This window comes from Dromiciops gliroides, chromosome 4, assembly GCF_019393635.1.
Source record: "Dromiciops gliroides isolate mDroGli1 chromosome 4, mDroGli1.pri, whole genome shotgun sequence".
In the NCBI taxonomy this organism is placed as follows: domain Eukaryota; kingdom Metazoa; phylum Chordata; class Mammalia; order Microbiotheria; family Microbiotheriidae; genus Dromiciops; species Dromiciops gliroides.
In genome coordinates, this window is record NC_057864.1 from 184,761,647 (window position 1) to 184,904,518 (window position 142,872).

Below are 142,872 nucleotides of genomic sequence, written 5' to 3' on the forward strand. Positions count from 1 at the left end.
AAAACAGAGAAAAAGTGACAATAATCATCCTTAATTTCTACATTTTTCTATGACATTTAGTTCTGTGAGAGAAACTTGAAGAAAAAGAAGGAAGATTAAAAATAAAGTAGTTGGCAAGGAAAAAGTAGGAAAAGGTAAGCAGAATAAATGGATGGCTAAAGCAAAATCAAAGAGTTTTTGTGGGTAGGGAAAATAGGTGCCCCAGCTATATAGGAGATTGGTGTAAGGGGTGAAGAGGTAAGATATAGAGGTAGGAGCTGCTGCTGAAATTAAGAAAAGGAAGTTGGGTGCGACTGCCAAGTTCCTAAGAGGGAATAGTAGGTTGTAAAGGCCCCAGTGAAGTAATAAAGGCTGAAGCATAAATATACACAAGTAGTTCTGAGGGGAGGGAAAACGCTAAAAATCTCAGTACACAGACCATGTGAAATTTTGCAGTGACTTGCATTAAACATATCTCTGGGGGACAGCTAGGTGGTGCAGTGGATAGAGCACTGGCCCTGGAGTCAGGAGGACCTGAGTTCAAATCTGACCTCAGACACTTGACACTTACTAGCTATGTGACCCTAGGCAAGTCACTTAACCCCAATTACCTCACAAAAAAAAAAAAAAAAGATTAACGTCTTGAACAAGAAACTGAACATCCTAGTGATGCTGGCTGGGTGTGTTTTCCTCACTGCTGCCAGTGGAAGACAAAGGATACAGAAGAGAAAAAGAAGGTGGTATCCTTGAATGGGATTTTGATTTCTGAACCACTGCTTAAAATACAGAGATGACAGTCTCCTGGCCAGGGACAGACCCTGACAAAGGATGAGACTGTATTTGCCTAATAGTGCAATGGCCAACCATGATTCCAGAAGACTGATGATGAACCATGCTATCTCATGCAGAGGTAATGAATTCAAGATGCAGATTCAGATATACATTTTTGGACATGAACAATGAGGGAGTTTGTTTTGCTTGATTGTGCAAGAGTTGTGTTTTTCATTGTCTTTGGAATTGGGGGGAGGAATTGGAAGGAGACAAAACAAAGGCTTGTTCATCAAATTTAAATTAAACAAAAATACTTGTATACTTTTTATGTGTTTGTTTATGCATATACACACATGTATACATACATATGTACACACACACACACACACACACACACGAAGAAAAGTCCCATGTATACCAAAATAGTCATAGCAGCATTTTTTTGTGTTATCAAATAACTGGAAATAAAATAGATACCCACCGATTAGGAGAATTGCTAAACCAGTCACTGTAGATAAATGTATTATAAGAAACAATAAAGATAATGAATACAGAGGTGCAAAGGAAAACATATATACAAACTGATGCAAAATGAAGTAAGTGCAACTAGAAAAATGATCTGGAAAATGCCAACAACAATGTAAATGGAAAGAACAACCACAACTGAATGCTGTAAAATTATAATAACCAAACTTGGCTACAAGGAAGAGATATAAGAAGGAACCTCCTCTCACTTCTTTGCAGAATTGGGAAACCAAGGAACACCACATATAATGTCAGACTTTTTCAATGTGTTGGTTAGTTTTGTTGAACTAGGGTTTTTGGAGGGTTTCCACCCTCTTTTTTATTCTTTGTTATAAGAGATAAATCTCTGGGAGGGGGTAGGGAAAAGTAGATTTAGAAATGTAAGTGTGCCCTGCAAAAAAAAATGTAAGTGATGTAAAAACAATAGATTTTAGTAAAATTTTATTTAAAAAAAAAAATAAGAGATGGGTGAAAGAAAAATGTGAATAGGTATTCATATTACAAAAACTTCTGGGGCCGCTAGGTGGCGCAGTGAATAAAGCACTGGCCCTGGATTCAGGAATACCTGAGTTCAAATCCAGCCTGAGACACTTGACACTTACTAGCTGTGTGACCCTGGGCAAGTCACTTAACCCCCATTGCCCCGCAAAAAAAAAATAAATAAATAAAATAAAATAAAAAATAAAAACTTCCTAGAAAGAAGGAAAGAGAATAGCTGTTGAGACATTTCAAAATCCATGGAAGACAAAATCCAAGCAAGGAGCTATTGGCAAAAATCCATAGCTTTCATTCCCCAACAGATAAATATTCAAAGGATATAAACAAACAGTTCTCAAAAGAAGAATTTCAAACTATTAACAAGCACGTGAAAGAATGCTCCAAATCACTAATAAAAGCAATACAAATCAAAACAACCCTGAAGTTTCACTTCACACCCTGCAAATTGGCAAAGTACAAAAGATGGCAATAGTTGAAGGGTGGGAGGGTTGTGGGAAGATAGGCACACTGGTGCATAGTTGGTCGAACTTTGAATCAGTACAATCATTTTGGAAAGAAAGCAATTTGGAGTTATGCAAGTAAAATAACTAAAACGTCCATACTTTTTGACCCAGAAAATCCACTGCTGGGCTTGTAACCCAAGAAGGCCACTAATAAGAAGAAAGTGCCCATATAAATCAAAATATTTATAGTAACACTTTTTTTTTTTTGGTGAGGCAATTAGGGTTAAGTTACTTGCCCAGGGTCACACAGCTAGTAAGTGTCAAGTGTCTGAGGTCGCATTTGAACTCAGGTCCTCCTGAATCCAGGGCCGGTGCTCTGTCTACTGCACCACCTAGCTGCCCCTATAGGAACACTTTTTGTGAGAGCAAAGAATTAGAAACAAAGTCGATATCCATCAGTCAAATTGTGGCACATGGATATAATGGAATATTAAGTGCTATAAGAAATGATAAATGGGATGAATACAGGGAAGCATGGAAAAGTCTACGTGAAATGATGCAGAGTAAAGTAAGCAGGCAAACAACAACAACCCAATATAGTCAATTCTGATATAACTTGACATGCATTCCCAAAAAGCACTGAACTATGCAAAACTGAGCGATAGGAACCACAGGTTTTATAGGGGAAATGAGGGTAGGGCCACAACATTTAAAAATTTTGTCAGTGACATATCAAAAAAAGAGAGAAACCTAATAAAAACAACACAGTTTTACACATGTTAAGTAGTTAAGAAATACATTTGTTGCTTAGTCATGTTTGACTCTATATGACTTCATAGACTTTTGTCCATGGGATTTTTTTGGCAAAGATACTGGAGTGGTTTGCTATTTCCTTCTCCAATGTGCCCCTGTTTTATTGATGAAGAACTGAGGCAAAGAGGGGTTAAGTGACTTGCCCAGGGTCACACAGCTAGGATCTGAGGTTACATTTGAATTCAGATCTTTCTGACTCCAAGCCTGGTGCTCTAGCCACTGCATATCCTAGCTGCCCAAGAAATACATAGATACTACTATAAATAGTAGGCCTAGTCCTCAGGCTGGGCAGGCTGCAATTCTGGGCAAGAGGTCATGGTGAAAGATAGGGGTGAGATGACAGGGAGGGTGTGAGGACCAGCCCTTCTCCCCCCACAACTCCTACAACACCAGAAGACACAGAGTAAGTATACCTTACCTTGACAAAAACCTGAAGTGTGCTTGTGGATGGGGTCATTGGAAGGGTTGCAGCTCGTTAGTTATTGTGAAGTGATGCACTTTTCCATGTGGTTTCTCAAAGAAAAAATTGTGCACAAGTAAACAGAAATCCTTTTTATGCTCAAAATGTTCCCTGATATATCAATCACATTGGTACAAATTTGTGTTTTTGAAATAGGCATTATAGCAGGACTGACAATGATTATAACAACGTAAATGGAAAGAACAACCACATACACCCCAAATATAAAAAATGAATGCTGAAAAATGATAAAGACAAAGCATGGTCCAAAAGAAAAAAGCATGGAAAAAGAAAAGCGTAGAAAATTCTTAAGAATGAAATTCTGGGGGCAGCTAGATGGTGCAGTGGATAGAGCACCGGCCCTGGAGTCAGGAGTACCTGAGTTCAAATCTGGCCTCAGACACTTAATACTTAACTAGCTGTGTGACCCTGGGCAAGTCACTTAACCCCAATTGCCTCACTAAAAAAAAAAAAGAAAAAAAAAAGAAAGAAATTCTGGGGGGCAGCTAGGTGGCGTAGTAGATAAAGCACCAGCCCTGGATTCAGGAGTACCTGAGTTCAAATCAGGCCTCAGACACTTGACACTTACTAGCTGTGTGATCCTGGGCAAATCACTTAACACTCATTGCCCTGCAAAACAAAAACAAACAAACAAAAAACAACAAAAAGGAAAGAATGAAACTCCAAAGACATAAAGGAAAACAATTCCAATTAAGAGAGTAAATGAGATTTCTCTGATGGGACCAACAGGGAACTAACTCATCAACAAACTTACATTTTTTAAAGATAGGTAGGGGGGGGCGGCTAGGTGGCGCGGCTAGGTGGCGCAGTGGATAAAGCACCGGCCCTGGATTCAGGAGTACCTGAGTTCAAATCCAGCCTCAGACACTTGACACTTACTAGCTGTGTGACCCTGGGCAAGTCACTTAACCCCCATTGCCCTGTAAAAAAAAAAAAAGAAAAAAAAAAGGTAGGTAGGTTGGTAGTTGTCCTTTGTTCTCAAAGAAAACCAAAATGGCATCACTATTTTGGGTTCAAGGTACAGTGTGTCCAACTGTGGCAGATCAGATGAATATGAGCCTAGAAGGCTCTACCACAGGTTGAGGCACAAATAATCCATATGAACATTTGGAGTGCAGGTGTCTCTAAATTTGCACATCTCCTGTTTCTTTTGAGGTAGGTACAGAAAACTGAAGCAAGAACTAAAGTTAATGGCTTTAGGATTTCTAACATTAAGATTGAGCTGAACTGTCAAGGGAAGCCAAGGTCATTGAAAAGATTTTTAGGAGAGAAAAAAGAGGATCAAAGAAAGACTAGGACTGCTGCTTGGGATGGATGAAATGATAAGTGAAAACAGAGGCACCAGAACTACTTCATTCTTCTCTCCCAACAAAAAATGACATCTGTAGCCCAAATGCCCTTTAAAAAACAAAACAAAACAGTTCACAAGGGCAATGATGGCAAGATAATCTAGCAAATAGAGAGCAGCAGTAAGGTGCCCTTGATGACTTCACCTAACCCAGATGGACTACATTACCAAATCTAAAAGAATTGTAGATGTGGTCCCTGAACCACACCCTCTTGTTATAGGCCCAGGCCACCCCAGAAGTTCTCTGGGATACATCAAAGAATCTTCTCCTTGAGAAACTAAACCAAAGGACAGACACACCTAAAGAGATAAGTGGAACCTGATCAGGACTGAGCTAGCTCCGGGACCATTACCCTTCATTCCAGTCTCCCTCACCCCTGGGGAGATAAAATTGGATGTGGCTGCTGCCTTTGTGATGGAAGGAGGAGAGAGCTGGCTTGAGAGATCTGCAGCCACCCCTCACCCAGTTCCCCCAGCCACCACCAGTGGGAGATGGTCCTCCTTCTATAAGGGACAGTCAGTAGATCACCTCATCAGACCACCATCAGACCTCTATAAAAGTATCTGCCTGTCTCCTGCTCAAAGAGATTGGTATCTCAGAGCCACCCTCTGTGCCATGCCTTCTCCCCATGAGAAGAAGTCCAATTTCTCTCTTGTTTTCCCTTCCCCAGCCCCTAAATAAATTATTATCTTATTCTATTGGATTTGTGTGCAAGAGGGTATAATTCTTTTTTTTTTTTTTGGATGAGGCAGTTGGGGTTAAGTGACTTGCCCAGGGTCACACAGCTAGTAAGTATTAAGTGTCTGAGGCTGGATTTGAATTCAGGTCCTCCTGAATCCAGGGCCGGTGCTCTATCCATTGTGCCACCTAGCTGCCCCGAGGGTGTAATTCTTTAAAGAGGAATTCCTAAGGACTCTTACCCCAAACCCCTAACCCAATTCCCCATAATACTCTGATATCTAAAACATCATGGAAATTGGGAGAAGTTAAGTCAAAGTAGAAAAGGGCAGCTGGCCCCTTCCCCTTGGAAAATTAAGAGAACACCATTCCCAAATTACTGGCTACTGAGCTTGGCTTCAATTCCTCAGAAAATTTTAGAAAATATCATTAATATTTGGAATATTTGGGAAAGGAAGCAGTGGTTACTGAGAGCCAGCACAATTTTACCAAAAAAAAAAAAGCCATGTTCAACCTTATTTCCTTTTCTTTTTTGATGGTCACTAAACTAGTAGATGGGGAGAGGAACTCTGTGGATATAGTGCACCCAGATTTTAGCTGAGTATTTGGTTAGACATTTCATATTATTCTTGTAGAAAGGATAGGTTCAGAATTAAGAGGACCATCAAACTCAGAGAAATCCTTAATGGTTCAAAGTCAGTTTGGCAGGAGTTCCCTGGTGGAGGGCTTGGGGTCTGTGTTTGGAATTTTGTTTTATTCAGTGACTTGGATAAAGGAATGGAAAGGAAGGAAACAAGGTCTTAATTAAGTGCCTACTATGTGCCAGGCACTGTGCTAACCACTTTAAAATATCTCATTTGATCTTCACAACCCTGAGAGGTAGGTGTTATTATCCCTTTTTTACAATTGAAGAAACTGAGGCAGAAGTTAAGTGACTTACTCAGGGTCACACAGCTAATAAGTGCTTGAGGCCAGTTTGGATTCAGGTCTTCCTGACTCCAGGCCCAGCACTCCCTCCACTTTGCCCCCTCACTGCCTCTGAAATAGATGGCCTGTTCATCAACTTTGCATATCTTTTTTTTTTATATACACACAATATATATAAACAAACCAACAATCTTTATTTGTTCATCACTATCTTTTTTTTTTTTTAGTGAGGCAATTGGGTTAAGCGACTTGCCCAGGGTCACACAGCTAGTATTAAGTGTCGGAGGCCGGATTTGAACTCAGGTACTCCTGAATCCAGGGCTGGTGCTCTATCCACTGTGCCATCTAGCTGCCCCCATCACTATCTTTTTTTTTAAAAATCATCACTCTGAAACATTGGACTGAGTCTAATAAAATGAAATGTAATAGGAATAAATGTAAAGTATTACACCTGGATTCAAAAAATCAACTTCACAGGCACAAGAGAGAGGCGTCATGCTATTTAGCAGTTTGTCTGGAAAAGGAGCTGGGAGTTTAGTGGACAGCAAACTCAATGAATCTGAAGTGTGACAGGTCAGCCTAAAAATTAGCATGATACTGAGCTGCATTGACAGAGCCATAACTTACAGGAATAAGGTGAGGAGGTTCCTCTTCAGACTTTAGCTGGAGTATTATCTTCAGCTCTGAGCACCACAGTTTAGGGCAAAAATAAGCTAGACAGCTTCCAGAGGAGGGCAACCAGGGTGCTGCAGGGCCTGCAGTTCATGGCATGTATTAAATGGAAAAAGCTGACATTTAACATAGAAGATGCTCAAAGGGGGCTGAAAGCTGGGCAGGCCTGTCAAGGGATTAGATGCTTCCCATTTAGCTCCAGCAGGCAGAACCAGGCCCAAGGGATGGAAGTTGCAGGGGTAAATTTACTACTTATGTCAGGAAAAAGTCTTTTAACAATGAGAGTGATCCAAAGTAGAATGTGCTTCCTCAACGAAGTGGTAGGTGTCTCCTCCTTGGAACTTTTCAGAAGTTCTGGATGGCATCTCCTCAGCCCTCACAGGCAGTGAAGTGGCAACACTAGGCAAGGAGTCAGGAAGACCTGGTTCAAGTCTAGCCTCAAACATTTACTAGCTGTGTGACCTTGACCCATGATGTCATGTCCTAATTACTAAAAGCATCTTAGGAAAACAAATCTTTTCATCTCCACTCACTCTTTCCCACTATAGCTCAATCTTCTGAAGGTGAGAGATTTTCTTGGTTGAGATCTTGTTTGTTCTGGGAGTAGAGGATGAGTACAAAGTCAAGGACCTGAATGATGCTTTCTTGATACTAAAATCCTACTGATATCTCCAAGTTTCAATCTTGTACCCTTATCCCTTACTGGGACTTTATAGAGATCATTTAGTCCAATCCCCCAGGTGTTATAGATGAGGAAATTGAGGTCCCAAGAAGGTGACTTGCCCAAAATCACATAGCAGAGCCGGGGTCTTCTGACAGGAAAGTCTTGTGTTCTTTCCAGTACACCAGGGCTTGTTTGTGTGCCCCCAGAGCTTAGCTCATGCTTCATCTACCTTCCTCAGGACTCTCCCAGGAGCCAATGGAACTTGTGTCTATATGAAGAGATCTAAACTGCTTGACCTTCTCTTGGAGGAAGGGGGCAGCAGTGGCTACAGACTCTGGACACTGTCCAAAGGCTACCCAACATAGGGGATGGGGAGAGAGGGAGTCATGAGTCAATCCGCTCAAATCACTCCATCTACTTGCATCTAGGGCAAGTAGGAATGAAAAGACACACAATTCAGCAGGGGTGGGGGGAGTAGGTAGTGGAAACCCTAGAACACCTACAGACTTGGAGCTTCTCTGGGGTAAGGTAGCTAGAGCAACTAGTAGTAGCTTACTATGTGTTAACGTCTGTTGTTTCTGTGCTACTGAAGGATTGCAAGAATTGCTGGCTTTTCTAAATTTTAGTACCCTCTGACCAAGCCCTAGTCACCTTTCCTTAGTTAGGGGCAATAAGTCTAGGTAAGTGTGCACATGCATGCGCACGCGTACACATACACACACACACACACACACACACACACACACACACACACACACACACACCCATAGTCCACATCAAAATCTCAGAGTCAATGAATCCAGACTGTGTCAGCAGGTAAAAATTATATTTTTATTTTGATCTGAGTCACCAAGAGTATTCCCTTGTGGGTCTATCAACTGTTCTGAATTAAAAAGGCCAGAAAAATTTGATCCTGGGCACATGCCCACAGGGAGGAAACCAAAACAGACCACCACCACCCCTCCAAAAAGAAAGGGGGGGGGGGAGGAGAAAAAAAGAAAGACAACCCCAAATAAAAAAGATTAATTTCCAAAGCCCAGCACTAAAAACACAATTCAAAGCTTCAAATGAACACGCCACACACATATGGAAAAAGTGTTTACACAGAGCAAATCTAACAGGGTCATTTCTGTTTACTTTTTCTTTTTAAATACAGGTTTAGGTGTTTTTCAGCTATAAACAAAGGCCCAAAAGTGCGTATGTGAGAGAAAAGGCAGAAATCAAGCAGAGAGGAAATTCTTTTCCCTGCCCCCCAGGACTCCCCCACCCCCCCCAATAAAGGGAAGGGGAAGGGGTGAGGGAGAAAAGGAAAAAGAGGGAATGAGATAAGAGAACAAGTAAACCAGTGTCACAGAGAATTCACAATTTTTAGCCATCTTCCTTTCTGGGAAATATTTCTGGTTTTGGTCCCACTTGAATAAAATTCACATTACAGTTATGTTGTGGTTTGGTTTGGTTTTTCCTGGATCAGAATTGGCTTTAAGAACTGAGGACTTTAAGAAAGGGAGACCCCAAGCAGCCACCCCCTACTGGAACAGGGCTTAACTGAGAGAGAACCTAGGCCAGAAACACCTTCATCAAAAGCCAGGCTCAGGTACAACAAACCTTTCATGAGAAATCTTCCCAGGCCAACATTCTCACCCTTCCCTTCCCTTCCCACCCACCCCCCACCCCTGTATCCTACTTCCCCACTATACTTCATGGGGAGTAATTGATGGTGAGAAACCCACTAGAACCCTGTATCCCACTGTATCTTTTTTGGGGGGACAGGGCAATGAGGGTTAAGTGACTTGCCCAGGGTCACATAGCTACCAAGTGTCAAGTGTCTGAGGCCAGATTTGAACTCAGGTCCTCCTGAATCCAGGGTGGTGCTTTATCCACTGTGCCACCTAGCTGCCCCCCCCCCCTCACTGTATCTTAATCCCAAGACTGGGGAAAATAGGAGACTATGTGAAAAGAGGTTGGAAGGGTCTATAGGCTCAAATTGGCCCTTTATAGGAGGTAAACTGAGATGTATGAAAATAGGTTATTTCATTCTATCCTCCCTCTCCCTCCCTCAAGCCTTCCCTTCTATCTGTACTGTTTCTTCCCACCTACCAACCCAAAACCTTCCAACAAGGTCAATCGGTCTTTGGTCCCAGAGTCTGCACTGTGCTTTGAGATTTTCATGAAATAGGCCAGCTCCCCACTCTAGCTTCTTGGATTGCCTTTCCAGAAAGGCAGACATTTCCTCTTCCTCTTGCACCCCAAGTCCCTCAGCTTGCCAACCTAAAGCACGAAACTGGGATGAAGTCGGAAAAAGAGCCGAGGTGGGAAATGCTGTTCCCCACCAATGTTCCAATGTTTGGAAAACATTCTAGTGCTCAATGCACAACCACCTTCTCAAAAAATAAAAAAAAATAAAAATAAAAAATCCCTGATGATTTGGTGCTTGTCAAAGGAGCTTTTTCCTTTGATCAGACCCTCCACAAGACAGCTTCCACTCTCATCCCATGTACAAAAATATCCCTGTCGCTTGGAGGGTGGAGAAGCTGGGTAAGAGAGTCTGGGACCAAATGAAAGAACCAATGGAAGCTACACCCAAATCCCAGCGAGATGGAAGAGGCTTGACCCTCCAGAGCCCAGCGAGGATTTTCTCAGCTGCTGGTGATACAAAGAAGGGAAGTTCGATATAGCACCATCTTCCCATTCCTCCCCTAGCAGCCAGAGCGCTAGCTCTGGGGGAGCAGTTTCCAGTTATTAGGATTGTCTTGGGACCTACCCCCAAGTGGAGGTCTGTGTTGGTGAATGTCTGGTGTAAGAGAATGGAACTCAGAAGTTAGGGCCAGAGAGGCTGTGGTGTCCATTCCTGGGGAGGGGGCGGGGCTGGGCAACTGCAAAGTCCTCCACACCCCTACCCAGAGCTCCTAAACAGCCAGCAAGGATCGGGAGGGACTAGCACTTAACAGTTATACCATGAATCTGTTCAGGAAAAAGAACTCACCCCCATTTCCCCTCCTGTGCTCCCATTCCAAGGATGGGGCTGGGGCCAGTTCTACAAAGCCAGGAGGATGGCACTTTTTTTTTTATTTGTTAAGTCATACACAAAAGGAAGGGGGCTTGACGGGCTCCACCACCATTATGTACACTTCAATATTTTCGCCCAGAAGCCAAAACGGGGCAGAGGCATGGGCATGCTTGCTTGATTGGGGGGAGGAAGAGGGACCAGAAAGGGGAGGAATCCATATTCTTCCCTTCCTCCAACAACCTCCATTTTGGACAAATGTTGGGAGAAGGCAGATGGGTACAGGGTCACCTACACCCAGAACACGGACACAGAACAACCCACTGACACCCTTTCCTCCCTGTATGAAGAGCCATCAACACGGAGGCTCCTGCCAAGTTAGCTAAGGTCAAGGCTTGGTTAGCAGCTGGGCTGGGGCAGGCCAGGAAAAGAACATGGGACCACAGAACCCCAATCTACTATGTTCTCCTCTATGATGGACTAAGATGACAGCAAAGAAACAAGGAGAGGATAGGAATCGTCATCAAGCAGGCACTAATCAGGTGCCCAGAAAGCCCTTGGAGGAAGCTAGGCCTGGATCTGCCTTATAAGGTGGTCCCTTGGTTCCCACCCTGCTCCCCCCTTTTGGCCCCTCAGGTGCCCACAGCCACCAGGTGCTGGGACAGAGAAGGGTACCAGCCCCCTTGGAAGCAGATGTCCTGGAGAATGCATCCTTGCCCTAGCTCTGGGGCACTGAAGGTGTAGGGGGTGGGGGGGAGGAGAGAGAGAGAAAGAGAGAGAGAGATTTCTTTGAGTTCTGTAGCTTCTTGTGAAGAATTAATGAAAAGGCAGAAATGTTTAAACAGGGACTGTGTCAGGTCCATTCTTTAAGCTACACTGTTTGAATCTGGGTGGGTTGGTTAAATCACAGTGTGAACAGGGAGAAAACAGGGCTGGGGTGGGGAGAAAAAATGAGAAACCTGAAACTGAAGGAACTGGAGGAATGGTTGGGATTTCCTCTCTCCTCCCTATACCCTCCACCCCAACCCCTGCACCCACTCCGGCTTTTTGCTTTTGAGATAATGAAGATCATAGATCTATCCAAATAGGGGAGCTAATGAAGGAGATGAATGAGGCCATGAGGGGAATACCTCAGGCAGAGAGGCCACAAGATGAAAGCCTGGTACAAACCCAAGCATTGCCTTGTGAGACACACTGGTCCCTAAGACCCTGTTATTCCTTCTTTCCCTGGCCCAGCCCTGGAGGAAGCTGAGAGGGGACCCGGAACTGCAGGAACCCTGGAATGTTTACTTTGCTGAGGTGAAAGTGGGGAGAGGGCAGGTCCAGCGGAGAGAAGGAAAAGGAAGGAGGGAGAGAAACCAGGAGCGACTGTTCCCAAGAGGTCACATGGAATCTCAGTCACTGACCAGGCCCTGTCTCTCCATCCATCCCCACCACTCTTCGCTCCCCTCCTGGATGAGATTTCCCATTTGCTAAACCCAGAGAGAAAACAAGGGGGAGGAGAGAAAAATAAACCCCTATGGGAAAGAGGGCCTACACAAAGAGCTTTTATATTGGCCAAAGAAACTGGGGGGGGGGGGAGGGCATGGGGGAGAACAACCTGTCTCAGATTCTAAAAAACAGAAACTACTGATGGGGAGAGAGGTTCACGGCTCACAGGAGAGCAATGGAGGAATGCATCGAAGATGAGGTGGGCGGGCAAGGCGGCGCTGGGCCAGCCGGAGCAGGGCAGGGCTCAGATGATCTCCACATAATTGGCAGGAAGCATGCCAGTTTCACCAGTGCGCTCCACAGTGCCATACATCCAGCCATCGTCGATCTGCTGCACGTTCACAATGGTGTCCCCATCCTGGAATGACACCTCGTCCTCATCGGCTGCACTGTAGTCATACACAGCACGGTACCGCCTCTGGAGAGGTAAGAGTTGGAAGAAGGGGAAGAGGAAAAGGAGGAAGAGGGAGGAAGGAAAGGGGTAGACACGTGTCCACATCAGTCAAAAGGCTTAAGTTTCTCTTCTCCCTGTCCCTTTCTTACTTCTACACCCTACCTCCTGGCCCCATCAGCGCTTTGGAAAAATTACCCCCAAAAAAGCCTAATCTAGTGTAGAGATAAAAAGCCTCAGTCTCCTTATAAAATGGGCACACAGCTGATTGTAGTGAGGATCAAATAAGATAACTTAGGTACTTAAGAGTCTTACAAAAATTAAGTAAGCCTCAGTGTCACAGAATGAGTATTAGTCAGGTGGGATTTGAACTCGGGTCTTCCTGAGTCCCAAGTCAATGTTCTACCTACTATGTCATGCAACTATATAAATGCCAAATATTATCATCATAGTGGAAAGAGCGCTAGACTTGGCGTCAGAAAGACCTGGGTTTGCATTGTGTAAATTTAAAATTTTTACAATAATGTTATTATCATAATTATTATCATAATCATAAGTATTATTATTCTAGAAAGCTATGTCAGGTCCAGCTCTAGCAGGTCCCAGCAGGGCTGGGGAACCGCTAATTCTTCTCCCAAGCACAGTGGAATTAATTCTAACACCCACTGGACTGAAAATTCCCTGAAGGCAGGTAGATTCCCTATGGTCTTTCAGCTCTGCATTCCCAGCATTTATCTCAATGCTCTCCCAGCCCACTGCAGGAAGGAAGGAAATAAACATTTGTTAATCTCCTACAGCCTCTAGGCTAAGCACTTTACAAATAGCTACAAAAATGATCACATTTGGTCCTTATAACAATCCATGGAAGTAGGTGCTATTATCACTCCCACTTTACAGTTGAGGAAACCAAGGCCAACAAAGGTTAAGTGACTTGCCCAGGGTCACCGTTAGTACATGTCTGAGGTCACATTTGAACACAGGTCTTCCTGAGGTCCTCCAGGTCTGGCACTTTTTGCACCATGGTGCCACCTAGTTGCCTCCACATGTACTTAGTAAATATATGAACAATAACTCTATGAGGTAGGCCAGTCAAGTATCATTATACACATTTTACAGATGCAGAAACTGAGGCTCAGGGAGATTAGAGCAGCTTACCTACAGCCTCACAATAAATGAACAGAGATATAAGGGCATGGTTCTTGGCACTGAGTCTAGGGCTCTTTCCATATCCCTAGAATCGAGCCAATATCATCCAAGGGCCCAAGACACTACATGGAGAACACTAGCTCTCTGGTTATTAGAAAAGTGCCTGTGTAATTAAGAAGGATCTGGAGGAATCCTCATGGTGCTGGGTAGTCCAATGAAGTGTAAGAACAAAGGAAAGTGTTAGAAAAGACTTTGAAGACAAGATTCACCTGAGTCCCCCCCAAAATAACTGGGTCATTTTCTTTTTTGTTGTTGTTGTTTTTGTTTTTAGTGAGGCAATTGGGGTTAAGTGACTTGCCCAGGGTCACACAGCTAGTAAGTGTTAAGTGTCTGAGGTCGGATTTGAACTCAGGTACACCTGACTCCAGGGCCAGTGCTCTATCCACTGCGCCACCTAGCTGCCCCCGGGTAATTTTCTATAGTGCTCTATGGTTACTGATATCATCCTCCACAGTCATCCCTAGAAGACAGGGATGACGATCCCTAGTGTGCAGATGAGGATTCCATTGGTGTGGGGCTTAAATGACCAGATAACAGGACAGACATATCAAGGAGTCATGGGACTATTAAAGTTTAGCTTGGCCAACTAGATATCAGCAGGGACACATCTAAGAAATAAGGGGAAATAAAATTCTATAGCAGGAAAGTCAGTTAGGCATGGCTACTACCTGAGCCAGGAGACAGAGATAACCCCAGAGATCAGGATTATCATTCCTAAAAAAATAATCCCCCGAATCAAGAATGATAAGCATCCAAGCTTTCCCCACCCCCAAATGAAACTTTCCATTTTCAGGTGCTCACCCCATCTATCCTCTATAAAAGCTTTTACTTTCCTTCTGTTCTGGGAGGAAGATATTTCTAAGCCACTTCCTCCCCAGGGTTGAAGTCTTTGACTTAACCCTCAGTCACTTTCTCTAGTGCCAAATAAAAGACCACTTTAATTATAATTGGACTGTGTGTGAGAGTGTAATTCCTTATATATATTATAGAATACCTATGGACCCCCACCACCTATTTCCCCCGTGACTCTGTGGTCACCACCGCTTGGGAATGTCAGATCTGGCCTCAAAAGCAGATCTTAAGTCTAACACTTCCCATAATACCAAGCTAACCTCCTTAAGTATATCCCCAGTGCCCAATGCTTAAGAAATGCTCCGGATGGATGATCCATCCAGGAATAAAGATGCAGCCAACCTAAAAATAATGTTCCTGGGGTGACTGTACTCACCCCGCCCGCTCCTGGGGCATTGCGCTGTATTGAGACCTGGGCAGCTGGCTCCTTGTAGCCATAGGACTGTGACGGCTGCTGCTGCTGCTGCTGCTGCTGGTGTTGCTGAGACTGCTGGTAAACTGAGAGAGACCACCAACTTTAAGGCCACAAAAAGTAGTAGGGCCATCCTGACAGGCTCCCCCACCACACACATCCCCCCATAACTCTACTCAGAACACCAGACCTCATGCTGTCCCGAGGACTGACTGAGGGCCTCCAGCCAGTCTTCCATTTCCCATACCTGGGATACCCTCTGCTTTTTGCCAAGTCATGTCCCTCCTCTTGCTAATTCTAAACCCCCTTCTTCCAGGAAGTCTTCCCAGACTACTGACAATCTGCCTTCTACTCACAGGTAAGCAGCAGGGCCAGAATTCATTCATCAGTCCTTGTTTTTGTGTTTGTAGGGACTGAGGGCTCCCTCCCCAAGCAAAGAAGGGGCTTAGGATGGGGATGGCACTGAGTGCCTTCACATTTCTTTCCCTCATTGGTCCAACATTGGGCCCTGCCTATAAGGTTAGGACCCTACACCTGTGGAGGACTAGGAAAGAGGGGCAGATTAGCTACTTATGTAATGGAGATAACCAGGAAATCTCTGCTGCTCAGAAGGATCCATGGGAAGGAGATCAGAAGGCAGGAAGTAAGAGCCATGTGGTAAGATGGTACACATCCATCACCATGCATTCAGTGGCTCCTGCACTGACTCCCCCACTGGGACTTGCCTAATTTCTTTCACGCTTCTAGACCACTGCTCTCTGGACCTTGCTGCCCTTGTTATGGGCCTAGCACCCCAGAAGTTCTCTGGGGCACATCAAAGAACCTTCTCCTGGAGAAACTAAACCAAAGGACAGACACACCTAAAGAGCTAAGTGGAACCTGATCAGGACTGAGCTAGCTCCAGGACCCCCACCCTTCATTCCAGTCGGCCTTTGTGGCAGGAGGAGGAGAGAGATGGCTTGAGATCTGCAGCCACCACCAGAGGGGGATAGTCCTCCCTCAATAGGGGAACTTTCCAGTCAGACGATCACCTCATGGGACCACCATCGGACCTCTATAAAAGTATCTGCCTGTCCCCTGCTGGAGATGATTGGTATCTCAGAGCCATGCTCTGTGCCATGCCTTCTCCCTGTGAGAAGAAATCTGAGGATTGCTCTCTTGGTTTCCCTTCCCTTCCCCTGCCCCTAAATAAACTACTATCTTATTCTATTGGATTTGTGAGCAAGAGGGTATAATTCTCTCTCTTTTTTTTTTTTTTAGTGAGGCAATTGGGGTTAAGTGACTTGCCCAGGGTCACACAGCTAGTAAGTGTTAAGTGTCTGAGGCCGGATTTGAACTCAGGTACTCCTGAATCCAGGGCCAGTGCTCTATCCACTGTGCCACCTAGCTGCCCCGAGGGTATAATTCTTTAAAGAGGAATTCGTAAGGACCCCAAGCCCCCCACCCTATTTTCTCCATGTCACCCTCAAGGGTCCCTTCTCCTAGCCCTTCCTACCAGGGGCGTTGGCTGGGATATGATGTGGCAGCTGCTGCTGTTCCTGGGGTCGACGGTAGTTGCTGCTGTCTTGGGAATTTCGGCGTTCAGGGTCAGAACACTCGCCCCCGCTGGGACCCATCCGGCTCTTCTCAAACTCTTCATGATACTTTATCTGGGGGAGAAAGGAAAAATGAGGCATAGGCAGGAGAGGTGGGGAAAGGGGGCAAAACAAGGCTGGGGGCTGTGCTTCCCTCACCTCTCTGACAGTTAAACAGAGCTGACAAGAGGGCCAACGGTATGTATGACACACAGCAGGGTCCAGGAGGGATAGAGAGAAAAGAAGAGAGAGTCCCTAAATTCTCTTGCCCTAGTCAAACAAGGATTTCCAATCAGTGGGAAGGGCACCACTATCCTGGACCTAGAAAGTTAAAGTCATCCATTCATTCTTCATTCATTACCTACTTATTCTACTTTTTGCCCTCCCTAGTAACACAAGTACAATCAAGCAAAAAACAACTGCTGTCAGACCTCAGCTCATCAAGTATGCAACATTCTGCCAAGTAGTCCCCCACCTCTCCCCAAAAAGACAAAAGATCTGTTTCATTATTTGTGAGTAGGTACCACAACTGCTATTATAATTAGTCAGTTTGGCTTCCTTTCAGGGCTCTTTAGTTTAAATAGATCACTCAGTACATTGTTCTCTTAATCCTCCCACATTTCTCTGAATTCCTCCAAATCACCATTGGGGCAGCACAAATTCCATCACATTCACATAACAAAGGTGCTTCAGTCACTCCGAGAAGACTTCCACTTTGCCTCTAAATTCTTTCCTAGCACAAAAAGGGCTATGCATATCTTGGTAGGTGCAGGACTTCTCAGCCTCAGCCTCACTCTTTAGTGAGGCAGTTGGGGTTAAGTGACTTGCCCAGGGTCACACAGCTAGTAAGTGTCAAGTGTCTGAGGCCACATTTGAACTCAGGTACTCCTGAATCCAGGGCCGGTGCTTTATCCACTGCGCCACCTAGCCGCCCCGACACGTATTTATTTTAAAGCACCCACTATGGACAGGACTAAGGCCTCCAGCAGTAGGAGAGATTGGACAGCGATAAAGGTCAGCAAAATAAACACCACAATTAAGAACATGTGTACAGGGTGAATGAAGAACTGATTCTCCCTAGAACCCTCCCTGACCCAGCCCTCTCCTCTCTATAAGTGGCTTAAGATAGTACAAAATATTTCATAGCGTGTGGGAGACTAGTCCAGTTAAACCTGAAGGAATTAAAACCTTCCATAGAAGTAGTACCCATCACTCCCCTGGGCTTTCAGGGACACTTAAGAAGACCAGGGTCAGAGGAGGGTAGATCCTGCTGCTGCCTTACTCTCGTCCAGCAGGTGGCACCAAAAGATTAAGACAATGGGAGAATGGACACCATGGGCGTAGCAAAGAACCCAATGGCCAGGCCTGTGTTAGGGGAGAAGTAAGAAAGGATAGTATAAGGAGAAAAGGAAGCATCAATGAAATATTCTTAGATTGCACAGAAGAGAACAGAAGGAAGGCCAAATGGAGGTACGGTGCCTGGCACATAGTAGGCATTTTGTAAATGTTTGATGATGGATGCATAGAGGCACTGACAAGCAGGGCAGCTTTGCAACTGATGTGCTGAATTTGTTATATACTTAAAAACAAAAAGGTTGGAAGTACAAGAGATTTGTAGTTTTGCTTTCAATCCTCTTTTTCTCTTCTTTATTGAAATAGTTTGTTGATGTCTGTGGCATTCATAAAAAAGAAAAATTAGGGGACAAAAAGGATAGCATATTTAGGGAAACAGATGGGGACCTGGACTAGTGAAAGTGTACAGGGAGAAGCATTTACCCTATGATTAAAAAAAAAAGTCACCCAATCTCCAACATGAACCTAAGCAGAACAGACAAGTCTTAGCTCTGGGAGAGATTCCGAGTAGGTTACCCTGATCCATCCCTCTACCTCTATTACAATTACATAGTTACAACTCAACCATCCCAAGACAGGGATGAGAGAGATCGCAAGAAATGGGTTTTTTTCAAGTGACAAAGAACTGGAAACTAAGAGGGGGAGCCATCAACTGGGGAACAGCTGAATGAATGATGGTATGTGAGTGCAACAGAACAGCAGGGAGCCATAAGAAATGACAAAAGGGGGGCACAGCTAGGTGGTGCAGTGGATAGAGCAAGGGCCCTGGAGTCAGGAGGACCTGAGTTCAAATCCGGTGTCAGACACTAAACACTTACTAGCTGTGTGACCCTAGGCAAGTCACTTAACCCCCAGTGCCTCACCCCACCCAAAAAAAAGGAAAGAAAGAAATGACAAAAAGGATGGCTTCAAAGAAACCTGGAAAGACTTGTATGAACTGATTCAGAAAGAAGTGAGCAGAACCAGGAGAACAACTTACAGAGTAACAGCAATACTGTAAAGATAAACAACAGTAAAAGACCTGATTGGAGAAATGACTAACCATGATTCCTGAGGATTCACAATGCAGCATGCCACCTACCTCCTGATGAGAGGTCATGACCTCAGTACAGATGGAGACATTCTTTTTTGGACATGGACAATGTGGGGATTTGTTTTGCTTGACTATACATACTTGCTATAAGGTTTTTATTTTTTCGTTGTTGCTTGGGGGGAGGGAAGAGATAAAAGGGAGAGGTGAATTTTCCTGAAATTAACCAAAAATTGAAATTGAAATTTTAGAAAGAGATTTGACAGTGACTAAACTGCCTGGATTCTAGGAGTACTAGATTCTAGTCACTCACTTATTAGGTAGCTTTGGTCAAGTCATCAGTCAGTTTTGTTATAGTGGGGATTCCTCCAATGAATGGGTTGGACTAAATGACCTCTGAGGTCCCTTCCAACTCTTAGCTTCTGTGATTCCATGTTATTCTGTTACTTTTCTTTTTCTTTTTTTTGCAGGGCAATGAGGGTTAAGTGACTTGCCCAAAGGTCACACAGCTAGTGTCAAGTGTCTGAGGCCAAATTTGAACTCGGGTTCTCCTGAATCTAGGGCTAGTGCTTCATCCACTGAGCCACCTAGCCGCCCCTATTCTGTTACTTTTCAAAGGGCAGCCTGGGAGCCAGGAAGAGCTAAATTCAAATCCTGCTTCACATTTACTTGCTGTATGAGCCTGGGCAATCCACTTAAGCTCTCTGTGCCCATTTCCCCATCTAAAAGGGGAATTATAAGTAACACCTACATCCCAGGTTTGTTGTGAGAATCAAATGTAATAACATGTAAAACACCTTGCAGTGCTATGTAAGTTTCTTAATCTGTAAAACACAGGGGGAGTGAGTCTCTGTCATAGTGAACAGATAATGAAAAATACCTCCATTGTGATGGGAGCTGGGGGAGTGGACAGTTGCTCACATGGGGTTGGTTTGTTTTACTTAACTGCTCTTCTGTTACATATAAGGATTCAATGGAAGATGAGGGGGCAGAGAAGGGAAGGGAAGGGAAGAAGAGTAACCTGAACCTCTTTTCCTCCCCTACCTCCAAAATTTCCCCCCTTCTGAACTTTCCTATTAGGGTCCAGGGCACCAGTACCCTTCCAGTCACCCACACTCACAACCTCACCATTACCTCAACTCCCCTCTCTCCTCTTCCCCCTCTTCTTCTCTCTCCTTTCCCATCCCCCCCCACCTTCATCTTCTCCTTCCTCTCTCTCCTCTCCTCCCCCCATTCATTCCACATAACTAATCTAGGCCCTTGGTGTCACTCTCAACTCCTCTTCTGTCTTACTTTCATCCATCCCACAATCCAATCCAATAACTTTCTCAGCATCTCTTGAACACAGCTCCCCTTCCTCAGACACACAATGGCCCTAGTTCAGGTCTTCATCACCTCATGCTTGGGGCCTCCCACCTGGTCTCCCTGCCTCAAGTCTCTCCCCACTGCAACTGATCCTCTAGTTTCCCAAAGCACGTCTTATTTTTCCTCTCAGTGAACTCCAAAGGCTTCCTGTTACTGCTACAATCAAATATAAACTTCTCTCCTTAGCATTCAAAGCATTTAATAACATGGCTCCTTCCTAGCTTCCGGCCTTTTTAACACATTTCTCCCCTCCTTGAATTCTACAGACCAGCCATACTGGCCTCCCAGCTATTCATTTCACAATCATTTCCCATCTCCATGTCTTTGCCACAGGCTGTCCCCCATGCCTAGAACACTCCCTTTCCTGACCTCTGCCTCTTAATACCCCAGGCTCAACTTTAGGGTGTGAGATTTAAAATTGGATATTAGATCATAAATCTCCCTTCTTTAACCTTTCCCTTAATTTATCTCCCAGACTAGTAAATGGAAGAAACCTCTGGTCTCTAGTTAGAGCTTTTATTGTGTGGTAGTTGCCAGGTGATGTTGATTAGAGGGATAGGAAAGTAGAAATACAAAACAAATAGTCTTAAGTCTAAGCTTAGTCTATATTCCGTATAAAACTCACCAAAAGCCCAAGGCCACCTTTGGGGAGAGAGAGCCGAGCCGAGTCAAGCACATGCTGCTAACGGCAAGCCGGGCCACGTCCAACTCCAGTCCTCGTCTGTGTCTCGCCAGTCATCGGACCAGGAGAGCAGGCAAGAGATCCCACTTCTGTTCTCTCCTTGCCTTTTAAGCTCGCACCCCAGAAATGGAGTGCTTAGCAGCCGGGTTGACATGCGTAGCCTGTGCATGGCCATCGGTCTCCTCCCCGAAAGGGTGGTCCTTTAAAAACTGGCGTCTTTCCGTATTCACTAACCGACTGTTAAAAAACTTTTTACCACATTGGCTACCTCTCCCAGGAAGTCTTTCCAAGTCCCCTACCATCTAAGGCCTTCCCCACTAAAGCTACCTTCCATCTCTTCTGTATTATCTTGTATGGAATGCTTTGTGTATATACTGTCTCCCCCTTAGAATTTCTTCTCAAGAGTAGGAACAGGGGACAGCTACGTGGCGCAGTGGATAAAGCACTGGCCCTGGATTCAGGAAGACCTGAGTTTAAATCTGGCTTCAGACACTTGACACTTACTAGCTGTGTGACCCTGGGCAATTCACTTAACCCTCATTGCCCTGCCAAAAAAAACCCCAACTCCCTTACATGATCTCAAAGACTCCTCCCCATGCTAAAATCCAATTACTCTTTGTCTAGAGGAAGAGGTCCCCACAATCTGCCATTGGAATCTAGGGGCCAAGACAAGGAAGGCACACTTGGTCTCTGCCAACGTAGGCAGGTGGAATGGCTTTTATCAGAGGGAAAGCAACAAGCAGCCCGCCCACCAGTTCCTGGTGCACTTGGGAGGAAGCAAAGGGGGAAGTGGGAAGATTTAACATTTTTCTTTTTTTTTTTCTTTTTTTTTGGTGAGGCAATTGGGGTTGAGTGACTTGCCCAGGGTCACACAGCTAGTAAGTGTCAAGGGTCTAAGGTGGATTTGAATTTAGGTCCTCTTGAATCCAGGACCGGTGCTCTATCCACTGTGCCACCTAGCTGCCCCTGTTTAACAATTTTTAACAGCATGGATTGACTCTGAAGTTCAGGAACCTTTGGGTTATTTTGTCCATCCCTCTGCTATCTCAGCCATATGGGAATTTATCTCAGGTTTCTTCTCTTCTCCTGAGAAGATGGTTTTAGGGCCTCCTGGTGCCTGGAACTTCTCCCTTGGGATTAACTTCAGATTTTCTTGCTACAAGGTCCCCCTTTCCCATAAGAGGGCTCAGGGTTGGGAAGAGGCATCAAGAAAGTTGGAATCAGCTAGGTGGCACAATGGTTAGAGCACTAGCCCTGGATTTAGGAGGAGCCGAGTTCAAATCCAACCTCAGACACTTGACACTCACTAGCTGTGTGACTCTGGGCAAGTCACTTTAACCTCACTGCCAGGGGGAGGGGGAGGGGGAGGAGGAGAAGAGGAGCCAGGATCAAATCCTGCCTCAGACAACTGTGTGACTGTGCAGGTCTCAGTTTCCCCAAGGTCCCTTCCAGCTCTAAATCTATTATTATCCTATTATTATTGGAGGTACCTGAGCTAGGGGGTACCACTCTCTTGCCATACACAAACACCCCAGCAATGTGGTTGAGGCTTCACATCTAAGGGAACAGAAAGACCCAGGTATTGTGGCCCAGATGTCAGAGTAACTGACACCCTAAAGGCAAAGCTGCCCCCGCCCCGGTCCCCTCTACCCCTCCCCAGGGCACCAGATACTTCCACAACAAGAAACAGCTCCGAGAAAAACATTAAGCTCTCCCATGCTGAATGGGGTCTAAGCGTGAAGCTACAATGCCCAGCTCCTGAGCCCGCACTACTCTGGACATCTTTATCTCCACCCCCAGCACAAGCTGAGCACCCCCCTGGGAGCAGAGCCTGCCCAGGGACAAGATCCCCACGGGGAGAGAGAGAGCGAGCTGGAGCCTAGGTATCAAAGCTAATCATGGCAGAGACACTCACACCTGGAGAGATAACAATCACTAGCAACTTTGCCACCATTTGCTAATTGTCTTCCCTGGGAGATGCCGACATTAATCTGACCCATGAAGAGGAAAGAGTTCTTTAGCTGGTCTTATGAGGACTTAGGAGGTGTCAGGACAGCATGGCCAGAGAAGCAACAAGTCCAGATCTTAGAGGAAAAGTCAGCTGGCACACAGCACCTGGCTCATTAGAACCGACATCATCTGCTTTATAATAAACAAAGATGTTAATCTGTGTCCTTCAGCCTCTCCTCCTTGGCAGTGCAGTGACAACCAATTTCCACAGTACCTTTAGGATTAGAAAGTACTTCCCTCAGAACTGTCCTGCATAGCAGGGAGTGTTTCGATCCCCATTTTACAGATGAAGAAACTGAGGCAAAGTGAATCACATGCTGTCACATGACCAGTAAGCTCCATCCAGGTCTCCTAACCAGTGATTCAAAGGCTCATTGGATCAGAAGTTTAGGGATACAAGAAGCCATTAAGTCCAATTCCTTCATTTAACAGATGAGAAAACTAAGGTGACTTCAGTGGGCAAGTGACTTGCCAAGGGTTACATAGTTCATATGTCTGAGGAGAGATTTGAACTCAGGTCTTCCTGTCACTCTATTCACTGAGCCACCCAGCTGACTCTGTATAGTCCAAGAGGACAATTGTGGCTAACAAAGTGTCCTGACCAAGGTCATGAGTAGTGACATTGTAGGGATAGGAACTCAAGTCCTCTGATTTCAAATGCAATATTCTTCCCATGGTTCCTTGCAGTAGCTGTAGGAACCAGAGCATTTTTTTTTTACTAGAACAAACTTCTCAGAGCAGGAACAATGATTTGTTTATTTGTTTATTTGTCTCCCCTAGCACCTAGTATGGTACCTATTGCATAATGGGGGGAAGAGGGAGGTCTAGACCAGTAATTTCATCAATGCAGGGTACTCCCAGTGTGGAACCTCTCCCCACACTCACAGATCAGCAGCTCCTTTGTAACGAACCCCACTTTATATTGCCTGGAGGACAAATGAGGAGTTCAATGCATTTGAAAGTCAGGATTTGAACCCAGGTCTTCCCGACTCCAAGACTGTCCCCTTCTCTATCAAACCACACTGAAAAAAAGTAGATGCTTGTTATTTTTGTGGTGGCTAAGAATTGGAAATCGAGGGGATGACCATCAATTGGGGAATGCCTGAACAAGGTGTGTTATATGAATGTGATGAAATACTATTGTACTAAAAGAAATGATGAGCAGGCAGATTTCAGAAAAACCCAGAAAGACTTAAGTGAATTGAAGCTGAGTGAAGTGAGCAGAAACGGGAGAACATTGTACACTGTAACAGCAACATTGTGTGATGATCAACTGTGATATACTTGGCTCTTTCTCAGCAATACAGTGATCCAAAACAATTCCAAAGGATTCATAAGGGAAAATGCTCTCTACTTCCAGAGAAAGAACTGATGGAGTCTGAATGCAAAATAATGAAAATAATAACACCCACTTCCCCAAGGTGTTGGTGAGGATCAAATAAGATAATACAGCAAGCACTTTGCAAACCCAGTTCTAGACAAATATTAACTCTTTCCTTCCTCCCTTCCTTCCTCTTTCCTTCCCTTGCTTCTTTCCTTCCTTCCTTTCTACCTATCAGGATTAAGTGACTTGCAAGATTTGAACTCAGGTCCTTCAGATCTGGTGCTCTATCCATTGTGTCACCTAGCTTCACCAGCAATTATTTTTCTAAAGATAATCAGATGCTATTTTTAAAATGGTAAATTCCAAAGTCCAAGCAGGATATTAATTCCCTGCTATATCTATTCTGGGGCTGCCTCTACATTAGGACAGAGGACCAGAGAGGTGGTCAGTGTTAGTCAAGAGACAACAAGAAGTGACATCCTCCAATCATCATAGACAGTCACCCAGCTTCCCTGGGTTGAGACTAGAGATAGGGAAGGGAAGGGAGGACAGGGGTCAGCATCTTCTCTTCAAAATTATCCTCCTACACTCAGGGAGATGTTGTCGTCGTTTGATCTTCGTTCTCGAAGAGGGCCATGATGAATGTCATGACTTGCAATGAATTAGATTTAAGTGAGGGAGGGCTGTGCAAAGTCACCAACCTCACTCTCCTCCAGAGCCATCTAGGTCCAGTAGAAACGTATATATCAGGACAACTGATATGGAAGGCAACTAGGGTTAAGTGGCTTGCCCAAGGTCACACAGCTAGTGTCTGAGGTCAGATATGAACTCAGACTCAGATGCCCAACTTCAGGGCCAGTGGTCTATCCACTATGACACCTAGCTACCCCATAGGGAAATAAGATCATGGGGGAAGGAAGAGTCTTCACAGTTGAAACTGAAGAACAGGGGGCAGGTAGGTGGCGCAGTGGATAGAGCACCAGCCCTGGATTCAGGAGGACCCGAGTTCAAATCCGACCTCAGACACTTAATACTTACTAGCTGTGTGACCCTGGGCAAGTCACTTAACCCCAATTGCCGCGCCCCCCCACCCCCACACACCACACACAAAGTAAAAGGAGCTTATATTGTGATTCTGCTCAGGCTGTTATTCACATTGTATAGCCATTCACATCTTGGAGTCAGGAAAACTTGAGTTCAAATCCTGCCTCAGACATGAGCTGTATGACCCTGGTAAATCACATAACCTCACTCAGCCTCAGTTTCCTTAACTGTAAAATGGGAATAATAAATAACACCCACCTCAAAGCATTGTTGTAAAGGACAAAGAAGCTAGGATATATGTGAAATGCTTTGCAAAACTTAAAACCTACATAAATGTTAACTACTATTGTTATTTATTATTACCTTGTCTCCCTTATCTTAGCTTCCAGGCTTCAAAAGGAACTTGCTTAATACAAATTCTCTATTTTACCTCAGTCCCCAGCACAGTACATGGCCATAGCAAGCAACTTCATAAAATATTGTTCAATAAATAAATTAATGGTACCTGGCTCCACCCTCCCTTTCCAGACTTATCAGACATTACTCTGCTGCCACAATGCCTTCCTTACTTACTATTTCTTGGACACAGCATTCCATCTCCAGCCTCTAAGCATTTGTATAGGCTGTTTCCCCCTCCTGGAATATATTCATTCCTCTCCTCTTTACCCCTACAGAAATGCCTAGCTTCCTTCAAAGATCAGCTTAAATATTGCCTCCTGATTCTCCCCTGCAGTTAAGTGTCTCCTCATTCGCCCACCCATGAAAAAAAGCTTGTAATTTACTTTGAATAAATTTATAGTTGCATATGTTGTTTCCCCTGATTAATTTTAAAAATACCTTGTTGACTGCTTAATCAACCAATCCACAAGTACTGATTAAGGGCTCACTATATACCAGGTTTGGGGAATAGGAATTCAATGAATTAAATAATCCCTACTCACATTCTAAGGAGAGAGCACTCAAGGACATATCTGAGTATACAAAGAAAAAATACAAATAAGCACCAGTAAATTGTTGTTGTTCAGTAGAGTCCAACTCTTCGTGACCCTTTTTTGGGTTTTCTTGGTAAAGAGTCTAAGTAGTTTCCCCTTTCTTTCTCCTGCTCATTTTACAGATGAGAAAACTGAGGCCAACAGGGTTAAGTGACTTGCCCAGGGTCACACAGCTAATAAGTGTTTGAGGCCATATTTGAACTCAGGAAAATGAGTCTTCCTGACCAGCCTTCCATCTACTGCACCACCTGGTGAAGTAAGTACAATATAGTTAAATAAAAGATAGTTTGGTATTTCTGTTGTTTTTTGTTGTTCTTTTTCTTTTTTGAGGTTTTTCCTTTTCGTTCTGATTCTTCTCTCATAACATGACTAATGCAGAAATATGTTTAATGTGATTGTACGTATATAACCTATATCAGATTACTTGCTGTCTTGGGGAGGGTGGAGGGATAAAAATTTGAAACTAGAAATCTTATAAAAAAACAAATGCTGAAAACTATCTCTAAATGTATCTGGAAAATAATAAAATATTTATATGAAAAAAAAAAGATAGTTTGGGAGGGAAGATACTAAAAGTTGGGGAAGGAAAAGAATAATGTAGAAAGTGGTGCTTGTGCTGTTTCAAAAGAAGAGAAGTTATAGGATGGAGGTGTGGAGGGAGTGCATTTTAGGCATCAGGGACAGGCAGGGCAAAGATATGGCAATGGGAGATGGAGTGATGAAATTTCTAAGCCACTTGAGGGCAGGGACTCGTTCTTTCTTGTCACTGCACTCTCACCCCCTAGCATATAAGCACTTAAGAAATGTCTGGGGGGCAGCTAGGTAGTACAGTGGATAAAGCACAGGCCCTGGATTCAGGAAGATCCTACACAAATCCAGTTTCAGACACTTGACACTTACTAGCTGTGTGACCCTGGGCAAATCATTTAATCCTCATTGCTGGGGGGGGGGGGGGGGATATAATAAAAGCTAAGAAATGTCTGATTGGATCCTATGAGCTACTTAAGGACAGGAAGCCTTCCTGCCAGGACCAGCCCAGGAGGGTGCCCAGGCCAGCCATCTCTTCATTTGCTGCTCAGCTGCAGTCCTCTGGTCCTCTCTGGCATGCTTCCAGCTGGGGACCTTCCCTCTCCAGTCCCTTCAGCTTTTCAGTTTCCTTTTGTGTGTGGTCTTTTCTCATTAGACAGTAAGCCCCTTGAGGGCTAGGCCGTTTTTCTTCTTTGTCTTTCTGAACTGTACTTATTACAGTCCCTAGCACATAGTTGAGGAAGATGGATGATGCAGTGTATGGAGTGTCAGGCCTGGAGTCAGGAAGACCCGAGTTAAAATCCAGCCTCAGACACTTACTAGCTATGGGACCCTGGACAAGTCACTTACCCTTGTCTGCCTCAGTTTCCTCCTCTGTCAAATGAACTGGAGAAGGAAATGGCAAACTGCTCCAGTATCTTTGCCAAGAAAACCCCAAATGGGGTCATGAAGAGTTGGGACACAACTGAACAACATCAACAAAAGCACATAGTAGGGGCTTATTAAATGTTGACTGACTAGGGGCAGCTAGATGGCACAGTGGATAGAGCACTGGCCCTGGAGTCAGAAGGACCTGAGTATGGGGGGGGGGGGGGTGGCGCGGCAGCTAGGTGGTGCAGTGGATAAAGCACCAGCCCTGGATTCAGGAAGACCTGAGTTCAAATGTGGCCTCAGACACTTGACATTTACTAGCTATGTGACCCTGGGCAAGTCACTTAACCCCAATTGCTTCACCAAAAACAAACAAAAAAAAAGGTTAATTGACTAATTGATCCTAAATGTATCTGGACAATCCAAGTCAACTTCCTCCCTACTGTACCTCCCAAAAGGAGTGTGAAGGAAGGTGGACAGGTTAGAATGCCCAATCCTCTCCCTGGCTTCTATTCAGGAGAGGTCCAGACAAGTAGGGAGTGCAGATACAAGAGGAAAAGACCATGAGCAGAGAGACCCCCAGGTGCCCAGGCCAGGCACACCAGCCTGAACACTGTGGACAGTGGCAGTCTTTCCTCTACCTGCCTTCCCCAGGCAATCGGCTACCCAGATGCCCTCCTACTCACCCTTAACCATAGCACAGCCCCCTCCTGCCCTATAGAGTCCCAGCAGCCCCGAAGTGTGCAAGTTACAGTCGTAATTCAATCACCTTCGGTGCTCTTTAAGCCCAGTAGGGGGATGAAGGGAGGAGGAAGAAGGTAGGAAGGGACATCGTGGCAGAGGCAAAGAAAGAGGACCCAAAAGAACAATCTATAAGTGACCACAGTGGAGAATAAAAGAACTAGATCAATACAGAGACCAATCTCCACTCCAGAGGACTGAGGATGAAGGAAACACTTTGACCTCCTCTCGATGGAGAAAGTACTGACTGCAGATGTGGAAGCAAGACGAAATGGAAATGTGGCTAAGACGAGTCGGTTTGTATGGTAGCATGGTGCCCAGCACTTGGTCCTCACTCAGATGCTTTCTCTCTGTCTACGAGATGGAATATTGCACAGACTGTCAGACATGACTGATGTGTTGCCTGGTTTTGCTTAACTGGGTTTTCCCTCCTTCCTTTTTTAATATTTGTCCTGAGAGAAGGGCAGCTGGGTAAGAGGGAAGATGGATTCAGAGAAGGTGATATAAAAACAAAAGACATTTTTGAGACTAAAGAAAGGATTCTTTAAAGGGGGAGGAAGGAGGAAGAGAAGAGGGCCTAGTCTTGCCCCATCCCCCTCAGGCCACCCACTGGACCAGGCAGGAGCAGTAAAAGAGAGAATTGGTTTTTTGTTCCTTTTTTTTTTTTTAATCGGTAGCAGAGAAGAGATGGGATAGAAAAAAAATACCCTCCCCCTTCCCCAGGAGCACTAGATTTGCTACCTGGGGGAGTTTGAGAGAGAAGCCTTTTAAGTTTAGGGATGGAGGCAGAGGGAAAGAAGAGCCCCCAACCCTGCTCATGGTTTGGCCCCAGGGTTGGGGAATATGCCGGGGCCACTGCTACGAGCTGTCCCATCCCAGCTTGCTTCCTTCTTTATCTCTCCTCAAGCAGACTGCAGAGGAAGGAAAAGGGTTAACGTCTAGCCAGCTGGGGCTTAAAAATTAATAGCTAGGCTAGAGTTAATGAAGCTGCAGCCAATCGGATAACAACTGGATCTCTCTGTCTCCCAGCTAAATAACAGTTATTGACCACAGTCAGGACTAAGAAACACTGGCGAGGAGGGGGGTGGTATGTGCAGTGACAAAGCCCAGGATGGAGCTGAGAGGAGGACTTGGTCACCCAGGGCAGGAGGAGCTAAGGACCAGCATAAGAATGCTAGTGCTTCCTCCTTCTCCTTCAGCATGAGATTCCCAGCAAAAAGGGATCTGGGTGATCTCTTCCCCTCGATCTCAGCAGGAGATCTGATGAAGCCAGGAGACTGGGCGGGAGGCTCAAGTCTAAGATGACTTACTGATAAATGCTTTACTACATCCTCCGAGGATGACAATAAATTAGTAAAGAAGCTAGACTCACTCTGGCCAGCCTCAGGAGCAAACAGTCCCCTCCAGCTCTGGATCAAGCCGGGGGTGAGGAGCAGTTGTAGACATGCTGTTGCCTAGAAGCCGTCTAGACACGGGACTTTGCTACTCCAGTCAAAGCACAGAATATCTGGGGAAGTGGCTGCTTCCACAAACATCATCCTCCACTCCGTTGCTTTAATACGATGGACTGAGCAGAGTAGGGAGGGGTGAAAAGGAGACAAATGAAAGCGATACCCTGCCCTATTCTCCCTCCTCCTAATAAGATCTCTGTGACAACAGGGCCTCTACCTCCACTCACCTTTCCCCAGACTTGGCTGCCTGTCTGCCCTCCAGTTTCTGTCCTGGGGGATAGGGAGGCTTATGGTATTTATTTTCCAATGATGAAAAGGCCCCATCCCAGGAGAGAAGAGCCAAGAGGGACCTGGGATGGGGGGGAAAGGGGGAAGTTGGTGTTGTTGGGGCAGACTGGAAGGGTTTGTGAAAGGCCTGGGTCCCAAGCGGTGCCCCTAGACTCAGGGAGGAGTTCATCTCTGGACGTAGGACAAGAGGGGTGTAATGATTGGAATGATGCCACCTACTGGAGACTTACTGTAGAAGAATCATTACAGTGGCAAGAAATGACTAAAGTGGGACAGCTAGGTGATACAGTGGATAAAGCACTGGCCCTGGATTCAGGAGGACCTGAGTTCAAATCCGGCCTCAGACACTTGACACTTACTAGCTGTGTGACCCTGGGCAAGTCACTTAACCCTCACTGCCCTGCCAAGAAAGAAGGAAATAAAGAAAGGACTGAATTACTTTATACCATCTCTCACCTTCACCCCCAGTGCTAAACTGGGGGATGAGCTTGCTAGGAGAGGACAACTTGTGAGGTAGAACAAAATAATTTCACTGAATGGGACTAGCACATTACTTACAAGGCTGATAAAGAGATAGGGGGACGTTTGGGAGATGAGAGGGTCCCTCGATGCTTCAAATCTGATCTCCAAAACAGCAGATGAACAACCTATAACACCAGCTCCCAGCTCACTTACTGAACCCAGTGCCAACCCCAGTGCTCTCCCAAATCAACTGCTCTAACCTCTAGTCTTCCTCCTTCAGTGGGTCAGGAGCTTGCCATCCCCAAGGGGGGGGGGAGAGAGAAAGAGAGAGAGAGAGAGAGAGAGAGAGAGAGAGAGAGAGAGTGTGTGTGTGTGTGTGTGTGTGTGTGTGTGTGTCCGTCCATCCAATGCCAGGTGGGAAGGGCTGGACTGACTTCATGCACGGAAATATAAGTCTCATAAGTCAATGGAAATGACTCATTTCATATGTAAGCACAGCTGACAGGTGTGTGCATGTCTGTGGGGAGAGGGAGAGAAAGGAAAAAAGGGAACAGACTGAAGGGAGGGAAGGTGTTAGCAAGAGCAGGGTTTGAAGCCCATTTCAGCCAAGGGAGATGAGGCACAGAAAATGCTTTGCAAACCTCAAGAGTGATCACAAGATTGTAGAACTGCAGAGGAAAAGGCAGGAAGGGCCCTTAAAGGTCACTGAGTGCAGCCCCCTCCCAATCCTGATGACAAAAGTCAAGTATCATTATTATTATTAGCTACCCTGCCCATCTCAGAGAGCTTTTCTTTAGAAAATGCTAAAGCTTCATAAAGACAAAATGGATGTTAATGCATTCCGTGGGAAGATAAGAATAACAACAATAAGGTATTCCATTGTGTCACTTAATTACCTCTCTTTCCAGGGTACTTGCATTTCAATTATTTTTACTCTCAGTTATATAAGATGTGTATAGCTATCTTATATATATATTAAAAGTATAGGGGGCAGCTAGGCGGAGCAGTGGATAAAGCACCAGCCCTGGATTCAGGAGTTCCTGAGTTCAAATCAGGCCTCAGACACTTGACACTTACTAGCTGTGTGACCTTGGGCAAGTCACTTAACCCCCAATGCCCTGCAAAAAAACCCCAAAAAACAAAAAACAAAAAGTATAGGTATTGGGGGCAGCTAGGTGGCGCAGTGAATAGAGCACTGGCCCTGGATTCAGGAGGACCCGAGTTCAAATCTGACCTCAGACACTTGACACTTACTAGCTGTGTGACCCTGGGCAAGTCACTTAACCCTCATTGCCCTGCAAAAAAAAAAAAAAAAAAGTATAGGTATCTTATGTAAGATACCCAAAGGAATTTTAGGTGCCAGTATATATATGGCATGTTTGTGTCTTTTGCCTATAGGCTGTCCTATTTTCTCTGTGTGTGTTAGATGTACTAAAAGTTTTAATGCAATTTTAAGCTATTTGTAGCTACAAATACCTATACTTTTGTTTATTGGTTTTTTGCAGGACAATGGGGGTTAAGTGACTTGCCCAAGGTCACACAGCTAGTAAGTGTCAAGTCAAGTGTCTGAGGTCGGATTTGAACTCAAGTCTTCCTGAATCCAGGGCCAGTGTGTTCTCCACTGCGCCATTTAGCAGCCCCCATATACTTTAAATATTTATCTATATAAGATACCTATACACATCTTATATAACTGAGAGTAAAAATAATTGAAATGCAAGTACCCCGGAAAGAGAGGTAGTTAAGCAACACAATGGATAGAGTGCTGGGCCTAGAGTCAGGAAGACATCTTCCTGAGTTCAAATTTGGTCTCAGACACTTAGTAGCTGAGAAGATGTGTGCAAGGCACTTGCTAGTCAAAACAACTCCAAAAAATTTTTTTTTTAATTAAGTACCTACTACGTGCCAGGAACTGCACTAAGTGTTAGGGATACAGAAAAAGATAAAAGACAGCCTAGGCCCTTGAGGAGCTCACAGTCTAAATGGGAAAGCCTTAAAGTGACACGGAATTATCAGTTGTTGTTATTCTCATTATTACGTCTCTAGAGCACATAAAGTCACTTCTGGGTCATCCCTTGTGTGGAGGATTCTCCACAACCCAGATAGGTAATCGGCTATAGATAGTAGGGCTGTGGCAGGAGAGGGTCTGAATGAAGAGGCACAGTAGGGCTGCATGTGTGTGCTGTACTGGATTCTAAAGCCAACTGGAAAGAGAGGATGTATTTTTTAAAGTATTTTGGATTATTAATATATGCATTTTTTCCATTAAAAAGAAGCAAGAAGGGACTGGAAAACTGTTGCTATAGCTCTACTAGGACTATACTCCAAATAGATCAAAGAAAGAGGAAATGGACCCATATATACAAAACTATTTAGAGTTAATAATAACCATGAAAGCCAGCATTTTTGTAGTTTATAAAAGTTAACAGGGCAGCTTGGTGGTACAGTGGATAGAGTACTAGCCCTGGAGTCAGGAGGACCCGAGTTCAAATCCAGCCTCAGACACTTGACACTTACTAGCTTTGTGACCCTGGGCAAGTCACTTAACCACAATTACCTCACCCCCCCAAAAAAAAAAGTTTATAGAGTCCTTTACAAACATTAAGTTGTTTCATTCTCATGACAACCCTAGGAGATAAGAGCTATTATTACCCCTATTTTACAAATAAGAAAACTGAGGCTGAGGAAGACTAAATGACTTGCCATGGGTAACAAGGATAATCAGAAGCTGAATTTGCATTGGTCTTCCTGGCTCCAAGTCCCAAGTTCTCTGCATTGAGTCACCTAGCTGCTGTTGTTTTTGCAGTGGCAAAACTATAGGGGCTAGGGGGCAGCTAGATGGCACAGTGGATAGAGCACCAGCCCTGGATTCAGGAGGACCTGAGTTCAAATCCAGCCTAAGATACTTAACACTTACTAGCTGTGTGACCTTGGGCAAGTCACTTAACCCCAACTGCCTCACTAAAAAAAAAAGAAAAGAAAAAAAACTATAGGGGCGTCCATCTACCAGGAAGCAGAATACTATTTTGCTGTAAGAAAAGATGTTTAAGAGAAACCTGAAAGGATGGAGAGGCAAGTGAGCAGAACCAGGATAACAAATTATACATCGTGAAGACAAACAATTTCTGAAAAACCAAAGGATTCTGCTCAATGCCATAGACAAAACACATTACCCATCTTCTGACAGAGACTCAAGATACAGAATGAAACATCCATTTAAAACATAGCCAATGTGGGAATTTGTTTTATTTGACAATGTGTATCTGTTACAAGGATTTTGTTTTTCTTTTTCTTTTTCCCCCAGTGGAGAGGAGGGAAGAGGCAGGTAGGGGAGAAACATAAATATGTGTTAATTTTCTTTTCCTTTAACTTATTTTTATTTTCAAAAGTAAAATTAAATTAGTTTTTTTATAAGTAAAGCCAATGCTGAAAGACCAAACCCAAGATACAATGTGGAACAATTAACTAATCACAAGGTTTTATTATCGAAACTAATCATCTATTTTAATTAAAATGTTCTGCCTTCATTAAAAACATTTCTCTGCATGACTAGAAGATAATTATGTTTGAATTTCTACATGTGCATGGAGGAATCTAGGATGCTCAACGATTCATCAGAATTGTTAACTGTAGGGTCAGGAGAGACTTTGGGAGGTGAGGTCCTATGTCTCCACTCAGGGTGCTTTCCATTGAGGCAGGGAGGAGGTGCGGTAGACAGAGTACGGAGTATTGGGCACTTACTGTGTGTCAGGTACATGGAATCTGGGAGAAGTGAGTTCAAATCCTGCCCCAGACATTTAGTAGCTGTGCCTAAACATGTCACTTAATCTCTCTAAACCTCAACTTCCACATTTGGAAAATGAGGGCGGAGTTGGAATCTATGGTCTTTAGGGTCCCTTACATTTTTAAATTTATAGTCCTGTAATTTTATGGCCAGGGCACCTCCTTAATATAACTTACTACCAGGGCAGCTAGATGGGCAGTGGATAGAGCACTGGCCCTGGATTCAGGAGGACCTAAGTTCAAATCCGGCCTCAGACACTTAACACTTACTAGCTGTGTGACCCTGGGCAAATCACTTAATCCCAATTGCCCCGCAAAAAAAAATTTTTATATATATATATAACTTACTACCCCTTACAATAGGAGGGCATTGGACTTGGAATCAATAAGATCTGGGTTGGATCCCACCTCATTTATTAGCTGTGTGACCCTCTGCATGTCAGTTTTTCTCATCTGTGCCTCAGTTTCTTCCACTGTAAAATGAGAAGATGGGACTCAATTGTCTCACAGCTCCATTTCAATCTTTAGTCCTATGACCACAAGAATGAACCAACAGAATTTGTACGCCCAAATGTCTCCACCAATTTGGACCCCTTGGGGCTTCTTTTAGGACTGCCCTCAAAACCACACACAAGTACTTCTGAATGGCAAATCCCAATCTTTTCTTTTTGTTTGTTTTTTTCAGGGCAATGGGGGTTAAGTGACATGCCCAGGGTCACACAGCTAGTAAGTGTCAAGTGTCTGAGGCCGGATTTGAACTCAGGTCCTCCTGAATCCAGGGCCGGTGCTTTATCCACTGCACCACCTAGCCACCCCCCCCCCACCCCGCCCGCCCCCAGCCAATCTTTTCTTGATATCCGTTCAAGAAGGGGCAAGGTATAGAGAAAAAACCTGTAGCCTGGGAAGCTGAAGACCAAGGTACTAATCCTGGCTTTGTCATGGTGTTGGCTGCATGACACAGAACAATTTCATTGCCATCTCTGGGCCTCAGTTTTCTCATCTTGAAAATGAAAGACTCCAGGAAGACCTGATTGCCGTCTTCAAATATTTGGAAGGCTGCCATTCAGAAGAGGAATTACACTCAAACTGGGTGGGCCCAGAGGATAGAACTAGGAGCTCTCATAAGAGGAAGTGGCAGACAATCAAATTTAGGCAGGATGCCTTAAGTGAAAATGCTTTTTAGAGCTATCCCAAGTCAGAATAGCCTACCTTGGGAAATAGAATACAGGTTACCTTTCTGGATGGTCACAGGTCATAGATGTGCCTCTATAAAGGGACTTTCCAGAATGGCGTGGATCTTGCTCATACCAGTCCTGCCCATTCTGGAAAGTCCCTCCCAACTTGGAGAGTCTATGACTAAATGATTTCTGAGGTCCCTTTTAGTTCTGAAATGCTGTGATTTTTTTCTTTCACTTAAAAAAAAAAAAAGTAATGAGAAAACCAGGTCAGATGAATAAGGTGGGTAGATCAAGCTAGTAATACTATTTTAGTTTTAAAAAACCAAGGTGTGATCATGAAGGAATAAAACAGATCCCTGTGTGACCCTTTGCTGAAGGAAGTTGTCAAAGTGAATGGCAGATCCTCCCTCATTCAGGTTGAATAGTTTTGTTAAAAACTCAGCCTCCTAACTTCCTTTAAGCCCCGCTAAATAACTTACGCCAATTAACAGGGCCAGTTAATATCAACATCTCCTAGAGAAGGCAACAAAAGAGTTTTCATACTACTTAACAGGTCCAGTTAATGGTCAACATTTCCCAGGAAAGACTCTTAATCAGCAAATGGCAATGGGAGTTGCAACTGATTATTATCTCTCCAGGTGTGAATGTTTCTGCCATAGCTTTGATACCTAGGCTCCAAGGTAGATTTTCCTTAAACTCTATTATTTAGGAAGGGAGTAGAGGCAACCATGTGGAGAAAAGAGCCAAGAGGAAGTGGGTCAGAAGATTTAGAGTTGGTGAGGACCAGAGATAAACATCTAACCATTATATTTTGCAAATGGGGAAACTGAGGCCCAGAGAAGTTAAAAGATTTTCTAGCTGTGTGACCTTGGGCAAGTCACTTAACCCTCATTGCCCCACCAAAAAAACAAAAAAAAAACAAACAAAAGGGAAGAGGGATATATTGGGAAATAGGAATGATAGAAAAACAAAAGATAATCTCTCTTTTTTTAAAGGAAATCTATAGAAAAAACTGGGCACTTTTTTGGCCTTACTAGATTTTTTTGGACAACCCTAGATTGTCCTTGTCATTCTCCCCTCTCCTCCATGCTAGAGGTTCTAGAAAAAACATATAGCTGGAAAACCAACATAACCATGCCCATTCAGGGTCCAGAAGCAGTCAAAAAGGCTAATTTATTGTGTGTAAAGCAGAAATATTTCATGGCATAGTGAAGTCAACCTCAAAGTCAGAAAGATCTGGGTTTAAGTTCTGTCTCTTACAGAAACTGGCTGTGTAACCCTGGGCAAGTCACTTACAACTGAAGCAGAAGAGAAGATGCCCACCTGCATTGGTAAAAGGAATTTCCTCACACGGGAGTTCCCTACACCAATGAAAATTATAGGTCTAGTCCCTATTCCTAAGGCTAGGTTTAAGATCACAGACCAATAGTGTGGAAGGTGTGGGTATGGTAAAGAATATTAGGGTGCTGGGATGATGAGCCCTCAGGGAAATACAGCAGAGGGAAGGTATTTAAGCATCTCCATAACCTAACCACTCCCCTACCTAATGTTGACACATCATTGCTTTGTTGGGTTGAAAGATTAATCAGAATTGGTCCAATGATGTTTCTGTCCTTTCTATCTACTCCTATATCAAGGTGGGTTTATACGGATGGAAAACCCCAGAGAGCAGGAAACAGCCTGTTAGAACTCATAGGCTTCTGTACCCACTATTGCTGGCTGACCGGTTTAGAGGATTGAGGGCTAGACCCGGGTTCCAGTTCAGGCTCCAACACTATCTCCCTGTGTGACTTTGAGAAAGGCAACAAACCTCTCTGTACTTCAGTTTTCCCCATTCATTCCCCTGGGAAGAAGGCCATTGTTCCCTTAAGTTGTTTCAAGGTTAAACAGAGACAATAAATTAAGCTTCTGCTCAGAACTAGTCAGTCACTCTCCATGATGTCAAACCACTGCTCTCTCATTCCCAGGTAGAGGCCCCTGGGGGTGGGGAGAGGCCTGGGAAAATGCCTGAGCACTTTGGAAATGCAGGCATGTGGAATGATGAACTGTAGAAGTAAGGCAGCTAGGTGGCAAATTGGATTGAGGTCTGGAGACTAAAAGAACTGAGTTCAAATCTGGTCCTCAGATACTTACTAGTTGGTAACCCTGGGCAAGTCACTTAACCCCAATTGCCTCACCCCCCCCCAAAAAAAATACCAAGAGGACACCTAAACACATGATCTATCCCCAAACAGCTGGTCCCAAATATCCTTTCATACAGGCCTTAACACACCCACTCACTCTCTGTCTCTGTCTGTCTGTCTCTCTCTCTGTGCAGTGCCAGGCAGGAAATCCCAAGCCTGTTTCCTTCGCTGTCAGGGAGTGGACAGCATGAAACCACAGTCCTATCTGTGGCACAGAGAAGGTACCCAAGCTCCCCATTGCCCACTGGGAGAGAGGTACCCAGGGGCAGCCCAGCAGCCTGGTAGTGCTCAGAGATGGCTGCACCTCCTCCTTCTCAGCACTGCCTCCTTTTCACTCTCTCTAGAAAAGCAAGGCTGGGGGCAGGTGAATGTCGATGTGTGAGGGTGATGGGACAGGAGGGAGAGGAAGGTTGGGGTGTCAGGAGTTGTTGAGGTAAGAACGTGTTGGCCAGGGTCTTTACACAGGAAGGAAATAAGAACCCAGTCTGAGGGAGGAAACGATGGCCTCCACAGTTCCTGCTTCCTTAGCAAGCCAGAGACCAACAGATAGACAGACAGACAGCAAGGAGCCTTGCCTCCTTTACTCCACTGCCAAAGACAAATTGAACCTGCTTACCTCTACCCCTATCCTATAATCCCACCTTGCAAAAAACAACAAAAAACAAAAAACCACTCACCAGAAACCCCAAACATCAAAAATCCATAGTTCTTGAGAAAGAAGGGGGCTTGTGGGGGGGCGGGGCAACAGAGCAGCAGCAACACACCCCCCCCTCCCTCCACTATGGGGGAGGACAGACAACAAGGCAGATCTGGGACCCAAGGAGGTAAGAGGATTGCAGAGAAAGATGGAGCCCTTAGCTTTTCTCTTGCATGCCAAAGAAGGCATGAAAGGCACCTGCCCCAGTGGAGAGGGGGAGGCAGTCAGAAGAGAATTAGTTTCATTCATATTGCAGCAGGGAAGAGGAGACGGAGAGAGGCTGGAGTGAGGAGGAGGAAAAGAGAGTGGCTGGGATAAGGAGGGGGTGGGGGAAAACCTACATTACTGATTTGGTCCTGAGTCTTCTTAATCCTCTGTAGCTCAGGTGTGTCAGCCACCACGCTGAAGCCCTTCCCCTTGTTCTTTTCAAATTCTTCCTTGTAACGCACCTGAAGGAAAGAGCAAAGAAAGTGAGCAGTGAGGGGGGTAGGAAATGGAAGAAGGGACCCCAAACAGGGGCCATGGGGGCAGCAATAAAAGGGAGAGTAGGGCAGAACTTCAAATTGGGATGTCTGGGTCAAAGGGCACAAGAAGCATCTTCTACTATCCCAAACACCTGAGGCTGACCTCAAAGGCAATAGGAAAGGCCAAGGTCAGAGAATGGGAAGGACTTCCAGAAGCAGATGGCAAGTGTGGGACCAAGATTTGAGAAGTCCCTGGGAATATAGAGGAATGGGTTAGAATGAGTTTCAGGCGGAGGTAGCTCTGGGATAGAGTTATACTTGGGAGTCAGAAAGATCTGAATTTGAATCCTACTTTAGTCACTCTTACTTAACCTCTGTCTGCCTCATTTTCCCAATCTGTAAAATAGGACGATATTAGCATCTATATCCCAGGGATGGTGTGAACATCAAATAAGACAAGTATTGGAAAGAGAAAAATAAAATTAGGGCCTCTCAAGGCTCATCCCTCCTTTCTCCAGTAAGCCCCAGTTCACTCTCTCTCTCTGAGCAGCTGTTCCCTTCCTGCTCGGCCCTCTCCCCACCACCTCCAGCCTGCATTTCCTCCATAGGGGGCGGCCCAGTCCCTGGAAGGCAGGTCAGCCCAGGACATGGACCACATGACCAAGCCTCCTGAGAGTTTCCAGGATGAGATCTGGGTGGTTCCCAGGCAAGGAGAGGGAGGGCAGAGGTTAGAGTGGAATGTACTTCAGCAGCGACTGAGCCAGATGATTCCGGTCCCCTCCATTCACCCACCACCTGTCACTTGGCCCCCCAATCCCCGACACTCCTAAGGCTTCCAAAGCTTGGGCCAGGGGCCTGTGAAAATGCCTTTACAACAACAAAAACGCACAAAACACTTTCCTCAGGACATCCCATGAATGAGGGAGTTTGTACTGCATGCTTGGCTTGGTCTATCCGGTGCCTTACATAGTAGTCATAGGCAACAATAAATGTTTGCTGAATTGAATTTTATGGATAAGGAAACAGAGGTCCAGGTGGGTCAGATGATTTGTCTCTGGTCACCAGAATTCACACCTAACTCCAAACCCAGCCTCCTCTGCCTCTCTTTACTAAGAAGCTTAGATTTCCAAAGCCATGCTTACCCACATATAATAATGCCACTCCTCTGTTTGCACAGAGGATATATACCAGCCAGTCCTGGAATCTCTTCAGCCTCTGGGTCAGGACCCCTGGGACAGGTGACAGCATCGGATCAGCTCAAGAATAAGAGTCAGGGCCTAGGGGCAGCTAGGTGGCGCAGTGGATAAAGCACCTGCCCTGGATTCAGGAGGACCCAAGTTCAAATCTGACCTCAGACACTTGACACTTACTAGCTGTGTGACCCTGGGCAAGTCACTTAACCCTCATTGCCCGGCCAAAAAAAAAGAGGCAGGGTGTCACTACATTAGTGGAGAGTCAGCCTTGGGAGTTGGGAAAACCTACATTCAAGCCTTCCTTCCTTCTGACACCTATTGGTTTTGTGGATGTGACTAGGCAACTCCAAGGTGGAGAATGGGTGTTGTTATACATTGTTAGAGGGAGATTTCTCACCAAACACTAATGTCAGTGGGCCGAATGCTAGTGAAGTCACAAACCTGGACCACAGGATATTTCTGCTTCAGCACGTATCAGCAAACAAATGTGGTTCAGAACTATGGGAGTGTGGCCTGGCTGCAGAATAAAGGGTGTGCTTTATTTAAAGGGGGGAGGCCAAGAGAGGAGAGTCAGCTTTGAGTTGCATTTGAAAGAACAGGAAGAAGAGCCACACAGGCTCTTGGGAAAGACAGCAAGAGCCATATGTAAAGGACTGCTTACCATGAAGCTCACCAATTGCAATCTCATGGCAGTCGCTCAGTTGTGCTGCTAAATTCAAGAGGTGATGGATTTAGAACAGGAAGTGACCAGACAGCTAGCTCATCATCTCAGTCTGAACCTCTTCATTTTACACAGTTAAAAACACAGGCCCAGAGATTCCAGTTGATTCGGCTAAGCCTCAGTACCGCTCAACTATGAAGTCTGCTTGCTACCTTACTTCCCAGTGAAGGCATTGAAGGTTCAAATCCTACCACCGGTGTTTACCTGTATGACCTTGAGCAATTTACTTAACTTCCCTCAGTCTCTGTTTCCTTACCTGTAAAGGAAGGGGATTAACGACTAAACAGCTTTTGAGGTCTTTTCTAGCTACAGAGACTTAATTCATGAGTGATTCCAGAAGCCACTCAATTAATCTCCCTCCTAGCAAAACTGATCCCATTTCCCACCTACTCAAAAGACCTTCACAGACTACCCATTCCCTAATGAGCAAGATCCAAACTGTGGGGATGGAGAGTGTGCTGAATCTGGGGTCAAAGGGACTTGGGTTGAAATCCTTCTGACCCTCTGTTTTCTCATCTTTAAGATAGGAAATACATACAAGTCCCTTCCAATTGTATAGATCTCCATATGACCCCAGGAGGGCTCCTCCTCTCTGGCCTCCAGTTTCTTTACCTATTGATGGAATTAGGATGGAATTAGGTGACCTCTGAAATCTTTTCTGGCTCTCCATTTATGATCCTAGGATGGTCATTCTCCAAATATAGTTTGTATTTTCCCATCTCCTCTTCTCAAAATCCCACCATCTCCTACCAAGTCAGTTGGGCTCAGCCTCTTTGGGGGAAGGACTGAGAATGTAATTAAAAGAGCCCCATCAAACTTCAAAACTCCTCCCAACTCTGGCCCATCTGGCTTAATCTCACTGCCCTTATAAGGCTCAGGGGCCCTTTATACAGGGTAATGTCCACTATGGTGACATCAGTTAGTTCTCAGCCTTCCTCCCCACCCCCAGTCCCAACACAGCTGTGCAAAGGGGTGATTCACTTTTATGCCTGGAATGGTAGGCCAGGGAAGGTCAGGAAAAGGGCAGAGAACAGGGCTCTGGGCAAGGAATCCCATGTCACAATTGCAGATTCACTTGATGGTCATTCTAGTACCCAGGGAAGGGACAAGGAATAATAGCTAATAACTAACATTTAGATAGCAAGGATCTTTACATATATTTCCTTACTTGATCCCCACAACCTTGTTAGAGAGATGCTATTATTATCCCTGTTTTGTAGATGAGGAAATCGAGTAGAACCAAGGAAACCTTGACCAAAGAGGTTAAGTGATCCAAAGCCACACAGCTAGAGTCTGAGGTAGAATTCAAATGCAGTTCTTTCTGACTCCAAGTCCAACATTCTATCTCTTGTGCCACCTAGCTGCATTAGGACCAAGCTCCCTCTGCCTCCATCTTCTTAATCCTCTTAGATCTTTCCAACTGGCATGAGAGGGCATGAGAAGACCATAGGTCTCTGAGCACTGGGGAGAGATGTCAAGAGACACGGGAATTAGGAGTAGGAGAATATCCTCATGGCTCTCAGTGTCTTATCCCCAGTCCCATCCCAGCCTCTGCTTTTAAGGAGGTAGAATTCAAGTCAACTCAATTCAATAAACATTTATTAAGTACCTACTATGTGTTGGCCATTGTGCTAAACACTAAGAACAATGATCATTGATACTTTGTTAGTAGCGAACTGGATGCAGACAGTTGATTTATGCTTTGTCTTCTGGAGTAGGATCTGAACTCAGGTCCATGTGGACCCTGGTATGTACACCATGTGGAACTTGTCTAGAGGGATCATTGCTTCTCCTCCTCAAAGTAAAAGAGAGGGGCAGCTAGGTGTCACAGTGAATAGAGCACCGGTCCTGGAGTCGGGAGTACCTGAGTTCAAAGCTGGCCTCAGACACTTGACACTTACTAGCTGTGTGACCCTGGGCAAGTCACTTAACCCCAATTGCCTCCAAAAAAAAAAAAAACAAACCAAAGTAAAAGAGAAGGCCACACCTGCCTCAGACTGGGGACCAGGAAGGTGGCATGTAAACTACACAAACACACAGACCTGGTCTCCAAGGACAACACAGAAGTGGACATTTGAATCAGAGAGCTGACCACAGAGAGCTAGGGATTAGGGTGTGGTTATTTGAATGTCTAAAAAAGGAAAATCCTCACCCTGACATCCTTCAACCCTTCCCTATTCCAGGCTCTAAGATCAATGGAAAATGGAAGGGGGTACAAAAGTATAAAGCACAGCTAGGAAAACAGTTCACACAAACACCCACAAAACGATCCAAAATGAATATTGTGAAATTATAAAGAGCATGCATGGCTTCAAAGAAGAGAGATAAGAAGATACCCTCACCCCACTCCTTAGGCAAAATGGGATGTGGAACATTATACATATTTTTAGGTTCTCTTAAATGTTAAGGATCGGTTTTGCTGACTTTTTTCTCTTTTTCTTGAAAAATATGATTTTTTACATAGGATGGCTCTCTGGGAGCAGGAGGGGAAGCGATATTAGGGGATATCTGAAAGATGCAAAAAGACAAAAGATGTCAAATTTATGGGGAGGAATGGAGGAGAGAAAGAGAGAAAGAAAATGGAGTAGGGATGAAACAGGGCTAAAAGCAATGGAACTCAGATTCCATCCTTCAGTTCATCCCTGTCTGGGTGGGGTAGGGGTGATCATGAGAGGAGGGGGCAGGGTTATCCTTCCTCTGCCAAACCTCAGGGTGGGGCCACTAAGGTGGTCATTTCGGGCTGTACACCCAAGCAGAGGAATAAGCCAACCCTGTGGTTCTCAGTCCCAGTGGGGGTGGGCCTAGGTGTCCTAGACACCAAAGGTGCCACTTTGGGGGAACCAGTTTAGACACTGGAAAAACAAACCAACCAAAATAGATTGGTCGATTTCCAAAATAGAATAGGTTGGATTTCCAAAGTGATGGAGACACAGAGTCGAGACACTGAGACAGAGCCAGAAAAAGGAACCATTTGCTGGAGCTGCGTCCCCAGGCCCTCTTACCAGCAGAGGACATGGTGGTAGAAGGCTGATGACTTCCTCTAGCCTTGGCAGACTTGTCCCCAGTCCCCAGTCATTTCAGGAAGCACACACAGCCTACCTCCCCAACCTCATCCTACCCAGCCAGAGGCAAGCAGCCTGAGCCGGGGATAGCCAGCCTCCATTTCTCTCTTCTTGACTGGGCACCAAATATAGCTGTTACCAGAGAGATTTTACAAAGAGCTTGATAATACTGGCCTCCAGAATGAAACCACAGTGGAGTCGGAGGAGCTGGGTTCAAATATTCCCTCCAATATTTACTGCCTGTGTGACCTTGAGTTATTTAACCTTCCTGGGCCTCAGTTTACTCAGATGTCAAAAAAAAAAAAAGAAAAAAAAAAGGAATCAAAGACATCTGAGGTCTCTTACAGCTCTGACATTCAATGACTACCAGGCCACTCATCATTCCTCCCTAATCTGGTTTTATCCACACCCTTCACCAAGTCCTTCCACTTTATTAGCCATCACCTGTCCAGCTTCCCCCTGCATCCAGTACAACCCTCTTCCCTTATCCCTAAACCATCAAGTAATAAGACCCCTGGGTAAATGAGCTAAGAACAGGGGAGCAACTGGGCCTGAAAAACACAAATTTACATGGATCCTCTGGCTTCATGCTTGTCCCTTAAAGGGAGATGTGACCCCCTCCACACCCCTCACCCATTCCATGGTCCTGGGATGGAGCTGGGGCTGGTTTTCTGTGCCCCTAGCACTGCACGCCCCCCCAACAAACCCCTAACACACACACACACACACACACACACACACACACACACACACACACACACACACACACACACACACACAGAGGTATTTGATGCTTGGGGGGGAGAAAAGCTCCAGCTGCCTCCTTTGTGAGTCAGACAAAAGAGGGAAGATCTCTATCATGAGGAGGTTTAGAATTTCTCTCTCCTTGAGAGGATGTGTATGATGTATGTATGTGTATATGTGTGTGTGTGCATGCATGTACGCGTGCGCATGCCCATGCATGCATGCATTCACTGTGTTTCTGAAGGGGTCTGTCTGAGAGGGTTTCTGGTAGTGTCTTGGTCTAGAGGTCTTTCCCAGAATGCCCATCTCCCCACTCAAAGCCCCTGACACTGACAAGAGAGAATCGATGGTTATAAATCAGCCCCATAAAAGTTTCCTATTTGTCTTGAGGGTGGGAATGTGTGTTCAGGGCTGGGGGAGGGGGAGGGTGGCACTAAAGCTGGGACTTTGGCCAAAACTCCCATATCCCCCTCAGCTGTTTGGGGGATTTGGCTGGGGAGGGCAGATGTTACAGTGCAGCTCTGGGAAGATGAAGCCTTCCTGCCTCTCTAAGATGACATTTGGTGAAATCTCATCCCTGTCACTAAGGCCAGCTGGCCTCTCGATTTTTCCCCAAACTGGGGGGCCTGGCATGAATCCTTACCAAAGTAAGAACTGCCGGCCCCCCTCCTTACCCCAGGAAGCCTGCCAAAGACTCCTTGTTTTGCCTGACCCTCCCTACTGATATGCCACCCAGCAGCAACCTGACGCCACCCCTCTTGTGCCAACGTGCCTGGCATGCTCACCCACTACCGAATAATTGCAGCTTCTCCCCTGCAGCGGAGGCGGGGGTCCCTGAAGAGACAGATGTGAACTGCTGCCGTGTGTAAAAATGAATTTCCTCTCTTCCCTCCTCCAGAGTTTAGAAATACACATGGAGTTCCAATTTGGGTGGAGACAAAGAAAGGGTCATTGCCAGGATAGAAACAACTGGATCCTTCTATAGGGGACTTCTCACTTAGCCCTAGATGGGCTAAGCAGATTCTGCCCATGTTTTTTTAAAAAATAGGAAGAATGGGGGGTGGCTAGGTGGCGCACCGGCCCTGGATTCAGGAGTTCCTGAGTTCAAATCAGGCCTCAGACACTTGACACTTACTAGCTGTGTGACCCTGGGCAAGTCACTTAACCCCCATTGCCCCACCAAAAAAAAAAAAAAAAAAAGGAAGAATGAAGCCCAAAGAAAGAAGCATCTTCTTTAAGGTCACCCTAGGGCAATAACTTGAACCCAGGTATCTTAAGTCAGTAAAGATGTTTGGTTTTTTCGTTCTGTGTGTCCATTGCTACCCCAGGGTCTTGGATGAAGTAGATTACTAAATTAATTAACAAATGTTTACTGAATTTTATTCACTCCCTGCCTCTTACAGTCCTGTCCTGGTACCCTGCAGAAGCTTCTCAGGAAGAGAGACACCCTTGCTCTTCAGATGCTCACCCCTTAGAAAGGCTCTCTGCTCTACAAAGCATTTTTAAAAGCCTGGATTCAGGAGGACCTGAGTTCAAATCCAGCCTCAAACACTTAACACTTACTAGCTGGGTGACCCTGGGCAAGTCACTTAACCCCAATTGCCTCACCAAAAAAACCCCCAAAAAACCAAAAACAAACAAACAAAAAAGCCAATTACTCAAAATATCCCTGGGATGCCTCTGTAAAATGAGGTGGGATCTCGGGGACAGCTAGGTGGCGAAGTGGATAAAGCACCGGCCCTGGATTCAGAAGGACCTGAGTTCAAATCCAACCTCAAACACTTGACACTTATTAGCTCTGTGACCCTGGGCAAGTCACTTAACCCTCATTGCCCCGCCAAAAAAAAAGAAGTGGGGGTGCTGGACTACATAATGTCTCGGGTCCCTTCTAGCTCTGGACTTATGATCCCCTTGCTTTCCTCACCTGTATGCTAGGCAAAAAGTATATTTGTTTGATTATCAGGCTGGACCGAACAGAATGAGGAAGGAACATTTTCCGGGAGGAGGGGAACCCACATCACGCATTCCAAAATCAGATATACATTTTTTTTTTTATTACTAACATTCATTGTTTGGCATTGCTTTCACCCCATCCATTGAGGCAAACGGCCCAGAGGGAATTGGAGACAGCCCAAGACCAACTCACAAATGATTGGCTAGTTTTAAGTCTCCCTTCCTCTTCTCAGTCATGGATAGGGACAGGGAATTTAGGGGCTGCCTCCCAAGGGCCAAGAAAGCTCCCTGGAGGAGGAAGCCTCTCAGGAGGCCCATCAGACTTCTCCCTGGCTAGAAGTTAAGAATGCTGGAGTCAGCCATGATACAAAAAGAACTAATAATGGAATAAGAAACAGGAAGCTCTGGCTGAACGAGCTCTAGCCCTTACTTGATGTGTGCCGTGGGACAGATTACTGAGGCCTTGTCCTGGGTCTCAGTGTTCTCCAATATAAAAAAGAGAAATGAAGGGGACTAGAGGACCCAAGGTCCCTTCCAGCTCAGACATTCCATGATTGCTACACCATTTACTCCTCCTTTATGAAAAGGAGCTATGGGGGGCAGCTAGGTGGTACAGTGGATAAAGCCCCTGCCCTGGATTCAGGAGGAACCGAGTTCAAATCCAGCCTCAGACACTTGACACTTACTAGCTGCATGACCCTGGGCAAGTCACTTAACCCCCATTGCCCCACAAAAAAAGAAAAGAAAAAGAAAAGGAGCTATGCCCTGCTTTCCCGAGTTAGGCCTGGCTTTTTCCTCTTCCTGCCCTGAGTCCGTGCACTGGTTAGCTACTGACCACCACCTGTGCCAGCCTCCTTCCCATCCCTAAACCAGCACGGTCCTTAAGTGACTGATTCAGGGAGAACAAGCAACTGTGGTTCCTGGGGGGACCGGGTGAGTGGAAGGAACATAATGAAAACATCTCTCCTGGGTGGCTGAGAACTCACTCTGAAGAATAAAACTCCCAGTGGGAGGAAGGGAGGAGGGGAAGGAGGAAAGGGCAGAGGAAAGAAGAGAAAGAGGGAGGGAGGGAAGGAGGAAGGGGCAGAGGAAAGAAGAGAAAGAGGGAGGGAGGCAAGGAGAGAGGGAAAAGGGGAAGGAAGAAGCATTTATTAAGCACCTACTATGTGCTAATTACTTTACAAATATTCTTTCATTTGAGCCTCACAACATATGCTGTTGTCTCTATCTTACAACTGAGGAGTTGTGTGGCTGAATCTGGGGCAGCTAGGTGGCGCAGTGGATAGAGCACTGGCCCTGAAGTCAGGAGTACCTAGGTTCAAATTCGGCCTCAGACACTTAACACTTACTAGCTGTGTGACCCTGGCAAGTCACTTAACCCCAATTGCCTCATTAAAAAAAAAAAAATCTGAATCTGCATTCAAACTTAGGTCTTTCTGAGTCTGGAGTTCTGCCCGCTGCCCCGCCTAGCTGTCTCTCTGGTCCCAACAGCACTGTGGAAAGAACCCAATGGCCTCCTAATGTGACACTCATTTGGTCCAGTGAGTGTGGAGGTGTTGCTATAAAATTAAAACCCGTCTCTTTACTTTACCGTCCCACCTCTCATGTCCTGGCTAAAGAACTAATAGGTCAGACTAATGCTGGTGTCTCAACAGAGGTAATTAGCTTCCCCTATCATCACAGGAATGGTATCATCCCCACAAAATGGGCACAATGATACTACTCTTCCTGCCTACCTCACAGGGTAGTTATGAATGGTCATATTATTACTGAAAACCTTGCAGCCACCATCCAGGGAGAACAAGACCTGGGGAAAAGGGGGCCTTCCATTCCCAGATGCCACCAACACCAACTGCCACCTCCGGAAAGCTCAGGCCCAAGAACCCTAGGAACAGTTGCACCATGTTCTTGCCCCGCCCCCCCCAACTGCAGCCAACGTCCAGAGAAGCAGCCTTTGCAAGGATAGAACCTGACAACTTCCTCTGTAAATGCTGCACCTCCTCCCTCCCCACCCCCAACCCCCACCTCCTCAGCAGCCGCAGCAACGGAAGAACCAGAAAAAAATAGTCCTCACCACCAAAGTCCTTAGCACTGTCAACCATGGGCTTTTATTCAAGAAAATGGCTCAATACTACCTGTTCTGCTGCTTGCTGCTCCCTAAGGACCACTGGGCCTTTCCAATTTACTTGCAGCTGGAACCTTTCATACTGGTTGTCTTGCCCCATTCTACCCCCCCCCCAGGATGTGAGCACCCTGAAGAGCACGAAGCTTTCTTACTTTTCAATTTTTATCCCCAGTGCTTAGCCTCATGATACCCCTGGTAGTAGAGCTTGAATTTTCTTAAACCCATTTCACTGATAATGAAACCGAGGCTCAGAAAAGCCATTTAGACTTAGACACAATCATGCTGTAAGCTGAACTGGGATTTAAAACACAGACCTTCCTACTAAGACAAAGGCTCCAATAAGTTGCCAGATGACGATAGAAAATGCTACATAAATATTAGCTTTAAAATCACAAACACACCTAATGGGGACCTTAGGCCTAACCCTGTCCAGACCTAGTTCCTTACAACCAACTCTCGTGACCACTCCCAAGAAATAAAAAGGAACCGAGTCTGTGGCTAGCAGTGGGGGGTTGGGAAGAGACGACAGAGGTGCTTCAGATTTATGTGACTTCAGGCAAGTCATAACCTCTCTGAGCTCCAGCTTCCTCATCTAAGGCACAGGGATGAAAATACTTCAAGTATGTGGGCAAGAAAATAGGGATGACAATTACTTATCCTATGTGGGCAAGTATCTTAATTGCTCAAAACCTCGATTGCCTCATCTATAAAATGGGGCTGAATGTTTGTTTGCCCAATCTCCTTCACAAAGTAATAGGAGGAAAATGCTTGTAAATCTTTTTCTAAGAGGCCTTAGAAACATGAATCAATTTTAGGGTTTCAGGAGTATGACATGTTCTCAAAGGTCACTACATCTCACACCACATGGTACCAGTTTGTATATAGAAGGGGGCAGTGGGGGAGAGGTGAAGAAAAAAGGGTAGCTGCCCAAAGCTTCTTGTGTAACTGAAAGGGGGAAGGAACCCTTGCCAAAGGCCAAGGTTACACCACCAGCCAGCACCAGGGTCCCAGCCCTGGCCCCGCCTTACCTGGCTCTGGAGCTCACTCTGCTGCTTAAGACGCAGGTTCTCAGGAGTGTCGGCCACCATCGTGAATGATTGCTTGGGGTAGTGTCTGTAAAACAGGAGGGGAGATGGTGGGCATCCTCAGAGATGGAAAAGATGGGGAACCCTCATCACCTCATCCTTCCTAATGCAAAGCCATCTGACTCCAGGCCTGGTGAGCTAACCGCTTCACCACCTAGCTGCCCCATGGATCACTGCAATAGCCTGTGGTCTGTCTCCCTGACTCAAGTCTCTCTCTATTCTCTTCTATCCTCTACTCAGCCTAAAGCATAGGTCCAACTATAAAACCCTCTATTCAATCAACTCTGGAGGCTTCCTGTCGCCAGGATCAAACCTAAATTCCTGTTTGCCTTTTAAAGCCTTTAATAATGTGGCCCCTTGGGGCAGCTAGGTGGCGCAGTGGATGGAGCACCGGCCCTGGAGTCAGGAGGACCTGAGTTCAAATCTGGCCAAGTTACTTAACCTTCATTGCCCCACAAAAAAGAAAAAAAAAAGAAAAATAACGTGGCCTCCTCCTACCAGTCCAGTCATCTTATGCGTACTGGTCCTTGTGCACTCTGTCCCCCAACCCTCCTTTCACTGGCTGGTGCCCATTCTTCCCCACCATCTCCTGGCTTCCTTCAACATCCCACCTGCAAAAGCCTTTCCCAATTCCCCCTCTAACACTAGGGTCCTCTCCCCCTTCAATCAGCTCCAATTGGTCCTGTCTACTGCTTCTTTGCACCTAAGTTGTGTGAATGTTGAACTCCTTGAGGGAAGGGATGGGTTTTGCCTTTCATTGTAACCCCAGGACTGACTTACCACAATGCCTGGCACGCACATAGAAAGTGTTTAATAAATGCTTGATGACTTGACTTCATTTCCCAAGATCAACCAACAAGCATTATTAAAGCAGGGGCAACTACGGGTTGTAGTAGGGAGAGCCCTGGGCCGGGAGTCAGGAAGACCAGAGTCAAATCTGATCTTAGAAACTTACTGGCTGTACGACCCTGGGTAAGGCAGTTAATGGATACTTGCCATAAAAATGGGGATTAATAATGGCACCCACCTCCCAAGGTGGTTGCAAAGTTCAAATGAGATGATAATCATAAAGCTCTTCACACAGTGCCTGGCCCAGAGTCAGTAATACATTAATGTTAGCTATTATTGTTTTGGGTTTTTGCCAAGTGCCAGGCATTGTGCTAGCTGATGGGGATGAAAAAGAAACAATGGCTACTTACAGTCTATAAAGCAGGGGTCCTGAACCTTTTTTGGGTTGTGGACAGACCCCTCTGGCAGTCTAGTAAAGCTACCAACGGACCCCTTCTGAGAATTACATAGTTGGTGTTTGTTTTTTGAATTATATAGTTTTTAAAATTCACAGTTGAAGGAAATGCTAAATTCCAGTTGCATTAGTGAAAAATCAAGATTTTTGTCCCATTTAAGTTCACTTCCCCCCTTCCCCCAAATCTACCCCATGGGACCTCCCTGATCCCCGGTTTAAGTGCCCCTGCATTAGAAAGCTACATAACGGGCAGAGAATAAATACAAGAAAATACAAGGTATTGGGGAAGGAGAAGGGAGGAGACATCAGCAAAGGCATCTTCTACAGGAGGTGGTACACTGGGGGTCAGTCAGTTAAGAGGGAAATGATTCTCAGAGATGGTAATGGGAAAGCACATTACCTAACATCAACAATAATAAATAGATAGAATTTACGTGGCACTTCAAGGTTTGCAAAGAGCTTTATCTTATTGGCTTCCAGGCATGGGGGAGGGCCAGTGCCAAGGCACAGTGAGGAGAGATGGAGATAATGCGCACAGAGAACAACAAGGCTAGTCTGGCTAGACCAAAGGGCCTGAAAAGGGGAATCTGTACATCAAGGCTGAAAAAGTAGGGGGGAGGGTCGATCGGTTGGTTGGTTGCCGGGGCTTTAAAAGCCAAACAAAGGAGTTTATATTTGATCTTAGAGGCAATAACTAAGGAGCCATTAGAGTTTACTGAAGGGGGAAGGGGACACACGGTCAGACCTGTACTTAAGGAAAATCATTTCGATTAAATGTGTGAAGAGACTCCAGTCACAAAGACCAATTAAGAGGCCATTGCAATAATTCAGGTGAGAGGAGATGAAAGCCTGATGTATGGCCGAGTAAGTAGTGAGAAGGGGTCAGATGCAAGAGATGTTACAGAGACAGGAATTCAGCAAGTACTTGGAGATTCAGGGTGAGGAAGAGTGAGGAGCCAAGAATAATGTCTATGCTAATATCTCAGAGCAGAGGGCAGCTAGGTGGCATGGTGGATAAAGCACCGGCCTTGGATTCAGGAGGACCTGAGTTCAAATCCAGCATCAGACACTTGACACTAGCTGTGTGACCCTGGGCAAGTCACTTAACTCTCATTGCCCTGAGAAAAAGAAAAAGGAAAAGGAAAAAAAAAGAGAAAGAAATATCCCAGGGCAGCTAGGTGGTGCAATGGATAGGTACCTGGTCTGAAGTCAGGAGAACTCATCTTCATGAGTTCAACTCTGGCCTCAAACTTTTACTAGCTATGTGACCTTGGGCAAGTCACTTCACCCTGTCTACCTCAGTTTCCTAATCTGTAAAATGAGTTGGAGAAGGAAATGGCAAACCACTCAAGTATCTGCCTAGAAAACCCCAAATGAGGTTATGAAAAGCCAGAGAGGACTGAAAAACTACCAAACAACAACTAATATCCTAGCCAATCCTTACCTACCAAGGCTTCCACTATGCTCTCTTGCTGATTAACCAATTTTAACCAAAGTTGGCTTTCCCTCATCCCATGGATCTCCTTCACCTATCATCTCAATGCCCACAATACACCCACTGGCAAACTCAGTTTATTATCAGCCTAAGCTGAATGAGATAGGAAAAATCCACCTACCCCCACAACTAAAAGTCATTCCTGAGCCTGAAAGAAATTCTTTGGGATTATGGAGGAAGGATGGTGTGTAGATAGAGAAAAACATATGTGTATATATGTATGTATGTTTGAATATATGTGTGTGTGTGTGTGTGTGTGTGTGTGTGTGTGTAGGTTTAGATATAAAGCACAGTCAATATTGGAAACTGGGGAATTGTGGGAATGGGAATAGAAGACCTAAGTTGGAGAACTGGTGTTGATGCTTCCTAGGCTTTGCAAACTTGGGCACACAAACTTCTCCAAACCCCAGTTTTTTCATCTGTTAAATGGGGATAAAAAAACTGGTACTACTGACCTCACAGGGTTAATTTTGAGAAAAGTACCATGTAAACTGTAAATATGATCTGTCAACCATCATCATTATTCCCAAAACAGAAATAGTTAACTGTGTGCCAAGGGCCAGACAAAGACAACCCAACTCTCCATATTGATCCCAGTGCTGAAACTGATAAATGACCAAACTTTTCATTCTCCCCAATGGTTCCCATGTCAACCCAACCCCCAGGGATGGGCATTCCCACAGTGGAGTGAGAGGACAAGCTTGAGAGGTGTGTATATAAGAGGGGCTGACATGAAATTCATGGGGAGAGCGTTGGTGGGATGACATTAAATTAGGTCTGGATCAACCCCATTTGGCTATGCACACCTAGTCTCCAGCCACCAGACAGCACAGGCCCAGCCAACGGAGCAGCTGCTGGGGGGCTCTAGAGAGGGATATTCCCTCTTCACATCCACAGGACCATGAAGGTGGAACAGGAGTATCTAAGGAGAACTCTTGGGGAGAATGTCCTTGCATTGAAAGACTAAACAGGGGGCAGCTAGGTGGCGCAGTGGATAAAGCACTGGCCCTGGATTTAGGAGTACCTGAGTTCAAATCCAGCCTCAGACACTTTGACACTTGCTAGCTGTGTGACCCTGGGCAAGTCATTTAACCCCCATTGCCCCACAAAAAAAAACAAAAACAAAAAAGAAAGACTAAAACAGAAGAAAGCTGCAAAATCTTTCTTTTCTTGGGATGGGGTTAAGATCGGGGTGGGGGAATCTTTGTATATAGAAGAGTCTCATTTGGCTGGATAGGGTGAGCTGTGGAAGCAGGGGAAGGGACCCCTTGAGGATTGGCTCATTTTGCCTTGAAGGCTTTGTGCCCAAGACTTCTGTGTATATTCACACATGGGAAGGAGGGTTGGTAGCTATGGCAGAGAAAGCCTAGACTGCATTTGTTATAAGGTAGGGTATGTGTGTGTGGTTGCTAGAATGGAAGTAGGACAAGAGGAGGTAAGCAGTGGTCAGTGTGGTGACACCCATATCAGGAAGAACAAGGAGCTTCAAGCATTTGCTGTGGTCCTGCCTGCACCGGATTAAAACTAAGCATCAGTTCCAAGAAGAAAGATATACACTCAATACACATAGTGTGTATACACACACATACACACACACACACACACACACACCCCATTCTCCATCCAATGGCATCCTGTTCTCTCTCATACGGGTTCTAGGGAGACCCCAGCTCCCCACCTCACTCACTACACACATGCCTTACCTTAAGATTTCCCATAAGTTAGTCTCCTGAAACAACCTCTCCCTGACAAGGCCCTAGCTCCTGTGACAGCTGGAACACCCAACCCAACCTGACAACTGGAGGGGTTGGAGGGGTGGAGAAGGGGAGAACCAGCTTGGATGCTGACAGAGGTTAATCTAGGAGTGGGAACTTAATCCCACATTAGATTAACTTGGTTCAACTAGAGAGAAGGCCAGGGACACCAATCTTGCTCACTCAGCCTCAACATTGCTGTACTGGTCCTGTGCCCCCTCCCCTTTCAGGGCGGGGGGAGGGAGGAAGAACAGACCCTCAGGACTGCTGCTAGGCACAACCTGCCCCCCCCCCCACCAGAAACACCACTGGTGAGACATAGAGGGCTCCCCTCCTTTCCCCTCCCCCTTCCCGGTTCTCTGCTCCTTAGGTTCCCATGGCAACCTCATCTCCAGCTCCAGGCAGAATGGAGCACCAGCAAGCATGCACAGGCAGAAAGGGAAAGGGGAAGCGTTTTCGGGTGGGGGAGGCCATTCAGGAGACAGAGAACAGAAAGGGAAAGAAGCAGAGGCATTAAAGGTACAAGCTACAAAGCTGGGGAAATTCAGGGTGAGGGAGAGGCCTAGAATGGGAGACAACCTGGTCCCATGTCGGCACCTGCCCCATGCCCATGTGTCTCTCCTGATTCCTTCCAGATAGATACCTATTGCCTTGGGGTAGAGAGAGCATGGGCTAGGTAGAATAATGAGTGGGGCAGGGGAGGAACAGGGTTACAATTAGTGTCATGTATCCTTTTGGGGAGTGAACAACCTAGTAATCTGAACTGGCATAAAATCTGGACTGGCATTATTCAAGCCCCTAAAACCTTCCAGTCCCCACCCCCATTTTGCTCCACCTCTGAGGTGGGAACTACGGAATCCCTAGTCTACTTTCCTTTCCCATCTTAGGGTTGCCCTTCCCCCACACCCATCTCTCTCATGTCTCTCAGCTCCTCATTAGTTTTCCTATTGGTTACCAGTTGGGAAAAGTAAGGAAAGAGAGAAGGACCCAGACTTCTGACTTCCAGCATTAGGCTTGCTTGGGTGACAAGGAGGGATAGAGCACTATCCTGGAAAAGATACTTAGCGATAGAAGCCCTAAGCTGGAGTCCTGTTAGTCTGTACAGAGAAACCTTGGGCAAGTCATTTCTCTCTGGGTTTGTTTCCTCATCTACAAAGAGTGGGATAGATGGCCTCCAAGGTCCCTACTAGTTCCTCGAAACCTTTTCTGTTCTCATCTGAAAGCCCCTTGTAGAGGGGGCTTTGACTCTTCTCGTAAACCCAAATCATTTTGCAAGTAGTTGGCACCTCCTGGTGAACTGCCTCTCCAATCCCACAATCAACATCATTATCATTCTCTAGTCACCCCCAGGGGAGGCAGGAAGATCTGGGGGGGTGGGTTGAGGGGGTTAAGGGTGGGGGGGGGCAAGCTGAGGTCCTAAGGAAAGGAAAACCTGGCAGAAGCCCCAAGGGAGCTGGGGGGGAATTCAGCACTTGCAAGGCTAAAACCAAGACAAAGCTATTCCCTGCCTGTCGAAATGAGACAAGACACAGACAGGCCAACTGGGGCCCTGTGGTGTGACAGCTGTTGCCATCAGCAACGCTAACATCCAAGACATGGATTAAGGTGATGGCAGCAAGGGCAACGTTGGCATTCATCAGGTGCCCTGGGCTTCCCACCCCTACAATTCCGCCTTACCATCATCTCACCGCTTTCACTTTCACATCTGGGGGTGGGGAGATAACCAGGGGCACTGGCCACTGCAGCCATCTCCCAGAAATGAGGGAAGGGTCAATAGCATAAGCTTCCCCCTCCCCAATCCTCTACCACCAACCCACTCCACTGGCAGAGGGCTCATTGCCTTCTAAGGAGGGGAGCAGTGCCAGAGACTCACGTTGGCGGGAGACCTCCTCTCTCCCCATTTAACAATCTACCTAGACTAACAAACAAAGAAGGAGCAAACCTAGGAAGTTCTATTGAGAAGACCCAGAGGAAATAAAGGGCCAGCCTCTCACCCACAGAAGGAGATGGTATGGGCAAGGATGGATGGGAAAACAACTCTCTCTCCACTGGATCCTGGAGCCGAGTCTCAAGGTCGTGGACAGTGTGGGGCGGCTTCCTAGAGAGGCTAGCAGTCTCACTTCCCCCCTTCCTTTCCAAAGGCTAGCTTCTAACATGGACAAAGCAATGTGGCCAAGTGGGACCAGTGGGCACACAAGCCCAGTTCCTCCATCCCCAATCCCACACCCAGTGCCAGCTCTCTTTCCCACTATGTCTGGCCCCTTCAAAAACTGCACACTTGGGGTTTTTTTTAGACCCAAGAAAGTGACACTGGTAACCACTTAGGACAAATAAACAAAGGAAATAATCCGGATCCCTCAAATAAAGCCTTAGCCTCTACATCCTGACTCCAGAAGAAGTTGCTCTTTCCTAGAGACACACCACCCTCCCCCAAGGAAAGTGCTGAGGTCGCAGGGAGTCCAACCCTGTTCCTGGAAACAGTTCCTCACTTTCTGGCCCACTGAGGGGTATAAGTAGGCAGTATCAGGGACATAGGGTAAAGTTCAAGAACTTCCCGGCCCTCAGGAATTCAGAGACACAAAAAGGTGAACCCCCCCACACACACACCAAAATATGCAAGGCAAAAATAGAAGCCTGGTTAGGCTAGAGGGGAGATGGCTCTGATCCAGGAGTCTTTAATCATTTCTGTGTCACAGACCCCTCCTTTGGCAGTCTGGGGAGACCTATGTGCCTCCTTTTCAGAATGCTTTTGAATGCATAATAAAATCATGTGAGATACATAGAATTACAAAAGAAAACAGTTATCAAAATATTTTACAGGAACAAGTTTACAGATGCTAAATAAAGAACTAGTTATTCCTTCCACATCTCGGCTTTCCCCACTTCAGTTTTTTTTTTTTTTAAAGTGAGGCAATTGGGGTTAAGTGACTTGCCCAGGGTCACACAGCTAGTAAGTGTCAAGTGTCTGAGGCCAGATTTGAACTCAGGTACTCCTGACTCCGGGGCAGGTGCTCTATCCACTGTGCCATCTAGCTGCCCCCCATTTCAGTTTTGATATATTGTGTATAAGAAATTAAATGGGAATTTTTGAGGAGTTTTGAGGAAGCTGCAGATGACACACAAAGGCCAGCAGATGATGTAGAAAGTTTAAAAACTCAGAAATGCACAAAATATAGGTATAATCTTGCGTAAAATCGACATATTTTATCTTTGAATACCATAAATATACACAATTTCTTCTTCTCTGGTATGAAAGGAGGGTCAAAAAATTTCACATGGATTTTCTAGATCTCAGGGGGTGCCATGCCCCTAACCCTTGTAATGTGGAAGGAATGACTATAATGAGAATTGGCTGGACAAATGCTAATTGGAAAAACTCGATTCTCTGAGTGTGAGATAAGGGGTGGGGATGGGGACATTTCAGAAAGCTATTTCTAGTTAGCTTTTCATGAGCTTGACATCCCATGACATAAATCTCCCAGCTCCACAAAGGTCAGCAGCCCCGAGTTACAGCTTCCAATCAAGGTCAGACATTTCCCAGTCAAAGCTTCACCTTCTTAAGCCTTCTTCAACCACATTCCCAGAAGACAGAAAAGTTTGGGGATAAGACAAGGAAGAGCTAAGCCAAGATCTCCCCCTTCCCCAGAAAAGGGGTTTGGGTGAAGGAGAGAAGAGTTGAGAGGGAAGGACAGTTCAAGAAGGAAGCTGTGTGGGACTGCTCAGTAACTTCCAGAGTCAAAGGACACAGATTCGCTTCTGATGCTTACTACCTCAGCGACTGGATAGATTTCGACTTTTCCTGGGGAGCAAGCCTCTAACTTTCATCTCCCGATCTATGTTCAGTGACTTCCTGACCCTTTCCACCAATACCTTGCTGCTTCCCTCCTCCCAGAACACATCAACTAAAAGAAGCTGAGTCTCTTAGAAATCAGGAATAGGCAAAGAGAGGGCCAGGCAAGCAGAGTGCTTCTCCAACAGACTGGCCACCCTACCCACCTCCCAAATAAAGCTTCTCCCTCTGAACTGGCTACACCTTTCTCTCACCTCTCCCTCCCAGCTCTCTCTTTGGTCTGCCTTTCTCTCACATATGAGTCTATCTGTTTCTTGGGACCACTAAGTGTCAGGTCTGGGTAGGGTTCAGACCATTTTAGAGGTGATAAAATTGGGGTCACAAAACTGGTTAGTGGTAAAGCCACTACTAGAACCCAGGCTTCCTAACCCCTAGTTCTGAAATCTGTGGATCCTTAGGGTTGTCTGCCTTTTTCCAAGTTAATAAGATTATTATCAATTTAGAGCTCAGGGATCATTGACTGCAACCCCCCTCATTTTATTTTTTTTGGTGAGGCAGTTGGGGTTAAGTGACTTGCCCAGAGTCACACAGCTAGTAAGTATCAAGTGTCTGAGGCCGGATTTGAACTCAGGTCCTCCTGAATCCAGGGCTGGTGCTCTATCCACTGCACCACCTAGCTGCCCCAACCCCCCTCATTTTAGAGAAGAAAAGTAAAGTGACTTGCCCAAGGTCACCAAGGTAGTTGGCTATTATTAGTATCACAATCAGGACTAATAAAAATAACAGTTCATGTTTATATAGCACTTAAATGGTCTCATTTAAGCTTCCTAACAACCCTGGCAGGTAGGTGCTATCATTCCCATTTTACAGAGGAAGAAACTGAGGCCCATTTCCACTTTACCAAAATCTCTCCAAGTTTCCCTTTCCCCACCCACTGGAAGCCAGGTTTTCTTGACCCAGCAAAGTCCCCCAAAGCCTCAGACCATCTCCCTTCCCAATTATTTATGGGTTAAGCAAAGGAGGGAAGCACAAGCCCATTCTACTGCTCCCTCCCTACCCCCTACAACAGCTTGCTTCTGGGCTTATGGCAGACCAGGGTAAGCTGATACCCCACTTGCAGAGGGACACAGAGAAGGCCTGTAAGGATGTGTGCTTCATTTTAAGAAAACTCAGTATACAGAACTCCTGCCAGATGAATGACTTGGGGAAGAGGAGGTCTATTTGTTCACATCATAAAAGGTTCTCTGCTTTACAGAAAGATTTGCTCAAGGCTTCCTTAGAGGCTGTCTTCCCCCACCCCGAAAGATTTAAAATATGGTCCTACTTACCAAAAAAATCTACATTGACACAAACTTTTCAGGGCCCCCTCTCTATAAGCCTATGTATGTAGCCAGCCAGCTTCATGCCTGTGTGTACGAGGATGTGTGTCTTACACCTCTGGGAGTGATAAGATCTGGTGTGAGTACAAGCATTAGTCTTTCCTTCCAATATAGTCTACATCAAGTTTACCCCCCATAAATATCCCCATCCCCCACCTCCCCTGTGAACACAAGTGTGTGTGCCTGTGGGGGGGGGGTGCCATCACCAGACGGGAAGTTTCAAGGCCTAGGGACGCTCGCTGTTGGCGAAGAGCCAATGCCGCCGGTTTGGTTTCTCTCCCCCCCCCCCCAAATTCGCAGAAACTTAAAGAGGCCTTTTTGTCGATTGAGACATTTTCCAGAAGCCACATCCCAAGCTTGTGAAGCCAACGGGAGAAGGAAGAAAAGAGCTACTCACTTCCAGCTACTTCCCACCAACCCCCACCTCCAATAGCTCCCCTCAAAGACTTGGGCTCATCTTAGGGCTGGGAGGCTGGCCAGGGAATCCTTCTATCCATTCAATTCTCCATTTCCAACACACTAGGGTGGGACACATCCCACTCCTACCAAGAGGCTACTCTGAGGAACTATGTCTGCTTGCCCTTGGGTTTGGCACAAGGCTCTTTCTACATAAGCTGTCAAGCTTTGCCCAGAATGGGAAAAGCGGGTCATGGGGCTGGACTCCCAAGGCCTCCCAAGATCCTAAAGGTCTGCGGTCTGGGCAAAAGGGAAACAATGGAGTCACTGCTGGGGGAGGGAGTGGGAAAGCAGGGGGAAAGATGACAGCCTGTACTTGGACCAAATGAACCAGAGACAGAAGGGTTCCGGAGTCAGAATCTGGCAAGTGGGCAAAAGAACGTGTAGGCTTCCTCCCAAAGCAGCACAGTCAAAAAGCTATCTGAACTTGCAGGGTCTGGAATTGAATCCATGCTCCATTTGCTACCTTTGTGACTTTAGGCACCCTTCTCTGGGCCTCATTTCCCACTCTGTAAGATGACCAGATTGGACTAAGTGACTCTGAAGTTCTTTTCTGGCTTTTAAACCCATGATCCTATGAAAGCACTCAGCTCTAATTCTCCCAGGGGGTGGAAGCCAGGGCAGTAGGAAAAAAATACTCTCCCAAAGACAATGGGGACCGATGGAAGAATAGGTCTTGCTGGCACCTTCTTGTGGGTGAGGGAGCCCAGGTCTCAAAATTAGCTAAGTGCCCCACCACCATGCCCCAAACACTGGCATCCTAAGAGAGGGGTTAGTGGGGTTGGGAAAGAAGGCTGGCTCATATCCTCAAACTTTGGAAGAGAAGGGAAGGAGGGCAAGGTATGGAAAAAACTGCAGAGGGGCAGCTAGGTGGCACAGTGGATAAAGCACCAGCCCTGGACTCAGGAGGGCCTGCATTCAAATCCCACTTCAGACACTACACTTACTAGCTGTGTGACCCTGAGCAAGTCACAACCCCAAATGCCTCACAAAAAAAAAACAAAAAACTGCAGAGCTGAAGACCCTGATGGCAAAGACTCAGCCAGAGTCACCTGAAGCATGGGTAGTAAAGGGCTGTTAAGTTCTGCTTTGTTTTTTGGAAGGGAAGGAAGGAATGATGGCTCAAACCTGGGGAGGAGCTAAGAGAAGAATTAGGATAACGGGGCCTCCTTCCCCTGAGGGACAGGATCAGCTGATTGGATTAAGGATGGCAAGGTGGTTCCTTTCCTCCTACCCAGGGCCAAGGCAAAAGAAAGAAGAAAGAAAGAAAAAACCTCAACTTGCTTTGCTGGCCCAGAGCCAGGGGTGAGACAAGAGACCTCTGTGCACTGTTAGGTTACAGGATTCGGCTGAGGAAATGGAATAGCTCCTTGTTCCCCTCCTCCCCTCCTCCAGTCGGGACCCACTGACATTTCAGGATCCTCCAGGAACCGATGCTACCGCCCCCAGCACAGTGGGGAGAATGGGCCACAGCATCGGTTAAGACAGAGAAAAAACAAAGGCTAGGCCATCCACCATCATGGCTCATGAAGTTCCGAACTAGGGGAGAATTCACCGAGGACTGTCTGAGTACAGAATAAGACATTGTCTTAGAAGAGAAGTTCAGAGGCTGTTCCGGCCAGAACTTGGATCAGACAAAAACATCCAGTCACTAAGGAGTTAATGGCCCTCTTTCCACCCCCACCCCACCCCCCATGCTGGGAGGAAGCTGCTGAAAACCAGAGCCTCTACTAGATTTGTGTGAGCCCTTAAGAATGTGAAGAATGCCCCATTTCCCTTTGGGGGGGGGGTGGAAGAAGGGGAGGCTTATTAAGAAAGAAGAGGAAGCTGGAGGGGGGAGAATAAGGACAATTTGGGGGGGGGGGGTCCTGACTCTCCTCTTTCTAGCCCCCAATCATCAGAAAGGAATTTTAATCCCCAGAAATTAAAAGGAGAAACAACTTCAAATTATAGATTCCCTGTGATATAGAAAGGGGGTTCCTGACCCACCCAACAAAATCTCCAAGTGTTCAGCACCTCTCCCAAGGCACATTCTAGATTTCACCTACAATAAGCCTCTAGATTTACATCCTGTGATAGGAAAAGGTGCCCAGCCCAAGCCAATGGAAGAGTAAAGGCTCTGGAATGATCTGTCCTCTGCCTCTAATGACCCTATCCTGACCCCCCACTGCCACCTCACTCCAAGGAGTGTACTGTCCAGGAGAAGTTAAACTCCTAAGGGCAGAGACAAATACATCTTTTTGTCTCTGCATCCCTACTGCCTGAGGGATTGTGGTGGTTTATTTTTAAGCAGGAAAACCTAGGCACGGGTCCTGCCTGACACATACTGGTTACGTGACCACAGGCAAGTCACGTAACCCCAGTATGGCAGTACTGGGAAAAAGAAGGCAGATATCCCTTTTCCCTTCCCCCCAAATCCTAGGTAAACACAAAATCCCCAGAGCTTAAGTGACTCTAAAACTATATATTACAGATGAGTTGACAACCTGTCCTAGTCAGGGTGAGTTTCCAGTTTTTCCACACCCAGGAAGACACAGATCTGGTCCTCACACCCCCAACCCCTCAAAAAAAGATGCCCCGACAGCACCTAGCACAGCGCCTTGCTGGATAAATTTGTTAAGCTGAATTGAATCTAGACTTTCTTCCCCCAATTTGGGATGCAATAATTTCCAGCCAAGAAAAAAAGGCTGACTGTACAGCTCCCTCCTGGGGCTAGTCAGCCTGGAAAGACCCTAAGCCCTGACTCCCTCTTTCCTTTTGGGCTTTCAGCAAAGGGGAGCCCCAGAATCCCAAATCACCCACTACAGAAACTGGAGGGTTTGGAGGGTTTTCTTAAGAGTTAACCATTGAGAGATAACCCCGACTCAGTCAATGAACCCATTAAAAAAAAAATCCATTGGTCCCTAGAGAGAAGACAGACAGCTAGCTATGGAAATGAGAAAGGAATCTAATACGAAATAACAATTGAGATTCTATAGCCCCTGTGTTTACAAAGCACTTGTCTCACAGTAAGTTTGTCAGGTAGAGGGGAAAAAAAAAACCCTACGCCATAATGTCTTTATTTTACAGATGAGGAAAGGGGCATAGAGAAATGACAAGACTTGTCCAGGGTCACATGGCTAGTAAACCCAATATCCTGTTTTCTCCCGGGTCATGCCCTAGATCATCATCGGTGTCAAACTCAAACAGAAATGGGGGCCACTAACCTGCATAAGGATTCCAGCAGGCCGCATCTGGACTTAGAAAACCACCTATTAATCCTGTCTCTGTTTTATTGCATTTTTATTGATTTTTGCGACATATTTCCCAATTATATTTTAATCTAGTTCTTGCAGCATGGGAGCATTGTGGGCCACATGCAGCTTGTGCATTTGACACCTCTGCCCTAGTTAACTGCTTTGTTAATAATGGGGAGGGTGTGCACAGGCAGAGCAGGGCAAAAGGCACCAAATACCTTTCCCCTTCACCCCCAACCAAGGGAAAGAAAAAACAAAAAAACGACAGCATTGGGCAGCTGGGTAGCACAGTGGATAAAGCACCAGCCCTGGATTCAAGAGGACCCGAGTTCAAATCTGACCTCAGACACCTGACACTTACTAGCTGTGTGACCCTGGGCAAGTCACTTAACCCTTATTACCCTCCCCTGGTTTTCTCCATCTCAGGCAGGCAGGAAGTACATCTGGCCACTCGGTCTAAGCCTTAGGAAGATGGAAAGTTTAACTTGCTCCATTTTTCTGACCTGAGCTAGTTTGCCCCTCCCCACAAAGTCCAATGGCCTTCTGCTCCCCGGGGGGTTCACCACAGTGGTGCTACACTTAGTGAGGGTATCTGAATGGCTAGCTCCCAACCTCTGACCTTAAGGGTACCATCAGCCTCAGCTTCTCCAGCAGCAGAGATCAGAGAGAGGGCTACCACATCTATTTACAATATGTGTATAAATGAACATGTATGCACACAAGTATGTGTATGTATATCTACATGTGTGTTGCATATGCTTATAAACTATGTGTGTGTATGTGTGAATACACGTGTGTGTGTGTGTGTGAGAGAGAGAGAGAGAGAGAGAGAGAGAGAGAGAGAGAGAGAGAGACTTTTACATGTACCTGTGGGTTTTCCCCACAGGGACCATAGAACACAAACTCCTTGAGGGCAGGGATGATCTTATTTTTGTCTTTGTATCCCCTAAACCTACCTCAGTACCCAGAAGGCATCAGGGCTTGCTGAATGAACAGTTTTTGTTACAGACCCAGGAAGAATGATCAGATGAGAAAGTTTGAGCTGGAAATACACTTTTGAAATCATCTCATCTCTGACTCCTTGTTTTTCCAAGGAGAAAACTGAAGCTGGTAGATGGGAAGTGACTTGAGCTAGTTAGGGGCAGAGACAGGGATGACAGACCAAATGCAGGGTTCTCTCTACTGTACAGCAATGATAGATAACAGGTCAGCAAGAAGAGAAGGAGGGAGAAGGACTCTTCCTCCCTCCACACACAAGACTTGAATAGCAGAGCAGCCAAACTCCCCACCCCCAACCCCCCAACACACACGTCAGACCTCTCTGGACACAAACTTCTCTCCTCCTCAGATGTAGTCATCACTGGTTCCAGGGGGAAGGAGGGTCCGGTTCACTAGCTCCCCACTGAAATAGTGGGCAGCAGCACAAGCCACCAGGAAGTCAGGAGCTTGGGGGTGGGGGGGCCAGCGGGCAGGGAAAATGGAGAGAGGAAGGGAGGAGGTTTGCATAAGGCATTCTAGACCACAGAGAGTCTGTGTGTATCAGCAGGAGGAAAGCAGAGAAAATTGAGAGAGAGAGAAAAGGGAAAGGATAAAAGGAGGGAGAACTGAGTTGGAAGAAATATCCCCTTGCTAACACGCTCTGCCCCAAAAATGCCCCTTGCAAACACTCAACCAGAAACAGCACTGTGCTCAAACACACACTACCAAAAATGTCCCCATGAGATTACTGTCTTCGTCTCTCTCTTTCCTCCCCTTCTCTCTTTACCTCCCCCTCTCACCTCTTTTCTCCCCACTCTGTCCCTCCCTCCCTCTTTTTCTCTCTCCCCTCCTTCTCCCTCTTGCCTCCTCCCCTTCTCTCCCTCCCTTCCTCTCTTTCTTTTCTTCTCCCCCTCTCCTTTCTCCCTCCCTTCCTCTTTTTCTCCCCTCTCTCTCTTCAGTAAAAACTAGGAACCTGCTGGGTTTCACATTCATTTCTCTCATAATAAACCTGGTTTTCATATAAGTCTCTTGACATTGTGATTGGCTTTTTTTTTTTTTTACAGGGCAATGAGGGTTAAGTGACTTGCCGAGGGTCACACAGTTAGTAAGTGTCAAATGTCGTGAGGCCGGATTTGAACTCAGGTCCTCCTGAATCCAGGGCCGGTGCTTTATCCACTGTGCCACCTAGCTGCCCCCTATGACTGGCTTTTGACATCTCTCTCCCTCTCCCCTTTCTGTACCTCTCTCTCTCCTCCCCTCTTTCTCCCTGTCTCTCACTCTCCCTTCTCCTTCCCTTTCTCTTTCTCCTTCCCCATCTCTCTCTCTCTCTCTCTCTCTCTCCCTTCCATCTTCTCCCCTCCCGCCCCATCCAGCCCCATGCCTGGAGTCCTGTACTCACGCATTACAGTAGGGTTTCTTCTCATAGCCCTTGTAATTCTTCATATTGAGAGTCATCTTGCAGGTCTCACAGTGGAAGCATGCTTTGTGCCAGTACTGTGGACAAGGAGAGAGAAGACAGGCTGAACCAAGGCTCTGCATACCCAGAGAATGCCTCCCTAGGAGAAGGCCCTCATCTCCCTTCCCCAAAAAACAAAACAAACAAACAAACAGAAAACAACCCAATGCCAGGGGCTCAAAGGCCTTGCTTCTCATTTACTGGGTGGGAAAGAGTACACTGAACACATTCCACCTCTTTCCTTGACCCATTGCCATAGGCTTTTTATTTTATTTTATTTTACTGCTTTCCAGGGAACAGAGCAACAGGTATACCCTGAGGATATTTCATTTTACAGGGCCTCCTCCTAGAAGGTTGGCATACAGCATAGGACTTGGAGCCAGAGGGACCTAGGTTCAAGTCCAGACTCTGCTGTGTGACCACAGGCAAGTTGTTTAGCCTCTCTGGGTCTCAACTACCTCCTCGGCACCATGAAAAGCAACGGACTAAATAAATCCATGAGATCTCAACCTTTTTGTGTGTATCAAAGGTCCTTTGGCAGTCTGGTGAAGCCTTACAGACCCCTTCTCAGAAGTCTTTTTAAGTACATAAAACAAAACACACTGGACTACAAAGAAAAGCAATCAGGGCAGCTAGGTGGCGCAGTGGATAGAGTACCTGAGTTCAAATCCGACCTCAGACGCTTACTTACTAGCTGTGTGACCCTGGGCAAGTCACTTAACCCCAACTGCCCTGCCAAAAAAACAAAAAAAAAAAGAAAAGCAATCACACTGCAATATAGATATCAAGGATACTGGACTAGATGACCAGATGGCCTTTCAAAGGTCTCTTCCGGTCTTAAATCAGTCCTAGAGACAGGAAATGGGCAGTTGGCAGTCGTGGTCTCCCCAGGCTCCTACACCTGACCAGGCTGGAAGGCATGACAAGCAATGCCACATTAGGGAGCACTGTGCTGCCAAACACATTCACACTCCCATTTATATAGCCAGAGAGTCACACCTTCGCCAGGAAGAGCCAAAAACCCCTCTCCAGAACTGGCCCATTGGAGTTGGCAGAAGGCAGCTGAAATAGACTTGGATGATCAGTCTCCCCAGGGAGGGGAGGTTCACTAAGAGAAAGGTCTCAAGTACCCTTCTACTTGGAATCACATAGACTCTTGGGAAAGTTAGAGCTGGAAGGGACCCTATTAGTCTAATGTTATATGGAGGAGGAAGACCAGGGTTCAAATCCAGCCTCTGATATTTACTAGCTGTGTGGCCCTGGTCAAGTCACTTAACCCTGTCTGCTTCAGTTTCCTCATCAGTAAAATGAGCTGGAGAAGCAAATGGCAAACCACTCCATTATCTTTGCCAAAAAAACCCCCAAACGGGGTCAAAAAGGGTCAGACACGACTGAAATGATTGAACAACAACAACAACAACATAGAAGAGGAAACCAAGGCCCAGAGAAAAAGCAGTAGCTTGGCCAAGGTTCACGTAATTAATGAGTAGAAGTGCCTGGCCTCGAGACTGCTACAAATCAGAGCACAAAATAAATGCTTGGGAGTTGAAGGGACAAGTTGGGGGAGAAGAGAGGACAAAGTACCATTTCTAAACACTTTTATATAAGTCCAGATCCCTCCCAGCAAGACTGGCCCCCTGAAGGAGAGTCCGATCCCCCATCAATAGCTCCCCACCCCCAACCTATCCAAGTTCCACTAGTCCTTCTTGTACTAATTGTTTATGCAAAGCTAAAGGCTCAGTTGCTAAGAGGCAACTGCCAAGGAAGAAGGGGCAGCTTCTTTCTGTTGGACCAGACCCAAAAAGGGAGAGCAGTGAGCAGCCCTGTCAGAGGCCAGGGGCATTCCTGTCTCCTGGTCCAGGTCCCAAAGTCTAACATACAGAACACCTGCAACAGGAAAACGTCCTCAGCTCCAGAGCCAGCTCTGCCCAAGAGTCTGAGGGGATGAGGGCAGGTATTTCAGGAGCCAGGAAGGAGGAGCCCAGACCACGCTACAATGGCCAGAACAACCCTGGGCTTCCAGTCAAGTCAACTAGCATTCACTAAGCACCTTTGTTCAGTTGTGTCCGACTCTTCGTGACCTCATCTGGGTTTTTCTTGGCAGAGATACTGGAGTAGTTTGCCATTTCCTCCTCCAGCTCATTTTTACAGATAAGAAACTGAGGCAAACAAGGTTAAGTGGCTTACCCAGGGTCATACATCTAGGAAGTGTCTGAGGCCAGATTTGAACCCAGTTAGATGAGTCTTCCTAACTCTAGGCCCAGCATTCTATCTTTTGTGCCACCTAGCTGCCCTTATTAAGAGATCTATTATGGGGGGCAGCTAGGTGGTGCAGTAGATAGAGCACCAGCCCTGGAGTCAGGAGAACCTGAGTTCAAATCTGCCCTCAGACACTTAACACTTACTAGCTGTATGACCCTGGGCAAGTCACTTAACCCCAATTGCCTCACTAAAAAAAAAAAAAAAAGAAAGAAAGAAAGAGAGAGAGAGAGAGATCTAGGGGCTCAGTCCAATAGAGGACCAGGTCTGGAGCTGATTAGACCCGAGTTCAAATCTGGCTTCTGTTAAAGGCTGTTAAGGGGTCCTCTGGAACTTGTCTTTATGAGTTGCCATATTTTCCTTTTGACACTCCAGACACTTAGTAGCAAGGTGACCCTGGGCAAGTCACTTAACCTGTTTGCCTTAATCCCCAGGAGAAGGAAATAGAGAACCACTCCAGTATCTTTACTAAGAAAACCCCCTTGGAGTGGGGGGGGGGACAGTATGGTCCATGGAGTCTAACACTTTGGATCAACAATAATATGCCAAGTGCTGGGAATACAAAGGGAGACAAAAGGCCTATCCAAGGAAGTCACAATCTAAGGGAGCGTGGAGGTGGGCACAAAATAAAACAACTATGCACATGCAAGATACATAACAGAGCAAACTAGAAGGCACTAAGGACACTGAGGTCTGTAGGCCTCCAGCAACTAACTCACTTTTCTTTGGGTCCCATCTACCTTATGTGAATATCAGGAGGTTAGGCTGAAATAGTCTGAGGGTATCCCTTCTGTGTTCTGACCCAACTTCCTCCCACTCACCCCTATCTCATTTGGGCCTCCCCTCATCCCTCCTGAGTTGGTCTCTAATGGAGAGACTGCCCGGGGCCCTCTCACCCTGCCCAGTTCCCACATCAACTGCAGGGGATCTGGATCCCGGACAGCAAAGACAAGAGGGAGAGACAGAACAACTGAGGAAAGGTTGTGGGGGAGGTAGGCCACAGTTGCAGGGGTTGGAACAATGTAACTGAGCTGAAATTCCTGGCTGGGGAGAGAGTCAAAGGAGATACAAAGGAGATGTAAACCCACCAATGGCTTTCAATACTTCACTGCCAATGTGTGCCCTCCCCGCCCCCGCCCCCCCCCCACCAGGGACTGACCTTTAGGCTCCTGGCCCTCAAGCAAGTAAGGTCTCCCCTTCCCCAACCCATTCTGAATCAGGAGATCTAGGCCTCAGCTGTTCCACTTAACTTGCCTTTTGCCTCAGTTTCCTTCTAAAGTAAAAGGTTGAACTAAATTAGGAAGTCAGGCTTAAATATCTGGTGGCCCTTCTTCGTGAAGGTACATGGGAATGGGGGGGGGGGGTGGAGGAATCCTAGTAAAGAGGGACAGCTACCAGAAGCCAAGACGGGCCTAAAGCCAAACCTTCGGTTTGCCAACTCTGCCTACCACAGTTCCCTTCCTCCAGAGCCAATCCCAAGGGACTTTGCTAGCCTCTAATACCCTGAAAGTAAATGGAAACACCCCTCAATACTCAGAGGTATTTTCGTTTTAATAGGGGGACTACAGCAGATAATTCAGATCCAAAGGAATCTCTCCAGTGGTGACATTCCCTAGTCTCCTAAAAGACCCAGAGAGAGATTTGGGGGAGCAGATACTTCTCTAATCACACTGAGGAAACTGGCTCTGACTGAAATCAGAATGAATTCCCAAAACCAGGAGACTTCTGGGGTAGCTTGGTGGCCCAATGGATAGAGCACAGACCCCGGAGTCAGGTATTTACTAGCTGTGTGACCTCAGGGCAAATCACTTAATCCAGATTGCCTCCCAAAAAATTTTTAAAAGGGGGAGGGGGGAAGACTTCCTCTCCCAGCCCTTTTGTAAGGTAGTCCTAGAATGTTCTCATTCCCCACCGGTGACTCAGTTTCCTCAGCTTCCTTCAAGATTTAGCTCAAATCCCACTTTCTACAAGAGACTTTTCCTGGTCCCCACCCCACTAGTAGCTGGAGCCTACTCTGAGATTAACTGCCACCCACTAAAGTACACCTAGTATTTATACTAGTATTTATCTAGTTATTTACATATCACCTCCCTCATCAGAATGGGAGATGCAGGAAGGTAGGCTGGGACTGGTTTTTATCTTTGTCTCCAGGCTATAGGTATAGTGAAAAATTAGGAATTGGATTATGAGATGACATTAGAGTCTCACTGGTACCTGCTTTTCAACTCTATTTCCCCATCTGAAAAGCCATCATATAGAAAATATTTTGTAAACCATAAACTCGAAGGAAATGGGAGTCATCTTTCTAGAAGTGTCTTGAGGATAGGGACTGGTTTCGTTCTTGGTTTTGTATCCCTAGGGTCTAGCACAAAGCCTACTTTATATACTAGGTGCTTAATAAATGCTAGAACTTAGATGTAATTATTCTATCTTCTTTACCTCCCCAAGATATGGAAAAAAAAAAGGAAGGAAAGAAAAAACAGGGCAGGTTATAACTTGGCCCCCTGGAGAAGGGAGCACCCTCTTCCCTCGAAACACCCCCACACACACATCCTCCAGCCCCCTTAGAGGGAGGTATTGGCCCAGTGCCCCGATTCTGACACCACCCAGTCAGAAGGTCTTTGCCAATGCCCCTGCCTGGGGCCCCTCCTCCCCTCCAAAGACAAGCCTGCCAGGAAAAACATTCTCCAAAATCCAGACCGTGACCCACTTTCACACACACACACACACACACACACACACACACACACACACACACACACAGAGTAACCTAGGACTTTGGGGCCAGGACTCCCCCCAACCCCCTGGCCCCAGGTGTTCTCTCCACCCCAGCCCTACCTCCCAGCATGTCTGGCCACTAAGCAGAGCACCCAAGAGTTCAGAACAACTTGTTTCCAGGGAAAATAAGGGAGGGGGGGGTGTGGGGATGGCACAAGGGAAGAAGAAACCAGGCTAGGGAAGGAATCCCGGTCATCCTATCTTAGTGACAGGAAAGATAGGCCCTCCCACAGCCAGGATGTCACTATTCAGCTCTTTCCAGGTTTAGAAACACTTTTTTTTTTTAATAAAATGATGAGGAAGGGGCTGAAAGGTAAGAGGATGTTGCTAAAGCTCCCAGTCCGACTCTTCCCCATCCCATCTGGGAATCTGAAAAGTTGAAAGAGGCCTCTTGGTTAGTTCCATTTGGCTAGAGAAAGGAGTTTGGGTAGGGCCAAGGCCGAGGTCCTCTCAACACCTCCAAAGGGAGCCTGAGAAAAGGAAAACATGAAACTTGGGAAAACCAGCTGCCATCTGAATGATGCCATGTTTTAGATGTTGGAGGGGGGTGTGTGGGAAGAGGGTCAGAGGGTCTTCCAGGCTTATAGAGAATGACCCTATAAGACAGTCACAGCACGTGACAGGACCCCACAAGAAGCTCCAAGTCATCACTTGGCCTCCAAGCACTACAATACCCAAGTGCCTTCAGAAAAGTTTGCCTTTCTTTAAGGGTATCAGACTTTCAGGAACTGAGAGTCCCATGACTCTGAGGGGGCAAAGTCCTTCTAAGAATATAACACAACTCCTGCCTTACTTATTGTTTCCTGCCTCCTACATCAGTTATCATGGGTAAGAACTCAAAGGCTGCTCCTCAGACAAAAGAAAAGGGTCAAGGGGTCTTCACAAAGCCCCTCACTCTACAACCTCTGCCCTCACCTGGGCTTCACTCTAGAAAAAGGACACAGGGAGGCTTCAGTGCTTCTCAAGTATTCCAGTACAGCCTCTTGTGGCATTACCAGATGAAATATTTCTAAAGTGCCTAGCACTGTGGCCTGCCCCTGAGGAGTTGATTAATAAATGCTTGCTCCCTTTCCCCCTCCTGAAAGGGGCTCCTCAACTCTTTTGAGCCCCATTAACACCAGCACCTCAGGAATGAATACTGTTTGTAACAGAAAAAGGACTAAATAATTTGCAATAGAGTGGTGGGGAGGGAAAAAGGTCTGGCTTCAGCGGTCTCTTAAATTTCCAGGTGGTGGAATCCCCTTTCCACATACCTTGCACCTAGTAGACTGCTTTGGCTGGGCAATGACTCACAGCTGGGGCATGAGGCCTGGCCCTCCCCTTCCCATTGCCCCCAGGAAACAAATTTTCCTTCCCCTTCCAGGGCCTACAGTCAGCCTTCAACCTCAGAAAAGTCACCAATCTGGCTTGGCTTTCAAGGAAAACCTTCCCCAAACAGACCCTTTTGTTAAGCAACCAGTAGCTACAATAACAAAGATTATTATAATGAATGATTAATGTCCCTCTTTCCCAGAACTCAGCCCATTCTCCAGACCTAGGCTCAGGAAATGACAAGGCCTCTTCTCTCTCTTAACCCTTAAAGAAAATGGGAAGGGATTTGGGGGTAAGGGGAAAAGAAAGAAAATGATACTTAAAGTGACTTTTAGTCCCAGGTGAATCAATGACTCCAGCCTAGTAGAACCCCCAAGAAGAACTCTTGCTCTCTCTACTCTGCCCCACCAGAACTAAGGCCTCAAGGATAAAAAAAATCTCCCCTCTACTTTTTCCATATTCTTCCTGCTTTTAAGAAACTCCGTGCCTGGAGCAGCTAGCTGGCGCAGTGGCACCGGCCCTGGAGTCAGGAGGACCTGAGTTCAAATCCGGCCTCAGACACTTAACACTTACTAGCTGTGTGACCCTGGGCAAGTCACTTAACCCCAATTGCCTCCCTAAAAAAAAAAAAAAAGAAACTCTGTGCCTGCCTGTCTCTTGTCTCTCTCTGTATGTGTCTCTGTCTCTCTGTCTCTCTCTCTCTCTCTCTCCACAGTATCTGAGCCCAAAATCAGATAATCTGAGGAAGAACCAGCTGGGGGTGGAAGAGAAGAAAGGGAATGATCATTGAAGGTACAAGGTCCCTTCCACCCTGGGTGTTACTCGTCCTGTCACACTCCTGGCCACAGCTAAAGACTAGGTCAGAGCCCCCAAGTTCTCACAAATGTGTCAAGGAAACAGGGCAGAGGAGGAGGGCAAGCCTCCTTCCTAACATCCTAAATAAGAGATCATCCGGTACCTACCCCATAGCTAAGGGAAACCCCCCCCTCCACTGCCCCCCCCCAAAAGTCTCTTACTTGAGCATCTCTGGGTGCAAGGCACACTCCTATAGATCACATGGCCCGGCAGGGAAGAGGGGGAACCAAGGATGCATCTAAACAGGCTCTCTACCTACAGGGCTTTTGTGCCCCCCACCCCCCCACCCCCATCTTCTACTAAGTGGAGCCATGGAAACTTAGGACCTATTCTGCAGGAACCAAAACATACACTGTGTTACAGCTTGAGACTGGGCATTTATTTGTTCCATGCCAGCTCTCAGGTCCAACTGCTTTCAAGGACCCACCTTGGAGTAGGGAGGAGGAAAACAGCTTGCACTTGGGCACTAGGGAAGCCAGGATCCCCCAAACTGTTCACTCAACTCTTAGCCTTCTTCAAAGTCCACCTCTGTTCTTGGGGTGGGACGGGAAGGTCAGAGCGGGTAATCTCTTTGACAACTTTGCCCCGGAGATTATATGCTGTCCCATAGGAGAAAAAGAGGGGAGAGGAGAGGTGGAAGAAGTATAAGGAACTCCCAAAGACAAGCCTAATGCCCACCTATACTTCCTCTTCCAGTCAAGGCAAGGAAGGATCAGGGGATGGCAACCTATGTATGAGTCAGGAAGAACACAGAGCAACTTCTGGGCCCCCCTATTCCTAACCTTACTTTTCCTCCCTCTTACTCAACCAAGCAAAAAGGGCTCTCCCTCAAACTCTCAGGTCCTCCCAATTGGCTGAGTTGGGCTCAGGGAAACAGGAGAGCAGGAGCACCTTGCATCGTAGCTGTGTATAAAGTGGGCACATCAAGAGACACGACCTGGAACCCCTTTCCTGACTTGCCTGGACAAATCACCTTCCAACTCCAAGTACACCAGAAGCAGATGTATAGATGGGACCTTATTGGCCAGTTAGTTCAACCCCCTCATTTTACAGATAAAGAAACCGAGGCTTTTGCCCAAGGTCACAGTTCCTCTGACCTAGAATTAAAGATCTTTTCACTATACTCTAGTCCTCCCCCCCCCCCCCCCCCGCCCCCCACCATGAGTCTTTCCTATTCCTAGAGAAGGGGACTGGGGAGATACACCCCTTTAAAAGTCTACTTGGCACACCCCCAAATGCCAGGCTCAGGTGTTCTCATTAGAGCTCTCCCCTCAGGGTGTCCAAAAGAAACTTAGACACCCACTGACCAAGGTATTAGAGGGGTACAGAGGCAGACTCTCACCCTTCCCCCACCCCCCAACAGAAGCAGAGATAGGCCTAATAGTATGCCTTTTCTCCCAGGTTCCCATCCCTCCAGGTCCTGGCAGGGACACCAGAAGTAACCCCAAACCCAGAGCTCCAAGGGCAAGTTCTGGTGGAACAGAGAACTTCACCCCCTCATTCTCTGACTCAGGGACCAAAGGGACATCAAGGAAGTTCGAGCAGGAAGGGGGAGGAGGAAAGGGAGAAGAGACAAAGTGTCCAGTGAGCTATCCCTGGCCTTCCAAAAGAAAAATCAGCCAAAGTCCCTGAACAAACTTGGCCTGGAAATCCCAGCCCAGCCCGGCTGTCCCTCCCCTCCCCTCCCCCGTCCCCCAAAGAACAGTTCTGGGGCGAAAAAGAGAAGCCAGGAACACTCAGGCCTGAAAAAGGGAGAGGAGGGGGAGGGGGAAGAGGAAGAGATAGGAACCGAAGGTAAGGGACTAGGACAAAAGGAAAAGGAACATTCCCAAGGTCGCCAGGTGGACCTGGTCCCAGGGAAATCACCTGGGGGCCGGGGGAGGGAAGTGTGGGGACATGCTGGATTTCCTCAATAGAACTCAGAGAACTGCGGGGAAGAACCCAGAATTGGAAACACAACCATTCCACCTCCCCACCCAACCCCCCAAACAAACTAATGGGAATCAGATGAGCAACTTAAGGTATTGGGGGGTGGGGGCGGGGAGAAAAGGGGGGATTTTATAAAGGCCATCCCGGTGTGAAGGAATTTCCAAAAGGCCACTTTCTCTCCCAACAACACCTTTCCCCCCAATTTCTCGGATTCCCCTTAAAGTCGGCCAAACCCGGTCCCGACACCCTTCCCATCAGCAACCTACAGAACAATCAGTTCACTCTTTGTTCTATAACCAAGCTCCCTGACCCCACCTGAGGACAACCGCCCCCCCCCACCCCATTCTTCCCCTCATACCCATCTACTCCGATTGGGCATCCAAAAGGCCTAGCCACAGTCTCTAGCTCCAGGCTGCAACTAGTTTGAGGGTTTCACCCTTTGGGGGTAAGAGGAAGTCGAGAAGAGGGAGTTCTGAACCGGGGGGTGGGGGGTGGGAGTGTGCTTCAGTCGGCCTTTCCTGTAGAAGAGGCTCTTATTTAGGGACCCCCTCCCACACACACAAACACCCGGGATAAACCCATTCTTGTGCTCAGTTTCCATCGCTGGCTCCCAGCTTAGAGCCCATAAATTGTGGGGGGGGAAACAGACACCCAAAAGGGATAGTGTAACGGGGCCCCCCCAGTCTCTGCCCCGCCCCCCTTCCCCCAGCCCGGCGCTTCCGCCTACTTGGCGCTCAGCGCGGTAGAGGGAGCGGCTCCTTCCCGGGGCCCGGGGGAGCCCGGGGACGAGGGGTTCAAGTCTGGTCCCCCGAAAATCCCACAGCCTGACTCCCCTGCCCCTCTCCCTTTAGCAAACTGGAGCCCTTCCCCACCCCCAGCTTCAGCATCCCGAGCCCACGCCGCCTCCCGGAGCGGCCCCTGGGCAGGCATGGACATCCCCCTCCACTGCGACCCCACAGAAGGAAGCATCCCGCCCCCAACCCCAAATCCCAACGACTGGAGCAGGAGCTGCTCCCAGGCAGGCTGGGTATCCTCCCCGCTGATCCCCGCAGAGATCCTGCACCCCACGTCCCCCTCTCCGCCCCCTTAAATTGTCCGAGCTGGGGGAGGAGGGGAGGCGGCCCCTCAGCTCGTCCAGGACCCTGCAGAGAGGCTGCACGCAGGGACCGGGCTCCGGCTGCGCTCCTCCCCGAGCCCCGCCCGGCTCTCTGGGATGCAGCCCGGGGGGGCAGCCTGGCGGCGGCGGCGGCAACAGCAACGACTACAGCTCGCTCACCTTGTCCAAACAGTTCACCTTCTCCGTGGGGTACACGATCTTGCCGCACCGGGCGCAATTGGGGTTCATGGTTGCGGGAGGAGCGGGCCAGGGGCACCCAAGCTCTCGGGTCTGGTGCTCTCCCTCCCTCTTCCCTTCCCTCCTTCCCCAGGCAGGCTGGGTGCTGCGGCGGCGGCTGGAGCTGGGGAACTGGCCTCCGCCTCCGCCCTGCTTCCCCTAATAAACACGGCCGGGAGGAGGGGCTGCACCGGGGCGGGGAGCGCGCGGCCGCTGCCGCCGACACGGGGGCGCGCTCCAAGGGAAGGTTGGGGATCGAGCGAGGCGCGCTCGCGAGGCGCGCTCACGGAGAGGCACGGGGGCGAGCCCGGGAAGAGAGGGGAGAGGGGCCGAAGGAGGCGGGGCGCCGACCCCAAGGAATCCGGAGCAACACACACACTCACACATTCATACACCCATGTTGGACTTCCTGCGTGGATGAGGAGAGGTCCTTTCTCCCCACTCCCATAAACTGGAGCGTGCTGGGGGTTGGGGGGGGGGGGAGTGAGGGAGGTGTCTCTCCCTGACACACCCCTCTAGCAGCACCTCAACCAAACCGCAAATGCACTTTGCGCCTTATAGGACCGAGATCTCTGCCAGGTCGAGAACTTCACCCTGACCTTCAGGAACTCCCTGTGAAGCCACTTTTTCTGGGTTCAAGATAACCTCTGGCTTCCTTCTCCCGCCCACCCTATATGGCCAGCAGCTGTAGCAGGAATGATCGTCTCTCCTGGCTGAAAAGAGTTACTTCCAAAACACCAATCAGCGCTGGGGGTATAGCTCAGTGGTAGAGCATTTGACTGCAGATCAAGAGGTCCCTGGTTCAAATCCGGGTGCCCCCTTCCGTTCTTTTTCCTATTCTTCTCATTGAATAATTTATTATTCTAATTAGGATCCTGTCTCAAGAACAGTGTCTTAAAATTATGCCATAGGTTCGAAGGAAAAGAATTCAGGACGCTTTTATTGCTCCCCTAACCGTGACTGACTAAGTCTCCCTGGAAAAGGCTTTCTATTTGGCTTTTTACCTGGCGAAGGAGGCAATCAAGCATGGACTTTGCACTCTCAAAGGTTTTGAAACTACTGGGCTATCTTGCAAGCCTGCTGCAGGCCTTCAATTCCGGATTCAGAGTACCGCGTGGAGGGGGGCGGAGGTTGGGGGAGGAGAGAGCCATGCCTACATTCCCCGATTACCCGTAGCCAGAAGGGTCACGCTTCTCCACGAAATCCACAGCGAAGCCCAAACCTCGGTTCACCTCTAATTTCCACTTCCTTCCTATTCTCTTTACCCCTCTGGTTCCTTGCTTAGTAGCTGATGAGAAAGAGAAGATAAGGGCCGTGTGAAATTTCCCTTGCTCCCTATCAGGCAATAGTAGTCCCATCAGTCAACCCACACGAAGCGCCTACTGTGTGTTAGTCGCTGTGCTGAGCGCTGGAGATAAAAAGCAAGGCAAAAAAGAAAAAAGAAAAAACCGCCTCCACCCTCAGGGAGCTTCTGTGGAAGCCAAGAGGTGGAGATGAGAGAGGAAAGGGTTTCTTTAAAAATCAAACCATACAGGGAAAGTTAAAAGTGTCGTTCACACAAAGGATTATTACTTTGTGGCAATGCTTTCATGAAAAACATAACTCAGGTAAACCAAATGCAAACTCATTAAAATACTAACCCCGTTGATTAATCTTATCACTATGGTGATGGAGTGGCAATGGAAGGCTTATATGGTTATCATTATTATTATCCTGGGGAAATATAGGAGGCGGGAGAAGCAAGAGACCCTAAACAATCCACAGCCATGACTATTCTTTCTCCTACTGCATTTTTGCCCCCAAAAAAGGGAAAAAATAAGGGAAGGAGTGGAGCATGCTTCCTGGGTTAGAGGTCAACCGCGTTATTTTAAATCCAGAGCAAGACTGTCATCTCTCACCCGGCCCATGGGAATGTGATGCTGCATTCTTTCCATGCTTATTACTTTGCTTTCCACCCAAACAGCAGAAAAAAATAATAAAGCTCCTCCACATACCCTCCCATTCTATTAGGAAAAACACCCTCTCAGCCCTATAAGGAGAACCAATAAACCCAGCAGAACCATCGGGACCGATTTCTGAAATTGAAAATCAAGAGTGGCTAATTGCCTTGTTAAAAAAAACATTCATAATTCTTCCCCGTGCTTTTGCTTTCCTACTCCTCGAGATCTCCAAAGGACTTAGACTCATGGCTTCATCATTTAGGAAGCAGGAATTGTTCCTCTGAACTACCAACTCCACCCATTAAACAGGTGTTACTCTTCAACTCCCTTGACAATGTTCCTAGTGAGAATTGCAGAATTACTTTACCTGGAAACCCAGGAATGTTCCCCTCTACCTACCCTGGGTCTTTTCCCAAAGCCAGGTTTAAGGAATCCAAGCTGATCTAATTATGTGCCTCCTCCTCTAATTCTTCTGATTACAGTAAATAGCAAAAAAAAATAAGCTAGGCTACAGCAATTAACAAGCATGTAATGTGCCAGGCAACCGAGCTGGGTGGATACAAAGACAAGCAAAGAATAGTTACTCTCCCCAAGGGGCTTACATTCTACAGGGGAAACAAATTTGTTCAGTCCTGTCTGACTCTTCATGACCCCATCTGTGGTTTTCTTGGCAAAGATACTGGAATGGTTTGCCATTTCCTTCCTTCTCCAGCCCATTTTTACACCTGAGGAAACTAACACAAAGAAGGTTAAGTGACTTGCCCAGGGTTACACAGCTAGTGTCTGAGGCCAGATGCAGCCCAATGCTCTTGCCACTAGCTGCCCCCCACACACACACACACTCATATTATATCTTTATATACATAGGTTAATAAATATGTAATCATCTCCACCAAAAAGGAGATTCCATACCAATGAGTTTTGGGACAAGGGACACATAAAATTTAGATAGATAGATGGATGGACAGATAGATAGTTATAAGTATAAATCATATTTATACGAATATATATGTTCTTTCTACATCTTATATAGATAGTATATTTATTTATTTACTTATGTTGACCACAGAAGGTCAACATGCAGCCAAAGTGGGGTGTCCTGGAAAGATAGAAGAGCAGCCCCACATACTTGGTTTTGGTGAAGGAGGAGGATGAGGGAAAGATTTGTAGGTTAAATTTTTTTTTGGGGGGGGGGTGAGGCAATTGGGGTTAAGTGACTTGCCCAGGGTCACACAACTAGTAAGTTGTAGGTTAAATTTAAATATAAAACCATGCTGGGCTCTTTTTTTTTTCTATAGTAAACAGAGCACCGCCCCCACCCACACGCTATAGATCCTGCCCAGGAGCCTGGTGATAACAGCTGGGGGTCCACCCAAATGTGAATGTGGCCCTCTGCTCTGCTTTTGTACCCCCATTCTCCGGATGCTCCGTCTTTCCTGATCTCCGAAGTACAGGCGGTGGGGAATCTGGAGCAATCTCAGGACGTGACAATCAAAATTGAATGGTTATAGAATCACAAATTATCCTGTTTTTCTCGGCCTTCTCTTCAGGTCAACGAGATCATTTGTTCTATATCTGTAGACTGTCGAATTAACTCCATTGATCGGGTTTCTCGTTTGCGTTGGAACTGGCATCAGAGTCCGCGGGGGGCTGGCGGGGGAGGGAGATTTGTTTGTCTTTTAGAGGGTTGATTTAGTATTTGAAACCAGCCAAAGAAAACGCAAAAGTTATAGTGAAGGGGGCACCCGGATTTGAACCGGGGACCTCTTGATCTGCAGTCAAATGCTCTACCACTGAGCTATACCCCCTCTGCTGGTAAGGGTCACACAATCGCTTTCCAGCAACTGCAAAGTCCTTACGCGTAAGTTTCATTTCAGTCGAAAAAGATTTTCCCGCTCAAATATATCATTAGATCCCCCAATGTAGAGACAAGATTTAAAATCCCAAATAACAGATTTTGAAAACATTAACTTCATCTCCAACATGTGTAAATTGAGGATAAAAATCCCTGTTCTGTCTGACTCACAAGATTGTGTGAGAACATCTGAGATAACAAACGGTAAAGAGAATAGATGAGGTATTATTACAGTTACTGTTCTCATCAAACGGCTTCCCCAGTTTTCTTTTCTGGAATCCTGGAACCTTTCTTCCCCTGGGCACTAGCAAAATAAAGTCTTATTTTCAAAGGCTATACCAGGACTAGACAGGAATGGTTTCCTCATGCTGTCTGCCAAAGAAAACAAACCTGAGCTTCGGAGCAAGTAAAGCCTCTTAGATATATAGTTACTTTTTATCCATTTGACAGATGAAAAAATCAAGGCAAGACGTGAAGTCTTTAAGAGCTACAGGTCACCAAACTTGCATACAGGGCCCGTTTCTTTTTAAATAGCAACAAATAAATTGACTTAACCCAAATGTAGGTGAGGAAAGATTTAAATGACTTCCTCTCGATCTGAGACAAAAAGACTAACTTCATACTATATGGTCATATAGCAAGTAAGAAAATGGCTTTTAGTAACTCAGTCAGCTATTCACCTATTAGGTACTGAGCCCATACAACCTAAAAGGAAAGCAGTTGGCACTGAGAAGGATTAGAAGAAGAAGACAAAGAACGTGGACCGTGACCTCAAGGAGTTTATGATCCAGACAGACAAATAACTAACAAGACCAACCAGGGTAAGTGCCAAAGTTACAGGTAAGTACAGGTAATAACTACTAGAGGAGAGCAGAGAATAGTGGCCATCATTACTGTGTGCAAAGCACTGTGATCAAACCACCAAAGAATTATTTTATAGATTCAAAACATAATACCAAAATTCATCTGGAAGAATAAAAGGTCAAGAATATCAAGGGAATCAATAAAAAAGGGAAGGAAGTCAATCTAGTACTACCAGATTTAAAATCACATTACAAAGTGGTAATCTGGTACAGATAAGAAATAGAGTGGTTGATCAGTGTAATAGTATGAAATATACATTGAAATGACCATAGTAATCTAATATCTAAAGATCTAAGCTTTGGTGACGAGAACTCACTATTGGACAAAAACTGGTGGGAAAAACAGAACTGGCAAGAACTAGACGTAGACCAATAGTCTGGCAAGAACTAGGCTTAGACCAACATATACCAAGATAAACCCCAAATGGGTGCATGATTTAGACATAAAGGGGGATATCTTAAACAAATTAGGGAAGTATGAGGGAAAATGGCCTATCAGATCTATGGATAAGGGAAGCATTTATGACCAACCAAGAGATAGAGAGGATCATAGGAAGTAAAATGGATAGTTTTAACATTAAATTAATAATATTTTGCAAAGACAAAAATCAATGCAATCAGGAAACCAAAGAAAAGAAATTACCTTCAAGAAGGGATCAGAAACAAGACAATTCCAAAGAATTCATGATGGGAAATGTTCTCCACATCCAGAAAAAAAAAACTGTGGATTCTGAATGCAGATTGAACCATACTGTTTCTACTTTTGTTTTTGTTTTTTCTCTTTTGAGGTTTTTCCCCTTTGTTTTGATTTTTCTTTCACAACATGACTAATGCAGAAATATGTTTAATGTGATCATACATATATAAACTATATCAGATTGCTTTCTGTCTTGGGGAGAGGTGAGAGAAGGGAGGGAGGGAGAAAAATTTGGAACTCAAAATCTTATAAAAACAAATATTGAAAACTATCTTTACATGTAACTGGAAAACAATGAAATATTTTTATGATTTTTTTAAACTAAATATTCATTGGATTATAAGGGAAAGGAATAAAAAATAAAAAAGAATGTTGGTTTTCATAAATCTTTGGTAAACTTTGGGAGAGCAGTTATACTAAAATGGAAGAGTTTTAAAAAGAATGAGCAGCAAAGAAATGTCAAAGTTTTGAAGACTTACATATCTGAAGCAAGGATTAAGAAGGAAATATTAACAATAAATTTAGAGATGGACATCTAGTACAACCTTCAACCTCCTCCTTTAAGGAGGGGCTGCAGGGGACATTAGGAAAGAAAAACACAAAGAGACTCAGAGGACAGACATAACTAAGGGAGCGAGGAGGGATGAGATCACCAGGATTCATAAGTGACACCTCTTTCTCTGAGAAAATAAAGATTTGTGTAGAGAGATATTTGGAAGTAGACATGGAGATTTAATACCTGATTATTCAAATATCAGGAAAGTAAAATTTGAGGCCTTGTGCCAAAAGTGAAAGATGAGGAGGGGCGGGGTTAAAGTAATCCTGCTGTTGTGAGTAAGAAGAATTCAATGAAATAAACAAAAAGATTGTCGAAAATCAGGGAGGGTTCTGTACAAGTTGGACAATAAATTTGTAGTGGCCCAGATCAGAGTTCCCAACACTCTCTAGCTATACTTTGAAGGTATACTAAGTAATGGAGAAAATTGCAATGCCAATAAGCCAGGGTCAGGACTATACCAATGGAAATTTTTCTCAGAGAGAATTCTGGGTCTTGGACTTTCACCATTGGTGGAAACAAAGTAAAGTGAAACAGTAGGATGGAATTTAGGCTCAAAGAACTTCCCAGCTACCTTAACCCCTAATGGAAATGAAATCCAGTGTGCAAGGCAGTAAGGTGGAGATTAGAAATGAAGATCTTCCCCACAGAAGAGGACAACAATCAAATAAGGAGGTGGTACTCCCTCTACTTTCCATTTGACCTGTCTGTTGGGGACGGACTCCATTTCTTCGGTGCTAAAAACTGGATTTTATAAAGTGAACAGAACGAGGAAAACAAAATACACATTAACTAAAAAAAAAAAGTCAAATGGAAAGAGGAGCAACAACAAAAAAAACTTTAAAAATTGAATTATCTGTCCTCTGAGTCTAGGGAAATGGAACCAATTTTATTACACAAAATAAGAACGTTTTTCATTCAGACTGCCATTTAAGCAACACCAATGAGTAGAATTGTCGCAGGGGGTATAGCTCAGGGGTAGAGCATTTGACTGCAGATCAAGAGGTCCCCGGTTCAAATCCGGGTGCCCCCTAAATAAGTGTCTGTTTTAATTGCTTAAGTAATGTAAAGCCATGGAGGATTTTCGTTCCAAATGCCGATACACCAACAATCCTGAGGTATTACTTAGTCCAAGGTCAATTGATAGAAGTTTATATGACCTGTACTAGAAAAGTGTAGGTGAACACGTCAGTGTATAGTACAAACCTGACTCCTCCAACGTTTTGAGAGTGGAAATGAGCCCTGAGTTCTTGAACTGGCTACCAGTAAAGCATAATCTCTGTCAGGACCTCAGGTGGAACAGTGCTCAGGTAAAGACATATTTCCAAGTAACAAGTGACTCATGAAAATCTACTAAAGCATGGGGAAGGACTGAGCTGGAGTAGGCTGGATCTACACCACTGCGGCAATTATCCAGTCTCAAATTAATAAATGACCAGTATTCGACATGTATACAGCACAATTTTCAAAGCGATTTGCATATATTATCTCATCTGGAATAATGTAAGATATTCAATAGAACTGGAAGGGCCTAGATGACATTTCTTGGGTCTGTTCTAACTGTTCCCTCAAAAGCTGAATGTAAGCTTCTTGAGGGGAGGAATTGTTTTCCATTTTGTCTTTGTATCTCCAGCACCTAGCTTATTAAAGTCTTGTTGAGCTAAACTGAATTAATTCCTATTTCTCTTTCACCACAATACTGATTTTTAAAATCTGTCTTTTGTTTTGACACCACCTTCATTTCTGAATATTGATCTCTTCTTACCCTGCCCAAGGAGCCAGCCTGTTGTTACAGTGAGACACAAAGCTAAAGAAATTACAAAGAATAAAACAGAAACAGCAAAGAGAAAAAAAAGAAAATTCTGTAAAAAACAGTCACCCATTATATTAATAACATATTAATATAAATAATCTATTAACAAACATGAAAATTATATAAACATGATGTATTAGTTATGTCATGGGGAAAATAGAATAGGGGGTTTGGGGTAGGGGTAGGGGTAGGGGTTTGGGGTCCTTAGGAATTCCTCTTTAAAAAATTACACCCCCTTGCACACAAATCCAATAGAATAAGATAACAGTTTATTTAGGGACTGGGGAAGGGAAACCAAGAGAGAAATCTTTGTACTTCTCATGGGGAGAAAGGCATGGCACAGAGCTTGGCTCTGAGATACCAATCTCCTCCAGCAGATACGTTTATAGAGGTCTGACGGTGGTCCCAGCGTCTGACTATGGAAAGTTTTCTTATTGAGGGAGGACCATCTCCCCCCTGGTGGTGGCTGGGGGAATTGGGTGAGGGGTGGCTGCAGATCTCTCAAACCATCTCTCTCCTCCTCCCACCACAAAGGCAGCAGCCACACCTAATCTTATCTCCGCAGAGGGGGAGGAGACTTGAATGAAGGGTGGGGGTCCTGGAGCAAGCTCAGTCCTGATCAGGTTCCACTTACCTCTTTAGGTGTGTCTGTCCTTTGGTTTAGTTTCTCAAGGAGAAGGTTCTTTGATGAGAATTTCTGGGGTGCTAGGCCCTATAACAAATAAGTTTATTGAAATTATAACATTTGTATGAGTGATAAAATCATCATGTAATTTAATTTAAACTTATTAAAATAGGATCATATTATGTCATTTATGATATACCGTTTTAACAAAAATGACATAACATTTATATTAGTAAATAGTGTAAATGATGTTTATTTCAAGTAAATTATTGGTATATAATTGTATAATGTTCATATTGATTAATTAATTATTACTATAAATGTTGTATATGTTCAAATCCAGTTGATGGGTGATTGGTTTTACCGGATTATCTTTTTGTTCTCTTTGTTATTTGTTTTATTCTTTGTAATATCTTTTGTTTTATGCCTTAACTAGCATTGTGACCCTGGGCAAGTCACTTAATCTTGTTTAAATTTCTTCCTGGGCTGGAGAAAATGAGATGGAGAAGAAAATGGCAAACCGCTCTGGTATCTTTGCCGAGAAAACCCCAAAAAGGGTTACGATGAGTCGGAGACGACTGAAAACGATTGAACAACAATATATACAACATTCCACACCTTTTTTTTTTTTTGATGAGGCAATTGGGGTTAAGTGACTTGCCCAGGGTCACACAGCTAGTAAGTGTTAAGTGTCTGAGGCCGGATTTGAACTCAGGTACTCCTGACTCCAGGGCCGGTGCTCTATCCACATCCACACCTTCAAATAAGAAAAGGAAGGTCGCGCTACGCGAAAGGACTGCCTCCGAACTGCAGTTTCCCCACCAAGGCTTCAGAGGGTGCCAAAGTGCACCGCCAGCGGGTTTTCCTAGTCATGTGACATGGGAGCACGCCTCCGGAGTAAAGGAACAGGCCCCAGGTCACGTGACAAAAGGGGCGAGGCGGAGCTTCTCCGTTCATATCCCGACGTCCCTCGCGTTTCCTCCCTCTTTCGTCCTTTCCGGGAGCCAAGATGTCTAAGCGAGGTGAGTTTCATGAGCTGGGGAATCCGACGCCATCCGTCGCTCTCGGGTCTTGGGCCTGCCGGAGAGCCGCCGGATGGGAAAGCGAAGGCTTTTAGCTCTCTTGGGGCGCAATTGGGAAAGGCCTGGCCCTGAGAGAGGGCGGTGGAAAGGCCCCGGAGGTCGGAGCACGGCGGGATGATGGAAGGGCTCAGCTGGTTCCTGACGCTAGTGACACATGAGCTCGGGCTCTGGCCCACTCGGAATCTTCTCAAGGGTTGGCTTTGGGGGCCTGGGTTGCAGGCGAGCCAAGCCCGCCTGCCTTAACCGCCGGAGCGGGGAGTCTGGAAAGGCGACCAAGGGGGAGGCGCCGTAGGAGAAAGCTTGGAGTGTCTGGGCTTCTGCTCGGGGAACGAGCTGTGTGTAAGAGGGAAGTTGGGTGGGGCGGGAATCATGCAACTGCCCTCTTAGGGGATTTATTGTTTTGGGGAGGAGGGTGTTATGTCGCTTCTTCATGCACGACCACCGTATCGCTCTGGACCATTGCAGTCCCAAGTTCTCTTTCTCTGCTTCCTATCTTTAACACTTTCCAGTTGATCCTTCACACAGATGTTAAATTGAGGTCCCTAAAAGCACGGGCCTAACTTTATTTCTCCACTGATCAAAAGACTGATGTGATTTACTGTTGGCCCAGAATAAAGGCCCCTTACTTCTCTATACCTACTCTACTGTCTCACTTGAAATTTCCTGTATTCTTCATGTGGTTCTCTGGCTGGAATGTACTGTCTCCTTGAGTGAACTTCTTAAAATCCGTAGCTTCCTTCCAGGCTCAATTCAAGTACCACCTCCAACATGAGGCCTTTTCAATTTAGTTGTCAGTTTACGTGTTTTTTCCCTCAGAATATAAATTGGAGGACTGGAACTGTTATTTTTTTTCTTTATGTCTTTAATACCTATCACAGGTCTGGTTTAATAAATGCTCGGTAAATTAGTAAATTGAATAGGGCTTCTGTTTATAGAAGCCTGAGGTTTTCTTATGTATAGTGTATTTTCAGTGCCAAGCTTGCATAGGAGATGTGGGCATCCCAGGCAGGAATTAGATCTGTTTGGTGTAATGTTTTTACAAGATCAGTTGTCTACAGCTGAAGGGACCCTAGGGGCATCTGCTCAAACCCCTCATTTACAGCCAAGGCTAAGGCCATACTAAGGAAAATCTATTCGCAAATGTGAAAGTGAGTTATCTGTAGAAATGAGATGGGTTCCTGAGTTCCTTTCTGACCTAAAAGTCTCTGATTCTAACTAAGCCTAAAACCAAAAGCAGTTTTCTGATAAGTACAGGCCTAGTTAGGAGAAAGGCTTTCTGAACCCTGGGTTTACTCTGTTTATCTTTCTTAGGACGAGGTGGGTCTTCTGGAGCCAAGTTCAGAATTTCATTGGGTCTCCCAGTGGGAGCTGTTATCAATTGTGCTGATAATACAGGTGAGTATTCCCCTGTTGGATTGAACCATAATCTTGGTAAATGCCCAAAGCATTGAGAAGCATTTGACTGTCCAGCTGTACCTCCTCCCTTCAAAAAGCACTCAGTGGGCCTTCTTGTAGTGACCCATAGAGCCGTCATGAAAGGGTAAAGAAAATGACACTACTTTTGGGTGAAGTGGCAGCTTGTGCTGTTTGGCTTCAATCAGTGGTGTAACAAATACGTCTAGCCATATAGGTGTGTTATTCAGTGTTAACTTCATGAAGCAGCTGAATGGTAAGAATAAATGTCTTGTGGAGGTTCGTTGCCATTTATGGCAACCCCGCTCCCCAAAAAAACCAAACTGCTATACCCCTTTTCCTTATAGGTGCCAAGAACCTGTACATCATCTCTGTGAAGGGAATTAAGGGAAGATTGAATAGGCTTCCTGCAGCTGGTGTGGGTGACATGGTAATGGCCACAGTCAAAAAGGGGAAACCAGAGCTCCGGAAGAAGGGTGAGTAGAGGAAAAAGAATCTTCCCTTCATTCTCTCTCTTTTTTTTTTTTTTTTTTTTTTTTTTGGTGAGGCAATTGGGGTTAAGTGACTTGCCCAGGGTCACACAGCTAGCAAGTGTCAAGACCAGATTTGAACTCAGGTCCTCCTGAATCCAGGGCCAGTGCTCTATCCACTGCATCATCTAGCTGCCCCCCTTCATTCTCTTGATGAGAATTGAAAGGCCTACTCTATATATGGTTTGGCAAAAATTTTCAAGTGTATCAAGATAACTATGGCCCTGGAGTGTTAGGCTTCAGTGTCTACTCCGAAGGTGCTTGCCTTGGTGGACTGCACCCCTCTGGTAATGTCCACATTCAAGATGGGAAATTTAAGCTCTGAAAGAATGGATACAGGAGAAAAAGAAGCCTCTCATCACATTTCTGTTGAGCAATATAAAGATTCTGCTGATTATGATCTCAGTAATAATTAGTGGGTTCTGAAAGAGGCTAAATTGTTTGACTGCATCATAAGGAATTTTATTTAAACCAACTCCGTGTTCCCCAGGCGGGTGCCAGGTATTTGCTTCAGTTTTTTAAAAGGCATGAAGCCATGAAGTGTTAAGATTTTTGCTTCCCTAAAGGAATGGGTTTTAGTTGTGGCCTTTCCACAACCCACCTAGGTTCTTTTGACTTCACTCTGAACCTGTTCATAATGTTTGTTTGGCAGGGCAATGAGGGTTAAGTGATTTGCCCAGGGTCACACAGCTAAGCTAGTAAGTGTCAAGTGTCTGAGGTCAAATTTGAACTAGGGTCCTCCTGAATCCAGGGCTGGTGCTTTATCCACTATGCCACTTAGCTGCCCCCTGTTCATAATATGAATGACAGTATCTGTCCCTCAATTATATATATCATAGGATTCTGGTCTAGGAGAGCACTTTGTAGACATCTTGAAGTAGTAATGAGTTATACATAAAATTAGGGTTTCTGAGATCCATTCTACACGCCTGTTTCATACATGTAGGAATAACGAGTTTTATCTGATTTTGGAGATTAGGGTACTTTCCAAACCTTGTCTCCCAGAATGTCTGGATATTTATTACTCATTCCTACTTGGGTCAAGGTCTTATGGTGAGCCATATTCCTTTCAAAAGCACTTTATGGGTCTCTATTCTGTGGCCTGGGAAGTCGTCCAGAAAGGGCAGAATACAACAACCATCACTTTTGGGTGAGGTGACAGTTGAATGTGCTGTTGGTCTCAATCAGTGGTGTGACAAGTCTATAGACTTCAAAAATCAGTGTATTAGAGCATGGTTTGGCAAAACTTCCTCTACTGGCCCAAGTTAAGAGTGTTTTTTCCATTTAAAGTTTTGTTGTATTTTAAAGTAAAAATCATTCTTAGCTGCTGAGACAGATTTGATCCTCAGGCTGTAGTTTGCCAATCTGTCACTCCTGTTTGAAACCTTCCCTGGCTGTTCTAGTCCAAGGCTTCTTAAACTTTTTCCACTCGAGAAGTTTTTCACCCAAGAAATTTTTACTTGACCCTGGGTATATAGGTATATAAAGTAGTTACACATAACCTTTTACTGTTGCCAAGTTTCTTGCGACCCCCTACACCCACCCACATAAACTTTGTTCTAGTTAAGTTTTCTCTATTTTGTATCCCAGACTAGTATACTTGTATTTCCATATTCATGGTGTGTACTTTAGTTTCAAGGATTGATAGCCTTTATTGGCTCATTAATTTCTTTGGCACATTGGTGAAACCTATAGATCCCTTCTCAGAATGCTAGTTTTAAATACTTAAAATGCATGTGTTTGTACACCAAATGTATTAAAATATCACATTCTGAGGGAATGATCTTGGACCCCCAACGAAAAACCTTTCTCTAGATCTTTCCCTAGGTATATTATTGTTAGCATCTCAGAGGTAGGAACTCTGTTCTTAGGAGTTTAAGAAAATTGTTTTGTAGTTTTTCCTCAATGGAAAGAATATTTGAGACAGTATTCCCTCTACTTGAGTTCAGATAGTTTTGAAGGAAAGCTCTTATGTGTTTTAAAAATTGAGTAGTCTTAAGTCAGAAGAGATTTGTTCAGTTTACAGGTTTTGAGAACCAACAACCAAGCAGCATGGGGTAAAGGAAACCACTGCATTTGGAGTCAGGATCAGGTTTCAAAACCTGACTCTTTTAACTTAGGACCTACCTGTGTGTGGCTTTGGGGAAGTCACTTCACCCTTATGGGTCCTCTTTTGGGAAAGGAGAGGGGTTGGACTTGGATCATTTCTTAATGTCCTTTACAATTACAGGTTTCTGATCTATGAATGGTATTTATTGCTAAAGATAAGACATGTTGAGACTCCCAGGATCTTTAAAGATTGCTTGTAATCTGTGGTTGAGGAAACTAGGAGACCAGGGAGGAGAATGTGCCTATTTCCTCCCTTGTTCTGTAATACTTTCTATTAGAGATGCGATTGTCCTTGACCTTGTTTTTCCTCTATAGTTCATCCAGCAGTGGTAATAAGGCAACGGAAGTCATATCGGAGAAAAGATGGTGTGTTCCTATACTTTGAAGACAATGCAGGGGTTATAGTAAACAATAAAGGCGAGATGAAAGGTAGGGATTTTGGTTTCTTCTGTGGTTGGGTGGATAGTTCCTTTGATGGAACATCTGTTCAGCTTTTGCTTTTTTCCCCTCTTCTCTTATGTAGGTTCAGCCATCACAGGACCTGTTGCTAAGGAGTGTGCTGACTTGTGGCCTAGGATTGCATCTAATGCTGGAAGCATTGCTTGATTCTCTCCTAAAGCCCACTTGTAAAATCACCTCATGAAAATGCCAACTGATTTGCTTTCTTGCTTGCTTTGTGTCTTTCTTTTTCCTTGATTTTTTTCAAAACCATTGAAATCTGAAAACTTAGCCTGTATTTCTTCTACAGTTTGGGGTTGTTGACCCACCTGTGGTAAGCAATTTCTATTATCCAAAAGTAGGACCATCCACTTGCTGTTGATTCAAATCCACTCCAGTGTGTCAATGATATATTAGAGCATTGACCTTTGGTTAGACTGATGAACAAATATGATCTGATACATAATCTTAGGGGCAGATAGATGGTGCACTGGGCCTGGAGTTGGGAAGATTCTTGAGTTCAAATCTGGTTTCAGACATTTACTAGCTGTAGGACTCTGGGTAAGTCACTTAACACCCTGTTTGTCTCAGTTATCTCATCTATAAAATGAGTTGGAGAAGGAAATAGCAAACCACTCCAGTACCTGCCAATAAAAAACAAGAACTGAATAAGTAATCTTAGGTCAGTGCTCTATACCACATGCTCTCTTCCCTGTTGCTTTCCTGGGATTGGTGATTTGATAGATTGAGGGGTTTTTTTTGTGTGTTAATGCAGCCCATATTAGAGTAGAGAGTAGTTCCTTTGTGTATAGAGTAGTTGGATACCAGCTAGAAATACTGACTGTAGCTAATTTGTGAAAGACTGGGGGTTTTAGGTGAGTCTGGGTTGTTTGGGAGAGATGTTTTTCAGGCATTGGGAAATACTATAAATGGATGGACTCTGGGGGCTCAGGGGAGAGTTAGAGCTATTTTCAATTTATCCTGTGTATAGCTTATTCCCCCTGTTTTGTGAGCTCCTGGAAGGCAGGGACTGTCTTTTACCTTTGTATCCCTTAGTCAAGTGCCCAGCACATAGTGGGTACTTAATAAATTTTTATTGAATAGCCATACTGTTCCTCAGGTGACGGACAAGCCTTGAAACACCCCAAAACCAGCAGAAATTAATGTGATGTGGGCTTAATATTTAATATAATCTAAATTGATATCCTTTGATGGGGGAAAGCTTACAACCACAGAAGTAACAGAATCTTTCTTCCCTCGTTAAAAAGGAAGAGAGGAAAGAACAAAGATTCATACTTATCCATTTTTTCACACATCTCTTAATGGGAAGTCGAAAAGTAAGATTTCAGAAGGTAGAAGTGCAGAAAAGTGCATTGTAAACCTGGGGGACAGACAACCTTTGCAAAGGTCCAGAGGTGAAAGATGGGATGCCAAGTAATGGGGTCAAACTAGTTTGGCCTTGAAATATTTGTGTTTGTGAAGAATAATGAAATAAAACAAAGCCAGAAGGGTTTTTAAGGGCCAGGCAGTGTAGTTTTGTATTAGAGAAAAAAATTCATGAAAGTTACTTATCAGGATACTGATGAAGTCAAATCTGTGCTTTAAGATTATTTTGACAATTTAAGATGAAAAGAATGAAAGTACCAAATCAAGTGGAGGAATGTGAGATGTTCATAGAATTTGGTCATTAGGAGGGTTAAGGGAAGGGAAGAACTCAAGAATGATGGAGATTGTAAATGTGTTACTGGAATAATGGTGACTTTTTAGACTTTTTTTTAGTGAGGCCATTGGGGTTAAGTGACTTGCCCAGGGTCACACAGCTAGTAAATAAGTGTTAAGTGTCTGAGGCTGGATTTGAACTTAGGTACTCCTGACTCCAGGGCCGGTGCTCTATCCACTGTGACACCTAGCTGCCCCTAGACATTTCTTTTGATTCCATAATATATCCATTTAGAGATAATCTAACGGGCATTTAGCTATCATTCTCTGATGTGGAAATGGAGTTAAGGAGAGATGAGGATAATGGTTATTGAACCTATTAGAGGGTGATGAGATCACAAAGACAGAATGTAGAGAGGAAAAAGGGCCTAAGACAGGAGGTGGGATATATGATAATCCAGCAAAGGACACTGAAGGCCAGACAACATGAGAGAAATCAGTGTCAAGAAAATGGGTAGACAATTCTGGAGGGGTGGTTGAGTCAATAAAAATAAAGGAGGATGAGGACGGTAAAGGCCAACAAGATTAGACACTGAGAAACTGATAACCTTGGAAGAAGTGGTTCCTATGTTTAGGTTCTGGACACATAAGAACAAATCCCAAACAATCCCTATTTAAGAACTTTAAAAGTAGCAGTGAATGTAGAGTCCAGCATTTTCTAGGAGTTTGGCTGTGAAAGGAAAGAAACCCTTGAAGGGATGACAGTATGGTCAAGTGTAAGGCTTTTGCAATGGGAAAGACCTGGGCATTTCTCATTAACTCCACATCTACCTTCTAAAACAAGGCCATCTTGCTATTTCTTGTCTTTCCATCTGGCCTTCCTCTTCAAAACATCCACACCTGAATTCTGCCCATTCTTGATCCTGTCTACCATACCACATTTTTTGACAACATACGAAGGACATAATGGGTGTGATCAGGCACTGTCCAGGTAGGAAATACCTTAATAGAGATAACCTAAGAAAAAGGAAGTCTGCGTTTGAAGAGTTTCCCAGGGACCTTGGTCTCTGGGCTTTACATTAAAGTGTAAGCCTTTATGGCAGGAGCTGTTCAATTGGCCATTGTGCACTTGGCACTGAGTAGCTTATAAATGCATATTAAATTGACGATGTAGGATGAAAAGAACTAGCCATGCTATGGCAGCTCCAGTCAGAGTTGTATGGGACCATCTGCGGTTTACCCCCTGATTTTATAGAGGAGGAAACACCCAGGATTATAACCCATTTCATCTCTGTCAGCACTGATTTGATTTGCAGATAAAAATGAGTAGCTTCAGCAAGAATCTAGATACATCCAAAAAACTTTCTTTGGAAGAGAGGGGAAAACTTCCAGTAGAAATCTGGGAGTCCTTAGAGGGTGCTTTTCTATTTCAGCTTCCCCAGAGAGCAGAGTTAATCAGTTTGTTTAGGTTTACAGTAAAGAGAGTCCAGGTTTTATTACGTCCAGAAAGGGCAGAATTCGTAGACCAAGATTTAAATGGAGCGTCCCTAATAGGTTTGCCTCTGGCCTTTTGTAGGTCTTCAGACTGCCCTTCAGTAAGCTGTGGCTGAGAGCCTTACAGCTTTCTAGAACCTCGGAATTTGGGTGCCTGGGCTGGGTGGTTCAGAAATGGTTTGTGGCGCCTGGGGCTTGGAATCACGTAACAATGTGGGCGGGGCCTGAAAGGCCTGGAACTGTTCAGGGTCCTGGCAAAGGGAATTCCACTGGGGCCCAGGTGCTGGGCCCGCTGAGATGGTGCGGCTGTCGGAGCGCTCCCTGCGGCAGGAAAAGGAGTTCATCCTAGATGGGGTGGCGTTGAGCTCCATGGCCAGCTCCTATGAACGCACCTTGCCCAAGCTCTGGTCGGCTATACCTCCTTATAACGCACAGCTGGACGTCCACGCCCGCTCCTACTTCCAATCTCCCGTGGTTCAGTCCGTGTTGCGAAAGACGGACCAGGTGAGAGGGTGCAGAGATCGAAGAGAGGCAGAAAGGCCTCCTTGAGGGTCCTCTTTCCCTTGCTGTTCCCAAAAAAGACCCCACCCTCTCTGCCCCTCAGAAGCGGCCCAGGATGAAGTAACATCCTATAGTTCAATTTCCCACAACAAAACATCCATGCACCTCCCCCTCCCCCAGCCTCTCTAATTCCTTAGATGGGTGACAGGAAAACCCAATCCTATCTTATAAATCTCTCGTTCTTCTCCCACCACCACAAAAATAAAAACTTGTAACTGGGTGGGGAATTGTGAGGGCAGGAAGAGGGAATTTAAGAAAAACGATCTAGAAATCCCTCAATTTCGGAAATTCCTATTTCGGATGCTGAAGGGTTAACCAGAAGAGGTGGCACATATCTTTTACTCTCGAATTAAGCTTTCCAATCATTTGCTAGGCCCTTTATGACGTCATGGTCCTGCCCTCCCAGGGGGTTGGCCAAAGACAGTCTCCAGACAGTGGAGACATGTGATGTCAGGAGGCAGGACAAAGGAAAAGTAGCGTCTGGGTTCTATCGCCTCCACCTTGTGACGTCATAATTGTAGCTCTAGTTCTAGGTAGCCTAAGGGAAAAGGGTGGGGAGGGGAGGTTGAACTTCATGAAGATGGGAGAATGGGGAAATTCCCAGTTATTCTGCATTATTCCAGGAACTGATGGGTGAAAGGGAAATTCACAACTGTCTTGACTCTTAGTTACATCTCAAGAAAACCATACATCCCAAGTAGGTCCACAGTGGCTGATCTTTCTAAATTCTATTCCATGCCATTGCTTGCCATATTTGTGTGTGTACATTTCTTTGGGGAGGGGGAAGGATGAGAAGTTTCATTTTTGAACCCATATTATTGTTTAGTCGTGTCTGACTCTTCCTGACAGTATGGTCCACGAGGTTTTCTTGGCAAAGATATTGGAAACATTTGCCATTTCCTTCTCCAGTGGATTAAGGCAAACAGGTTAAGTGACTTGCCCAGAGTCACGCAGCTAGTAAGTATCTAGGGCTCAATTTGAACTTAGTTCTTTCTGACTCCAGGCCCAGAACTATACTTCTATCCAATGAGTCATCCACCTGCCTCTTTTGAATCCATAGATACATCTTTATATGTTTCTCAATATGTGTGCATGTGTTTATAGATATGTTTATAAATATATATGCACATGCAGGTGTGTACACACACACACACACACACACGGCCCTTATGTCACAATGCTATCTATGGTTTGGAAAATACTGTGGCCTGCCTTAAGCTCTCTGCAAGAACCTGGTTGCCCAATAAATGTGTCCAAACCCTAGTGGCCCCTGCTCTGCCCTCTTCAAACCACTGGGAGATAGGAGCAATCAGTGTTGTCACTGAAGAAGTGACAACTTCTATACTTTCTTTCCACCCCTCCACCCCCTAACTCCTCAGACACATGGTGGGACAAGTCAAGATGGCTGGATAGTAGATTACTTCCACATCTTTGGGCCAGGACAGAGGTATCTGAACAGGAGAAATTGGGCGGGGGCAGGTAAGAGCCTCTTCACTTTCCCAAAAGAGGGAGGGGGAGTGGCACTGGGCAGGGGGAATTGAAGCCTAAAGGAAACAAGTGGGGCTGTGGGGGAAGGGGAATGGTGTAATAGGGTCATGGCTGAAACCTAAACATTTAGGGCCCCACCTGGAAAATTGTGCTACTTCCTACCTATTTAGTATCCTTCCCCATGAGGGAGTTTCACAAGCAGCAGCACTGGAAATGACATCCTTCCAGAGAACAGAGCTTCCATTTGTCAAGGGAAGCTCTTCTCCCTTCTTTCAGGTTAATCTATGGGTTCCTTTGACCAAAGGTCAAGCTGATCCAGTGACAACTCAACAAAGAAGAAATGTATAATTACCTCCATTAAAGGAATGAGACTCATTTGCCTGCTCCTTAGGAATGCTTAAGATACACCAGTCCCCTTGCATTTGTTTAATTTTCCCCTTTCTCTCTTGCCACACCTCCAGCAATCTCTAGCATTTGGAGATTGGACTCTATGATCCTCAGGCCTTAATGCTTCATTCCAAAAGCTTGGAATATTTTAAAAACACTCTCCATCTGTCCCTAATTCTGAGCACTCAAGCATACCTCTGCTCGCTTCCCATTCTGTCTTTATTGAGGTTGTGTGCAGGAGGGAGAGGATGAGGTACTGGCTGAATTGGGAAAGTTAACTATCCTCTCTTTGCCTTCCAAAGGGCACTCCCTTCAGCAGGTGACCGGCCATGACAGCTACAATGCAGATCTTAGAACAATCAGGGGTTACAATGGGCGATTTGGCTATCGTCGAAATACCCCTGCCCTTCGTCAGCGCACATCAGTTTTTGGAGAAGTCACCGCATTTCCACTATTCTAGCACAGCCTGACCTCACTGGTCTCCTCTTCTCTTCATTCGTTACCCTCTTTCCCATTATATACGTTTAAATAAAATTTGATTTTGATTCTACTTTATTTTTTAGCAACCTGAGGCTCCAAATGTTTTGATGTTGTGTTTTCCCCCCTAGATAAGCAAGTCAAGCAAGTCAAATTTCCTGACCTTCTCTAAGATGGTGGAGAGGGAGAGAGTGGAAGGATGATGAAGGACTCGAACACTTTCTCTATGTACTTTCTCAGGCTTAGAAACCAAACTCTTGCCCCTGGGTTGACAAGGACTCCCTGCTCATGGGGTGACAGTGACTAATCATTCTCCTTGTTCATCAAGGACAAGACAGGCACTAAGAAGGGCCTCAAGTTTGCCCTAAGAAGGGCTTCTTTTTTTTTTTTTTTTTGCGGGGCAATGGGGGTTAAGTGACTTGCCCAGGGTCACACAGCTAGTAAGTGTCAAGTGTCCGAGGCCACATTTGAACTCAGGTCCTCCTGAATCCAAGGCTGGTGCTTTACCACTGCGCCATCTAGCTGCCCCCAGAAGGGCTTCTTAAAGATAAGTGTGCCTGAGGAGAGAAATGTGAAACTCCTCCTTTCCTGGGAACTGGCTTTCCCTTCAGCAGGCTAGTCTGAATTCACAGGTTCATACATTTAGAGCTGAAAGGAAACTTAGAAGGTCATCTGGTCCAATTCTTTCATTTTACAAATGAGGAATGAGCTAAGAGGTTGTGGCTGCCCAAGCTCTTCAGTAGCAGAGCTCAAATTCAAATCCAGTATTCTGTACGTATGTCGGGAGGCAGTGGGTTAGTCCATGAATTGTGTCATCCTGATAGTTCTATTCAGTCAGAAAGTAGAAGGTTATTACAATTCATTTTTATGAAGTGTAGGCTTTCTGCATTACAGGATGGGACTGGTTTCCTTTTCAGCCTTTGGGTTGTAGTTTCTAGGGTGTGTCAAGTATGCAATCAAAAAGCAAATAGGACCAAGTATTTCTCCAACTGACCCAAGCTGTATTGCCCTGGTGTCTTTTGTTTGATGAAAAGTGAATATAGAAAGAAAGGAGGAGCTTAGCGCACAGAAACCAGTATGGGTGGAACCTATTAGGAGTGAGTCACTACAAATAGACAGGGAAGAGAAGCTGACCTAGGGTGTGTGGGGGTATAGCTCAGGGGTAGAGCATTTGACTGCAGATCAAGAGGTCCCTGGTTCAAATCCGGGTGCCCCCTTCCTTACATTTTCTATTGTTAAATTACCCAGATGTATTTAAATGTTCTTTCTCACTGAGAAGTCAGGAATCCCCCAACTTCTGACCACTGCCAAGCAGTGCATGTAGTCCCTGTGAGAATTTCCTTTGGAAATTGTTCAGGGCTGTATTGCAACTTCTGTTGTGAAGTCCAGCGAATGATTTGATGTTAACCACTGCAGAGTTAAGATGTCCAAAACAGAGCTCATCAGGGGTGGCTAGGTGGCGCCGTGGATAAAGCACCGGCCCTGGATTGAGGAGTACTTGGGTTCAAATCCGGCCTCAGACACTTGACACTTACTAGCTATATGACCCTGGGCAAGTCACTTAACCCCCATTGTCCCACAAAAAAACCCAGAGCTCATTATCTTTTCCCCAAACCCAGCGGTCTTTCAGACTTCCCTATCTCTATTTGTTGATTTTTTTTTTTTGGTGGGGCAATGGGGGTTAAGTGACTTGCCCAGGGTCACACAGCTAGTAAGTGTCAAGTGTCTGAGGCCGGATTTGAACTCAGGTCCTCCTGAATCCAGGGCTGGTGCTTTATCCACTGTGCCACCTAGCTGCCCTTCCCTATCTCTATTGAGGGCATCATTGACCCTTCTGTTTTGCAGGTTCACAATCTCAGTGTCACACTCAACTCTTCACTCTCACTCCATGTATCCAAACAGTTGCCAAAGCTAGTCATTTCTATTTCCACACCATCATTCAGCCTACATCCCTATCCACTCATTTGGGGCCACCTTCCTAGTTTAGACCCATGTCTTCTCTAAGTGGGACTATTGCAATAGCTTTCCATTTGTTCTCCCTGTCTCTCCTTGTAGTGATTTTCCTAAAAGGCAGTTTGGGGCAAGTCACAGCTCCCCCTCCTACCACTCAATTATTCTCCCGTAGGGGCTTTCAGTCTATTCCACAAGCTCCTTTTCTGATGTTAAGTGGAGCTTTCTATACCTTGCAAAAGGTGTAAAACTTTGACTGGACTCATTTGCACCAAGTAAAGAAAGTGAGGCTTTGAGTAACTAAATTGCATATGAAAAGGCCTGTCTGAATTTGTCCCCAGGGACCTTGATTGCCTCTTTACGTTCTCTATAGCATAAACAACAAATCTGGCCCCTAGGGAATAGATTTGCTTCTGTATCTTTTCTTTAGCTTAAACCAACCCCTAATCATTAGAGTTTTTTAATGATTATTGGGCAAATTACAGTTGCCTAAATATGGTCTCACCTGAAAAAAAAAATGAAGATTTGTGAAATGTACTAGATAGTCATAATTAGGATGCACTGGGGGCAACAAAGTGGTGCAGTGGATAAAGCACTGGCCCTGGATTCAGGAGAACCTGAGTTCAAATGCGACCTCAGACACTTGACACTTACTAGCTGTGTGACCCTGGGTGAGTCCTTTAACCCTCGTTGCCCCACACGATACAAACAAACAACCAAAATAATTAGGCTGAGCTTGATATGGGCTGGAATTTGGGGTCAAATTGTTTGTCCCAAAAGAATTACGAGACTCAGTTTCCCAAGTTTTATTGCAATACTGTGAGTGAACCACAGGGAGAGAACCAGAAGAGTGGAAAGGTATCTTTCAAATAAGGAAAGGAAAGACAGTTATATTTATAGTATAGATAAATTGATTTATCAGTCTCATTATAATCTCCACCTTAGGGATGTAGAGGGGAGGGCCTGTCCTCATTTTAATATTCTCCACCTTGGGGTGTTTCTGGGGAGGGTTTATCCTAATTTGGAGTTCCTGGGGTCCTAAATCAACCTCCGAGGCAGGTACCTTTTTCAGTGGAAGTGTATTTTGGGGGTTTACATTTCATAAGGTGAATCTGGGGACAAATTTGGCCTTTTCTACGCATGTCTCTGATTCCCATGTTAGTTTCAAAATATCTCCATTTATCATTAGAATTTCTATACCCTCGTCATTTCCTTTACAGGTCTCCATGGCCTAGGTCCCACTGTTCCCGTTATAGGTACTGATTTATGTGGGTACCAGAACCTAGCACAAGTTATCCATTAACTGGGGTCTGACTCCCTTTTAGAGCTAATATCTGAATTAGAGCTTGGGTCTTGGGTTTTTCTATTAACCCCTTTTCACCTCCTACATCAAGCTGTCTCACCCAATTGACCCTCAAAAGTACTCAAAAGGAAAGATCTTTAAGTCCCTGGGGAAAGAGAATTGTAAATGATTAAGCCAAATCATAAAGTTCTCTCAGCTCTCTGTAAATATTCATCCATTTTATTTAGATTATTAGATTATTGGCACAGAGTTGAACAAAACAGTTTCTAATAATTTCTTTTATTTCTTGATTGGTTGTGCATTCATCTTTTTTTATTTTTGATGCTGGTAATTTGTTTTTCTTCATTATTTAAACTGTTAGCTAATGGCTTATCTATTTTATTGTCTTCCCCCCTCCAAAAAAAAATCACAACCCTAGTTCTATTTATTAATTCAATGGGTTTTCTTGCTCTCAATTTTGTTAATATCTCCTTTGGTTTTCAGGATTTCTATTCTGGTGTTTGAGATTTTAAAATTTATTGATTTCCTAGTTTTTTAAGTTGCCTAATTCATTGATCTGCTCTATCTCTTCTTTAATTGATGAAAGCATTTAGAGATACACATTTTCCCCTAAGTCCTACTTTGGCTGAATCCTCACAATATTGCTATATTGTCTTATTGTTATTATCTTTTTTTTTTTTTTTAGTGAGGCAATTGGGGTTAAGTGACTTGCCCAGGGTCACACAGCTAGTAAGTGTTAAGTGTTTTTGAGGCCGCATTTGAACTCAGGTACTCCTGACTCCAGGGCCTTTGCTCTACTCACTGCGCCACCTAGCTGCCCCTGTTATTATCTTTAATTAAATTATTTATTGTTTCTATGATTTGTTCTTTGACCCACCCATTCCACTTTTTAGTATTACTTAGCTTCCAATCAATTTTCATTCTTTTCTTCAAAGGTCTTTTAGTGAATATAATTTTTGTTGCATTATGGTCATAAAAGATATATTATTCTGCTTTTCTAGATTTGTGAGGTGTTTCATTTTTTGTGAAAGTGCCATGCACAGCTGAGAAATAGGTATTGCTTTATAATATTCTATTCAATATTCTCCAGTTCCATCATATCTGATTTTTCTAAAATTCTATTCAACACTTTCTTTTTTGTTTGTTTTTTGGTTTTGGTTAGATTTATTTAGATCTGAAAGGAGTAAATTGAAATATTACACTGTTATACTTTTATTATCTCTCCCCGTATCTCATTTAGTTTTTCCTTTAAGAGTTTAAATACTATGCCATTTGGTGCACATATGTTTAGTATTCATTGTCTATGTGATGGAGGAGGCAAAAGGGATTAAAAGATAAACTGATGCCTGAGTCCTTATCAATAGTACCTAAAAGGAGAAACTAAGATATGTATTCTTTTTTTTTTTTTAGTGAGGCAATTGGGGTTAAGTGACTTGCCCAGGGTCACACAGCTAGTAAGTGTTAAGTGTTTGAGGCCAGATTTGAACTCAGGTACTCCTGACTCCAGGGCTGGTGCTCTATCCACTGCACCACCTAACTGCCCCAGGTATGTATTCTTACAGTAACCAAGAGGTTTTGTCCCTGTCAACCCTCACCATCAACAGAGACAGTAACTAGGGACCATTAACCATTAATAGCTATTAATATTCCTAGATGACAGGACACCTAGAAACCAGCTCTTAAGTAAAGAGATATCATAAACACAGAGACCCTCTGGGTCTGACAAGTTCAAGCATATTTTTAGGTACATTCACAGAGAAGGCTCAATATGTCCTTAGGTTCACCTTATGATATGTATAACACCTCCAAGAAAAAAGGTACCCACCTCTGAGGTTGTCTTAGGACCCCAGGACATCCAAATTAGGATAAGACCTCCCGTGAACCTCCCACAAGGAGATTATGATAATGAGGAGATAACTAATTTTTTCTTACTATAAATATAATTATTTTCCTCTCTCTATTTGAGACATCTACAAGCCTGGTGGTCTCCCTGTGATCACTCACAGTATTGCAGTAAAACTTGGGAAACTGAGTCACTGAGTTTTGTAATTCTTTGTCATGCCTCACGATCAATCTGATCAATTAAACCCACCTCCCACATCATATGGAACCTTTTAGCAAAATGCAATTTCCATTTTATCTCTTTTAATTAGGTATATTTTTGCTGTTGCTTTATCTGAAATCGTGATTATTACCTCTTTTTTACTTCTGCTGAAACATAATAGATTCTGCTTTATCTCCTTATTTTAACTCTTTCTGTAGTTTTCTGCTTCAAGTGTGCTTGTTGTAAACAATATATTATTGGATTCTGGTTTCTTATCCATTATACTATCCTCTTTCATTGTATGGATAAATACATCCCATTCACATTCACAGTTATGACTGCTAACTATATTTTTGTCTATTCTATGGTCTTATATTTTTCTTTCTCTTTTCCTCCAACTTTTCTTTAAGAGATTGTTTTGCTTCCAACTAATTCTATCCTTAATCTGCTCTCTCTCTCTCATTCCAACTTTCCCTTAGCTCCTTTCCTTCCCGTTTCTGCTTTGTTGAAATGTATTTCTGTATGCAACTCTGCGTGTGTATGTGTATTTTTTTCTCTTTTGACAAGTTCAGATGAGAATGTCACCTGGTCCCTTCTACTCCCTCATCCTTGTAGTATAGACTTCTACTTTTATACTACATTTATGTTAGATAATTTCCCCCATTTTCCAATATATTCCTCTTCCTCACCTTTTCCATGCTTCTTTTAAGATCATCGAAATATAACAGAATCAATCCCAAGTCTTCTGTCAAATTAGAATCCCTCTGTGAACCCTGGTGATGATGAAGTTCTGAGGGGCTACATTTATTTTCTCTTCATATAAGAATGTAAACATTATAACCTATTTAGTCCCTTTTTATTGTATGTCCACTTCACATTTTATGCTTCTCTTGACTCCTTTGTAGGTCAAAATTTATACTTAGCTCTGGTCTTTTCATCAGGAATACTTGGAAGTCCTCAATTTTGTTAAAGGTTCATTTTTCCCCCTTATAGGATTTACTCAGTTTTGCAGGGTAACTTAATTTTAGCTACAAGCTTAGCTCTTTTGCCTTCTGGAATATCATATATCATAGTCCAAGCTCTTTGCTTCTTTATAATGGTGGCCAATAAAGCCTTAGTGATCCTAATTGTGGCTCCTCAGTGCTTGAATTCTTTGTTTCTTTTTTTTCCTGGGCAATGGGGGTTAAGTGACTTGCCCAGGGTCACACAGCTAGTAAATCAAGTGTCTGAGGCCGGATTTGAACTCAGGTACTCCTGAATCCAAGGCCAGTGCTTTATCCACTGTGCCACCTAGCCACCCCTGAATTCTTTGTTTCTAACTGCTTCAAGTATGTTCTTTGACCTGGGAGTTCTGGGTTACTATAATACTCCCAGAAATTTTCATTTTGAGGTTTCTTTCAGGAAGTGACAGGTAGACTTTTTCTATTTCTACTTTGCCCTTTAGGTCTGGTTATTGTTCTCTTTATGATTTCTACCAAGCTCTTTATTTGGTCTTGGCTTTCAGGTAGTCCAATGATCCTTAAATTATCTCTTTTTGATCTGCTTTCCAGGTCAATTGTTTTTGCTGTGAGATATCTCACATATTCTTCTATTTTTTTTTTCATTTTTCATTTTTTTAATTTTAGTGAGGCAATTGGGGTTAAGTGACTTGCCCAGGGTCTCACAGCTAGTAAGTGTCAAGTGTCTGAGGCTGGATTTGAACTCAGGTCTTCCTGAATCCAGGGCCTAGCTGCCCCCTAAAAGCAATTTTTTAAAAAGTATTTTATTATTTTCCAGTTACATGTAGAGATAGTTTTCAACAATTTTTTTTTTGGTGAGGCAATTGGGGTTAAGTGACTTTCCCAGGGTCACACAGCTAGTAAGTGTCAAGTGTCTGAGGCCGGATTTGAACTCAGGTCCTCCTGACTCCAGGGCCGGTGCTTTATCTACTGCGCCACCTAGCTGTCTCCTTGTCATATCTTCTAGCACAATAGCATTCCATCACAATAATACACCACAGCTTGTTTGGCCATTTCCCAACTGATGGACATTCCCTCAATTCCCAGTTCTTTGCCACCACAAAAAGGAGCGGCTTTAGACACTTTTTGTACAGAATAGTTCTTTCATTTTTTTTTTCTTTATCTCCTTGCTAGTAGTGGTATTGCTGGGTCAAAGGATATATACGCTTTTATCGCCCTTTGGCCATAGTTCCAAATCCAAGCTGCATTTTTCTATGAGATTTTGCTTATAGATGTTTTCTAGATATTCTGTTTTAGATTTGTGTCTGGAGCTTTCCTGTCATCTCTGTCAAAGGGGCAGCTTTTGTTGTTGTCATCGAGTCATGTCCAACTCTTCTCAACCTCATTTGGGGTTTTCTTGGCTATGTGGGATTTAAAATTGGATACTAGAGCATTAACCTCCCCTTTTAACTGTTTCCCTTATTTATCTCCCAGACTAGTAAATGGAAGCAGCTTCTGATCTCTAGTTAGAGCTTTTATTGTTTGGAAATTACAAGGTGATGTTGATTAGAGGGATAGGAAAGTAGAAATACAAAACAAATAGTCTTAAGTCTAAGTTTAGTCTATATTCCGTATAAAACTCACCAAAAGACCAAGGCCACCTTTGGGGGTGAGAGCCTCGTCAAGCACATGCTGTTACGGCAAGCCAGGCTGAGTCCAACCTCCGTCAGCCTCTGTGTGTGCAGCGCAGCCAGCGAACAAGGAGAGCCGAAAAGAGATCCCACTTCCGTTCTCTCCTTGCCTTTTAAGCTCGCACCCCGGAAGTGGAGTGCTTAGCAGCCGGGTTGACGTGCCGTAGGTCTCCTCCCCGAAAGGGTGGTCCTTCAAAAACTGTTAAAAACTTTTTTACCACAGCTAAGATACTGTACTGGAGATTCCACTGTACTACCTAGCTATCTCCCCTCCCCAAAGTCAGAAAGACCTGAGTTCAAATCTAGTCTCGGGCACTTACTAGTTGTATAACCCTAAGCATGTTGTTTTTTTGTCCATAAAATGGGGATAATAACACCTAAATCCAAGGATCACAGGAGATAATATTTCTAAAGCACTTAGCACAGTGCCTGGCATTTAGCAGGAGCTCTGTCATCATCATCATCATCCCTCTTTTTTGTTGTTGTTCAGTTGTTTCATTGGTATCCAACTCTTCATGACCTTTTGGGGGGTTTTCTTGGCAAAGTTACTGGAGCAATATGCTATTTCCTTCTCCAGCTCATTTCACATATGAAGAAACTGAGGCAGAGTTAAGTGACTTGCCCAGAGTCATACAGCTAGTAAGTGTTTGAGGCCGGACTTGAACTGAGGAAGATAAGTCTTCTTGATTTCAGGCCGGGTATTATCCACTGTGCTCCTAACTGCCCCAATACATCTTCATGTGGGATTTGTGTTTGTTTGCTTATTCTTCTAGCCTACTTCTTAACTATGGACTTTATATGAATGCTAAATTCTGTACATTTCTCAGAGGAAATGTCTGGCCTGAGCTTCTGCTATTTTTTTTGTTTTGTTTTTTTTTTTTAGTGAGGCAATTGGGGTTAAGTGACTTGCCCAGGGTCATACAGCTTCCTCCTGAATCCAGGGCTGGTGCTCTATCCACTGCGCCACCTAGCTGCCCCAGCTTCTGCTATTTTTACAGTTCAGCCTGGGGACCTACAAACTCTCAGAGTTCTAAGATTAATGTGATCTAAGGCAAAATCTGTTCACTGCCTGCCTGGTTTGAGCTCCTCAAGCTCCTGATCCTGGTATGGGTCTATCAGTTTGCTCTTGGTTGGGCATTTCACTAGACTGCATCAGGGACTCAGTCATTTTTCCTTTCCTTTTTTTTTTTTTTTTTGGTGGGGCAGTGAGGGTTAAGTGACTTGCCCAGGGTCAAACAGCTAGTGTCAAATGTCTGAGGCTGGATTTGAACTCAGGTCCTCCTGAATCCAGGGCTGGTGCTTTATCCACTGCACCACCTAGCTGCCCCAGTCACTTTTAGCCTCCTGGAGACTCTTCAGGTTCAGTAACTGACCTGCAGGATTTCCTTTGGTCCTAAACTCCTTCACTTCACAGGTTATTCCACCCTGAACCATAGGCTAGAAACAGTTCAGCTTTACTCCTGGAATCAGTGCTACATTAGCTACTTCTGTGTTTGCTTCTGGAGCTAGTTCATTGCTCATTATGCAGTTATGGGCTCTGCTCCAGCCTACTCCTCTGGGACCACTCCTCCCTTCTATGTATGTAATGTGCTACAGAGCTGCCAGATGGCATCTATTCTTGCACCCTGCACTAGTCCAGGGATTCTCTTCCATGTCTTTCTGCCCCAGTCCTTCTTGCCCTGGTGCCCAGTCTCAGTTCCCTTTCAGTTCTGCAACTAGAATGCTCTGCTCTGCATGCAGTCATGGCCTCTGTCTATTTATCTCCTGAAGTCTCCCCAGGGCTGAAATAATGACTGACTGTGAATTTTTCTTAGGTTTACTAATCAGAATCTGGTCTGGAGTGTTTTCTAGATCTTTGTTGAGGAGGTGTGGTAGGAGAGCTAGGCTGTAATGCTTCCTTTCATTTCACTATCTTGGACCTTCTCTGTTTTCTGAAAGAACACAGCAGCACCCCAGCTGAGCAGCCATAGAGCACAGATACCACACTCATGGCTACAGAGCATGAGGTCTAGAGAGAAAACTTCCAAGTCTTATAGTAACAAGAGTTATGAATTGCCTTTGCTATATATGTATCCTATTTCTGTGCCCACTACCCTTGCACTCTAAACATGAAACCTACTATTCCTATGGATGCTTTGTGTTATTGCATGAGAGTATTTTTATTGAGAGAAATATTTTGTAGCAACTGTTCTTACTATGCTATTTTTGTTTGTTTGTTTTTGTGGAGCAATGGGGGTTAAGTGACTTGCCCAGGGTCACACAGCTAGTAAGTGTCAAGTGTCTGAGGCCAGCTTTGAACTCAGGTCCTTCTGAATCCAAGGCTGGTGCTTTATTCACTGTACCACCTAGCTGCCCCACTATGCTAGTTTAGTAAAGACCTTTGCTAAGAGCTAATTGTGTCTACTGGCCGAATGTTAATGAGAAATATGTCAGTAAGGGTTCATGAGCTGTTGTTGTAGGAGTAGTTTAGCCACAGTGTTACCCCTTAAACCTCCAAAACACAACTACCCTTTTGGGACCTAACCTGTGGGTATGAGTGTAAGTTGGAGTAGCCCACTGGGGGCATTACATGTAGGTGTTGCCACCCTTTTTAAAATGTAAACTACTTGAGGACAAGGAGCTTTTTCTGATTTTTTTTTTTATCTCTAAGCACACTGTAAGTACTTTTATAATAGTTTTGTTGATTGAGACTCTACACCCCAACTTTGGTTTCAGCTTCTGTGCCTTCCTTAGGAAGTTAAAATTTTATAGTCCCTTGAGAAGGGCAGTTGGCTGGGATGTGAGTTCACAACTAGTTTTTTTATTCCTATCTGGAAGAACAAAAACTAGGAGCTAGTGGATTGCTATTATAATGTGCAAGTATTCTGGAAATCCCATTCCAAATAACTACCAAATACATAAAATGCCTAAAAAGACAAACATTTTTGTATGTATATGTGTATTCAATTGCAAAATGTTTCTTGAAGAAATAAAGAACAACTTAAATAACTGGAGGAATATTCAGTGTTCATGGCTAGACTATGCCAACATGCTAAAAATGATGTTACAAACATTAATTTACATGTTTAATGCTATATCAATCAAATTACCAAGGGGATACTTTATGGAGTTTAATAAAATAGTAATAAGATTCACTTGCAAAAACAGAAATCTAGAATATCAAGGGAAAGGATGAAAAGAAGGAGGGATATAGGGGAAATAGCACTTCCAGACCTCAAACTATGTTATAAAGCAGCAGTCATCAAAAATATATGGTATTGATTTAAAAATAGGGATAGATCAACGAAGAAACTAGATAATAAAGAATAAAAACCAATAAAACACAATAATCCAGTGTTTGATAAAGTAGAAAACAAATGACATAGGGAAAACCTTGTTACTTAATAAAAACTGGAAATCAGTCTGGCAGAAATTAGGCTTAGACCAATACCTTTCACCAACAATATATTTTAAATGTATACATGGCTTTAATATTAAAGATCATACTCTTAAAAAATTAGAAGAGAAACATCATGTACCTCTCATAGCCATGAATAGAAGATATATTTTTAACCAAACAAGAGACAGAGACAATTATAAAAAATAAAATAAACAATATTGGTGACATGAACCTGAAAGGTTTCTGGACAAAATTACTGCACCTAGGATAAGAAGTGAAGTGATTGAATGGGGGGAAAAATCTTTGTATCAAATTTTTCTGATAAAGATCTGATATTCAAGATATATAAAGTTAGTAAATATATAATGATTAATAGCCATTCCTCAATAGATAGTCAAAGGATATGAACCAATAGATGTCAAAAGAAGAATTTCTTTTTCTTTTTTTTTTTAGAAGAATTTCAGGGCAGCTAGGTGGGGGGCAGTTAGGTGGCGCAGTGGATAGAGCACTGGCCCTGGATTCAGGAGGACCTGAGTTCAAATCTAGCCTCAGACACTTGACACTTACTAGTTGTGTGACCCTGGGCAAGTCACTTAACCCCAATTGCCTCATACACATAAAAGAAGAAGAAGAAGAAGAAGTTCAAAATATTCACAACCATATGAAGGAATGCTCTAAATCACTAATAATAAGAGAAAAACAAATCAAAATAATCCAGAGGTTTCACCTCAAACCTTGCAAACTGACAAAAGATTAAAATGGCAATAGTCAATGTTGGAGGGGTTTTGGAATGATTGGCACACATACATTTTTGGTAGAGCTGTGAAATGGCATAACCATTTTGGAAAGCAGTTTGGAAATCTACAAATAAAATGACTAAAATGTCTTATATCCTTTGAATCAGAGACACCATTACTGGGTTTATACCCCAAGGAAGTCATTAAGTTCCCCTATACTCCAAAATACTTATAGTAGCATATTTTTTTTTCTGGTGATAGATACGAATTGGAAACAAAGTAGATGCCCATTAATTAAGGAGAAGCTAAAGAAATTGTGGTACATGAATGTAGTGCAATATTATCATGCTGTAAGAATTTATACATGTGATAAATACAAAGAATAATAGAAAGATTTATATGAACTGATGCAGAGTGAAGTAAGCAGAGCCAACAATATACATGGTAACTACAACTATGTAAATGGAAAGAACTATACACACACAAAAATCAAAAGTAAATGTAACAAAATTATAAAGATCCAGTAAGACTCAAATGAAGAGATAAGAGAAGACACCCCCAACCCACCCCTTTGTGGAAGTGGGATGTCCACAGGTGTTACAAATTCCATATATTTTTGGACTTTTTTCAACTTATTGATCGGTTATGGGTTCTGTTTTTGGTTTTTTTTAACTCTAAAAACACTATTTGTTAAATGGGATACCTCTCTGGGAGGGAGAGGGGGAGAGATCCTTAGAATAACTATGATTATGTAAGAAATAGAAGATATCAATAAAAACTTCTTTAAAAAAAAGGATGGGGGGCAGCTAGGTGGCGCAATGGATAAAGCACTGGCCTTGGATTGAGGAGGACCTGAGTTCAAATCCAGCCTCAGACACTTGACACTTACATAGCTGTGTGACCCTGGGCAAGTCACTTAACCCCCATTGCCCTGCAAAAAAAAAGAAAGAAAGAAAAGGATTAGGCAATTTGACTTATTTGTTGTGAGGACAAGGGGGAGCAAGGTTTGCTTTTGGAGGGATACCTGGTTAAAATCTAGGTTTTTGGGGGTGGCTAGGTGGCACAGTGGATAAAAAACTGGCCCTGGATTCAGGAGTACCTGAGTTCAAATCCGGCCTCAGACACTTGACACTTACCAGCTGTGTGACCCTGGGCAAGTCACTTAACCCCCATTGCCCTGCAAAAAAAAAAAAAAAATCTAGGTTTTCTCTGTTTCTTGTAAATTTATTCCAAACTTAGTTTTAGGGCATTATTTTGACTCAGCTGATTGATATGAACCTATGTTTGCCTCTTCCCTTCACACCAGAGCCATAACCATCTATAGAGGAGTTATGTGAGCTTTGTTCCAGGGATAAGGATAAAGATGAGGATAGGGATTGAAGCTATGATTTCATTGGTAAAGGGAACTCCCAAATGAGAAAATCCTAGGCAGGTCCTCACCTTCTTCACAATGAATAATCTAAAGCACTAAAGCACTGTTTACCATATCCAGAATAATTTGTAGGAAACATACATACTAAGCTTCTTTGTTAGCTTCCAAAAAAGTGGAGATTTATTAGCTTAGTGGAGGAAGATTTGATTGTGGATCAAGTGATTGTTTCTGGTCCCTGGGTATCCTATAGGTGCTGAAGCTTTCGGTCTACCAATGGTCAAAGGAACTCCAATGCTTCATACTGCCTTTATGACAGCCATTGTGTGCTAATTATGCATTAGATGGTACTGAAGGAATAACAACCCACACCTGGCTCATCACCTAGCCTTCTGCCACCTCCAGGAAAGCAGGGTCAGTTTATTAATTAACCAGCCTTGAAGTATAGTACATATTTTGGCCACCAGGTGGTGCTCCCTACAGGACATTCCCCACCCCCAAACCCTGGAAAGTGGTTTCATCAGAGATGAGCTAGTGTATAATAAATATACTATGTATGTAGAAAGTATATAAATACCCGGCCTTTCCCATTCTCAGCACGATCCCCAGTGCTCACCAGAGTGCAAGACTTAAAAGTTCTTATAGCCAGACCTCCCTTATACTTCTGGGGCAGCAGTGATAGTGCTCTGATTCAGTATTCATCTAAAGGTATGATGAAAAAAAGGCAATGGAATATCATTTCAACTATTAATATTATGGAAATGTTGACATGGCTCTCTCCTTGACTCTATTCCCCAGGCCACATGTGGGAGATTCTTTTCTTTTCTTTTCTTTTTAGTGAGGCAATTGGAGTTAAGTGACTTGCCCAGGGTCACACAGCTAGTTAAGTGTCAAGTGTCTGAGGTCAGATTTGAATCCAGGTCTCCTCCCACTTTTTAAAAAAGTATTTTATTATTATCCAGTTACTTGTTTTTTTGTTTTGTTTTGGTGGGGCAACGAGGGTTAAGTGACTTGCCCAGGGTCACACAGCTAGTAAGTTTCAAGTGTCTGAGGCCAGATTTGAACTCAGGTACTCCTGAATCCAGGGCTGGTGCTTTATCTACTTCGCCACTTAGCTGCCCCCTGGGTGATTCTTTTCAATCAATTCTTTTCTCTATATTATATCATTTTATAAACAGTCCACCCTAATGGCTATACACACTTTACTGAACAGAAAGATAAATAAATAAGAGGAAACTGGCCTCAGATCATTTTCATGTAGCTCTTTTTTTTTTTTTTTTGGGTGAGGCAATTGGGGTTAAGTGACTTGCCCAGGGTCACCCAGCTAGTAAGTGTTAAGTGTCTGAGGCAAGATTTGAACTCAGGTCCTTCTGAATCCAGGGCCAGCGCTCTATCCACTGCACCACCTAGCTACCCCCTTAGATTATTTTCCAAAAGAGAAAACATCTTTCTCTTGTCCTTTCTTCTTTCCCTGGTGGTGAAAGGGGCAGGAGAAATTTGCCTGGGACTACCTTTCTGGGGTGAGGGGCCTTAATTTGATCAAGGAGACTGTAGGAGAGGGCAGTTTGTCCTCATTCCTCCTCACTGGCTGCTACGGCTTTCAGAAGCTGTTGGTCCAGGTGACCAGGATTTCATCTCTATTTCAGACCTACTTCATTCTGCTGAATACTAACTGTCCATAGTACTGGTAGGCAGCTTGCATCTTTGCCCTGCATCTGTTATCATGCTGTCCCTGTCACAGCAAGAGCAAGGAGATGGTCACATCCTGGCTGCAGTAGCAGCTGGGCCTGAACAATGTCTATCTCAGCACAGGAGCCAATTGCTTCCCATGGCTAGAATGACCAATGGGTCATGCATCTCAGCTTATTCTCTCCATTCTACCCCTGAAACTAATAGAAGTAAACCTTTTTAAAGGCAAAGGAAATAAAATGTGGGATTTTCAGGGTTTATAAAACATTGTCTTGTCCCCAGAACTCACCAATTTTATCTCTTTCCCATCACTTCCTCAAGGATGAGAGGGTCATTGGCAACATTTCCTTTATAATGGGGTGAGCATTGATACGCTTTTCTAACATTAGAAACCACTAACACGGGCAGCTAGGTGGCGCAGTGGATAGAGCACCGGCTCTGGAGTCAGGAGTACCTGAGTTCAAATCCAGCATCGGACACTTAACACATACTAGCTGTGTGACCCTGGGCAAGTCACTTAACCCCAATTGCCTCACTAAAAACAAAACAAAACAAAAAAAAGAAACCACTAACAAAAGAAACCACTGTTGGGACTGTAGCAAGGGACTGGAGTCCTGTGCCAGTCCTTCAGCAGTGGGTCACTTCATGACTGGAATCAGACCCCAAAGCTCCCACATGATTGACTGGAACCAGGAAGAGCAACCCTGAGCATATCCCGTGGGATTTGCACTTTTAATTTCCAAATATGTTTAACATCCCCATGTAGGGTGCCCTGAAAGAAAGCTTTGTGCTGTTTGGGGCAAACTGCCTCAGTTTACCCAAATAACTCGAGGAGACCACCAAGTCAAGCAGAGACAGATTTATTACATTCCTGGAGGAATGGACAAACTCAATGCCTGAGTCTCGATAGCTAATACATACCTTGACCTTTTATAGGCACACTAGGGCGAGCTCACAATCTAACATCCAATCCTGTCTCACCCAGGGTGCGTGTTTAGCTCGTGATCAATGTATGGAGACATGCATACATGTTCCAGGAACAAGGGGGAAAAGGGGAGGGGGAACAAGGTCAAACCGAAGGAAGAGGGAATGGAGGAGTGACAGTCAGATGTTTCAGATCTCACAGTTCCCACTGACTCCCCTCTCCCGACCCCTGTCTCTAAAGATATTCAACTTGAATAACAGGAAGAGTCACTCAGGTGTTTCAGCATTGTTTTGTAGTTGTGTTCATTTTAGAAGGATGACAGGGTTAAAATTTATCTTCGGCTATGTTGGGAAATCAAAGAAATAGAATAAAGAATAAAAGAATAATCCATTGTTGGGACCCTAGGGTCAAGGGGATTCTGCTCTGAGAAAAAGAGACATGTCACTTAACATCTGATTGGAGGGGCAGCTAGATAGCCCAGTGGATAAAGCTTCGGCCCTGGATTCAGGAGGACCTGAGTTCAAATGTGACCTCAGACACTCGAGACTTACTAGCTGTGTGACCCTAAACAAGTCATTTGCCCCACAAATAAATTTTTTTAAAAGAGTCAATTAATGGGCATTATCTTACAGGAGGATTTTTCTGATTCCCCCAATTGGTGGTACCGATTGGCATCTCATCAGCAGTTGAGATATTATTTGTAAAGCACTTTGCACATAGTAGGCACATCATAAATGCTTGTTTCCCCCACTACACACTCATACATGCACACCCATTTCACTTTGTATTTACTCTGTATGTCTTTGATCTTCCCCTTCCCAATCTCATATACAGTGTTACCAAGTCTGACTGCCTCTTTCTCTGTAATTACACAATACAGTCCCTCTGTTCCCTACAGGCTCCCTTGATGTTTATTTATCTGTGTAAAGGAGGTAAAAGGGAAGGTTTCTGCTTCTTTGCTCCTCTAAGAGGGGTGAAGAAGCATCTCAAGCCAACTTAATGGAATTATAGGAAAGCTAGCTATTGACTGGCTAGAGAATCAACAACCATGCCTCTGGTGGTCTAAAAGGGCAGGCTTGCCAGCTCTGAAATCAGAAGGAACTTTGTCATTTGAGGCACCTGTCCCTGGCAATCAAGAAGGGAGCCAGTTATGGAGAGAGAACCCAGCTCTTAACTGGGGAATTGCTCTTTTTGCCTTTTCCCTTGCCCTTCTTGGGGGGGGGGAGGGAGGAGGGGGAAGGAGGGAATTTCTCTCACTTGTAGCAGAACAACTTAGAGGCAGCTAGGTGGTGCAGTGGATAGAGCACTGGCCCTGCAGTTAAGAGGACCCAAGTTCAAATCTTACCTTAGACTCTTAATAGCCATGTGACCCTGGGAAAATTGCTTAATAATCCCAATTGCCTTAAACATCCAGGGCTGGGGCAGCTAGGTGGTGAAGTGGATAGGGCACCGGCCCTTGAGTCAGGAGTACCTGAGTTCAAATCCGGCCTCAGACACATAACACTTACTAGCTGTGTGACCCTGGGCAAGTCACTTAACCCCAATTGCCTCACTAAAAAACAAAGAAACAAACAAAAACATCCAGGGCCATCTCCAGTCATCCTGATGTATATCTTGCCACTGGATCCAGACAGCTCTGGAGGAGAGAGTGTGAGGTTGGTGACTTTGCACAGTCCTCCCTCACTTAAATCCAATTCATAGCAAGCCATGACACCACCCAGATGTCATGGTCCTCTTGGAGAAGAAAGGATAAACAACAACAACAGCAAGGTGACTTGCTTACCCAGTAAGAGATGCTATACATGACACAGAGGAGTAAGCCTAGAAATTGGAGTCCAGAAGGAGCCACAGGAGGACACCAAGAGAAGAGAGGACATCAGGGCTCTGAGCTGCCTTGACCATGTACATATGTGACTTTGTCTCTAATAGAAAGCACTTCTATCAGAAAGGGAAGATCTATATTAGATAAGTAGCTTCAAGTGTGAATTATGGGGGTATCCCAGATGAGGTGTTTTATCCTTGTCCTTACTATGTTCCTTCAATAAATATAAGCTTCTTCAGAAATGTGGCTTTTTTCATTTTTGCCTTCAGATCCCTAGTACCTAGCAGAGTTCTTGGTACATAGCAGGCTTTTATAAATGCTTATTGCATGAATGAATGAATGAAAGAACGAATGAAGTGCAGGAAGTAAGGAAGATGTCCTGTGAGTAGCTGAGAGCAGCCTCATGGGATTGGGGAGGGGGTAACTAAGTATGACTCAGGTTGGTTTCCCTTGGTAGTGTAGGTCCACTATTGCAACTAAATAAGACATTCACAATCCATAAAAGTTAACAAAGGGAGAGTTACTGAGCCATAGCAGGGAAGGATGTTCATCTGGGATAAAGTATTGATTCAGTGGAACACAGCTTCCCAGTGCATGATATGATTATGGATTTGAGTCAGATTAAATCTGAGGATGGGGTCTGGAAGGTACCCAGCCCTGTCCCAGTATAGTTAGTTTAAAAGTTTATTGCTTGTCAAATTCTCACTGTCTCCTTTAAGTTTTATTGCCAATTAACAGTATTTTTACTTCTGCTCAGTCTCCCCACTTGTCAGCTACATATTAGTTTTGTCTGCAATCCATCATGTGTCAGAACCCCAGTCCCTGTTGAGTCCCTGGGTCAGGGAGTTTGCCCACCAATTCAATACTCGGGACTCAAGAAGAAAGGACAGGGCTTGGCACAGGATGCAGCAATTAAGTTGAGACCAGATGTTAAGTGACATGTCTCTTTTTCTCAGAGCAGAATCCCCTTGGCCCTGGGGTCCCAACAAAGGATTATTCTTTTCTTCCCAACATAACCGAAGATAAATTTTAACCCTGTCATCCTTCTAGAATTAACACAACTACAGAACAATGCTGAAACACCTGAGTGACTCTTCCTGTCATTCAGGTTGAATATCTTTAGAGACAGGGGTTGGGAGAGGGGAGTAAGTGGGAACTGTGAGATCTGAAACATCTGACTGTCACTCCCCTGTTTCCTCTTCCTTTGGTTTGACCTTGTTCCCCCTCCCCTTTTCCCCCTTGCTCCTGGAACACGTATGGATGTCTCTATACATTGATCAAGAGCTAAAGGCACCCTGAGTGAGACAGGATTGGATGTTAGATTGTGAGTTCACCCTAGTGTGCATGGGGACTTCCCCTATAAAAGGTCAAGGCATGTATTATCTAGGGCAGCTCAGGCATTGAGCTTGCCCATTCCTATGGGAATGTAATAAATCTGTCTCTGCTTGACTTGGTGGTCTCCTCGAGTTATTTGGGTAAACTGAGGCAGTTTGCTCCATACACCAGTTTTGTCATCCTGCTAATCTATGGTGGGAAGCTCAGGAGTCAATGGGTAGATCTTTAGTCCCCTGAGTCAATCAAATCTCAAGGACAGTTTCAATATATTTAAAGCAAAGATTATTTCCTCTTTTTTTTGCGGGGCAATGGGGGTTAAATGACTTGCCCCAGGTCACACAGCTAGTAAGTGTCAAGTGCCTGAGGTCAAATTTGAACTCAGGTCCTCCTGAATCCAGGGCTGGTGCTTTATGCACTGCAGCCACCTAGTTGCCCCAAAGCAAAGATTCTGTGAAAGGTCTGTGAACCTTCTAAAAATAGTTCGATAAGTATTTCAATATAATTGGCTTTCTTTGTATTCCTATGTATTTTATGCATTTAAAAACATTATTCTGAGAAGGAATCCATAGACTTCACCAGACTTCCAAAGGGTACAGGATACAAAAAAAAAAAAAAGGTTGAGAATCTGATATAAAAATATGTAGGGATTCATTGAGAGGTACTTCTGCCAAACATATTTATCAGCACAGAGAAACATTAATAATTATTATATGTTTGGAGCACAGACCTTTTGAACACAAAAACCAATGGACCACAAGGAGCATTTTCTAAAATCTTATATAGGACAAGGCAGAATGGATACAATTGGAATTTTTACAGAGGACAAAGAGGAAGGTAAAGATTTACACATCAAAGAACCTATAGCAGAAGGGGAAGATCTACATTAGATAAACCTGATCAGCAAATAGTGGAGCTAATGCTCATAACTCAAGCAAGAATTTCGTAAACAGACAGAGCAGGAACTGACCAGATAGCACCAGAGTTGTAATTGATGTTTCAGTTTAATTAAATAGGTGTAATAAAGCTGAACCAGAAATTCTTCAATCACTAGCTTGAGTTGAAGTTTAATAAATCCTATAAACTCCAACCGCAATACCAACAGTCTCTATTCCACAAATCCTTTTTTTTTAAAGGGAAAAACTAGCCTAATTAGCATGGTGAGTATTAGACCATTTGTAACCATTACTTTGTGGGAGGCTCCAAGCTCAAGATTACTGAAAAGGTGCTTTGTTAATTAACCTCTACCCTGTAGTGGAGCAGCTAGGTGCCAAAGTGGATAGAGTGCAAGACATTTTCCTGAGTTCAAATCCAGTCTCAGACACTTCTTAGCTGGTGACCCTGGCCAAGTCACTTAACCCTGTTTGCCTCAGTTTCCTCATCTACAAAATGAGCTGGAGAAGGAAATTGTAATGGTGGGAAATGGGGTATGGGTTCTTAGGAATTCCTCTTTAAAGAATTACACCCTCTTGCACACAAAACTTAGTTAGAATAAGGTGATAGTTTATTTAGGAGCAAGGGAAGGGAAGGGTGGGGGGAGGGAAACCATGAAAGAAATCCTTGGACATTTTTCATGGGGAGATTGGCATAAAGCACATGGCTCAGAGGTACCAAATCTCCTCGAACAGGAGACTGGAAGGTACTTTTATAGAGGACTGATGGGGCTGGACCATCTGCCGGTGAAAAGTTCCTTTAGTGAGAGAGGACCATCCCCCACTGGTGGTACCTGGGGGAATTGGGTGAGGAGTGGAGGACCATCCCTCACTGGTAGTGACTAGAGGAATTGGGTGAGGGGTGGCTACAGATCCCTCTTCAGAATGCTAAGGCCACAGCCACACCCAAACTTATCTCCCCAGGGTAAGACCAGAATGAAGGGTAGGAATCCAAAGCTAGCTCAGTCCAATTTGGTTCAGTTCATCTCTCTAGGCGTTATCTGGTTTAGTTTCTCAAGGAGAAGGTTCCTTGATGTGCCCCCCAGAAGTTCTGGGGGGTGCTCTGCACCCCATGACAAAATGGAAAAATTCTCCAGTATTTTTGGCCAAGAAAACCCCAAAAGGGGTCACAAAGAGTCATATGTGACTAAAAAGCAAATAAACAACAAATACTCTCTCCCATTCTTTCCTCCTCTGGTCCCTGGATTTCCTCACATGAATATGTCTTTTCTTTTTTTAGTAAATAGCATTTCATTTTTTCCAATTACATGTAAAAGTAGTTTTCAATATTCATTTTTTAAATAATAAAAGTTTTTTATTATTTTCCAATTACATGTAGTTTTAAAACATTTATTTTCATGGGATTTTTAGTTTCAGATTTTTCTCCCACCCTCCCTTCCCTCCTGACTCCCCCAAGACAGAAAGCAATCTGATATAGGTTATATATGTACAACCACATTAAACATATTTCTGCATTAGTCATATTATGAAAGAAGAAGCAGAACACAAGGGAAAAGCCTCAAAAAAGAGGAAAAAAAACAGCCAAGAGGATGAAGATGTCAATATAAAATTGCCTCCTCTGTCTTTACTCATCCTGTTTGTTTTGTTTTGTTCTGAAAGAAGTATATTCATTCAGGACTACATTCCAAGCATAGTTTTTATTCCATCAAGTCTCAATACCTTTGACATCAAATTTGTCTCCTTGAATCTCCTTCTAATTAAAAGAGGACTTGCCAGTTGCCTATGTTTTGAGCATTTTCTTATAGATATTTGAGGTCATAGTGATGGAGGAGGTAAAAAAGGGGTTAACAGACCAACCTAAGACCTGAGCTCTAATTTAGATCTGAGCTTCGAAAAGAAAGGGATTAATGGATAATTTAAGACATGGGTCCTCAAAGTCAGGGCCTACGTTCTTGTTAATTGGTACCTGGAGGTCTGTCTCCTATTAATTACCCCCATTAATCAACACCCATAACAAAAATATAATGAAGCAGGTCATAGAGACCTTAACTACAACCAAAACATCAAGAGAGAGATTATATAAATCCTAATTGATAGATGTTAATATCCAGAAACTAGGCCTTAGAATGAAAAACACAGGGACACTCTGACCATGGCAAGTTGAGGTAACATGGGCAGAAAAGGCCAAATTTGTCCCCAGATTCACCTTATGACATGTAACCCCCCAAAACACACCTCCTCAGAAAAAGGTACCACCTCAGTGGTTGGCTTAAGCCCCCAGGAACTCCAAATTAGGATAGGCCCTCCCCTGTACCTCCCTAAAGTGGAGATTATTATAATGATAGTTGTGAGGGAAAAATCCATCCTCTTCTCAATAATTCTCAGGAACTCAGCAGCGAGGTGACAAAGGCTTTATTTTCTTCTCATGAGAAGGAGGCACCCTAGTGTGCAGCTAGTGGGTGCCCCGAAAGGGGGCTCGCAGGCCCTGTTTTATACCCTAGTCCCTAACGCAAATGGACCTTCCCCTTTTTCATCACTGGTCAGGGTTACAATCTACGCGCAAAAACTAGCTAATAGGAACGCAGTATTCCCACCCCTCTTCCTTGTATGGGCATAACTCAGGAGTGGACCTTATACTTCCTTATATGGCCAGAACTCTGGAGAGGATCTAATCGAGACCAGGGCTCCTTGAACCATGTGACCTTGCTAACCTGAGGGGGAGGAGGGAATCTGAGACCTTTGTCCTACAAACAGGTCAGGGGAGTATGACTGACTGACTTATATCCACATTGAGAGGAGACAATTACCCATTTCTCACAATAGTGATAATCAATTTATCCATATTATAAATATAACTGTCTTCTCTTTTCCTATTCAAGAGATGCCTTTCAGGGGGGCAGCTAGGTGGCGCAGTGAATACCTAACTGTGTGACCCTGGGCAAGTCACTTAATCCCCATAGCACCGCAAAAAAAAAAAAAAAGAGATGCCTTTCTCCCTTGGGTGCTCTCCCTGTAGTCACTCACAGGACTGCAATAAAACTTGGGAAACTGAGTCACTGAGTCTTGTAATTCTTTGGGATGCCTCAAGAACAATCTTATCAATTAAACCCACCCCACATCAATGGATTTTACTACTGGTTCCTTTTGTGTCCTGTGGACTTCTGAGTGGTTCAGTTACTATTCTTCATTGTACAATATATATTCTCTGAGGTATATAGCTTGGAGGATGTGCATAGACAGTTTTCTAGCCTCCTCCATCCCATTTAAAGTGTTTTTGACTAGATTTGCAAGACACTTACAAATGCTTTCTTATCAACCTTTCTTACTAGCTAGGAGTTTGTCGTTCCTAGCTTTAAATGAGTAGTATATAAATCCAAGGAGCAGCTAGGTGGCACAGTGGGCTTGGAATCAAGAAGACTCATCTAGGAGAGTTCAAATCTGGCCTCAGATACTTCCTAACTGTGTGATCCTGGGCAAGTCACTTCTTCACCCTATTTGCCTCAGTTTCCTCATCTGTAAAATGAGCTGGAGAAGGAAACGGCAAACCACTCCAGTATCTTTGCCCAGAAAATCTCAACAGCACAGAGTCAGACATGACTGAAATGACTGAAGAGCAGCAGCATAAACCCAAATTCCATTTTAAACCAACCCCACCCACTTCCGGATTTGGGCAGAATCAAGATTAAATAGAAGACAATTCAAATGGCCACCCAGAAAAGAAGGTTTTGTGTCAGAGAGGATTGAGACCAGGGCAGGAGGAGTGGCCTACTCACTGGACCTTAATGGGAGGGACTCTCCCCTCTGGGCTCTCACACTTTCAGTCTACCAAGTCTGTTAAGACTCTTCTAACCTTTCCCTAGAGGATGTAGGAGGAGCACGCCAATCTCTTTCCATATAAGGAGAAATAGTACACTTTCACATTTGGCAGTGTGAGCTTGAAATTAGATCTCAAAGCAGTAGCTGCTTCTCCAGCTCTGTGTTGTTTTGTTGTTGTTTTCTTGAGTACAGGCGATAGAACAGCAATCCTTAGTGAGTTATTTCCAGCCTTAGAGAAAACCCTGTGAATTTAAGAAGTTAGAAGCTCCTCAGCTGCAATTACTTATAACACTTCTTGGAGAAGATGACCAATCAGTAGGAGGGTGGATCCAACCTCTGGCCTGGCTCATTACAAGATAGGGACCTAGAGGGAATTGTGGGGACAGATCAGAGCTGAGGTGAAGGTGAAATGCAATTTGGCAGTTCCACAAAAATGCATCACATTTTGATGGTTTAAGCACCAATCTCCTGGGAGAGCATAATAGTAGGTATGTTACTACTTCATATTTATGATGTTTGTTTTTGTCGGTGCACACTTTGCGAATCTTTTAGTTTTGCTAGTATTTCTTTTTTGTGGAGGAAATAAATTTCTACCACATATCTGAATTACATTTAAAGAGTACCTTAGGGGGATGTAAAGAACCAGAGTGTGCAAGAGAAGAGTGTCCCAATCCTAGGACTGGAATCTGTGCAAGAAATCCCTTAGTGGAGAGAAGGGAGTTAAGTAGCTTAGAACCGATGGTGTTGTTCTACTAAAGTGACAGTACACTAGTGCCTCACAATTTGTTTAGAGCATGCTATAGTGGGGCAGCTAGGTGGCACAGTGGATAAAGCACCAGCCCTGGATTCAGGAGGACCTGAGTTCAAATCCAGCACTTGACACTTGCTAGCTGTGTGACCCTGGGGCAAGTCACCTTAACCCTCATTCCCCACCCACCCCCCCCCCAAAAAAAAAAAACTTCAGTGAACATTTTTTTTTTGGTGGGGCAATTGGGGTTAAGTGACTTGCCCAGGGTCACACAGCTAGTACATGTCAAGTGTCTGAGGCCAGATTTGAACTCAGGTCCTCCTGAATCCAGGGCCAGTGCTTTATCCACTGCGCCATCTAGCTGACCCCCAGTGAACTTGCTGTGAATTGAATTTAAGTGAGGGAGGGCTGTGCAAGGTCACCGACCTCACTCTCTCCTCCAGAACTATTTAGGTCTAATGGAAAGATAGATAGACAGATAGATAGATGGATATCAGGACAACTGGAGATGACCCCCCAACGTTTAAGGCAATTGCAGTTAAGTGACTTGCCCAGGGTCACACAGCTAGTAAGTGTTTGAAGTGAGATTTGAACTCAGGTTTTGCCAACTTCAGGGCCAGTGCTCTATCCTCTCTGCCACCTAGCTGCCCCAACCCAGAGGAATATACATATATAGAGATGAATAGATAGATGGAGGGATGGATAAATACATAGATATATACGTATATATGTATATATAGAAAGACAAAAAGATATAGATAGGATATATGTATGTATGTATACATAAATACCTCATTTATATCTTTATCATATATAGATCTAGATCCAAAATGATAGAAAGTAAAAAGGTAGAGAGAAAAGGAATGCCAAGACAGAGTTCTAGGGTACGACCAGCCTAATGGGTGGGACATAAATCCAGCAAAGGAAACTGAGTAGTAGCCAGTCATTGGAGGAGAACAAGGAGAGAGCGATGTGACAAAAATCCATGTTTGAGTGTCTAAGAGGTGGTTAACAGTGTCAAATGCTTCAGAGAGGTCAAGAAGGATAAGGACTAAGATAAGACCCTCAGATTTGGTCATTAAAAATCACTGGTAACACTTAACACTTACTAGCTGTGTGACCTTGGGCAAGTCACTTAACCCCCATTGCCCCGCAAAAAAAAAAAAATAACTGGTAGGGGGGCAGCTAGGTGGCACAGTGGATAGAGCACGAGCCCTGGAGTCAGGAGTACCTGAGTTCAAACCTGGCCTCAAACATTTAACACTTACTAGCTGTGTGACCCTGGGCAAATCACTTAACCCCAATTGCCTCACTAAAAAAACCCAAAAAAACAAAAATCACTGGTAGGGGGCAGCTAGGTGGTGCAGTGGATAAAGTACCAGCCGTGGTTTCAGGAGGACCTGAGTTCAATCCAACCTCAGACACTTGACATTTATTAGCTGTGTGACACTAGGCAAGTCACTTAACCCTCATTGTCCCCCCCACCAAAAAAAAAATCACTGGTAACTTTGGAGAGCAGTTTCATTTGAGTGATGGGGTCAGAATTCAAAAGGGTGAAAAATGGACAGAAGGTGAGAAAGTAGTGGCAGCAAGTATTATAGACTGTGCTTTCTAAGAGTTTGGCTATGAAAGGGGAGAGACAGGATGAGAGCTCATGGAGGTGGAAAGATGAAGGGAGGTTTTTTAGGAATGAGGGAGATTCTAAGTATATTTATAAGTAGTCAAAAAGAAGACAGTAGAATTTGTAGGTAACAAGAGGAGAAGTTGAAAATGAGGGAAAGAGAGTGTGATAGAAGGGGAAAATTCCTGGAATAGACAGGAGGGAATGGGGCCAGGAACACTGAAAGGCTACTTCTTCTTGACACTGGAGCCAAGGAGGAAAGTAAAAATAACATGGAGAGGATTTGAAGTGAAGAACTGGGGAGAAGAAGGAGGTCTTGATGAATAGCTTCGTTTTCTTTCTGTAAGGAATGAGGCAAGGAACTCTGCTTACAAAGGCAGGGTAGTGCTTGTACCATCTTATTAAATAAAGGCACTATGACCTCAGAATGTCAGTCCCTCTGGCAAAAGCACTTTTTCTTTTCTTTTCCTTTCTTTTCTTTTTATTTGTTTGTTTTGCAAAGGGCAATGAGGGTTAAGTGACTTGCCCAGGGTCACACAGCTAGTGTCAAGTGTCTGAGGTCAGATTTGAACTCAGGTCCTCCTGAATCCAGGACTGGTGTTTTATCCACTGCACCACCTAGCTGCCCCCTCTTTTTTTTCTTTTTTTTTTCTTTTTCAAACAAGAAAGTTGTGAGGATTTATTGTACAGATGCGCTACACTAAAACACAACGAACAATCAGTCCGGAATGATAGAAGTCCCACGGCTCAAAATCAAGAAGTAGGTAGGTGACGTGTCCTTTTGTCAGGGAAGTGTCAAATGGTGGTCAGAGTCCTTCGTCAGATGGTAGAGCTAGCAGCATAGTGCTTCATAGGGAGATGAAGTTTCCAGATGATTTCTGCCTTCCTGAGAATGTCACCAAGGATCATTCCATCTCTGCTCCTGTGGCCTCAGTGCTCAGCATGGTCTGATTACTTGGACCTCTGCCTCATCTTTCTCCTCTTGTGTTTCAGCCTACTCATTCGCTTCTTCCTCCACTTGGCTCTCATGGTGCAGCGGAAATTGACAAGATGGCGCTAAGAAGAAGAGCCCCTCTTTTCTTTTTAAAAAAATTATTTTGGAGGCAGCTAGATGGTGCAATGGTTAAAGCACCGGCCCTGGATTCAGGAGTACCTGGGTTCGGATCCGGCCTCAGACACTTGACACTTACTAGCTATGTGACCCTGGGCAAGTCACTTAACCCCCATTGCCTTGCAAAAAAAAAAAAATATATATATATATATATATATATATATATATTTTGAAAAAAAATTTTTTTGTTTGTACATGTATCTCCCCGCATTAGGTTTTGCTGACTTTCAATGGAATGGCTCACTAGGGGGAATATCTTGATAGAGTATTTGAATATAGGAAGTAAAAATAATGAAATTCCACATTCAAATGTAGCCATCTTTTTCTTTTTTTCCATTCATTTTATAAACATTTACTGAGCAACCAGTCTAACTTTCGATGATATTTTTCTACTATTCTAAGTCTTGGCTTTTTCTTTTCCAACTTCTAAGGATGCCTAGCTATTAGAAGCTGCTTCTAAAACTCTTCCTCCACCTTTTCCCGTTTGTTAGAATTGCACCCAGGTTGCAGCTTCTTGGAGCCACCTGGTAAACCTCTCAGCAGATGGACTAAACCAGGTTGAAGGTAACCAACAGGCCTCAAACTTGTCGGTGAGTTAGGGGAATGTCTTCCCCAAACGGATGAAGACTTTCCCCAGAAGAATGGGCAGATGAGAACAGTTCGTTCCAATGGCTACAAAGGCAGCTGAAGCAAGTGCTGTGTGGAGCCTTTAGACCCTGGTCAGGCATCAAAGATGCCAAGATCATTCACTGCATCCTGGGCCATCGCCAGTAGTCTTGATTTTTATTCTGTCACTGGACTTTGGTGACTCAGGAAGAGTGAGGCTGATGACTTCATGCAAGTCTGTCTTACTTAAATCCAATTCATGTGCAAGTAGGACATCACCCATGATGTCATTGGTCCTCTTCAAAAAGGAAGTTAAGAACAAGAATTGCACCCTCAGCCTGGTTTAGTTCATCTGCCAAGAAGGTTTGCCAGGGTGTAGCCACTGCACATGCTACAACTTCTTGGAGCCACAGGTGAGAGTTGGGTGAATCAGGTAGACACCAAAAGTGGACGAGCAGCCTTGAAAAGGGCTCAGCAAGCCAACACACCAGAGGTGCCAGTCCTCCTGAATGTCCCATACACCACTTGATTTAAAAGTCTCTCCCGAAAAGAGCAGAGATGATACGTAATCTGTAAGACTCTGGAATCTTTCAGTGGTCATTTTGGAAAGACTGTTAGCAGTGATAACTTGAGAAAAAACTGAGAAGACATAGAGAAAGAGGATGGAGACAACTTCCTTCCGGAAAAGAAGCATTTGAATCCCAGTCTTGCTAAGTCAGTGACAAGAATTCTTGAGATAAGATTTTCATCAGCATTCTGAGTGAATTGAATGGTGGGAATGGAATTTTGTGAACAGAATTGTGAAGTCAGTAGTTAAAGTGATGGAGGTGATGCAGGAGGCAAAAAGGGGTTAATAGAAAAACCTAAGACCCAAGTTTTAATTCAGATATTAGCTCCAAAAGAGAGTTAGACCCCAGTTAATGGATAACTTACAAGTCAGGATGCTGGGTTCTCTTACCTACAGAAATCAGTGCCCATAACAGGAACAGAGGGAGAGAGGCCATGATGACCTTAGACTAAATGACAGCCTATAGAAATTCAGACTAGAAATAAAAGAAAAATGAAGGTGTTTTGAAACTAGCCAAGGGAATCAGATTTAGGCTTTTTTTAAAAAAAATTAGTTAATTAGTTTGTTTGTTTATTTATTTTAGTGAGGCAATTGGGGTTAAGTGACTTGCCCAGGGTCACACAGCTAGTAAGTGTTAACTGTCTGAGGCCGGATTTGAACTCAGGTATCCACTGTACCACCTAGCTGCCCCTGGCCAAGGGAATCAGAAAGAGACATGCACAGAAAAAGCCAAATTTGTCCCCAGATTCACCTTATGATGTGTAAACCCCCAAAACACACCTCCACAGAAAAAGGTACCCACTGCGGGAGTTGGCTTAGGACCCCAGGAACTCCAAATTAGGATAGGCCCTCCCCTGTAACACCCCAAGGTAGAGAATATTATAATGAGTAGGACAGGCATGCCCCTGTAGCTCCTTAAGGTGGAGATTATTATAACGAGACTGATAAATCAATTTATCTGTACTATAAATATAACTGTCTTTTCTTATTTGAGAGATACTTTTCCACTATTCTACTTCTCTCCCCGTGGTCACCCACAGTATTGCAATAAAACTTGGGAAACTGAGTCACTGAGTCTTGTAATTCTTTTGGGATGACTCAAGATCAATTTGACCCCTAATTCTAACCCACATCAGAAGGAGGTGGCTTCAGACTTACATCATCACAGCTAAAACATTGTAAATAGTCACTTACATCTTTGAGTTCTTTGTTACTTTGTTAATAAATTACATAGCCAGTAATTTTGATATTTAGTTAAGCCTATTTAAGAGAAGAGATTGAGATACTCTCTTCTCTATAGGTGACTACTCTTTCCTGGTTTTCCTCTTGACTCCTTTGCTGGATCTTCAGTCAGGTTATAGGGACTAATTGTAGGTATCCTCCAAGGGTCTATCCTGGGTGGGCACTCTTCTCTCTCTACATTATCTCACTTGACGATCTCATCAACTCCAATATATTCAATTATCATCTCTATGCAGAAAATTCTCACATTCCCTTATCACACAATTTCACATCACAGCCCTTTCGCCTGGTTTCCAGTCTCACAGTTACCAACTAACTGCCTATTGGACAATTTGAACTGTATGTCACATAGTCATCTCAAATTCAATATGTCCAAAACAGAATTCCTTATCTTTCCTCCAAAGCCCTCCCTCTCTTCCCAGCTTCCCTATTATTACTGTGAGCACCACTGAGCTTCTGACCACCTATGGTTCATTATTTGGGTGTAATCTTCAATTCTTCAGAAAGAGAGGCCCTGTTCTGAAGATAATGTGTCTAAATTTTAGGAATAAGGAGGGCCTTTGAGGATGAAAAACCAAGCTTGAATGATGACCTCACTCTATGAACCAGCCAGCATGACCAACTTCATGAAGCAAGGAAGTCAGCCAGCCAGTCAACATATTAAGTACCCACTACATGCTGGGCACTGGCTGCGGTTAAGGATATGAAGGAGAAAACAGTCCCTGATCTCAAGTGTGAGGGAAAAATCCATCCTCTTCTCAATAATTCTCAGGAACTCAGCAGCGAGGTGACAAAAGGCTTTATTTTCTTCTCATGAGGAGGCACCCTAGTGTGCAGCTAGTGGGTGCCCAGAAAGGGGGCTCGAAGGCCCTTTTTTATACCCTAGTCCCTAACACAAATGGACCTTCCCCTTTTTCATCACTGGTGGGGTTACAATCTACGGGCAAAGACTAGCTAATCGGAATGCAGTATTCCCACCCGTTTTCCTTGTATGGGCATGACTTAGAGTGGACCTTATATTTCCTCATATGGACACAACTCTGGAGTGGACCTTATTGAGACCAGGGCTCCTTGAACCATGTGACCTTGCTAACCTGAGGGGGAGGAGGGGATCTGAGACCTTTGTCCTACAAACAGGTAGGGACAAACAGGGAGTATGACTGACTGTTATATCCACATTGAGAGGAGACAACTACCCATTTCTCACACAAGCTCAGATTCTAATGGGGGAGACGAGGGGCAAACAGCTTATGGCCAAACAAGATGTAGACAGAATTGGCCATTAAGCGCAGAGAGAAAGCGCTAGTATTAAGAGTGACGTCACAGAGCTGTCGTCCTGGGGGGTAGAGATACGATTTGGGTACTTCGTCATACGTTCTGATCATAAGTGTGTAATGACATACTATGATAAGGAACTGAAGGGTGTGGCTTGGCCTTGATATCCAGGGCCTTAAGGAGTACTGGTAGGAGCAGTGACAAAAGAAAGGACAGCGGTGAGGATGTCGTAAAATACGTGCGCCATGACGCCTGGGCAACACAGCGAGGCATCTCAGTGTCCGCAGAGCGCATTTTCCTCACTCCCTCCTCCCCCGCCCTTCGCCCGCAATCTCGGCCGTCGCAGCCTGATGACGTGATCCCGGAAGTGGCGCTCTAGACAGGGTAATAAAGACAGTAGCGGCTGGGGGGAAAAGTGTTTGGGGCTGTCCTTCTATTCACGGTCTTCTTCTTCCCGGCTCCGGGAGCCGTCTCGAACCTTCCCCGAAAGAAGAAGAGCAGACCATCATGGGAGGTGGAGATCTGGTGAGTGAAGGGAGTCTAAGGAAAGGCTGGGCCGAGAAGGGCAGGGGTGGGCGCTTAGTAACCCTGGCAACAGGAAAGCTGGGGAAGAGGGAAGGGCAGTGACCTTGGCCCGGAGGGACTGAGGCCGAAACCCCGCTGCAGGGGGACGAAAAGATTGAACCGGAAGGAGGGCAGAAGGAACTGCAGAGAGGGAGCTTAAGGCTTTGTTATGGCGCTTATTATTAAGCTCCTACTGTGTGCCGGGCACTTTACTAAGCGTTGGGGGTACAGAGAAAGGTAAGTCCCGGCCCTCAAGGAGGTCATTGTCTAATGGGGGAGATGGCAGGCGAACGACTACGTACCAAAACTCAATAGACAACATCAGCTGGCGATGAATGGCAGTGTTGGGGTTGACAAGAAAGAAGCCAGCATGTTTAAGGGAGGGGGGAAGCCCTGGGTAGAGAGATGAGAGAGACAGAGAGAGCACCTTTCTCCTCCGTGGAAGGAAAGGTGGCTTCAGGGAATCTGAAGTGACGGCATTAAGAGGAAGTGGCCAGCCGTCCAGAGGCCCGAGGCCCGGACACGATGGGCTCGTTATCCCCCTTCCCCATATTCCATTCTCTTCAGGCAAATCTTATCCTCTTGTCTCCTTTTTGATCCTTCACATCACTGCCAGGTGAATTCTCCTCCCTTGGCACAAATATCATCCTGTCACTTTCCTTTTCAGAACCCCATTCTGATTCTCTATTGCTGGTCAAATAAAGGCCAGACTTCTTAGCTTGGCTCTAAAGGGCTTCCACAGCCTGTAGTCCCAGTTTTCTACCAGGTTTTTATCTCCTACTTTGCACTCTACATTCTAGACACACCTGGCTTCTCATTGTTCATCCTATTCCCCCCCCCCCCTCTCTCTCTCTCTCTCTCGGCCCTGATTCTCTCTCATGATCTCTCCTAAATTTTATTTATTGATATTGATACCCCTGTATATATGGAACACCCTTTCTTAAGCCCCCATTGACAAGAATTTAAATCCTACTCATCATTTAAGACCCCACCTTAAATTCTACTTTCTTTACGAAGACTTGTTTGATCCTTCTAGTTGGAATTGATCTTTCAATTTGGCAGAATTTGTTAAATTACTGTTGTGGGGCAGAGCACTATGCTAGGCCCTGAAGGAGAAACAAAGTGTAGCCAAGACATGGTTCTTGCCTGCTTGAGCTTGCAATCTAGTAGGGAGCTGCACAAAACAAAGTGTTCTGGGAGGTCTAAGGATGAGAAAGTTAATGAGTTTGGGGAACAGGGAAGGCATTTGGGTTAGATTTGAAAACAAGAGGTGGCTGGTATTTGGAAGGGGAGAGAAGAGAATAAAAGTATGAGTATTAAGGGGTGGCTGGTACTTGCAAGATAGTAGTCATTATCATTTATTAAGTGCCTACTATGTACTATCCACTGTGCTGAGAAGTCCCCTGGATATAAAAAGAGGCATAGGAGGAAGGTATAGAACTGCTTAGTTCTGACTTAGGATCAGTCACCTGAACCTAGGCTTGGTCTGCTCATTTGATCTTTACTTTTTTTTGTGTGTGGGGCAATGAGGGTTAAGTGACTTGCCCAGGGTCACACAACTAGTAAGTGTCAAGTGTCTGAGGCTGTATTTGAACTCAGGTCCTCCTGAATCCAGGGCCATTGCTTTATCCACTTTACCACCTAGCTGTCCCCCTTGATCTTTACTTTTACGGTTTCTTTTCCCCTGCTAGAGACTTGAGAGATTTTGTTACAGAGACACTCAGCAGTATATAAAATGTGTGTTAATATCATTAGTAAAAATCAGGAAGAAAGACTTGAAAATGGAAAAAACAAGGGGGCAGTTAGGTTGTGCACTGGATAAAGCACTGACCCTTTCAGGAGGACCTGAGTTCAAATGTGACCTCAGACACTTGACACATACTAGCTGTGTGACCCTGGGCAAGTCACTTAAGCCGAATTGCCCTGCAAAAAGAAAAAAAAAATTGAAAACCAAGTTTAGGCCAGTACAAAACCAGATTGATTTCCCTTTGCAAGTTGTACACATTACAAAGGCTGCTTGCTAATTGTGGTATTCTTACAGATGTCTTTTCTTGGGCCTCATGATACTTTACACTTTTATACACTCACTGTCTTGTTTTGCTTTGAATTTTAGCTATTTGTAAATGCCTTTAAATATGCTTCCCAGGGGAAAAGATTGTCTTATTTATCTTTGTAGCTCTCTAGCACCTGTTGCATATAGTTTGTACTTAATAAGGGTTTGTTGAGTTGAATTGAAGAGGATTTTAGCTCTGTCTTAAGCCATATAAGTTTTTGATGGCAGCCTGAGAAGGACTCTTCCTATCTTTGAACTTTGTGCTCCCTGTCCAGAACTCTCCAAATGTGTTGGAGATGAAACCTTTATCTTTGTGACTGAGATCATCATGTGAATGGTGTACTGTTGCCTTTTTGCTATCTCCTATTTTATGAGGACGTGGATGCTTAAGAGGGCTATGCTAACAAGCATTTATTAAATGCTGACTGAGTGCCACCAACAAAGTAGGAAAGAAATTTAGAGATAGCTCAGCACCAAGAAAGGCTTCCTCCACAAGGTGGAGTTTGTGCTGAGTCCTGAAGAAAACCAGGGATGTCAGGAAACAGAGGTGAGGAGGGAGAGGATTCCAGGCTTAGGGGCAGGATTGTCACATGTGAGGAACGGTAAGCAGACCAATGCTACCGGATTGTAGACTTCAGGGAAGGGATACCATGTGAGAAGACTGGAGAGGCAGGTACAGGACAGGTTGTGAAGAGCCTATTTGATCACTGATGGTAATAGGGAGCAGCTGGAAGTTATTGAGAAAGAAGTAGGAGTCAGGGGAGGGGAGAGGAGTGGATGTAGGTGGGGAGAGACATGGCCAGACCTACTCTAAGCAAAAATCACTTGGACAGATATGTGGAAGATGGATTTAAGTGGGAAAAGACTTGAAGCAGACTTGAGACCAATTAGAAAGCCATCTCAATAGTCCAGCTCAGAGGTAATGAAGGTCTGAATGAAGTCGTTGGTGACTGTGGGAGTAGAGAGAAGTGAGATCTTGTCACGAGATTTGGCAAGTGATTGGATTTGTAGGCAGTCGGCAGAAATAATGCTGAGATATCAAACCTGAGTGACTGGAGGGATGGTGGTATTCTTAACAGAAATGGGGAGATTTTTGAGAAAAAGATAATGAATTCTGCTTTAGACATGTTGAGTTTGAGATGCCTGTGAGACATCTCTTTGAAATGTCTATTAGGAGGTTGGAGATTTGGGATTAGAGCTCAGGAAAGACACTGGGGCTGGGTATATAAATGTGGGAATTCCCTGTATGGAGGTGGTAAAGGTTTGACTGTTCTCGCTGTTCTTTCCTTCTTTTGACTCCATAGAATTTGAAGAAGAGTTGGCACCCACAGACCCTCAGAAATGTGGAGAAAGTGTGGAAGGCAGAGCAGAAACATGAGGCAGAACGGAAGAAGATTGAGGAACTGCAACGGGAGCTTCGGGAAGAGAGGGCACGGGAGGAGATGCAGCGATATGCAGAGGATGTGGGAGCTGTCAAGTGAGTGTTGGAACTTAGCATTTGGTGAGAACTTTGGTACAAGGGTCTTCTGGTATACATCCAGTTTCCAATACTGGGTTACCAAACATATATATTATTTTTTTTACAATTAATGCTTAATTTTATTTTTTATCATATTATTATTTATTAAAGCAGATTTTAAGCTTTAATTGCTTAAAACTGCATTAAGACTTTTGGCACACCTTGCATAATTTTTTTTAATCAATAAAGTACTTTATTTCTTTCCGCTACATGCAAAGACAGTTCTCAAACCTCTGTTCACACAAGCCTTACGACTTCAGACCTTTCTCCCTTCCTCCCCTCCCTCCCCCCTCCCCCAGACAGCAGGCAATCCGATATAGGTTATATATATCATATGTATTATTTTTATCCCAGATAGGTTTCTCTTGCATGATATAGGAGTGCCTTGCACACGGTGGGTGCTTAATATTGAATTTACATAAATGTTCCTCCTGTTGGATTGCACGGACTTTTTTTTTTTTTAATTGCACACACTTTTTGATTTTGGCGGGAGGGGTGGGACAGTATAGGTTAAGTGACTTGCCTAAGGTCACACAGCTAGTAAGTGTCAAGTGTCTGAGGCCGGATTTGAACTCAGGTCCTCCTGAATCCAGGGTCGATGCTTTATCCACTGTGCCACCTACCTGCCCCCCCTTTTATTATTTCTTAACAGAGCAATACATTTGTATACCATAGCTTGTTCAACCATTCCCCAATTCATAAGCAACTCCTTAGTTTCCAGATCTTAGCCAGCACCAAAAAGCTGCTATTAATATTTTTGTCTATGGGAATCATTTCTGTCTTTCTTTGATCTCTTTGGAGTATGGGCTTTGTATGGCATTCTCCAATTAAAGGATCCATACAGTTGAGTAACTTGGGGAACGTATTTCCAAATTGCTTTCCAGAATGACTGAACCAATTCAGAGCTCCACCAACAGAAAGTAGGCCCATATTAAGGAGCCAGAGTGATGTCACAGAATGGGAAATGGGCTGGAATTCAGAAGCCTGGATTCTAGCAGTATTTCTCCCATTCTCAATCCAACCACATGCATTAAAATTACTAAACAGTTTTGTAACCTTGGCTATAGTTTTCAATTTTTTTTTTTTGGCGGGGCAATGGGGGTTAAGTAACTTGCCCAGGGTCACACAAGCTAGTAAGTGTCAAGTGTCTGAGGCCACATTTGAAACTCAGGTACTCCTGAATCCAGGGGCCAGTGCTTTATCCACTCTGCCACCTAGCTGCCCCTATAGTTTTCTTTTATTTATTTATTTATTTTAGTGAGGCAATTGGCGTTAAGTGACTTGCCCAGGGTCACTCATCTAGTAAGTGTTAAGTGTCTGAGGTCAGATTTGAACTCAGGTACTCCTGACTCCAGGGCCAGTGCTCTATCCACTGCGTCACCTAGCTGCCCAATATAGTTTTCAATTGTATAAAATAAGGATACCATATTATCTACTCTATACCTTCTAATGTTGGGAAGATAAAATAGGAAAAACACAAAATCACAATGCATTCTAAAAGGAAAACCATAAGTGATTTTCTAGGTTTGTTGTAGAGGGTCATCAGTACCATTATTCTCTTCCTAATTAGTAACTAACTCACAATTCATTATGTAGCTATGGCTGTGAAGGGGCCTTTTGGACTCAGTTAGTACAGGTAATATCATTCTAGGGTTTTGTTTTTGTGGTTGGAGGGTTTTTTTGGGTGCGAATCCAGTTCTTCTCTCCAGATCACAGGGGCATACAACGTGGAGGAGCCCATGCTCTTGGCTCTAGGCTTTACCTGGGGCAGTCTGCAAGCTGGTTATGTCATCCTTTCCCTCATCTGCTATACAGAAGGCTCTTCATTTTTATTTAATTTAGTAAGCATTCATCAGTGCTTCTATGTGCTAGGCACCGGAGAGCACAAAAACAAGAGTGAAATAGGCTCAGCCCTCAGAGGAGTTGGGAATTCTACTCTGGGAAAACATGTACCTAGATAAGTAATTTCAGGATGGGGGCGGAGGGGCCATCAGCAAAGGCCTGCCTCATTTTGGAGCAAGCATGTGGGGCTGAGCCTTGAAAGGAGAGAAAGCTTTCAAGAGGTGGAGATAAGGAGAGAGAACAGGTATGGGGAACAGCCTGTGTTAAACCATAGGCAGAGGATATGAGGATCATGTACCAAGTACAGGAAGTTAGCCAGTTTGGTTGGACCTCATGGTGTATGTAAGGGAGGGTGATCTGAAAGCAGTCTAGAAAAAAAGGTTGGGGTGAGATTGTGAAATACTATAAATGCCATGCTGAGATTTTACTTTTTAATTGTAGAGGCAATTGGGAGCTTACTAACTCAGGAGATTGGTGTGGTTGTGTGAAAGATATGATTTTGGGTGGGGGTACAGCTAGGTGGTGCAGTGGCTAAGCACCGCCCTGGATTCAAGAGTACCTGAGTTCAAATCCAGCCTCAGACACTTGACACTTACTAGCTATGTGACCCGGGGCAAGTCACTTAACCCTCATTGCCCCCCCCCCCAAAAGATATCTTCTGAGATCATATAAACTTAGAAGAGATCTCAGAGACCATCTAGTCCAACTCTTTCATTTTACAAATGAGAAAACTAAGTCTCATGGAGGTTTAAATGACTTGTCTATTGACATAGAGGTAGTAAATATAAGAGGTGTGATTTGAACTCAGGTCTTCCAGTCCAGTGGCAGTACTCCTACTGCTTCTTGGAGTTAACCTTTCTAAAATACAGGAAAAACATACCAAATCTAAATGATTGGTAAGGGGAAAAAAGCTAAAAGCTGAAATTTAAATGGGTTGCTGATAATTTAAACCTTCCAAATAAAAGTTTTCAATAGATTTATTTACATCACAGTGTACAGTGAACATTATTAGAGTGCTAACATACAGTAATTAGGGATCTAGAAGTCAAAGTCACATTGAAAAAGTTCTTATTTTCTGTACCTTTGAAGAAGCTAGTAATTTTATCTTATATTCCTCTTTATCATACTAAAACAGAAGAAGAAACCATTTTAAAGTACTCAAAAAAACCCAAAACACTTCTATCTGTACTATCACCAATTCTGAAATAGTGGAATAGTGATGAGTTTTCCATGCAAATAAGCTTTCTGGAGTTGAGTGTCTTGTAAGACCACTTAAAAACTCCAGCTTTCTCCATAGCTACTCTGCCCCCAGCAGTTGGGGGAAAGGTAATGGTCTCATTTACACAATGACCTCCGAACATAGAGCCATGAAGTTTAAGTCTATCTACCATTTTCTGTTTGTGCTGACTGTATTTGAATCTTATGGCTCAGGAAGGCAGAGTCCTTGTCCATTAGCTTTTCTTGTGTGCTATTCAATACAGAATCATGCTTATATGGGCACTTAATAGAGTGAAAACTCATTTAAAGATGCTCAGTCATCGTGTTCCCCCATATAATCGAAGTTCATCTTTCAAAATAAACAAAGTGGTTAACATCATTATCTATCCCTATCTTTGTTTTGATTATAATTTTATTTTTGGAGGTAGGAAAATTTTCTTTGTAAGATACCATGTTTTCTTTTCTTTTCTTTTTGTTTGTTTGTTTTTTGGGTTTTTGCAGACAATGGGGGGTTAAGTGACTTGCCCAGGGTCACACAGCTAGTAAGTGTCAAGTGTCTGAGGCCGGATTTGAACTCAGGTACTCCTGAATCCAGGGCCACTGTGTCACCTAGCTGCCCCTACCATGTTTTCTTAAAGGAACTGAATAGAAATCATTTAAGAGCAGATTAAGTTGTGGAAAATAGCTTGGGCAATGGGCTGCCCTTATTTCCTTTGACTTGTCTGCTGAATTTGATTTCCTCATAGCACACCATTAACAAAAAAAACTACTCTAGCTGTCTCCTTCAACTTCTTCCATCATTCCTCTCTTTCATGTCCTGGTGTCTCATTCTGTCTGACCCTTAAGTTTGGATGTTCCCTTCAGGCCTTTTGGATGTTTATACTTGTTGTTCTGCTGACACCTCAACGCCAGAATATTTAAAATCAAATCTTGAATCTCTCTTCAAGACTCGCTACTGGTTTAGCTTCTTTGTCAGTGAAATGATCATTCTGATGATCACCTGGAGTCTTTTTTGGTTTATTCCTCTCCTTTAGTCACTGGATCCATTCAGTTTCCACATTTTGCTTTTCCTTCAAGAGATTCTACCTAGCTTAAGTCTCACCTCCTCCTTGAACCATCTCTGACTACTCCTGGCCCTCAGTGAATTGACTTCTCTTGTGTCCATTTCCCCATTTATAAAATGGATATTAGGAAACTTGGACGACCTGTCTTGTCTCCCACTAAAATCCTCTTATATTGTGAAGGATTCTTCAAAAGGATTCTCATTTTGGCAGGTGCTCCAAAATTGAAAAAGGCCTTAAGTATTGGGCTTGTGACACAGCCATCTGTTTGTCTTCCTTTCTTTTTTTTTTTTTGTGGGGCAATGAAGGTTAAGTGACTTGCTCAGGGTCACACAGCTAGTGTCAAGTGTCTGAGACTGGATTTGAACTCAGGTCCTCCTGAATTCAGGCCAATGCTTTATCCACTGCACCACCTAGCTGCCCCCTTCTGTTTGTCTTCCAAAGATTATCCTAGCTAATTGAGGAAAGCTAGCACCAAAAAGTGATCTCTTTCATTTTACCACATCCATTCATATACCATCTCATAACTGGGAAGGACCTTAGAGGCCAATCAGTCCAACTCCCTCATTTCACAACTAAGGAAACTGAAGCCCAGAGAGGTTAAGAGGCCTACTTAGGGTCACACAGCCAGTAAATGTCAAACTTTGAGGCAGAATTTGAACATAGGTCTTCTTGACTACTTCATACCTAGTGTTCTACTTCTTTCACCATATCACTAGCTTCCTGTCCTTACTGTCTCCTAGGCTACAGAGAGGCTATCATTATATCAAGTACAGAAACAGTAGCAATTAAATTCCAGGTCATTAGAGATATTGTATTATTTCTCTCTCTCTTCCACCAGGTTATTCTGAATAACAAATGGTATAATGAATGTAAAGTACTTTGTAAGGATGAAGTGTTTATAGAATATTCATAAACTGTTTTGCTTATTTATAAATTAGTAGGTATCTAAGTTCTCTTTGACCCATGGAAGGTGACTTATTGAAGGAATAAATTTCGGTGAACTTTTTAGGTAATTGTGAGTTGGTTACTTTTTTTCCCTCTTGGAACCAGAAAAAAAGAAGAAAAACTAGACTGGATGTACCAGGGCCCTGGTGGGATGGTGAACCGTGATGAGTACCTTATGGGACGTCCCATTGACAAATAGTTTTTGAGAAGATGGAAGACAAAGAAGCAGGTTGTTCATCTGAGACAGGACTTCTTCCAGGCTCTATCTTTGGCCCCTTCTGGTGCCAATTCTCTACTTGACATGGCCAGCAAAATCCGGGAGGACCCACTTTTCATCATTCGGTAACAGCATGGGTTTGGGAGGGAGGCTTAATTCACTGAGACTTTAAGAAGCTTTGCTGAACTGAATTCAGTAGACTCTCTTTCTTTGTATTGGTTTCTCCTCAGCTTCTTTTCCATTTGAATGAATTTGTTCATCTCTAAGACTGGACATCCTGGTGCTAGGAAAGCCCAATTAAGGGATTTCTTTGAGTTGACCAGACTTGAAGATACTGGCAAACTTCATAGTCTGACACAGATTTGTTTTTCTACTTTTGGCCTCTTTGTTGTAAATTTGGCTTCAAGCACAGGCTAAAGGAAAAACTGGCAACCTCAGAAGGATCTGGGGCTTGGGGTAAGAGAAATGGGTGAGCAGAGAAGTTCATCTACTAGATAACTATTGAAGCTAACGTGAGGAAAAGAAGGTGTTGTTATCTTACTAGATTATAGGCTGTCCATGGGAATTGATAGGAGTGACCCACCTGTTTGTCCCCTGAATGCCAGGATCCTCTGGTTTTAGACGGGAGGAATAAACTAGACACTGGGCCCTTTGTACTCTCCACATTTCACTCTACTGCTAGAGAATGTGGAAAATGTGGCTATTAGTCATTTCTGCTGATAGTATAGGCTTGATTTCTTTAAGGGAGAATCCGCCTTAAACTTCTTAAAGGTCCTCACCACTTATTTTAGCCAAAGGGAAGGAGAGCAGAACCTTTTGATTCAGCTTTAAGGGTCTCTTGCCCTAGTAATCCCTAAAAATGATTCTAACCATTGAGTTCTTCCTATGAGAGGCAGGAAAATGAGCTGATGCCAACGGGGAAAGAGGAGAACCACAACCTTCTCAAGGTTCTGCAGATTAGCAAAGGTCTCTGGTTTTACCAGACTCTGCCATACAGACTTCTATATGGGACTTGGATGGATTTGCATATAACAACATCCACTTAGAGAACCATTTAATCTCCTTTGACAAAAAGAAATATCAGTGACTTTTATTTTTACAATTTGCTTTCAGAAAGAAGGAGGAAGAGAAGAAGAGAGAAGTCTTGAATAATCCTGTGAAAATGAAGAAAATCAAAGTATTGGTAAGTGTTACATAAGTTGAGAACCCCCAAACTAGCATTTCCAATTAATCAACAGACACTTACAAGGGCTTACTATGTTTCTAGTCAGTATGCAAGGCTCTAGGGATACACTTACATAAATGAAATAATTTGGACACTATAGTAGCTTATTTCTAATGGGAGGGGCAAAGGTATAACAAGGACATGTATAATTATAAACAGAATAAATATAAAAAGACTACCAATAAATACAAAGTAGTTAAATACAAGGTAGTTGTTTGGGGAAGGGGGGGGTGAATCTAAGTGGTGCAGTAGATAGAGCATTGGCCCTGGAGTCAGGAGGACCCAAGTTCAAATTCTGCCTCAGACACTTACTAGCTGTGTGATCCTGGGCAAGTCACTTAACTCAGATTACTTAAAAAATATATATACAAGGTAGTTTGGAAGGGAGAGCACTAGCAGCTGGCAATAACAGAAAAGGATAAGATGGTACTTGAGTTTTATCTCAAGGGAAGAGGGGTTCTCTGAAGTCAAGTTGAGGAAAGAGTACATTCTGGGCTTGGAGATGGGAGATATGGAGTGTCATGTGAGGAACAAGGAGAAGACCAGTTTGGCTGGGTTGGGTCATAGAGTATTTCATTAAAAAATGTGTCCTGTTCTTACTCTGTCAGAAGTACGATTTGTGATCTAGACCTGGAAGAGACCTTAGAGGCCTTCTAGTCTAATGCCCTTAATTTTATCTGTTCCATAGAAATTATATATATATATATTTTTAAAATAATATATATGTACATATGCATATATGCCTACAGATATCTTTCAGTGATTATATTTTTTAATATGTAATTTAAAAAAATTTTTCCAATTATATGTGAACAATTTTTTGAGTGTTTCTAATTTTTTCCCTTCTTCTCCTTCCCCTCCAGAAGCCAGCAAGCAATCCGACATAGGTTATACATTACAATAATGTTAAACATAATTCCACATTAGTCATGTTGTAAGAGAAGAATCAGAACAAAAGGGGGAGAAAGCAAGAAAGAATAAACAACAACAACAAATCTGCATCAGACTCTAAGTAAACATGGAGAGCATTCTCACCATGAGCCTTTGGCACTGTAGTGACTATGTTTTTAACCGATAATGTTTGTTTCAACCAAAGCATATAACCCAGCAGTGGCTCAAGCAGCCAGCAGAGTACTGTCTCCAAAATGGTTAAGCAAACTGCACGAATGATATCTACCGATACCACGTGCAGTCTTTTACTTTAGTTGTTTGCCATTTGTTAAAGGAAGCAGGGTGTATGCTTTGACTTTAATAAGTTCATTGTATTTTATCGAAATTTTTTTTTTTTTTGCGGTGAGTTACATTTTTAGTGAGAGCATGATTCTGTTGACTGACTTTTGGGTTGGAGGGGGGTGGCATTGTGTTGGCATATTTTTCCTTGGTAAAGAGGGGGGGGGGCGGGGAGCCTGGATTTTACTGGTGTTTAACAGCAACTATGCTGTTGTTTCAGCAGATCAAAGCCTATTGCTGAATTTTTTTGACAGAGCCCTCTACTCTTAACCACTTCAGCCACTGAATGGTCTCAGGCAGAATCAGATAGAATTGAAAGTCAGAAGGCATTGTTGTGTCTAATCTAAAGGAATCCCTACTATCCCATACTTACAAATAGTTGTCCAGCCTCTGCTCAAAGGCTTCCAGGAAGGGGATACTGACATGTCTTAGGTTGCCTATTCCACCATTGGGCTGCTTTCATTATTAGTGATTTTTTCCTGACATCCATCCTGAGTTGGCTTCTTTTTTACTTCCACCCATTGTTCCTTGTCCTGCCCTTGGGGACCAATCAAATGGAACAAATCTGATCCCCCTTAGATGTGTAGCTTATAGCTAGGCCCTTCTTAATGTAGCCCAAGAACGAGTTGCCTTTTTGGCTGCCACATTATGCTGCTGACTCATATTGAGCCTGTACCCCAACCCCCCTGCCCGAGTTTTTCAAACAACGAATATCTATCCTTGCCTTCCCTATCTTATACTTGTAAGACAGCATTAGTAGTGCATTGACCTGGAAGTCAGAAAATTTGGTTCTATTATCATGGCTCTGGATAAGTCGCAATATCCTACAGTCTCAGTTTCCTCATCTTATGGTTTCTTTGTTTTTTAAAGGCAATTGGGGTTAAATGACTCGCCCTGGGTCATACAGCTAGTAAATGTCTGAGGCCTGGTTTGACCTCAGGTCCTCCTTACTCCAGGGAAGGTGCTCTATCTACTGTACCACCTAGCTGCCCTGAGTTTCCTCATCTTATAAAATGGACATTACTACTATAGACCTTAGCGTGAAAGATGTACTTTATAAAAGCACTTTATAAATGTGACCTATTTCTCCACTAAAGTCCTTTTCTTGTGGCTGAGTTGTGGTGTGGAGGCATACCAAAGGCTACAGTGGAATGTGTACTGTCTCTGGCAGACCCTACTAAATTGGAAAATCTTTGAGGATGAACTTTTTGGGGGGGGGGCAGGGGCAATGAGGGTTAAGTGACTTGCCCAGGGTCCACACAGCTAGTAAGTGTCAAATGTCTGAGGGTCAGATTTGAAGCTCAGGTCTTCCTGAATTCCAGGGCCAGAGCTTCATCCGCTGCATCCGAGGATGAACTTGAAGTCTTTTTTTTTTTCCCTGAGGTCCAGCTTAGTTGAATTTGGAGAGATTCATCACCAGGTTGGCTACAGAATGATGAATTTTTCACCATAGTATCATTCAAAGAGTACTTGGTAATTGAAGGTCTGCCATCTTCTTTGCTGGTGAGAACATATTCTGTTGAATAGTAATAATAAATTAAGAACTCCTAAATGGAAGTAGTATTCTCTTGACTTAAAATGGAAACTCATAGATGGCATGGAACTTTGATAATGTTCCATACTGCTGACACTACAAAGCCATGCAATCAGTAGAATGGCAGTTTCTGAGGGCAGGAACATGTTTTCAACCCTCTATCCTGAGAGCCTAGTATGTTCCCAGCACATAGTAGGTGCTTTATAAATTTATTGATTCCTTGAGTATTTTGGTGCCAGTTTCTCCTAGAAGGCAGATTGGCCTAAGCCTTTCAGGTACCAGAAAAACAAATCCCATGAGGGGGAGTCAGGAATAAAAGGTGCAGCGAAATCGACGTTGTGCGTTGTTGAATTTTCTAGTTGCAAATGAGCCTGGAAAAGAAAGAGAAGAAGAAGAAGAAGGATAAGAAAAAAAAAGCATAAGAAACATAAGCATCGAAGCTCCAGCAGTGACCGATCTGCCAGCGAGGAAGAGCGGGGCCGTGGAAGGTGCGTGGAGAAGGCATTTGGTGCCCCATTTGCTCTTATTTTGCTGGTAGAATCTTTTTTTTTTTTTTTTTAAGTGAGGCAATTGGGGTTAAGTGACTTGCCCAGGGTCACACAGCTAGTAAGTGTTAAGTGTCTGAGGCCGGATTTGAACTCAGGTACTCCTGACTCCAGGGCTGGTGCTCTATCCACTGTGCCACCTAGCTGCTTCTTGCCGGTAGCATCTTGAACCTGGAGAAGTCAGCCTGGTCTTGGTGATATTTTATCAGAAAAAACATCTTGGTGTCTGATTCAAGATCTTTCAGCTTCTATTTCTTAATACATACACACACACACACATATATGTATACATATACATTTTTTTTTCTGAACTTAGATACCAGCTAGCACAGGCCTCTGCATATACTTAGTACAGGAAAAGAGAATTGTACATGAAAGTGTACATATGCTGTTTTTCTTTTGAAGTATATAAAATCCACCTGTAGCTTTCAAAGCTGTTTTACTTATCTGGCCTTATTTCTGTTCTTTTCTCTCCATTTATCCACCCATTCCTTGCCCACTCTGTCTCTCTCTCCCCCATGAGAATAGCAGCAGGCACCTCTGCCTCTGACCTCACTGTCAGCCTCCAGAATAGCAGCACAAGGTTGGGGGAGAGAGCTCCAGTGGGGGTTGGGGCTGTCGAGCCAGGCCCACGATTTTTCACAGGAAAAACAAGATTGCACTGATGCATCTTCCCAGCCAAGAAAACCCAAATAGGGAAACACACTCCCAAGTAATAACGGGGGAGGTGGGAAGCCAGGGAGGGGGCAGGGAAGTATGTTTGAGCTCATGAGATAAAATGGCTTTCTATATCGCCTCCCTCACACAGTTGTTTGTATCCTTTTTGCTTTTACATTTCTTCTTAGGCCTCAAAAGAAGGTGGAAAAGTCCTCCTCCTGTTTTGTCCAAAATTCCAGGTTATGGCTTACAGGTAGGTAACCTGGTCCTCCCGCTCCTTTCCCTCCACAGTGGTTCCTCATGCTGTTTTGCTCAAGTGGCACTGGGTATTTTTAGCATCTGATAGTTATAGAAGATAATAAGATGCCTAAACATTCGGGGCAAGTATCACTGAGGAGCAACTGTATCTTCCTCCATCATGTGCTTTGGTCTCTTGACAGACAGGAGAGTCCCATGAATTACATGCTGAATTGTCAAGGCTGTGATTTGGGGTTCTCACTTATTCTCCTCTGCATCCCTTGCCCTAATGTCTGGGGTAGGAGAGAGTTGAGAAGGGGAAGTAGTTAGATTAGTGGATAAGGTTTGGGGGGTTGCTTTTAAGGTTAGGTTGTTCCTATGTTTACCTGGTTGTACCTGCTTTGAAAATAGTTCTGTAAAGATAAGATGCTATGCTCTTGATGTCTCCTTATATGGTTCATTCATTCCACATTATCACTGGACTTTCTTTTAAAATGAAGGTGTCGGGCAGCTAGGTGGCGCAGTGGATAAAGCACCAGCCCTGATTCAGGAGTACCTGAGTTCAAATCTGGCCTCAGACACTTGACACTTACTAGCTGTGTGACCCTGGGCAAGTCACTTAACCCCCATTGCCCCGCAAAAATAAATAAATAAAATGAAGGAGTC

At 44.4% G+C, this 142,872-nt stretch overlaps 4 protein-coding genes and 5 non-coding genes across 10 annotated transcripts in view; 7 read left to right on the forward strand and 2 right to left on the reverse strand.

Moving 5' to 3' along the window:
• Positions 1-8,609: 8,609 nt before the first annotated feature.
• Positions 8,610-76,518, reverse strand: LASP1 (LIM and SH3 protein 1). Of its 2 annotated transcripts, none has more exons than XM_044002889.1 (7): positions 76,254-76,518; positions 65,789-65,883; positions 50,002-50,086; positions 39,053-39,160; positions 16,652-16,805; positions 15,121-15,242; positions 8,610-12,713 (listed from the first exon to the last, which is right to left on the reverse strand). In XM_044002889.1, the coding sequence occupies exons 1-7, from the start codon at positions 76,320-76,322 to the stop codon at positions 12,540-12,542; spliced, it is 807 nt and encodes a 268-aa protein (XP_043858824.1). In that variant the 5' UTR covers positions 76,323-76,518; the 3' UTR covers positions 8,610-12,539. The 2 variants fall into 2 exon arrangements, with proteins under 2 accessions (XP_043858824.1, XP_043858825.1); XM_044002890.1 differs by lacking the exon at positions 76,254-76,518 and adding an exon at positions 75,336-75,438.
• A 541-nt stretch (positions 76,519-77,059) lies between these two features.
• Positions 77,060-77,131, forward strand: TRNAC-GCA. The gene has a single exon. It is a non-coding gene; the product is annotated as a tRNA-Cys (tRNA).
• A 2,855-nt stretch (positions 77,132-79,986) lies between these two features.
• TRNAC-GCA lies at positions 79,987-80,058 on the reverse strand. The gene has a single exon. It is a non-coding gene; the product is annotated as a tRNA-Cys (tRNA).
• Positions 80,059-83,182: 3,124 nt separating this feature from the next.
• TRNAC-GCA lies at positions 83,183-83,254 on the forward strand. Its single transcript has one exon. It is a non-coding gene; the product is annotated as a tRNA-Cys (tRNA).
• Positions 83,255-85,577: 2,323 nt separating this feature from the next.
• On the forward strand, positions 85,578-90,454 carry RPL23 (ribosomal protein L23). The gene is made up of 5 exons (XM_044005432.1): positions 85,578-85,681; positions 87,053-87,136; positions 87,502-87,630; positions 90,109-90,222; positions 90,317-90,454. The coding sequence occupies exons 1-5, from the start codon at positions 85,669-85,671 to the stop codon at positions 90,397-90,399; spliced, it is 423 nt and encodes a 140-aa protein (XP_043861367.1). The 5' UTR covers positions 85,578-85,668; the 3' UTR covers positions 90,400-90,454.
• Positions 87,222-87,355, forward strand: LOC122727117. The gene has a single exon (XR_006353071.1). It is a non-coding gene; the product is annotated as a small nucleolar RNA SNORA21 (small nucleolar RNA).
• LOC122727118 lies at positions 88,748-88,885 on the forward strand. The gene has a single exon (XR_006353072.1). It is a non-coding gene; the product is annotated as a small nucleolar RNA SNORA21 (small nucleolar RNA).
• Positions 90,455-90,602: 148 nt separating the features above from the next.
• On the forward strand, positions 90,603-96,336 carry C4H17orf98 (chromosome 4 C17orf98 homolog). The gene is made up of 3 exons (XM_044005433.1): positions 90,603-93,888; positions 95,325-95,424; positions 96,123-96,336. Exons 1-3 carry the CDS (start codon positions 93,682-93,684, stop codon positions 96,278-96,280), a joined length of 465 nt encoding a protein of 154 aa, XP_043861368.1. The 5' UTR covers positions 90,603-93,681; the 3' UTR covers positions 96,281-96,336.
• A 31,358-nt stretch (positions 96,337-127,694) lies between these two features.
• Positions 127,695-142,872, forward strand: part of CWC25 (CWC25 spliceosome associated protein homolog) — a 22,016-nt gene continuing 6,838 nt past the window's right edge. The window contains 10 exon segments of the mRNA XM_043962732.1: positions 127,695-127,881; positions 131,278-131,450; positions 136,667-136,755; positions 136,758-136,831; positions 136,833-136,903; positions 137,892-137,961; positions 141,127-141,174; positions 141,176-141,255; positions 142,158-142,185; positions 142,187-142,222. Of these exon segments, the coding sequence (XP_043818667.1) occupies positions 127,864-127,881; positions 131,278-131,450; positions 136,667-136,755; positions 136,758-136,831; positions 136,833-136,903; positions 137,892-137,961; positions 141,127-141,174; positions 141,176-141,255; positions 142,158-142,185; positions 142,187-142,222 (687 nt within the window). The 5' untranslated portion in view covers positions 127,695-127,863.

Coding starts and splice junctions, on each gene's coding strand:
- C4H17orf98 (XM_044005433.1), top strand. CDS start 93,682: ATGGTGCGGCTGTCGGAGCGCTCCCTGCGGCAGGAAAAGGAGTTCATC. Junction 93,889..95,324: donor TGTTGCGAAAGACGGACCAG/GTGAGAGGGTGC, acceptor CTAACTCCTCAG/ACACATGGTGGGACAAGTCA. Junction 95,425..96,122: donor GAGAAATTGGGCGGGGGCAG/GTAAGAGCCTCT, acceptor TGCCTTCCAAAG/GGCACTCCCTTCAGCAGGTG.
- RPL23 (XM_044005432.1), top strand. Junction 87,631..90,108: donor ACCAGAGCTCCGGAAGAAGG/GTGAGTAGAGGA, acceptor TTTCCTCTATAG/TTCATCCAGCAGTGGTAATA. Junction 90,223..90,316: donor CAATAAAGGCGAGATGAAAG/GTAGGGATTTTG, acceptor TCTCTTATGTAG/GTTCAGCCATCACAGGACCT.
- LASP1 (XM_044002889.1), bottom strand. CDS start 76,322: ATGAACCCCAATTGCGCCCGGTGCGGCAAGATCGTGTACCCCACGGAG. Junction 39,161..50,001: donor AGAGTGAGCTCCAGAGCCAG/GTAAGGCGGGGC, acceptor TCTTTCCTTCAG/GTGCGTTACAAGGAAGAATT. Junction 16,806..39,052: donor CTCAGGACCAAATCAGTAAT/GTAGGTTTTCCC, acceptor TTTCTCCCCCAG/ATAAAGTATCATGAAGAGTT.